The following is a 115618-nucleotide window of genomic DNA, read 5'->3' as shown; positions in this document are numbered from 1 at the left end:
GAGGCTACAGCAACAAGGAATTGTAAAGGGCACACCAGGCTGCAGGGCCGGGGTGACACAGCCTCCTGCTATTCAGGATTGTTCCCCAGGATGTCACAATGGTGCGGCAAACTAGGGGTTATGCACAGCTTGTTATTTTGAATAAGTTTTACACTTTAAGCACTGGTAGAGCAATTTGAAGTGTGTCTCAAGTGTGGTGGCTGGGAACAGTCAAAGCGAGGATACAGATTGGTGTTTTCTGTTTGCTTATTTCAGGCAAGGGAAATAGAAACAGTAAAGCATGAATATGACTGCCAGCGGAACAACTGCAAAGCTAGAACTGGCCAGGCTGGAGAAAGAAAAAAGAGGAGAACTCTACATTAGAAAATTAAGTCAACCTAAGTTACCTCAGTGTACAGTTGTCACAGTAATTAAATCACTTTTGCATATCCATACTACACTCCTTGTGTCATCGATGTGCATCCTCACTTGGAGTACTTGCATCGATACACAGAGCAGTGCACCCACTGTGCAACTTGCCACCATCTAGCACAAGGTGTTTTGGGAAGGATCTTCAATGTCTCATGGGGACAAATAAGTCACACAGAGGTGACTGGGAACATGATTTCAATGTCTCATGATGCAGTTTTCTCCATCCCATGTTTTTATCTGCATCCCATAATGTTTTGCACCTCTTTACAAAAGCCCCACAAGCCTGCACATCCACCATCTCTGTGAGAAGACTGGATCTTGCACAGATCTGCACTGTTGTGATGAGCATTGTGAGCGCAACATGCCTGATCCTGCAGTATTTCCAGAGCCATGTGGAATATGACAATTCCTTGCAGACTGGCTTGCTATGTGTCATGGAAAGAAACAATGCACGTTTATCGTTGGCAGTCACGGAGCAGCTGCAGACAGTGGAGCACTGGTTCTGGACCTGAGAAAGAAGCACTGGCTGGTGGGATCACATTCTTATGCAGGTATAGAATAAAGAGCTGTGGCTGCAGAACTTTTGGATTCACAAGTCCACATTCCTAGAAGTGTGCGTGGAGCTTGCCCCAGCCCTCTGGCTCAGCAATACCAAAATCAGAGCTGCACTGACAGTGGAGAAGCAAGTGGTGATTGCCGTGGGCAAGCCTGCAATGCCAGATTACTGCTGATCAGTCAGGAACCATTTTGAAGTTGGGAAATCCACCTTAGGGTTGCTATGATCAAGTGTGCAGGGCCATTAAGCGTGTCCTGCTATGAGGGACTGTGATTCTGGGCAATGTGCAGGACATACTGGGTGGCTTTTTCAGCAACGGGGTTCCCGAACTGTGGTGGGGTGATAGCTGACATGCATATCCTCATTTTGGCACTAGACCACCTTGCCTTCATCAACAGAAAGGACTGCTTTTCTACGGTATTGCAAGTGCTGGTGGGTCACCATGAACGGTTTACTGACATCAATGTGGGATGGTCAGGGAAGGTGCATGACACAAGCATCTTTAAGAACACAGGCCTGTTCAGAAAGCTGCAACAGGAACTTTTTTCCAGACAAGAGGATACCATTAGGGATGTTGAAATGCCAGTAGTGATCCTGGGAGACCCAGTTTACCCCTTAATCCTGTGGTTCATGAAGGCGTACCCTGGCCACCTCAACAGCAGCAAGGAGTACGTCAACTACAGGCTCATCGGGGCAGAATAACAACTGAATGTGTCTTTGGCTGGTTGAAAGTCCAGTGGCTCTGACTACTCACTAGGTTAGACCCCAATGAAAATTAATAGCCCAGTAGTTATAGCTGCCTGCTGTGTGCTTCATACTATCTGTGAAGCAAAGGGGGAAATGTTTTCGCCAGGGTGGAGAGTGGAGGTGGGATGGCTGTCTGTTGTTTTGAGCAGTCAGATCCCAGGACTGTAAGAATCGCTCAGTGGGAAGCTATAGGGCTCAGGGAGGCATTGAAACGTTGTTTTAATAACAAGCCACAGCAACTTGTGTTGCTATTGTGTGGTGTGCCTGACATTGATTTTTTTGCACCCCACTATGGACTTTGTAATGAGTGCCGTGTGTGTACTACTGTAACATTGCAAATGCACCTATTGCTATTATCTATGAATGATGTCAGCCCCAGCTACCATATGCTGCGAACTAGTAAAGATTAATTGTTTCTGTAAATAGACTTTTATTCCAAAGAGAAGGAAACAGACATATTAATAACTGGATGAAACTTTATAAATACAAGGTGTAACCGGGGTCCTAGCGTGGAGCCAGCTGTGGTCACTCAATTAGGGTGAACTGCAAAGAATGGGGCAGACAATCCCCATAAAGCTGGTGGATATTCCAATACTTAGATTCACCAAAACAGCCTAAACCAGCTTTTTTATTACCTTACTGTTACTCAGAAGTCCAAACAACACAGTTCCCTTAAAGTGATCCAGCCTCAGGCCTCCATCCAGGTACCCACGTCAAATATGATGAAAATTTCTCTAAATCTTATTTAATCATATAAAGGAAAAGGTTCTACCACTCCCAAAGGACTGGTCATATTACCTCCCAGGTTAATGAATGTTAATGACTGTTTCAGATCTTACCAAAATACACGCTACAGCCATCTCTTATTAACTAAGCATAACTAGGACCTCAGTCTTGTGACTCAAACTTCCCCTGATGAAGCCTACGCAGATTTGGGATGACAGAATCAGGACCCAAGGGCCTTTTTATACAGAGTTCTAGCAACCACTTGACCACACAGTCCTGATTAAACAATAGGTCTATGATGTAACCTTTTCCTTTCTAAACACCATCAGTAATTAGTTACACAAATTAGCATAGGGCAATTTATCCATTAGGCAGTCTATTACAGACTTCAAAGAGACATATAGACAATGACATTATTTAACCCAAGATTCATCCAAATGTTAATATTCCCTTTTGATCGCTGAATCAATAGTTATAGTGACAGGCAGGAACTGTCTGTTTCTGGGTAGCATCTAAGATACACACAATGAGTATTACTTCTAACAATATAGGTTTGCATTTCAAAGTTCTAGCCTATTTAGCATGAATCGCCCTAATTCTCATTCCCATACCTATCTAACCTGACTTTAAAGGTGGACTTTGGGCCATTCAGCCTGAAAGCTGTTTAACCCTTTCTAGCCATTCCATGAGTGACAAAAGGGTAGGAATAAATGGTCATTTTTCTCAGTGGAGAGCGGTAAATAGCTGTGTCCCCCAACGATCTGTACTAGGACTTCTGCTGGTCAACATTTTCATAAATGGTTGGGAAAAGGGGGTGAATAGTGAGATGGCAAAGTTTACAGATGATACAAATTTACTTTTTTTCCACATCCTCTGTCACTAGGTTTCCTCCCTCATTCAGTAAGGAGCCCACACTTTTCTTGACCTTCTTCTTGTTGCTAACATACCTGAAGAAACCCTTCTTGTTACTCTTAACATCCTTTGCTAGCTGCAACTCCGAGTTTGATTTGGTCTTCCTGATTTCACTCCTGCATGCCTGAGCAATATTTTTATACTCCTCCCTGGTCATTTGTCCAATCTTCCTCTTCTTTAAATTGTTTTTTGTGTTTAAGACCATCAAGGATTTCACTGTTAAGCCAAGTTTGTCGCGTGCCATATTTACTATTCTTTCTACACATTGGGATGGTTTGTTCCTGCAACCTCAATAAGACTTCTTTAAAATACAGCCAGCTCTGCTCCTTTCCCCTTCATATTCGCTTCCCAGGGGATCCTGCCCATCAGTTCCCTAAGGGAGTCAAAGTTTGCTTTTCTCAAGTCCAGGGTCCATATTTTGCTACTCTTCTTTCTTCCTTTCTTCCTTTCTTGTGTCAGGATCCTGAACTCGACCATCTCATGGTCACTGCCTCCCAGGTTCCCATTCACTTTTGCTTTCCCTGCTAATTCTTCCCTGACTGTGAGCAGCAGATCTAGAAGAGCTCTGCCCCTATCTGGTTCCTCCAGCACTTGCACCGGGAAATTGTCCCCTACAGTTTCCAAGAGCTTCCTGGATTGACTGTGCACTGCTGTATTGCTCTCCCAGCAGATTCTGGGATGATTGAAGACCCCATGAGAACCAGGGCCTGTGATCTAGTAACTTCTGTTAGTTGCCAGAAGAAAGCCTCATCCACCTCATCCCCCTGGTCTGGTGGTCTATAGCAGATTCCCACCACGACATCACTCCTGTTCCTCACACTTCTAAACTTAATCCAGAGATTTTCAGGTTTTTCTGCAGTTTCATACCAGAGCTCTGAGCAGTCATACTGCTCTCTTACATACAATGCAACTTCCCCACATTATCTGCCCTGCCTGTCCTTCCTGAAAAGTTTATATCCACCGATGACAGTACTCCAGTCATGTGAGTTATCCCACCAAGTCTCTGTTAGTCCAATCATATCATAATTCCTTGACTGTGCCAGGACTTCCAATGCTCCCTGCTTGTTTCCCAGGCTTCTTCCATTTGTGTATAGGCACTTAAGATAACTCGCTGCTCATCCTCCCCTCTTGCTTTTTTTGCCTCTGTCTTCACAAACAAGATGAGTTCCCAGACTACTGCACTGGGCAGCACAGCATGGGGAGGAGGTGACTAGCCCTCTGTGGAGAAAGAAGTGGTTCAGGACTATTTAGGAAAGCTGGATGAGCACAAGTCCATGGGGCCAGATGCACTGTTCCCGAGGGTGCTAAGGAAGTTGGTGTATGTGATTGCATAGCCATTGGCCATTGTCTTTGAAAACTCATGGCAATCCAGGGAGATCCCGGATGATTGGAAAAAGGCTAATGTAGTGCCTATATTTTAAAAAGGGAAGAAGGAGGATCTTGGGAACTACAGGCCAGTCAGCCTCACCTCAGTTCCTGGAAAAATCATGAAGCATGTCCTCAAGGAGTAAATACTGAAGCACTTTGAGGAGAGGAAAGTGATCGGGAACAGTCAGCATGGATTCACCAAGGGCAAGTCATGCCCGACTAACCTAGTTGCCTTCTATGATGAGATAACCGGCTCTGTGGATGAGGGGAAAGCAGTGGATGTGTTATTCCTTGACTTTAGCAAAGCTTTTGATACGGTCTCCCACAGTATTCTTGCCAGCAAGTTAAAGAAGTATGGGCTGGATGAATGGACTATAAGGTGGATAGAAAGCTGGCTAGATCGTCGGGCTCAGTGGGTAGTGATCAGTGGCTCCATGTCTAGTTGGCAGCTGGTATTAAGCAGAGTGCCCCAAGGGTCGGTCCTGGGGCTGGTTTTGGTCAATACCTTCATTAATGATCTGGAGGACGGCGTGGACTGCACTCTCAGCAAGTTTGCAGATGACACTAAACTGGGAGGAGTGGTAGGTACACTGGAGGGTAGGGATAGGATACAAAGGGACCTAGGCAAATTAGAGGATTGGCCCAAAAGAAACCTGATGAGGTTCAACAAGGACAAGTGCAGAGTCCTGCACTTAGGACGGAAGACTCCCATTCAATGTTACAGACTAGGGACCGAATGGCTCGGCAGCAGTTCTGCAGAAAAGGACCTAGGGGTTACAGTGGACGAGAAGCTGGATATGAGTCAACAGTGTGCCCTTGTTGTCAAGAAGGCTAATGGAATTTTGGGCTGTATAAGTAGGGGCATTGCCAGCAGATCGAGGGACGTCATCATTCCCCTCTATTCGACATTGGTGAGGCCTCATCTGGAGTACTGTGTCCAGTTTTGGGCCCCACATTACAAGAAGGATGTGGAAAAATTGGAAAGAGTCCAGCGGAGGACAATAAAAACGATTAGGGGGCTGGAGCACATGACTTATGAGGAGAGGCTGAGGGAACTGGGATTGTTTAGTCTGCAGAAGAGAAGAATGAGGGGGGATTTGATAGCTGCTTTCAACTACCTGAAAGGGGGTTCCAAAGAGGATGGATCTAGACTGTTCTCAGTGGTAGAAGATGACAGAACAAGGAGTAATGGTCTCTAGTTGCAGTGGGGGAGGTTTAGGTTGGATATTAGGAAAAACTTTTTCACTAGGAGAGTGGTGAAGTACTGGAATGGGTTACCTCGGGAGGTGGTGGAATCTCCTTCCTTAGAGGTTTTTAAGGTTAGGCTTGACAAAGCCCTGGCTGGGATGATTTAGTAGGTAACTGTTCCTGGTTTGAGCAGGGGGTTGGACTAGATGAACTCCTGAGGTCCCTTCCAACCCGATATTCTATGATTCTATGAAATACGATGACCATCCTCTTTCCAAATGCTTTTGTTGCTCTGTGCATACTTCTAACACTTCTCGTAACAGCTGTCAGTGGAGAATGCCGCTTCTCCAAGCTGAAGTTAATAAAACACATCTATGCTCCACAATGACACAAGAGAGGCTGGTCAGCCTTGCAACCATCTCACTGGAGCATGAGCTGGCCCAGACTGTGGATCTTCAGGAAGCAACTCAAATCTTTGCAACCGAAAAGGCACAGAAAGCACCACTTTGATTATTCAAACAGCTAAAAATGTCAGTATTTACTATGCAGACAAGACAAGTCACATTTGCTGTTCAGGTGTTTGAAAGTAAAGTGTTACTTAACATTTTTGAACAAGGCACTTTAAGTTGTTAGTTCTCCTTTATAGGTAGCAGAGCAGTACCATGAGAAGAGTAGAACAGGAAGAAGGCAGAATTGAGACCTTTCAAAGTTTTAGCCCAAGCGAGGGGGAATGGCTCCCAGCCTCAGGTGCCAAAATTTTGTGGGCCAGCCCTGGTCCCACCCAACTCTGTGGGTCCCTCTGTCCCATCCCCCAGAACTGCCCCGTCACTATAGTAACCAGCCCCAGCTGTTCAGTCCTACCACAAAGGAGCTCCCTCCCCCAGCATTCTCCCCGGCCCTGACCCCTCAGCTCTGGTGGACACTTTTGCAGATAGGAGTTCAGCACTGGGGCGGAGAGGGGGGCACACTTTTCACCATCTCCAGGGGGCGCCCCATGTCTCTATCCAAACATAGGGCAGATTCTCACAGGGGCCCTATCCCGGCCCTCGTGCACCCAGCGCTGTGCCAGTGACCCTGCTACGCACTGAGCCCTGGTTTCCATGGAGCTGCCCATGGGCCTGTCCCTGTGCTGTGACAGTTCGTGCAGACTCGGGATGAGGGTGAGGGGTTCGCACGGCTCCCCCCAGCCTCAGGCCACCTGACCATTTACCAGCCTCCTGCCTCCCCGCCATTGTGCTGCCCATCCCCCAGTCTGCTCCCATCCCTGGACTCCCTCGGTAGCTCTGTGTCATCTGCACCGGTCACCCCCTCCCCTGCTCACCCTGCTCCCAGCGGGGGAATAAATGTGTGAAACACCCACCCCAAGGCAGGCCCAGCCCCGTATCTCCCTGCTGCCAGGGGGAGAGTCACCACTGGGAGCTCCTCTTTGGCCTTGTCCACACCAGGCCAGTAGCTGCGCTTGGAGGGTGGGCAGCTAAGATGTTAACTAGCCCGGCTGTAAACCCTCGTACAGGCCAAGTGCAGACTTTTAAACGTGTGTGAGCTTGGGACAGGAGACCAATGAATTACGAAGCATGTTTACCAATGAAAAATGCTAGTCAGACGGTGATCACCTAGATGCCAAACACTTCCCTGTTCTGCTGAGATCACCAAGGATGGGCATAGACCAAACATCCAACCCGAGCCTTCAGGAGCTGGCCAGAGACTGAGCCGCGTAATGCTCGATCTGCAAGGAGGCAGCATCCTTTCAGGATTTGCGGAGATGATAACATGGGAACGTGGCTTGGGCATAATCTCAGGTGCGAATGGACCTGCTCTAGGTACACGGGGGTGTCCCCATGGGGTGAGGCCAGTGCAGTGATGCCCCGTCCCTGGGCAGTCAAAAGCTGTGTCTACACCACAGCCGCAGTAGTGGCACAGATCAGTGCTGCAGCTACGCCGCTGTGGTGTCGTGATGCAGATTCTACAGCAATGGAAGGGGCTTCGCCATTGCCATAGTTAATCCATCCCTCCAAGCTGGGTGAACCTAAGCTTTCCGTGTCGACCAGACCAAGCCTCAGCCTCATTCAACTGGAGTAAGGACGTCCACATGGCCCTCAGCTCACTTTAACTGCCTGGGCTCATGTGCGCATGCTCAGTCCAACAATTGCACCTGCCCAGTGTCCACCAGGCCTCCGTGGATCAGTTCTGCTGACTCCCTGTGAACCAGCTCCAGGAACAGCCCCTCCTCCCCATTTGTCCCAGAACCAGCTATTCCGAGGGGGTTTGTTTACTCAGCATGTTCCGGGAACACATATTTCACAATCCAATGATTTCAATAAAGCCACAGCGCAGGGCACAAGGGTCTCTTCTCCTCTGTCAGCTCAGTTGCACACACCCACTGGGTCACTTCAGGGGGGGCACGGAGGGAGGGGTCTCTGCAGTGAGAGGCCCGTCACTGCCCCTTTGGGTGCCTGCCCCCTTGGGTGCCTGCCCCATCTCCCCAGTCTCCCAGCCTGTGACCATCACACCAAGCTCAGTCTGCCTCTCTCACAAGGACGATGGTCTGCCCTAACGCCTGGCCACGCTGCCCCACAAGGACTGTGCTATGAACATGGGGTTTCCCAGGTGCCTCTTGCTCCCAGCTGGGCACCCTCTTGGCAGGAGCTCGGCTGCCTGCACGGGAGCTGGGAACACAAGGATCTCCATCCTCCTGGCCTGGCTTTGGGGTGAGTGGCCTTTTCCCTTTTCTCTGGCTTGGAATATCCCTGGGGGCAACCTGCAATTCTCCAGCCCCATCCATCAGCCAGGACTCCTGGAGTCTAGTCTGTCTTGGGAAGTGGAATGGGGTCTAGTGGATAGAGCAGAGGGGCTGGGAGCCAGGACATCTGGGGTATATTGCTGCCTTGGGAAGGAGAATGGGGTCTAGTGGATAGAGCGGGAGGGTGGGGGGGGGTGATATCAGGATCTCTCTAGCCGTATGTATGATTTTACAATAAAATTAGTTAAACTTTTGTTGAGTGTTAAAAGTGTAAAAAGAAACTGGCATGTCTCTGACTCCTGGAGGTGTTTCCCAGCCACCCTGGGCTGGTCTCTTTAGGAACACAGGACACAGAGTGCGTCATATAATCCTAGTCACATACTTATCCAGCGCCATCTTCACGTGAGTTAGCGCGTTCTCCCCTCACCCATTAGGAGGCTGTTCCCGAAACTTCTTCTCATTTCTAGCCTAACATGACTCCTGCACAGTTTATTCCCACTTGTTCTTGTGCCAACAATTTCCTTTAGCTTTATTTGGAATTAATCCTGCTTTGAGCAGAGGGTTGGACTAGATGATCTCCTGAGATCTCTTCCAACCCTGATATTCTATGATTCCATGAGTAGCTCTTCTCACTCCCTGGGGGTCCCATGATGGGTTCATACAGAGCAACCAGATCCCTGCTCAGCCTCTGCTGTGCCAGCTAAACTGGCCAATCCCCTCTTGTCTGACCTGCCTCCATGCCCCGACTGTCCTAGCAGCCCTTCTCTGCACCTGGTCCCATCATCTGTCTTGCATGCAGGTGACCAGAACTGCACACAGGATTCCAAAAGATCACCCCAAATGACCTAACTCCTGTCCTGCTCTCACTGTGTTTGTTCAGAGTTTGACGCTTCATTTCTTAACCATTATTTATTATGCAAACACAAGAATTCATGTTACGGCAGCACAGTAGGCCGAGCTCAGGGCCCTGTGGTGCTGGGTTCTGCACTGGCAGGTGACAGGCAGTCTCTGCGCCCAAGAGCTCAGTGATCTAAATGGAGAGAATAGAGAGGGGCAATAGGGGCACAGAGAGGGGATGTGATAGCAGCTGTTGGGAACAGAGCCCTGGTCTCATCACTCCCAGCCCGGTGCCCCTCAGCACTGCCGCTGTGCTTGGTGCTGTACAACGCACAACCAGAGATAGCCACTGGGCTCACAGTCAGCCATGAAATGTGCTGTCCCCAGATACAGCCCGTCTCAGACTCAGGTAGGCATTGACAGAGCCTGTGGGACAAGGACAAGTTAATATTACAAATCTCAGCTCGCTCTCAGCATCCACCAGCATTTCCAGAGGGCCAGCAATCCACTTTGTAAGCCCCAATATAGAGACGATGGCTCTGTTGCCGGACACTAAAAGAAGAGCACATCATTGAGAAAGTTTGCAGATGACACAATTGGGGGAGTGGTAAATAATGAAGAGGACAGGTCATTGGTTGAGAGATCTGGGCACTTTGTAAACTGGGTGCAAGCAAACAACATGCATTTTAATAGAGCTACATGCAAATGTATAAATCTAGGGACCAAGAACATGGGCCATACTTACATGTTGAACTCTCTCCTGGGAAGCAATTACTGGGAAAAAGGTTTGGGATCACGGTGGATGAACATGAGCTCCCAGAATGACACTGTGTCCAAAAGATCTGCTGTGATCATAGGATGTATGACCAAGGGAATTTCTAGGACAAGCAGATAGCTTAATTTACCTCCGCATTTGGCACTGATGTGACCGATGCTGGAATCCTGTGTCCAGTTCTGGTGTCCCCAGTTCAAGAAAGAGGTTGAAGAATTGGAGAGGGCTCAGAGAAGAGCCATGAGAATGAGGAGAGGACTAGAAAACCTGCTTTATAATGTTGGATTTAAAGAGCTCGATCTTAACAAAGAGAAGGTTAGGAGATGACTTGATCACAGTCTGTGAGTATCTACTCAGGGAACAAGTATTTCATAATGGGCTCTTCAATCTAGCAGAGAAACTTGCAATACCTGGAAGTTGAAGCTAGACAAATTGAGGCTGGAAATGACTCATTTATTAAGGGTTGTGGTGGATTCTCCATCACTGTCAGCTTTTAATTCATGATTGGATGTTTTTCTAAACAATCTGCTCTAGGAATGATTTCAAGGCAGGTCTCTGGCCTGTGCTATACAGGACTCAGACTAGATGATCACAGTGGTCCCTTTTGACCTAGGAATCTATTAATTTGTAAAACCCAAGTCAGACTGAAACTTTCTACCTTCCTACCACACTGTGCTGGGTGTGGAGGGCTGGGGCAGGTTTTGTGGAGCCCATAGGATCTCACAAAGGTGCTGAAACACTTTGCATTCAAAGTTTCTCCCTTGATTTGAGAGGAGCACCACTGGGACCCCACTGGGATTACAAATCTTGTAAATAATTCATTCACTAGAATGAACATAGCACATCGGTTCATTACATACTTATTAGCCATAATGGATCATAGAATCATAGAAGATTAGGGTTGTAAGAGAACTCAGAAGGTCATGTAATCCAACCCTCTGCTCAAAGCAGGACCAACACTAACTAAATCATCCCAGCCAGGGCTTTGTGAAGCCAGGCCTTAAAAACCTCTAAGGATGGAGATTCCACCACCTCCCTAGGTAACCCATTCCAGTGCTTCACCACCCTACTAGGAAAATATATTTCCTAATATCCTCCCACTGCAATTTGAGACCATTGCTCCTTGTTCTATCATCTGCCACCACTGAGAACAGCCGAGCTCCATCCTCTTTGGAACCCCCCTTCAGGTAGTTGAAGGCTGCTATCAAATCTCCCCCCACACACAATCTTCTCTTCTGCAGACTAAATAAGACCTGTTCCCTCAGCCTTTCCTCATAAATCATATGCCTCAGCCCCCAATCATTTCCGTTGACCTCCACTGGACTCTTTCCAATTTGTCCACATCCTTTCTGTAGTGGGGGCCCCAAAACTGGACACAATATTCCAGATGTGGCCTCACCAGTGCTGAACAGAGGGGAATAATCACTTCCCTCAATCTGGTAATTGGGTTGCAGCCTTAAACCCAATCCCAGGATGTTCTGGGCTCTCAGTAGGTAAATTGCTAGGTAACTTGGAGGAAGAAGGTCACCTGGAGTTACTAGTGTCCCTCCCCTTCCCAAAGACAGTGCATCATGCCTAGCCTGTTCCTCAGGGCAACAGTAGGGTTGGTGAGAGATGGGTTGCTTCTTAACGAGATAACTTAGGGTGGAGTAGGGTCCCATTTTACAATACCCCGCCCCTAATGCCATTACAATAAGCTCAGTTTGGCCTTTTTATCCAATTTGGTGAATCTCTTCATGTCTGGCCCCTTCGGAGATAGGTTCTTTTCCAAATTTGGACTAGTCATTCTGAGCTATTTTCCCGTCAAGAGTTGTGCGGGACTATATCCAGCAGCTGCTATCAGTGTTGATCTGTAACTCATTAGAGCAAGGAATGGGTCTTCCTGATGTAGGATTTTCTTGGCTGTCTGTACAGCTATTTCAGCTTCTCCGTTTGCTTGGGGTAATGTGGGAGGCTCACAATAAGATCAAAATCATATTCAGTTTGGAATGACAAATTCTGCTGTGGTGAATTGTGGTCCGTTGTCTGTCATTAGTTGCTCTGGAATACCAAAGTGAGCAAAAGTGCACTTCAGTTTCTCCATAACACTGTGACATGTCTTTCAAGTACATTATCTCTAGATACCTCGAAAAATAGTCCATGATGACTGGGTAATGACGGCCTCTGAATTTCCATAAATCTTCAGCTAGTCTCTGCAAGGTCTCTCTGGTAGAAATATTTGTACACTGTACTGTTCAGCAATGTCTCTTAAGTTGATTTGTACTGGATCTCCCTTCAAAAGCCTAAGAACATAAAAACAGCCATATTAGATCAGAGCAATGGTCCAGCTAGCCCGGTATCTTGTCTTCCAACCGTGTTCAATGCCAGGTGCCCCTGAGGGAATGAACAGACCAGGTAGTCATCGAGTGATCCATCCCCTGTCACCCATTCCCAGCTTCTGGCAAAAAGAGGCTATGGATACCATTCCTGCCCATCCTGACTAATAGTCTTTGGTGGACCTATCCTCCATGAACTTCTCTAGTTCTCTTTTGAACCCTGTTATAGTTTGGTCCTTCACAAAATCCTCTGGCAAAGAGTTCTGCAGGTTGATTTTGTGTTATATCATCAACTCTTCCAGTGAGTTCTTCCACCTTTCTCACTAGGCCCATCGTGGCTGACAAGCTGCTGCTGAGAAGGTTGATGGTCTGTGGATCTTTGATCCCATGCACTCTGAATGCAAAGCTTTTGTCTTAGTAAGTTGTTTCTGTGGTGAACTGGCCCATGCATTTAAGAGTACCTCCAGGGCGAGGCACAGCCCTCAGGTGACTTCAGCTATGGGAGGATGTGACAGGGTGCACTCACCCTAACTGGACGGGGAAAGGTTAATTCCTCACTGTGGGCGGAAGAGGCCACGATCCCATGTCCCTACCAGGCATGTGCGAAGTGTAGCGCTTCTATAAAAGGGAGCAGCACAGCTGAATCAGGGCAGACCGCTGGGGAGGAAGGACACTCACCTCTCAAAGTCCCAGACTGCGGGACCCAGAGGTACCGAGACCCAGGCAGATGCTTAGGTACTTGAAGACACCACTCGAAGGTAGGAGCCACTGGGAACAGCACAGCCTAGGGAGACCAGAGACCCAGAGGACGTCTACAACAAGACTGCAGGAGTAACAGTAGGAAGTAGCCCAGGAAAGGACTAGCCATTGTCCCTACAGCAGTCAGCGTGTATCAAGCGGATCCCAAATGATGAAGTGGCGAGCCTATTTGCCATTACCAGTGTCCTGGGCTGGGACCCAGTGGAGCAGGGAGGGCCAAGGTCCCCCTACAATGGCCGCCACTCACCTCTGGGAGGCAGCCGAATCCCCACTCCAGCCAATAAGCCTTCCTGCCCTGAGGATTAGGACAAACCATTGGCTCTGGCCTCAAGGCCTTACTGCCTCATGGACCAGGGCAAACCTTACTGTCTCAGGCCACTAGACCTTTCTGTCCTGCAGCTCAGGGCAATCCTATGGGCTCAGGTCACTGGGCCTCACTACCCTACCGACAAGGGCAACCTTATTGACTTCATCCACTGGGCCACATTGTCTTGAGACAACAGACAGCTTGAAGACTGGGATGCACTCACCAGCGTTAGACGGGAACACACCACCCTGTCACAGAGAGGTTGAAGGGGATTCTAAGTCCCTTCTGAGGTGCCTGAAACATTAGCTCCTGAGTTGGTTTTACAGTCAAGTGTCTTGCCATGAACATTCACTTTCACTCTCCAGACAGGCTCCATGTCAACACAAGTGATGGATCCCAGAAACAACGGCTCTGGATTGTCTGTAATCTGAATCGGCTCCCTAACTGCTCTGGTGCAGCAAACAGCTGCAAAATGTCCATATTTCGTGCAAATATTACCCCATGTGCCTCTGGCTGGACATGTATCAACTCTTGGGATAGGACCTTTTCCACACCTGACGTATGTAGTCTGTCCCTCTTAGCCTGGATATTCTCTCTCCCTGCCTCAGGCCTTTTACGGTAATGACCTTTAATACTCAAGTATCTGTTTATAGCTTCTAAGAGCTACACCAGAGTTTACAGCAAGATAAGGCAGCTGTGCCAAGCTCTCTAATGTAACCACTTTGAGCTGACGGGAGAGCTCTCCACTTGGCTTAACTACTCCAGCCCCGTAAGAGGCAGTAGCTACATCGGTGGGAAAGCTTCTTCTGCCCACATAGCGCTCTCCACACTGGTGCTTAGGTCGGTGTAACTTACATCACTCGGGGGGTGGGGGGTTTCACACCCCTAAGCGCCATAAGTTATACCACAGCAAGTGCTAGTGTAGACATAGCCTAAGCTAAGCCATAGCTAGTTTCCGGTTTATCAATTTGTTCCTGCCTTTTGTTCTGTTGTTTGACTAATTCAGACTGGTTTGCTATTTGAACAGCTGGAGCTAGAGTTAAATCTCTCTTCAGATGTAGCTGCTGTGAAATTTTTTTATCTGTTAGCCCACACAGGCTGGTTATTTCAACCTTTACATTCCTGAAATCACAGTTTTCACCCAATATATGTGGAGCTTTTATAAAACATTCAAAACTTTCCCCTGGTTCTTGAGTTCTCTGGTTGAAAGAAGCTTCTGCATAAGCCGCATTTCTCTGAAGTATGCATCAAACATAGCCAGACCCCTTTCATAGTCACCTTTGTGACTGTCTTCAGTAAAGTCAAAGGATTTAAAGATATGCTCTGCCTCCTTCCCATAGCCTACATTAAAGACGATACCTGCATGTCTCCAGTTTCCTTGTGCGGCTTGGCAGCAATGTGAAATCTTGTTTCCAGTCTGTCCATGGTGAAGTTTGTGAAAGCTGAAGTTCTCTGGGGCACTGAAGAGTGGCCTGGTGACGAGATCCTGCAACCTTTGTAGCTTTGTTCCTTCTGTTTATGTTCTTAATTTACTCCACACGCCATGTCCTGTTCCTCTGTACCAGACATGGACTGGTCACAGAGCTTGCTTTTACACACCACGATCCTTTAATGCTCTGCCAGGCATGGCTGATATCAGCTTAAAACAGGGGCAGGCAAACTTTTTGGCCTGAGGGCCACATCGGGTGGCGGAAATTGTATGGAGGGCCGGTAAGCAGAGGCTGTGCCTCCTCAAACAGCCAGACATGGCCCAGCCCCCGCCCCTATCTTCCCCCCCCTCCCCCCGCTTCTCACACCCTGACGGCCCCCCTGGAACCCCTTCCCCATCCACACACACACCCGCTCCCTCTCCCCTGACTGCCCCCGGAACCCCCACCCCTGACTGCCCCCTGCTGTCACATCCAACCCCTCCTCACATTCCTGACTGCCCCCCCGGCACCCCTGCCCCATCCAACCACCCCATTTCCCTGTCCCCTGATTGCCCCTGGAACCCCTGCCCCTGACTGCCCCCGCCACCTCATCCAACCCCACCCCTCCTTCCTGACTGCCCTCCGGGACTCCTGTCCCCAAGCAACCCCCCTGTTCCCTGCTCTCTGACCGCACCGACCCCTATCCACACCCCTGCCCCCTGCCCACCAGCCTGAGCTCCCCTGCCCTCTATCCAACGCCCCCCCTCCCCCGCTCCCTGCCCCCTTACTGTGCTGCCCGGAGCACTGGAGGCTGCTCACGCCACCGCGCAGCACAAAGCACCGGCTCAGGCTGGGATCTGCAGCTGCGCTGGCCCAGGAGCTCGCAGCCCCGCCACCCAGATCATTGCACTGCCGGCGGGGCGAGCTGAGGCTGCGGGGGAGGGGGAACAGCAGGGGAGGGGCCGGGGCAGGAGCTCAGGGGCTGGCAGGAGGGTCCCATGGGCCGGATGTGGCCTGCAGGCCGTAGTTTTCCCACCTCTGGCTTAAAAAAAGGTACTTTACACACATCACCACCTAGTGGCTGAGCAGCATAATACACTTTTGCATCCCATGACAGGGCTTGTGGGGCTGTCACACTCCAGGGTGGGGGGAGACTAGCCCCAGCCAGGCCTGAGGGGAGCAGGGTGTGTGGGCCCTTCAGAGGTGCAGGCAGTGTGAAAGCATGTGGCTCGGTTTGGAAGGGCTGGTGCAGTGTCACTGGTTCTGATGTTGTTCACCACGTCTTGTATTTTGCCAGCTACTTAGGGCTCATATGCACTGGAAACATTACAGTGTAGATGCTACCAATGCCGATGGGAGAGGTTCTCCCATTGGTGTAGGCAATCCACCTCCCTGAGAGTCAGTAACTAGGGTCACTGAAATATGACCTGCAGCTGAGACCTTTTCTCCCAGTGCATCAACAGATGGCAGGGGAGAGCTCACTCAGGCCACTGCTTACGTCAGCCAGTGTTTGGAGATCCCTGAAGTGTCCAGTCATAGAGATAGAGACTTACCTCATGTCTTTGCTTTCTTTCAGCTTCCATGACAGGACTCCCCATGGCAGGTAAATACGAACATAGGCAGAGGGTGCTGGGTGTGTGCAGGGTGCACATTTGTTAGCCAAAAGGGCTTGTTTCCCCCCGGAGCTTACCTAATTACACCAAGGAGGCACGGAGACCAGGAAGACAAGTACCATTTTCTTTATTGATCGGTCAGCTGAGCGGGTGCTCCTCTCGGCTAGTGCCAGAGAAAGAGACACACCCCACAAGCCCGAACGGGCCTTTTTATAATCAGTAACAAACAACTTAGCCTACATTTGTCTACGTCATTTGGTTGACCTGTAGAACCTGTACATGTATCTGTTAGGGGATAATTGGGTACGCAGGATACATATATCATTTTGTGGGGGCTACAAGAGACATACAGCTGTTGAGGATACATTTGTCATTCTGAAGGGGAAACGAGGTACATCTGTTGACGCTTTGTACTAAATATCTTGAAGACATGCATGGGAACACAGCTGCATACTCTTGGGGAGCCAACATATACTTGGGGAGCCAAACAAAACTGATAAGCGAAATACCTGACTTAGGTAGATACACGGTCTTCAGTCTAATGAGTTCTGTAAGCTTTCCAACACAGTTTGGACAAGCATAACATAACTTTGGTTTACTCAGGCCTAATACGGAAAGGCTTCATTAGCACTATGATTTTCCAACACGTTGCAGGGTGCAGCTCTGTGTGCAGCTATCTCATAAATATGGGGTGGGGAAGGGCAGAGTTAAGATTATTTAAACTAGTGGTTCAAATGTAGAACTGGAGACCGGGGTTCAAATCCTGTCTCTGCCAGACTCACCCTGTGGACTCAGCCTCACTACGTGCCTCAGTTCTCCCCACCAGTGAATTGTTAGCAAGGCAGACTGTCACCACAGGAGAGTGCTCAGTTCAGCACGGGGCTGGCCCTGTCTGTCTGGACGCTGTGGAATACAGAGGAGCCGAGTCAGCCCCAGTCAGGGCCAGTGGAGGCTTTGGGGGAGCAGAACTACAGCCCTGTGAGGCTGCTGCTGTTGGCTCTGGTCAGACAGGGGCATCGGGGCGCAAACGGGGAGGGAGCCCAGGCAGGGGCAAAGGACAATTTGGTCTCCTGACCAGTTTTGCCCTTTGCCCCTTGGCTGGGAGCCGCTCAGACTGAGGGCTGGCCTGGCCTGCACACACCTGTCCTGTCATGGAGGGGAATTAACCCCAGCAGCTCATTTCACATTTTGGGCATCAGAGAGCTGCAGTGGCTGCCACTTCCATTCACTACCAGCTTGGACCCAGGGCCCAGACGTGAAAGCCCAAGTGCCTGTTCCCCCACACCAGCCACTGCCCCAGCCTGAGCTGGGGTCAAATGGGAACTGGTGCCCTCCAGGGGAAAAGCCCCAGGTCTCCTTCCCCCAGTGTACTGTATCAGCTCATCCCCCTCACACAGACTGTACTGGAGCCTGCGTCCCCTGGAGAGAAATAACCTGTGTCCCATTCTCCATCCCACGAGTCAGCCATTCCCCCGTGCCTGGGGCTGGATCAGAGCTGCTGACCTCCCGAGAGGAACCCCCCAGTGTCCTATTCCCAGCCCCGCTGAGCCAGCCAGTCTGCCACACTGAAACTGAATGGGAGCCAGAGTAAATGGTAGGAGAAAAGCCCCATGTTCCTTTCCTCTAGCCCATCCCTGAGTGTTTATTCCCTTGGGGTGTTTGCAGACTCAGGCATCCCAGAACTAACTCAGCTCCGACTGGTGAATGGTTCGATTCGCTGCGCTGGGAGAGTTGAGGTGCTTCACAACCAGCAGTGGGGAACCGTGTGTGATGACAACTGGGATTTAACTGAGGCCAGAGTCGTGTGCAGGCAGCTGGGCTGTGGGATGGCGTTATCAGCCCCACGCGGGTCTCGGTTTGGACAGGGAACTGACCGTATCTGGCTGCATGAGGTAAACTGCACAGGGACAGAAGCTGCCCTCTCCGAATGCAGAGCTAGGCCTTGGGGAGAGCATAAATGTAACCATGTAGGAGATGCTGGTGTTGTGTGCTCAGGTAAGCCTCATGTCTTCTGTTACGGTGGGTGCTGCCGGGAGTGGATTGGGAAGCTTTCAGCTCAGTCCCTGCTTCCCCGTCTGATTTCCCGTGCCCCAGCATTGCGCTATGGGCCTGTACTGAAGGGAGCAGGTTGGGAATACAGTAGTGGGTGCAGTCTGGGCTCACCCCAGTCCTCCCGCTGGCTGACAAAAGGTCTGTGCTGCAGGGTATGGGGCTCTCTCCACACAGTCAGTGACACTCACAATTCCCCAGAGCTAAGCTAGGGCGCACGCGCTGCAGAGGGTGATGTGTGGGGTACCGTGAGAGGCCCTCTCCCCGCTCTGATCGCTCTGATCACCCACTCCTCCCTGGCACAATGGGGCGCTGGGTAAGCATAGATCCCAGCTGTGGGACTTGGTGTCAAACCGAGCTTGCAGCTGCTCCTGGGGACTACAAACCCAGGTCACGTTGTTGGGCTCCTAGCTCAACCATGCTGGATAATCTGCACCACAGATAATTACCCCTGAACCTGTAACGCCCCCCAAAGCTCTAACTGGATGAACATTTCCCCCTATTTCCTGTCATGCACAGTCACCATATTTCTGTGCCTCAGCTGCCCTGTCCCATCCCGAAGTGGCAGCATGTCAGTGGTGGGGACTGAGCCCTTGGCATGCAGTGGCTGTGGGAGGAGGCCAGTCACTCCCATCAGTGGTAGGTGATACAGTCATCAGCATCGCTTGTGATCAGCTGCACAGGAATCTTCTTGAGTGTTTATTGCATTTGCAAACTCCAACATTCCAGACCCAGGTCCTCTCCAGCTGGTGAACGGCCCCAATCGCTGCGCTGGGAGGGTCGAGGTGCTTCACAACCATCAGTGGGGAACCGTGTGTGATGATGGCTGGGACTTAACTGATGCTGGAGTCGTGTGCAGGCAGCTGGGCTGTGGGATGGCGTTATCAGCCCTAGCGGGGGCTCACTTTGGGAGAGGTTCTGACACCATCTGGATGGATGACGTTAACTGCACAGGGACAGAAGCTGCCCTCGCCGATTGCAGGGCTCGGCCTTGGGGAAACAATAATTGTCACCATGGAGAAGATGCTGGTGTTATTTGCTCAGGTAACCTGCCTCTCTCACGTATCTGGGGGTGCTGCCTGGAACAGGCTGGAAAGCTTTCAGGACAGTCCCTGCTCTCCTGTCTGAGCCAGTGCGGACTCCAGTGTCCCAGAGAGGTGCTTGGGGGTTGTCCCGGAACAGAAGGGGCCCCCCGCCGCCGAAGACCGGGCTGCCGAAGACCGGTCCCGCTCCCCCCCCGCCCGCCCCCGGCCCCGGCGGGTCCCGCTCCCCCCGCCCGCCCCCGGCCCTGGCCCCGGCGGGTCCCGTTCCCCCCGCCCGCCCCCGGCCGGTCCCGCTCCCCCGCCTGCGGCCCCGGCCCCGGCGGGTCCCGCTCCCCCGCCCGCCCCCGGCCAGTCCCGCTCCCCCACCCGCGGCCCCGGCCCCGCTCCCCCGCCCGCGGCCCCGGCCCGGCGGGTCCCACTCTCCGCCCCCCGGCCCCAGCCCCGGCCCCAGCCCCGGCCCCGGCGGGTCCCACTCCCCCCCCCGTACCCGAGCACCGTCTCCGGCGGGGCCTGAGCTTCGTCCCGCTCAGAGCCGCGTGGTGAGGGGGCGGGGCTGTGAGCTCCACGCCCAGCAGAGGCAGCTGCCCCGCCCCCTCCCCACGCCGCTCTGAGCGGGGCGGGGCTCAGGGGCTCAGCCGGAGGCTGAGGCTCCAGGAGAGGGGCGGAGGCGGGAGCCTCCACTCTTCTGTTGGGGGCCCCTCCGGAGCCCGGGGCCTGGGGCAAATTGCCCCCTTTCCCCCCCCCTCTGTGCGGCCCTGTTGCTGACCCCAGTGTCCTAGTGAGGTGCTGGGGGGCTGTGCTACAGGCGTCAGGAGCAAGGAACAGTAACTGGGCAAGGAAGCAGGAGTCAGGAACAAGAATCAGGAACTTGGGCAGGTCCCAGGGGTCTGGCCAGCAGCCGGCCTAGCAACTGGTTGTTCAGATAAGGGGTAAGACAAGACCAGGAATCTTTATACCTGGAGGTGTCCAATCAACAGCCTGCTGATAGTTACCTGACCATGATGAGTCAGCAAGTGTGGCCTCTGGTGGTGGGCCATTGACACTCTAGTTGGGCAATCTCGTAGGCCTAAGTTTCAGACCTGCACTATCTGAGAGAGACATAATTCTTCCCCACTTCCTGCCTAAACTACTAGGCCATCTTTCCGTAGCCTGTCTCTCGGCTGCACTGTTCCACCCAGAAGTAGTAGCATGTCTGTGGTGAGGAGTGAGCCCTTGATGGTCAGTCACTGTGTGCTGAGGCTGTTTAGACCTGTCAGTGGGAGGCGTTGCATTTCCCAGCATTGCTAGTGATAAGATGCACAGGAATCTCTCTGTCTACTCCCTTGGGGTGTTTGCAGACTCAGCCCTTCCACATCTGGCTCAGGTGCGATTGCTGAACAGCCCAAGTCGCTGTGCTGGGAGAGTCGAAGTGCTTCACAACCAGCTGTGGGGAACCGTGTGTGATGATGGCTGGGACTTACAGGACGCCGGAGTCGTGTGCAGGCAGCTGGGCTGTGGGACGGCGTTATCAGCCCCAGGAGGGGCTCGATTTGGACAAGGATCTGGGCCAATTTTGCTGGATGAGGTTAACTGCACAGGGACCGAAGCTGCCCTCTCCGAATGCAGGGCTAAGCCTTGGGGGGATCATAATTGTCACCACAGAGAAGATGCCGGTGTTGTGTGCTCAGGTAACTCTCCTTCATCATGCCCATGTGAAAAGCAGTTCGGGGATTCATTGGGGCGTTCTCCCCTCACAGTGAGTCCTGACCCTACTGCACAATCTGATGCAAAAGACTGTGCTGCAGGGAGTGGGGCTGGGCTCAGCGGAGGCTGCTCTCCCTGCAGATTTATGCGTAACCACAAGGCCCCAGGTCGCCTCTAAGGGCCTTGCTGCAGGGAGCAGGGTGGGGACCACAGGAGGGGGCTGCCCTCTCTCAGAGTCAGTGCTGATCCCAAAGCCTCCGCGTGGTGCTAGGGCACCGTGCTGCAGGCTGAGATGTATACGCCACCTCTGCTCACTCTGATCCCCCCACCCAACTACAGCACTGTGGGCGCTCTGTGACCAGTGAGTTCTAGTCAGACTCGCTTGGTGTCTTATTCTGACGAGATGGGAGGGAATAGCCTTGATGTGCTTAGACAGCTGCCATTTTTGTGTGCAGTGTAGTTGCAGCCATGTCAGTCCCAGGATACGAGAGAGACAAGATGGGTGAGGAAATGTCTTTTATTGGACCAACTTCTGTTGGTGAGAGAGACAAGCTTTCCAACCATACCAAGCCCAGACCTGAAGAAGAGCTCTGTGTGAGCTCCAAAGCTTGTCAGGAGAGGGGGTTGGGGTGCAGGTGGGGTGTGGGATGCAGCAGGGGGCTCAGCACAGGGGGTTGGGGTGCAGGATGCAGGAGGGGTTCGGAGTGCAGGCTCTGGCCTGGCACTGCTTACCTGGAGTGGCTTCGGCGTGCCAGCGGCGTGGCACCACTAAGGCAGGTTCCTTGCCTGCCCTGGGCCCACACCGCTCCCGGGAACGGGGAACTGTGGCCAATGGGAGCTTTGGGTGTGGAACCCACAGGCAAGGGCTGCGCACGGAGCCCTCAGACCCCCTACCCTCACCTCGCCGCTTCGAGGAGCAGCACGGTACCCACAGTGCCACTGGGGTGGCAATCCCACAGGCCGGATCCAAAGCCCTGAGAGGACGGATCCTGCCTGCAGGCCGTAGTTTGCCCACTACTGCTGTAGATTCCTGTAAGGCATTCGACTTTGTACTGCACGAGAACAATGCAAAATTGACATTGTACACGATAAATCAATTAAAAACTGGCCAACTTCCTGGTCTCAAAATGTAATTGTGAATGGGGACTCATCATCAGTCAAATGTCTTTGATTGGGGTCCTGCAGGATCACTTCTTGCCTCTACACTATTTAACAATTTTATCAAGAGACTGGAGGAAAACATAAAAACATCACTTAGAAAGTTTGCAGATGACACAAAATTTGAGAGACTGGTAAATAGTGAAGAGGACCGGTCACTGACACAGAGTGATCTCAATCACTAGGTAATCTGGGTGCAAGCAAACAAGATGCCTTTTAACATGACTGAATGTAAAATTATACATCTAAAAACACAGAATGCAGGCCGTACTTACAGGAGGGGGGACTCTTTCCTAGGAAGCAGTGACTCTGAGACAGATTTGGGGGTGGGGGGATGGATAATCATCTGAACAGGAGCTCCCAGTGTGACTCTGTGACCAAAATGGCTAATGCAGTCCTGGGATGCACACACAGGGGAATCTCGAGTAGCTGTAGAGAGGTTATTTTACCTCTGTAGTTGCTGCTGGTGCGAACGCTGCTGGAATCTTGTGTCCAGTTCTGGTGCCCACAATTCAATAAGGATGTTGATAAATTTAAGAAGGTTCAGCAAAGAGCCATGAGAATGATCAAAGGATTAGAAAACCTGCCTTGTGGTGATAGACCCAAGCAGCTCAGTCTGTTTAGTTTAACAAAGAGAAGGTGAAGGGGTCACTTGAGCACAGTCTGTAATTACCATCATGGGGAACAGAAATGTGATAATAAAGGACACTTCAATCTTACAGGCAAGTGATTAATAAGATCCAATGGCTGGAAGTTCAAGAGAGACAAATTTAGATGACAGATAAAGTGCAAATTTGTATCGATGAAGATTCATAGCTCTTGGAACATCTTATCAAGGGCTGTGGGGGATCCTCCCTCACTAGCAATTTTTAAATCAAGATTGGACGTTTCTGAAAGATCTGCCCTAGGAATTACCCTGGGGCAGATCTCTGGGCCATGCTATACAGGAGGTCAGACTAGGTGGTCACAGTGGGCACTTTGGGCCTTGGGACTCTCTGAATCCCGCTGATCACATTCAGTGTCAGGTGGAGCCTGCAGCCATTCCCAAGGAGTAGGGACCTTGGGTCACTTTGTCAAGCATCAGGCTCCTAAACCCATTGCCCTGGCCAATTAGCATCTTAGCTGATGAGCCATGAACCTTTAACATTTGGCACCGTTCTGACTAGCTGCAGAATTCTTCCCCCCGTCCTTCCTAAATAACTGGGCCAGATTTCTCTTCCCTGTTTCTCAGCTGCACCCACTGATCAGATGCACAGGAACCTCCCTGAGTGTTTATTCCCTTGGGGTGTTTGCAGGCTCAGGCATCTCAGAAGTGGCTCAGCTCCGACTGGTGAATGGTTCGAGTCGCTGCACTGGGAGAGTCGAGGTGCTTCACAACCAGCAGTGGGGAACCGTGTGTGATGACAGCTGGGACATAATTGATGCTCAAGTCGTGTGTAGGCAGCTGGGCTGTGGGACAGCGCTATCAGCACCAGGAGCGGGTCGATTTGGGCGAGGATCTGAGCATATCTGGCTGGACGATGTTCAGTGCAAAGGGACAGAAATTGGCCTTTCTGAATGCAGGGCTCGGCCTTGGGGAGACAATAACTGTCACCACGGAGAAGATGCCAGTGTTGTGTGCTCAGGTAACCCTCAGCCATCACTGTGCTGTTCCAGGGAGCAGGGTGGGAAGCTCATTACAGGGCATTGTCTCCTCACACCCATTACTAACCCCAGCATGGTGCTTAGGGCCTGTGCTTCAGGGAACAATATGGCGGTTCCAGTAGGGAGTGCTCTCCTCTCACACGCCCTGGTGACCCTAATTCCCCTGTGCAGATCTATAGGCCTGTGCTGCAGGGAGCGGCATGGGGGCTCAGTAGGGGGCACTCTCCCCTTGAAGTCAGTGCTTGCCCCTGCGCCCCAGTGCGGGGACGAGGGGCCTGTGCTGCAGGGAGGAGGGCTGGGTGTCAGTAGGGGGTGCTCTCCCCTGGCAGTTGTGCTGGTCCTAATGCCCCAGTGCGGTGCCATGGGCCCCTAGTATGAGGAAGCCTTGTCTGTGCCCGCTGGGGGACAGCTCTCCAACTCCCTCGGCCACAGGCCACACAAGCCATTTCCTCTAGGCCTCGTGGGGTGGCCTCTCTCCAGGTTGGCAATAGACACACTCCAGCCCCCAGCCCTCCGAGTGTCCCCCTTCAGCTCCCAGCCCATGTCCCAATGGGCATTCACAGCAGTCACAGATCTGCTGCTCCCAAAAGAACAGGAACACTGAAGGAACAGGGTCCCCAGCTGACCAGTTCCACCTCCAATCTCTGCCCCAATTGACACACATCCCTAGATCCCTTCATAGTCACACCAAGGACAAGTGATTTCACAGAGTGTAGAGATTCGAGGGGTAGCAAGGAGACGGGTTGGAAAGAAATGGTTCCATGGCCAATAAAATCATACCACGCTGACTAGAGCCTGGACTCACTGAACGAGATACTTTTCTGTCTGGTAGAGTAACGCTCACCCCACAGTCCTTCCAGAGTTTTACTCCAGGCTTGGCTGTGATCTCCTGTTCCTGAGATTAACGCTGTCAGCCACCTCATGGGTGAAAGGGAGCTCTTGTCCCCTCTCCTCTTTCTTTGTAGGTACAGACCATTGTCTCTTCCCAGAGGAGGTCTCTCTTCAGAGACTTATCCTGGGGGTCTTTATCCTTGTAAATTCTCAGGCCCCCACAGGTCCCAGACAGTGAATACAGCCTGTCTCCACGGCTGTGCTTTGTTCTATGTGATGATTGGCTCAGCCGAAGGGATTACCATGGCGCAGGTGACAAGCTTCACTTCAGCACTTCTAGAGCCTCATATTCCACATTTTACATCTCTCTTCAACTATGTCCTATCCAAACATCTTTCTTCCATTAGGTCGACCTCACATGCCACCTTTGGTGAGCTATTGTGCATATATCTCACCCAGGGGATCCTGGTATAAGTCTAAGTATCCCTGTGCCCTCTGCCAGTTGGCATTTAGTTATCCCTGGGCCAGACCCCTCTGCTGCACAAGGAGGAGCTGGGTAACTATAACTTCCACTAGCTGGATTTGGTGTCAATGGAGCCTGCAGCCGCTCACTCAAACTAAAAATCCAGGGCCAATTTCTCAAGAGTCCGGTTCCCAATCACCGTGTTCCGGCGGATTTGCATCTCAGGAAATTAGCCCTGAACCTGTAACTTCCCCAACAGCTGGACATAGGACACTTCCTGTCTTACACAGCCTAAATATTTCCCTGTCCTGTTTCTCAGTTGCCCTGTCCTACCCCAGAAGTGGCTGCATCTCAGTGGGGGGAGTCGTCTTCTTTTGCATATTTCACAAGTCGATATCTAGGTAACCCTTCTGCCAGGTGGAGTCGGCAGCGACCAGGGCTGGATTCAATATCTAGGATTCTAGGGGTTCTTTTCAGCAATACCACAGAACTTGCTCGAGCACCCACCCAGTAACCTGGGACAATTACACACCACCCCCTGTGTGCTTCTAGGAGGCGAAGCTTCCCCTCTTGGAAGCACAGAGTCTCAGGGCAGAAAAGAAACTTTTAAATAAAACCCAGCATTAACTTGGGAAAACACCGGAAATAGATAAAACCATGAGCAAAACACCTATCCCAGAGTACACTGGGCAGTGTCTTGCCTCAGCTTCTAGAGTCCAGCAACCAAAAGTTCCTTTAAGGTGCCGCTCCCTTCTTTCTCCACCGCACCCCACTCACAGTGGTTGTCCTTGGTTAGTGAAGACCCAGAGTTCAGAGGTGCACCTGTGTGAGTTCAGCTCCCACCATGGGGGCGGGGAGGGGAGCGCCTGGCTTGCTCTGCTGTCTGGGTGGTTGCTCTGGTGGCAGCTGCCCTGAGAGCCACTCACCACTCTGCTCACCCTCAGCTTCTGCTGCCCCCGGCCTCTCCGCTGTGACCTCTGCAGGTCGCTCTCCTGAAGCTCCACCCAGCTCTCAGTGACTGTCAGCTGCTAGTGGGGAACCCTCAGTGCTGAAGCAGGCTGGGCAGAAACACTGTCTGACAGTAGGTGATTTCAGCTCTAGTGATCACTGAAACCAAAAAACCTCCTAATGGAGCCTTAATTAACTGGGCAGATTGAACCATGGCTAAACCCCTTACACAGATCCCACATCCCTCAGCAGGAACACCCATCTCCACCCCCTCTCACTCTTGATAGGGGTCTGGTGTCTGAGCCCCCTGGTTAGTGAGTTCAGTTCAGTTGTGGGTGACCCCCTCAGTCAGGGCAGGCTAAGCACAGTTCTGCTGCCCTTTACTCAGACAATCAGGACAACAACATTTCACTACCCTGCATTCAAGTACTACAGTGATTTGTAACCCAGCACCAGCCAACACAGCTCTGTCTGCTGGATACCTGCTGGATACCTAGGTAGAATGGTTGCATTCATGTAAATAGTGTCTGGTCCTGAAGCTTTTTCCCCTCCCCAGCTCATCACTCGCTGTCAGGGGAGAGCTCATTCCAACCTTACTCACCTCTAGTTCAGGGATCGGCAACCTTTGGCACACGGCCCTTCAGGGAAATCCGCTGGCGGGCTGGGACGGTTTGTTTACCTGCAGCGTCCACAGGTTCGACGAATTGCAGCTCCCACTGGCTGCGGTTCGCCACTCCTGGCCAATGGGGGCTGTTGGAAGCGGTGGCCAGCACATCCCTCAATCCGTGCCACTTCCTGCAGCCCCCATATCAAAAGCTTTGTTAAATTCAAGGAATAACATGTTCACTGCTTTCCCTTCTTGCACACAGCCAGTTATCTTATCATAGAAGACAATTAGGTTAGTTAGGCATGACTTGTCCTTGGTGAATCCATGCTGACTGTTCCTGACCACTTTCCTCTTCTCAAAGTGCTTCAAAATTGATTCTTTGAGGACCTGCTTCATAATTTTTCCAGGACTGAGGCGAGGCTGACTGGCCTGTAGATCCCCAGATCCTCCTTCTTCACTTTTTTAAAGATGGGCACTACAGTAGCCTTTTTTCAGTCATCCGGGACCTCTCCTGATCGCCATGAGTTTTCAAAGATAATGGCCAATGGCTCTGCAATCACACCTGCCAATTTCTTTAGCACCTTGGGATGCAATGCATCCTGTCCCATGGACTTGAGCTCATCCAGCTTTTCTAAATAGTCCTGAACCACTTCTTTCTCCACAGAGGGCTGGTCACCGCCTCCCCATGCTGTGCTGCCCAGTGCAGCAGTCTGGGAGCTGGCCTTGTTCGTGACGAAAGAGACAAAAAAAGCATTGAGTACATTAGCTTTTTCCACATCCTCTTTCACTAGGTTGCCTCCCCCATTCATTAAGGGGCCCACACTTTCCCTGACCTTCTTCTTGTTGCTAACATACCTGTAGAAACCTTTCTTGTTACTCTTAACATCCCTTGCTAGCTTCAACTCCAACTGTGATTTGGCCTTCCTGATTTCACTCCCGCATGCTTGAGCAATATTTTGTACCTCTTCATGGTTATTTGTCCAATCTTCCACTTCTTGTAAGATTCTTTTTTGTGTTTAAAATCAGCAAGGATTTCACTGTTAAGCCAGCTTGGTCACCTGCCATATTTACTATTCTTACTACACATTGGAATCGTTTGTTTCTGGACTCTGGGTGATGTTTTCATAGAATCATAGAATCATAGAATCTCAGGGTTGGAAGGGACCTCAGGAGGTCATCTAGTCCAACCCCCTGCTCAAAGCAGGACCAAACCCAACTAAATCATCCCAGTCAGGGCTTTGTCAAGCCTGACCTTAAAAACCTCTAAGGAAGGAGATTCCACCACCTCCCTAGGTAACCCATTCCAGTGCTTCACCACCCTACTAGTGAAAAAGTTTTTCCTAATGTCCAGCCTAAACCTCTCCCTCTGCAACTTGAGACCATTACTCCTTGTTCTGTCATCTTCTACCACTGAGAACAGTCTAGATCCATCCTCTTTGGAACCCCCTTTCAGGTAGTTGAAAGCAGCTATCAAATCCCCCCTCATTCTTCTCTTCTGCACACTAAACTATCCCAGTTCCCTCAGCCTCTCCTCAGAAGTCATGTGCTCCAGCCCCCTAATCAGTTTTGTTGCTCTCCGCTAGACTCTTTCTAATTTATCCACATCCCTCTTCTAGTATGGGGCCAAAAACTGGACACATTACTCCAAATGAGGCCTCACCAGCGCTGAATAGAGGGGAATGATCACATCCCTCGATCTGCTGGAAATGCCCCTACTTATACAACCCAAAATGCCATTAGCCTTCTTGGCAACAAGGGCACACTGTTGACTCACATTCAGCTTTTCGTCCACTGTAACCCCTAGGTCCTTTTCTGCATAACTGCTGCCCAGACATTCGGTCCCTAGTCTGTAGCAGTGCATGGGATTCTTCCGTCCTAAGTGCAGGACTCTGCACTTGTCCTTGTTGAACCTCATCATATTTCTTTTGGCCCAATCCTCTAATTTGTCTAGGTCCCTCTGTATCCTATCCCTACCCTCCTGCGTATCAACCACTCCTCCCAGTTTAGTGTCATCTGCAAACTTGCTAAGGGTGCAGTCGACACCATCCTCCAGATCGTTAATGAAGATATTGAACAAAACCGGCCCCAGCACCGATCTTTGGGGCACTCCACTTGATACCGGCTGCCAACTAGACATGGAACCATTGATCACTACCCGTTGAGCCCGACCATCTAGCCAGTTTTCTATCCACCTTACCGTCCATTCATCCAGCCCATACTTCTTTAACTTGCTGGCAAGAATATTGTGGGAGACTGTATCAAAAGCTTTGCTAAAGTCCAGAAATAGCACATCCACTGCTTTCCCCTCATCCACAGAGCTGGTTATCTCATCATAGAAGGCAATTAGGTTAGTCAGGCATGACTTGCCCTTGGTGAATCCATGCTGACTGTTCCTGATCAATTTCCCCTCCTTTAAGTGGTTCAAGGAGCTATGGAGCCAATACATGTAAATTCAATGCTGATGTTAGGCTAAGGCAACCATTAATAACTGGGGTGACTGTGTTCAGCTGCCAATCACCAAGATGCTTATGCCAGAATCTGCCCCGCAGCACTGCACAGTATTGCACTGAAGTGAATACCAGCACCAGGAGTGAGGGTGTAAATTTCCTCTTCAGGAGGTTCCTGCCAGCTGTACGGGGATAATCTTTTTAAGTGCTCTAGTGGAAGCAGTAGGTCAGACTGCCGTCCAATCTGCCTAACTAGGTGACACCTGGCTGGGAGGGGAATGAACAGACTTCAACATTACCCAAGTGATTAGCCTGCTCAGTGGTGGGGAGCCCTTGACAGGCAGTTGCTGTGTGCAGAGACTGGTCAGACCCATCAGCGGGAGGCGCTCCGTTCCCCAGTGACACGAGAGATCAGAGGCCCAGGAACCTCCCTGAGTGTTTATTCCCTTGGGTGTTTGCAGACACCGACATCTCCGAAGTGACTCAGCTGCAACTGGTGAATGGTTCGAGTCACTGCGCTGGGAGAGTCGAGGTGTTTCATAACAAGAAGTGGGGAACTGTGTGTAATGACAGCTGGGACCTACAGGATGCTGCAGTCGTGTGCAGGCAGCTGGGCTGTGGGACGGCCTTATCAACCCCCACTGGAGCTCACTTTGGGCGAGGATCTGACCATATCTGGCTGGGTAATGTCAACTGCACAGGGACAGAAGCTGCCCTCTCCCAATGCAGGGCTAGGCCCTGGGGAGACAGTAACTGCACCCATGAAGAAGATGCCGGTGTTGTGTGCTCAGGTAACCCTCCTCCATCACTTCACTGTGGGTGGTGCAGGGATCGGGTGGGAAGCTTTCAGCACAGTCTCAGCTCCCCTGTCTGAGTCAGTGCTGACCCCAGTGCCCCAGCATGGGGCTAAGGGCCTGTACTGCAGGGAGCCCGTTGGGGATCACAGAAAATGTTGCTCTTCCCATGGTGTCAGCACTGACCCCATTTCCCCACACAGTTCTACAGGCCTGTGCTGCAGGGAGCGGGCTGGGGGCTCAGTAGGGGGCGCTCTCCCCTCGCAGTCAGTGCTGAGCCCATTGCCCCAGCACAGCACTCAGGGCCTGCGCTGCAGGGAGCAGTACGTGCACCTCAGTGAGAGACCCTCCCTGTCGCTGATCGCTCTGATCCCCCTGTCCCACCACAGCACAATGGGGCTCTGGGTAACCGTAGATTCCATTTGTGGGATTTGGGGTTGAATGGATCCTGCAGCAACTCAGGGATCCCTTTATGAAGTGTGGGGTTCCTATCCCCGTCACTCCGGGTGATTTAAATCTCAACTAATTTGCCTGAACCTGTAACATCCCCCACAGCTGTGTCTGGAGACAGGGTTCTTCCTCACTCCCTCTCCTACACAGCCCATGAATTTCTGTGTCCTGACTCTCAGCTGCCTTGTTCCACCCCAGAGGTGGCTGCATATCAGAGGTGGGGAGTGAGTCCTTGACAGGCAGGCACTCTGTTTAGAGGCTGTTCAGATCTGTCAGTGGGAGGTGCTAAGTTCCCCAGCATTAGTAGCAATCAGATGTACAGGAACCTACCTGAGAGTTTATTCCATTGGGGTATTTGCAGACTCAGGCATTTCAGAGCAGACTTCGCTCCGTCTGGTGAACGGCCTGAGTCGCTGCACTGGGAGAGTCGAGGTGCTTCACAACCAGCAATGGGGAACCGTGTGTGATGACAGCTGGGATTTAACTGATGCTGGAGTCGTGTGCAGGCAGCTCGGCTGTGGGACGGCGTTATCAGCCCCAGGCGCGGCTCACTTTGGGCGAGGATCTGACCCCATCTGGCTGGATGCCGTTCACTGCACAGGGACAGAAGCTGCCCTCTCCGATTGCAGGGCTCGGCCTTGGGGAGACAATAACTGTAACCACGGAGAAGATGCCGGTGTTGTGTGCTCAGGTAACCCTCCTCCATCCCGGTGGATGCTGCAGGGAGTGGGGGAGGAGATCAGTAGGGGGCGGTCAGTTCAGAGCCCAATGTAACAGCACTGTGCTAGGGGCCTGTGCTGCAGGGGCAGCGTGTGGGCTCCTGAGGGACTGCTCTGCCCTTGCAGTCAGTGCTGACCCCCATGTGGGTGAAGGGACTGTGCTTTAGGGAGCAGTTTGGGGACCACACAAGTGGCCTTTCCCCCTGCAGTTAGTGCTGACCCCAGTGTTCCAGGGTGGTGACGGCTGTAGGAGGCAGGGTGGTGGTTTCAATAATAATGCCCTCCCCTTGCAGGCAGGGCTGGCCCCAGTACAGCACTTAGGGCCTGCGCTGCAGGGAGCAGTACATGCACTTCAGTGAGAGACCCTCCCCATCACTGATCACTCTGATCCCCCTGCCCCACTACAGCACAATGGGGCGCAGGGTAACCGTAAATCCCATGTGCGATTTGGGGTTGAATGGAGCCTTCAGCTGCTCAGGGGCAGTAGAGACCTGGGACCCCTTTATGAAGTGTGGGGCTTCTCCCCCACACACTCTGGGTGATTTCCATGTCAGCTAATTACCGTTGAACCTGTAATATCCCCAAAGCTGTGACTGTTGACAGGGTTCTTCCTCACTCCCTCTCCTGCACAGCCCATGAGTTTCTGGGCCTGGTCTCTCAGCTGCCCTGTCCTACTCCAGAGGTGGCTGAATGTCAGTGGTGGGGAGTGAACCCCTGACAGGCAGTTGCACAGGCTGTTCACAGCCATTAATGGGAGGTACTACTTTCCCCAGGGTCACTAGTGATCAGATGCAGTGAGTGTTTATTTCCTTGGGGCATTTGCAGACTCTGGCATTTCAGAGCAGACTCAGCTCCGACTGTTGAACGGCCCGAATCACTGCACTGGGAGAGTCGAGGTGCTTCACAGCCAGCTGTGGGGAACCGTGTGTGATGACAGCTGGGATTTCGCTGAGGCCAGAGTTGTGTGCAGGCAGCTGGGCTGTGGGCCGGCATTATCAGCCCCAGGAGGGGCTCGATTTGGACGAGGCACTGATCCCATCTGGCTGGATAACCTTCACTGCACAGGGACAGAAGCTGCCCTCTCCGACTGCAGGGCTCAGCCTTGGGGAGACCATAACTGTAACCACGGAAAAGATGCCAGTGTTGTGTGCTCAGGTAACCCTCCTCCATCACTGTGGGTGTTGTGGGAAGCAGGATGGGGGCTCAGTAGTGGGCACTCTCCCCTCTCACTCAGTGCTGATCCCAGTGCCCCAGCACAGCACTTAGGGCCTGCGCTGCAGGGAGCAGTACGTGCGCCTCAGTGAGAGACCCTCCCCGTCACTGATCGCTCTGATCCCCCTGCTCCATTACAGCACAATGGGGCGCAGGGTAACTGTAGATCCCCTTTGTGGGATTTGGGGTCAAATGGAGCCTGCAGCCGCTCAGAGGCAATATAAACCCTGGGTCCCTTTATGAAGTGTGGGGCTCCTACCCCATTATAGTGATTTTAATCTCAGCTAATTACCCCCAACCTGTAACATCCCCCACTGCTGTGACTGGAGACACGGTTCTTCCTCACACCCTCTCCTACGCAGCCCATGAGTTTCTGTGCCTGTTCTCTCAGCTGCCTTGTTCCATCCCAGAGGTGGCTGCATGTCAGGGGTGGGGCATGAGTCCTTGACAGGCAGGTGCTGTGTTTAGAGGCTGTTCAGACCTGTCAGCGGGAGGCGGTAAGTTCCCCAGCGTCACTAGTGATCAGAGGTTCAGGATCTCTCTGAGTCATTATTCCCTTGGGGTATTTGCAGGCTCAGTCAGTCTAGGTTTTGATCCACTCCAACTGGTGACTGGCCCAAATCTCTGTGCTGGGAGAGTTGAGGTGCTTCACAATCAGCAGGGGGGAACCATATGTGATGATAACTGGCAGTTACCTGACACTGCCGTCCTGTGCAGGCAGCTGGGCTGTGGGACGGCATTATCAGCCCTGGCAGAGCTTGATTTTGGTGAGGGTCCGATCCCATCTGACTGGATGATGTTCAATGCACAGAATCAGAAGCTTCCCTCAGTGAATGCAGGGCTAAGCCTTGGGGAAACCATAACTTTCCCCACAGAAAAGATGCCGGTGTTATGTGCTCAGGTAACCCACATCCGTCACCATGGTGCAGGGAGTGGGAGGGGGACTCAGCAGGGGGCACTCTGCCAGGGCCGCCCAGAGGATTCCGGAGGTCCGGGGTCTTCGGCGGCGGGGGGGCCCCGCTTCAGTAGTAATTCGGCGGCGGGGGGGCCCTTCCGTTCCGGGACCCGCCGCCGAAGTGCCCCGAAGCGGGCCCGCCGTGGGTCTTCGGGGCACTTCAGCGGCGGGTCCCGGAACGGAAGGGCCCCCCGCTGCCAAATTACCGCTGAAGACCCAGTGGCGGGTCCCGCTTCTGCGATAATTCACCGGCGGGGAGTCCTTCCGCCCTGGAGCGGAATGACCTCCCCCCCCTCCCCCGCCGGCGAAGACGGGAGAGGAAGAGTTTTCCGGGCCCCCTGGAGTGAGTGAAGGACCCCACTCCAGGGGCCCCGAAAAACACTCGTGGGGGCCCCTGCGGGACCTGGGGCCTGGGGCAAATTGCCCCTCTTGCCCCCCCCTCTGGGCGGCCGTGCACTCTGCCCTCATAGTCAGTGCTGGCCCCAACACTCCAGTGTGGTGCTAAGGGCCTGTGCTGCAGGGAGCAGCTCAGGGACTACCATGAGGGCTGGATGTCAGTGGTGGTGATTCAGCCCGGGACAGGCAATCGCTGTGTGTGGAGCCCATTCAGACTCCTCAGTGCTATGTTCCCCAGCGTCTCTAGCAATCAGAGGCACAGAAATCTCTCAGAGTGTGTATTCCCTTGGATGTTTGAAGACTCAGGCATCTCAGAAGTGTCTTTGCTCCAGCTAGTGAATGGCCACACTCGTTGCACTGGGAGAGTCGAGGTTTTTCATAACCAGAAGTGAGGAACTGGGTGTGATGGCAACTGGGACTTACATGATGCTGGAGGTGTGTGCTGAGCAGTGAGACGCCATTAAGAGCGCCACATGGGACTTGGTTTGGATGTGGATCTAACTGTCCCTGGCTGGATGATGTTAACTGCACAGGGACAGAAGCTGCCATCTCCAAATGCAGGGCTAGGCCTTGGAGAGACCCTAACTTCAATTATGCAGAAGATGCCAGTGTTGTGTGCTCAGAGCCGGCTCTAGACCCCAGCGCGCCAAGCACACGCGTGGCGGCATTTTGCCAGCAGGGCGGCAGGCGGCTCCGCCGGACCTTCCGCAGTCATACCTGTGGAAGCTCCACCGGAGCCGCGGACCAGCTGCAAGAGGTCCCGCGAAGTCGCGGGACCGGCGCCCGGCAGCGCGCCCCCTGCGGCATGCTGCCCTGCTTGGGGCGGCCAAATTCTTAGAGCCGCCCCTGTGTGTGCTCAGGTAACCCTCCTCCATCACTGTGGGTGTTGTGCGAAGCAGGATGGGGGCTCAGTAGGGAGCGCTCTCCTCTTGCAGTCAGTGCTGTCCCCAGTGCCCCAGCACAGCACTTAGGGCCTGCGCTGCAGGGAGCAGTACGTGCGCCTCTGTGAGAGACCCTCCCCATCACTGATCGCTCTAATCCCCCTGCCCCACTACAGCACAATGGGGCGCAGGGTAACTGTAGATCCCATTTCTGGGATTTGGGGTCAAATGGAGCCTGCAACCGCTCAGAGGCAATATAAACCCTTGGTCCCTTTATGAAGTGTGGGGCTCTTACCCCATTATAGTGATTTTAATCTCAGCTAATTACCCCGAACCTGTAACATCCCCCACTGCTGTGACTGGAGACGGGGTTCTTCCTCACTTCCTCTCCTACACAGCCTGCGTGTTTTCATGGCCTGTCTCTCAGCTGCCCCTTCACACCCCAGAGGTCGCTGTATATTAGTAGTGGGGAATGAACCTGTGTCAGGCAATTGTAGAGACTGATCAGATCTGAGGTGCTATGTTCCCCAATGTCACTAGTGATCAGAGACAAAGGAATTTCCCTGAGTGTTTATTCCCTTGGCATATTTGCAGACTCATCCGTTCCAGAGCGGGCTCCAATCCGACTGGTTGATGGTTCTAGTCGCTGCACTGGGAGAGTCGAGGTGTTTCACAACCAGCAGTGGGGAACCGTGTGTGATGACAGCTGGGACATAACAGATGCTGGAGTTGTGTGCAGGCAGCTGGGCTGTGGGACGGCGCTATCAGCCCTAGCGGGGGCTCACTTTGGGCAAGGATCTGACCGTATCTGGCTGGATGATGTTCAGTGCACAGGGACAGAAGCTGCCCTCGCCGAATGCAGGGTTCGGCCTTGGGGAGACAATAACTGTCACCATAGAGAAGATGCTGGTGTTGTGTGCTCAGGTAACCCTCTTCCATCACGTCACTGTGGGTGGTGCTGAGAATCTTTCAGCACAGACCCAGCTCTCCTGTCTGAGTCAGCACTGACCCCAGTGCCTCAGCATGGTGCTAAGGACCTGTACTGCAGGGATCCAGCTCGGGGTCACAGTAAGTGTCTCTCTTCCCGTGGTATCAGTGCTGATCCCATTTCCCTTGCCTGTGCTGCAGGGAGTAGGGTGGGGGCTCAGTAGGGGACACTCTCCCCTCACAGTCAGTGCTGAGCACAGTGCCCCAGCACAGCACTTAGGGCCTGCACTGCAGGGAGCAGTACGTGCGCCTCCGTGAGAGACCCTCCGCATCGCTGATCGCTCTGATCCCCCTGCCCCACTACAGCACAATGGGGCGCTGGGTAACCGTAGATCCCATTTGCAGGATTTGGGGTTGAATGGAGTCTGCAGCCACTCAGAGGTAATAGAAACCCGGGATCCCTTTATGAAGTGTGGGGCTCCTCCCCCCGTCATTCCGGGTGATTTCCATCTCAGCTAACTACTCCTGAACCTGTAACTTCCCCTAGAGCTGTGACTGGAGACACGGTTCTTCCTCACTCCCTCTCCTACGCAGCCCATGAGTTTCTGTGCCTGTTCTCTCAGCTGCCCTGTTCCATCCCACAGGTGGCTGCATGTCAGGGGTGGGGAGTGAGTCCTTGATAGGCAGGTGCTGTGTTTAGAGGCTGTTCAGACCTGTCAGCGGGAGGCGGTAAGTTCCCCAGCGTCACTAGTGATCAGAGGCTCAGGAATCTCTGAGTCATTATTCCCTTGGGGTTTTTGCAGGCTCAGTCAGTCTAGGTTTTGATCCACTCCAATTGGTGAATGGCCCAAATCTCTGTGCTGGGAGAGCTGAGGTGCTTCACAATCAGCAGTGGGGAACCGTATGTGATGATAACTGGCTGTTACCTGACACTGCCGTCCTGTGCAGGCAGCTGGGCTGTGGAATGGGGTTACCAGCCCTGGCAGAGCTTGATTTTCGTGAGGGTCTGATTCCATCTGACTGGATGATGTTCACTGCAGAGCATCAGAAGCTTCCCTCAGTGAATGCAGGGCTAAGCCTTGGGGAAACCATAACTTTCACCACAGAAAAGATGCCGGTGTTATGTGCTCAGGTAACCCACATCCGTCACCATGGTGCAGGGAGTGGGAGGGGGACTCAGCAGGGGGCACTCTGCCCTCACAGTCAGTGCTGACCCCGACACTCCAGTGTGGTGCTAAGGGCCTGTGCTGCAGGGAGCAGCTCAGGGACTACCATGAGGACTGGATGTCAGTGGTGGTGATTCAGCCCGGGACAGGCAATCGCTGTGTGTGGAGCCCATTCAGACTCCTCAGTGCTATGTACCCCAGCGTCTCTAGCAATCAGAGGCACAGAAGTCTCTGAGAGTGTTTATTCTCTTCGGTGTTTGAAGATTCAGGCATCTCAGAAGTGTCTTTGCTCCAGCTAGTGAATGGCCACACTCGTTGCACTGGGAGAGTTGAGGTGTTTCATAACCAGTAGTGAGGAACTGGGTGTGATGGCAACTGGGACTTACATGATGCTGGAGTTGTGTGCTGAGCAGTGGGACGCCATTATCAGCGCCACATGGGGCTTGGTTTGGATGTAGATCTAACTGTCCCTGGCTGGATGATGTTCAGTGCACAGGGACAGAAGCTGCCCTCGCCGAATGCAGGGCTCTGCCTTGGGGAGACAATAACTGTCACCATGGAGAAGATGCCGGTGTTGTGTGCTCAGGTAACCCTCTTCCATCACGTCACTGTGGTTGCTGCAAGGGAAGTTTTCAGCACAGACCCAGCTCTCCTGTCTGAGTCAGCACTGACCCCAGTGCCCCAGCATGGCGCTAAGGGCCTGTACTGCAGGGATCCAGCTCGGGGTCACAGTAAGTGTCTCTCTTCCCGTGGTATCAGTGCTGACCCCATTTCCCTTGCCTGTGCTGCAGAGAGTAGGGTCGGGGCTCAGTAGGGGCCGATCTTCCCTCGCAGTCAGTGCTGAGCCCAGTGCCCCAGCACAGCACTTAGGGCCTGCGCTGCAGGGAGCAGTACGTGCGCCTCAGTGAGAGACCCTCCCCGTCGCTGATCGCTCTGATCCCCCTGCCCCACTACAGCACAATGGGGCGCAGGGTAACTGTAGATCCCCTTTGTTGTATTTGGGGTAAAATGGAGCCTGCAGCCGCTCAGAGGCAATATAAACCCTGGGTCCCTTTATGAAGTGTGGGGCTCCTACCCCATCATAGTGATTTTAATCTCAGCTAATTACCCCGAACCTGTAACATCCCCCACTGCTGTGACTGGAGACACGGTTCTTCCTCACTTCCCTTCCTACACAGCCTGTGTGTTTTCATGGCCTGTCTCTCAGCTGCCCCTTCACACCCCAGATATTGCTGTTTATTAGTAGGGGGGAATGAACCTATGTCAGGCAATTGTTGAGACTGATCAGATCTGAGGTGCTATGTTCCCCAATGTCACTAGTGATCAGAGGCAAAGGAATTTCCCTGAGTGTTTATTCCCTTGGCACATTTGCAGACTCATCCGTTCCAGAGCGGGATTCAGTCCGACTGGTTGATGGTTCGAGTCGCTGCTCTGGGAGAGTCGAGGTGTTTCACAACCAGCAGTGGGGAACCGTGTGTCATGACAGCTGGGACATAACAGATGCTGAAGTTGTGTGCAGGCAGCTGGGCTGTGGGACGGCGTTATCAGCTCTAACGGGGGCTCACTTTGGACAACAATCTGACCCCATCTGGCTGGATGATGTTCAGTGCACAGGGACAGAAGCTGCCCTCGCCGAATGCAGGGCTCTGCCTTGGGGAGACAATAACTGTCACCATGGAGAAGATGCCGGTGTTGTGTGCTCAGGTAACCCTCTTCCATCACGTCACTGTGGGTGCTGCTGGGAAGTTTTCAGCACAGACCCAGCTCTCCTGTCTGAGTCAGAACTGACCCCAGTGCCCCAGCATGGTGCTAAGGGCCTGTACTGTAGGGATCCAGCTCGGGGTCACAGTAAGTGTCTCTCTTCCCGTGGTATCAGTGCTGACCCCATTTCCCTTGCCTGTACTGCAGAGAGTAGGGTCGGGGCTCAGTAGGGGCCGATCTTCCCTCGCAGTCAGTGCTGAGCCCAGTGCCCCAGCACAGCACTTAGGGCCTGCGCTGCAGGGAGCAGTACGTGCACCTCTGTGAGAGACCCTCCCCGTCGCTGATCGCTCTGATCCCCCTGTCCTGCTACAGCACAATGGGGCGCTGGGGAACCGTAGATCCCCTTTGCAGGATTTGGGGTTGAATGGAGTCTGCAGCCACTCAGAGGCAATAGAAACCCAGGATCCCTTTATGAAGTGTGGGGCGCCTCCCCCCGTCATTCCGGGTGATTTCCATCTCAGCTAATTACTCCTGAACCTGTAACATCCCCTAGAGCTGTGACTGGAGCCATGGTTCTTCCTCACCCCCTCTCCTATGCAGCCCATGAATTTCTGTGCCTGTTATCTCAGTTGCCTTGTTCCACCCCAGAGGTGGCTGCATGTCAGGGGTGGGGAGTGAGTCCTTGATAGGCAGGTGCTGTGTTTAGAGGCTGTTCAGACCTGTCAGCGGGAGGCGGTATGTTCCCCAGCGTCACTAGCGATCAGAGGCACAGGAATCTCTCTGAGTCATTATTCCATTGGGGTGTTTGCAGGCTCAGTCAATCTAGGTTTTGATCCACTCCAACTGGTGAATGGCCCAAATCTCTGTGCTGGGAGAGTTGAGGTGCTTCACAATCAGCAGGGGGGAACCGTATGTGATGATAACTGGCAGTTACCTGACACTGCCGTCCTGTGCAGGCAGCTGGGCTGTGGGACAGCGTTATCAGCCCTAGGCAGAGCTTGATTTTTGTGATGGCAACTGGGACTTACATATCAAGTATCAGAGGGGTAGCCGTGTTAGTCTGGTTCTGTAGAAGCAGCAAAGAATCCTGTGGCACCTTATAGACTAACAGACGTTTTGCAGCATTAGCTTTCGTGGGTGAATACCCACTTCTTCGGATGCAAGCAGTGGAAATTTCCAGGGGCAGGTGTGTATATATAAGCAAGCAAGAAGCAAGCTAGAGATAACGAGGTTAGATCAGTCAGGGAGGATGAGGCCCTGTTCCAGCAGCTGAGGTGTGAAAACCAAGGGAGGAGAAACTGGTTCTGTAATTGGCAAGTCATTCACAGTCTTTGTTTAGTCCTAAGCTGATGGTGTTAAATTTGCAGATGAACTGGAGCTCAGCAGTTTCTCTTTGAAGTCTGGTCCTAAAGTTTTTTTTGCTGTTGGATGGCCACCTTAAAATCTGCTATTGTGTGGCCAGGGAGGTTGAAGTGTTCTCCTACAGGTTTTTGTATATTGCCATTCCTAATGTCTGATTTGTGTCCATTTATCCTTTTCCTTAGAGACTGTCCCATTTGGCTGATGTACATAGCAGAGGGGCATTGCTGGCATATGATGGCATATATTACATTGGTGGACGTGCAGGTGAATGAACCGGTGATGGTGTGGCTGATCTGGTTAGGTCCTGTGATGGTGTTGCTGGTGTAGATATGTGGGCAGAGTTGGCATCGAGGTTTGTTGCATGGGTTGGTTCCTGAGCTAGAGTTACTATGGTGCGGTGTGCAGTTGTTGGTGAGAATATGCTTCAGGTTGGCAGGTTGTCTGTGGGCGAGGACTGGCCTGCCACCCAAGGCCTGTGAAAGTGTGGGATCATTGTCCAGGATGGGTTGTAGATCCCTGATGATGCGTTGGAGGGGTTTTAGCTGGGGACTGTATGTGATGGCCAGCGGAGTCCTGTTGGTTTCTTTCTTGGGTTTGTCTTGCAGTAGCAGGCTTCTGGGTACACATCTGGCTCTGTTGATCTGTTTCCTTATTTCCTCGTGTGGGTACTGTAGTCTTGAGAAGGCTTGGTGGAGATTTTCTAGGTGTTGGTCTCTGTCTGTGGGGTTAGAGCAGATATGGTTGTACCTCAGTGCTTGGCTGTAGACAATGGATCTTGTGGTGTGCCCGGGATGGAAGCTGGAGACATGAAGGTAGGCATAGCGGTCGGTAGGTTTTCGGTATAGGGTGGTGTTAATGTGACCACCACTTATTTGCACCGTGGTGTCTAGGAAGTGGACCTCCCGTGTAGATAGGTCCAGGCTGAGGTTGATGGAGGGGTGGAAGCTGTTGAAATCATGGTGGAATTTTTCCAGAGTCTCCTTCCCATAGGTCCAGATGATGAAGATGTCATCAATGTAGCGTAGGTAGAGAAGGGGTGTGAGTGGACGGCAGCTGAGGAAACATTGTTCCAGGTCGGCCATAAAAATATTTGCATATTGTGGGGCCATGCGGGTGCCCATAGCGGTGCCACTGATCTGGAGATATATATTGTCATTAAATTTGAAATAGTTGTGTGTGAGGATAAAGGCACAGAGCTCAGCAGCCAGTTGTGCTGTGGCATCATCAGGGATACTGTTCCTGACAGCTTGTATTCCATCAGTGTGTGGGATGTTTGTGTAGAGAGCCTCTACATCCATGGTGGCTAGGATGGTGTTTTCTGGAAGGTCACCAATGCATTGTAGTTTCCTCAGGAAATCAGTGGTGTCACGGAGATAGCTGGGAGTGCTGGTAACATAGGGTCTGAGTAGAGAGTCCACATATCCAGACAGTCCTTCAGTGAGAGTTCCAATGCCAGAGATGATGGGGCATCCAGGATTTCCGGGTTTGTGGATCTTGGGTAGTAGATAGAATAACCCTGGTCGGGGTTCTAAGGGTATGTTGATTTGTTCCGGTGTTAGTATAGGGAGTGTCCTGAGTAGATGGTGCAGTTTCTTTGTGTATTCCTCAGTGGGATCTGAGGGAAGTAGCCTGTAAAATTTGGTATTGGAGAGTTGTCTGGCGGCCTCCTTTTGGTAGTCAGACCTGTTCATGATGACAACAGCACCTCCTTTATCAGCCTCTTTGATTATAATGTCAGGATGGTTTCTGAGGCTGTGGATGGCATTGCGTTCTGCACGACTTAGGTTGTGTAGCCTGATTTGGGGAGGGTTAGTAGGGACAGTGGAATTTATCCACTTAATTTAGTTGTATATAATAATTAATTTTCCAATTAATTAGTAATGTTAATAATAATTAATAGATATTAAAAATATGGGTATGGCTCGCCAATATGTATGATCAGAAGATAAAGTTCGTCTTGAATCAGGCTTCACAGAATTTATACAAGGAGATTGGGGTATATTACAGGAATTTAGACAGAGACAGAAATTTAGTCAAACAAGACCTTTTATTTAAAATCAATAAAACAAGAAGTAAATGTAAAATGTTAAAAAGCAGTATGAGATTACAAAGTTACAAAATATCTTAGTTCTTTAAGAGATATGATATGATATTACACAGTTCTAATGCACTTTGCAGCAAATAGTACTAGAGTGAATTTCACACCTCTGCTAGAGGAAGTATAGTTATAAAGAAACTGGTTATGAGTTAAACCCTTCTTAGCATAGATGCTTTAGAGGTGAAGTAGAAATTAAGAATTATTTCATACTTACAGCTGTGAAAGGACAGAACACTACGACTTATCAGTAGTTGACAGCTTTTGTAGGTGTAGGCAGGGTGAGGCGATGGAGAATAGAAGGATGGGTGTATCGCCTGCCTAATGGTGGATTATCACACCTTTTATAGGGAGAAATCCTTCCTCCTATGCCCAAATTTGTCTTTCCCCCATGGAAAGGTGAGGGTACCTGTTTTCATTGGCTGACCTTTTGTGTGCGTACTAATGACAGCTATATAGTAGCTTGTGGGTGTACGTGTTACATTTGTGGGCAGAAAAACCCCACTTTTCACCCTATCTAGGTGAAAGGTTAGTAAACATTCAAAAGGTCCCTAGACATTTTGCGTAGGTTTGTATCCTATTATTACTTTTTTGAGTAAGGGTCTTAAAGGTTGCTGTCAGCGTCACAAAGGAAATAGGCCAGGATGTCTGGCCTAGAAGTTTCTAGGTATCTTGCGTTACAGCTATTGCAAATTCCTATTAATCTATGCAGCCTACACACTTTATCAAAAAGACATTTTATACAGACCAACAGATAATCCTCAGGGCTACAGTTGTGAGGCAAGCGATGTTGTTTTTCCACAATTTCTGCCTGTGCACGTCGGCGGAAGCATTCAATGTATAGGTCCAGACTGTCATTTCGACCCTCAGGAGGAGTCCATGTGGAGTTCTTCTTCTTGTGCTGTTGGTGGGAGGGTAACTGTGTATCAGTGCGCTGTTCAGTGTTGTCCTGGAAGTATTCTTTGAGTCGGAGACGGTGAAAGTAGGCTTCCAGATCGCCGCAGAACTGTATCATGTTGGTGGGGGTGGCAGGGCAGAAAGAGAGTCCCCGAGATAGGACAGACTGTTCTTCTGGGCTGAGTGTGTGGCTGGATAGATTGACGATATTGCTGGGTGGGTTAGGGGTATCACGGTTGTGGCCCATGTGGCAGGTAGGAGTTTAGACATCTTACAGAACACTTCAACCTCCCTGGCCACACAATAGCAGATTTTAAGGTGGCCATCCTACAGCAAAAAAACTTTAGGACCAGACTTCAAGGAGAAACTGCTGAGCTCCAGTTCATCTGCAAATTTAACACCATCAGTTTAGGACTAAACAAAGACTGTGAATGGCTTGCCAATTACAGAACCAGTTTCTCCTCCCTTGGTGTTCACACCTCAGCTGCTGGAACAGGGCCTCATCCTCCCTGATTGATCTAACCTCGTTATCTCTAGCTTGCTTCTTGCTTGCTTATATATACACACCTGCTCCTGGAAATTTCCACTGCTTGCATCCGAAGAAGTGGGTATTCACCCACGAAAGCTCATGCTGCAAAACGTCTGTTAGTCTATAAGGTGCCACAGGATTCTTTGCTGCTGGGACTTACATGATGCTGGAGTTGTATGCTGAGCAGTGGGACACCATTATCAGTGCCACATGGGGCTTGGTTTGGACATGGATCTACCTGTCCCTGGCTGCCTGATGTTAACGGCACAGGGACAGAAGCTGCAATCTCCAAATGCAGGGCTAGGCCTTGGAGAGACCCTAACTTCAATTATGCAGAAGATGCCAGTGTTGTGTGCTTAGGTACCTCTTGCTTTCCCTTGCACTGTTGATGCTGCAGAGAGCCTGTTGGGAGCTAAATAGAGCATGCTTTCCTGTCTGAGTTAGTGCTGACCCCAGAGCTGCACCGCTGTGCTATGGGCCTCTACTGCAGAGAGTATGTGTGCTGTGTGGAGAGGCTCTAGAAATTCCGCCGCCCCAAGCAGGGCGGCGCGCCGGCGCCCTTCCCCGGTCCCGCAGCCGGGGCAGAACTGTCTGTGGCGGGTGCGGTGGTCCCGCGGCTCCAGTGGAGCATCCGCAGGCATGCCTGTGGGAGCTCCGTCCGAGCCGTGGGACCAGCGCACCCGCCGCAGTCATGCCTGCGGGAGCTCAAGCGGAGCCGCGGGAAGAGGGGACCCTCCGCAGTCATGACTGCGGCAGGTCCGCTCCTCCCGGGGCTCCGGTGGACTTCCCGCAGGCATGACTGCGGAAGGTCCGCCGGACCCAAATGCCGCCCTGCTAGGACAATGCCGCCCCACGCGCCTGCTTGGCGCGCTGGGGTCTGGAGCCGGCCCTGCCTTCAGCCCCATATGATTGTTCTAGTTAGGGAAGCAAAGGGACAGAATAAGAAATCTATGACCAGCAGAGTTAATGGCAACAAGAAGGTGTTTTTAAAATATATTAAGAACCAAAAGAATCCTAACAATGATATCGGTCCATGCTTAGATGGAAATGGTAGAAATATCAGTAACAATGCAGAAAGAGCAGAAGGGTTCAATAAATATTTTTGTTCTGTATTTGGGAAAAAGAGATCATATAGTCTCACCATATGGTGATGGTAATGCTCTGTCCATTCCACTAATGTATCAGGAGGATGTTAAACAGAAGCCACGAAAGATAGATAGTTTAAAATCAGCAGATCCAGATAATTTGCATCCAAGGGTTTTAAAACAGCCAAGTAGGGAGCATGCTGGACTGTTATTATTGATTTTCAGTAAGTCTTGGAGTGCTAGGAAAGCTCCAGCAGCCTGGAAGAAAGCGAATGTTGTGCCAATTTTTAAAAAGAGTAAAAGGGATAACTCGGGTAATTACAGGCCTGTCAGCCTAACGTCAATCCCAGGCAAGATACTGGAGTAGCTGATATGAGAGTCGAACAATAAAGAATTAAAGGAGGGTAATGTAATTAATGGAAATGAACATGGGTTTATGGGAAATAGATCTTGTCAAACTGACCTGATTTTTTTTTTTGGATGAGATCACCAATTTGGTTGATAAAGATAATAGTGTGGATGAAACAGACTGAGACTTCTGTAAGGTACCGCACAACATTTTGATTAAAAAAACGATAACATTATAAAATTAACATGACACACGTGGCAGGGAGTGGTTCTTGGACCTATGATATTTAACATTTTTATCAATGACTTAAAATAAAATATAAATTCATAGGTGTTAAAATGTGCAGATGATACAAAGATTGGGGGAGTGGTAAATAATGAAGTGCACAGCTCACTGATTCAGCCTGGTCTGGATTGCTTGGTAAACTAGGTGCAAGCAAACAATGTACATTTAAATGTAAATATCTACATCTAGGAACAAAGAATGCAGATCATGTTTACATGATGGGGGATTATATCCTGGGAAACAGTGACTCCGAAAGAGATTTCCAGGTTGAGGTAGACAATCCAGCATGAGCTCCCACTGAGACTCTGTGGTCAAAAGGGCTAATGCAATCCTGGGATGTATAAAGAGAGGAATCATGAGCAGGAGCAGAGAGGATATTTTACCTCTGTGTTTGACACTGCTGTGGCCATTGCAGGAAAACTGTACTCAGTTCTGCTGCCCACAATCCAGGAAGGATGTTGATAAATTGGAGAGGGTCATAGAAGAGCCACAAGAATGATTAAATGATAAGAAAACCTGCCTTACAGCGATAGGCTTAAGGAGCTCAATCTGTTAACAAAGAGAAGGGTGAGAGGTGACTTGATCACAGTCTACAAGAATCTACCTGGGGAATAAATATTTAATAATGGGCTCTTCAATCTAGCAGAGGACGATAGATCAGCATCCAATGGCTGAAGGTTGAAGCTAGACATATTCAGAATGGAAATGAGGCATACATTTAGAATGGTGAGGGTAATTAACCATGGCACAAATTACCATGGGTGGTGGTGGTTGAGTCAAGAATGGATGTTTCTGTAAAAGCTCTGCTCTAGGATCAGACTAGATGCTCAAAAAGGTACGTTCTAGCCTTGGAGTCGATGACTCTATGATCCCCTGCCCTGCTATGGCACAATGGGGCACTGTGTAATCACAGGCCCCACTGGTTTGGTATGGTGTTCAATTGAGCCCGTAGCCAATTACATGGACTAGAAATGAGGGTCACTTTGTGAAGAGAGGTCTGGTATCCCCATTCTTGTGGCCAATTTGCATCTTAGTTAATTAATCCTGAACATGTAATGTTCTTTGGGAGCTATGATTGGACACAGGCTGCTTCCTCGCTTCCTGTTCTAAACAGCTGGGCCATATTTCCCTGTCCTGTTTCTCAGCTGCCTGGCCCACCCAAGAGGTGGCTTCATTTCAATGGTGAGAAGAGATCCTGTTCTCCCATTCTCATGCAGTTTCTGTGTCTGGAGCCTGTTCAGACTAACAGAGTTTAAGGCTGGAAGGGAGCGTTTTGAGCATTGAGTCAGGCCATCGGCAAAACTCGGCAAGAGAATCTCTCTTGTGCCAAGGCCACAACTTTTGTTTGAGTTATCACAGATTTTTAAGAAAAACGCCCAGTCTTCTTCTTCCTGTATAGATTTAAAGTGTCAGAGGATCTCACATGCCCCTAGATACATTGTTCCAGTATTTAATTAACCTCACTGGTATCAATGCCCTGATATTTCTGAATATATCTAGCTTCAGTCACTGGATCTCGTTCTGTTTTTGCCTGCTGGATTCGAGAGCCCTCTGTGTCCTCTGATAGGTACTGATAGAGTGTAATCAAGTCATCTCTTAACTTTCTCTAAATTAAACTAAATAGGATGAATGGACTAAAAGGTGGATGCAAGAAAGCTGTCTAGATCGACGGGCTCAACGGGTAGTGATCAACAGCTCAATGTCTAGTTGGCAGCTGGTATCAAGAGGACAACAAGGCATCCGGTGGCACCTTAAAGACTAACAGATTTATTTGGGCATAAGGTTTTGTGAGTAAAAAACCCACTTCTTCAGATGCATAGTGAAAATTACAGATTCAGGCATTATATACTGACACATGAAGAGAAGGGAGTTACCTCACAAGTGGAGAACCAGTGTTGACAGGGCCAATTCCATCAGGGTGGATGTAGTCCACTCCCAATAATTGATGAGGAGGTGTCAATTCCAGGAGCGGGAAAGCTGCTTTTGTAGTGAGCCAGCCACTCCCAGTCCCTATTCAAGCCCTAATTAACGGTGTTAAATTTGAAAATCAAGAAGAAGACATCAGGACATCAGGAATGGCCATATACAAAAGCCAGTAGGAGAACACTTCAGTCTTCTATTAGACATTCTATAACAGATTTAAAAGTAGCCATACTCGGACAAAAAAACCTTCAGAAACAGACTGCAGAACTAAAATGCATTTGCAAATTTTCAGTGGATTGTTTCTGTTCAAAGGAGAGATTGAAGATTCTATAGCTAAGCGGGCAAACATGATCCTGCAATGTATAAGTGGGGGAATATCAAGTAAGAGGAGAGAGACAGTTATTGACATTGCTGGATTTCTGCAACACAGTCCTGGTTATTTACAAAGCACGTGCAAAGTCCCGTCTGGCTGAACACAGCAGAAATCAAACAAAAGGAGAGAGTTTCGTTGCTCACAGTTCAAAGTCTCTTTCAGCCCATCCTGACCACAAAGCGCTTAGCATTTTTCCGAAGCTCAGATGATCAGCGATTCTCTGGCTGTGTCTGGGCTTCTTTGCTCCTTCTCTGAATCATTCTCTGTAGCTTAAGACTAAGATAAAGATTCAGCATCAGCCCCATCTGTTGGTATTGGTGCTGTCTGCACTGATCACTAGAGCTTTCCCCTCCCCCCTGCCAGTTAAATGAGAATTTAAAACAATAACTTCCTAGGAACCCAGGTACTCTGCCATCCACATAAGTTTCCTTGTCACTCTGCATGCTCGAGTCCTATATTCACTCATGGAGACATCAGTCGTAGTTGGATCTATGTTATCAGTGAGTTCAGGGTTCATGCCCTGTTGGTGAGGCCTATCTGTTGTGGACAGGCTGTCTGTAGAAGATGGCAATATGCCGAGGTAAGCTGCATGCACTTGCTTTTGGTATCAGCAAGGATAAGTTGTTCAGCTTTTAATGACCATGTAAAGTCCCCTCCAAAAAGGAGTAAGTTTGGGATTCTTTTTCAGGATGCTTTTTCCAGTTGTGTAGCCGCTGCTGCAGCTTCTGTCCTTCCTGCACGGGCATTCCATTCTCCTCTCTCCTGGCGTCTCATGTCTGGCACACTCCCTTCTGGCTCATCTTTTCCTCCACCTGCTGGAATGCTGTCCTCAGTCACTGAGATACGGCCAGGGTTACGCTACACAATTACTTTGGTATAACCATGTTGCTCAGGGCTGTGAAAAATCCGCACCCCTGAGTGACGTAGTTATACCGACCTCAACTCCCCATGTAGAAAGTGCTATGCTGGCAAGAGAGAGTCTCCCGTGGACACAGCTACTGCCTCTCATGGAGATAATAAGCTGACCAGAGAGCTCTCCCCTCGGCTTAGAGCAGTGGTTTTCAATCTGTGGTCCGCGGGCCCCGGGGGTTTGCAGACTATGCCTAAGGGGTCAATAAAAGGTTGTCGTTACCATAGAATCGTGGTTTTCAGCCTGTGGTTCCTGAACCCCTGGGGATCCACAAACTATGTCTGAGATTTCCACCTCCATTCGAAATATTTCAAGGTCTGCAAATGAAAAAAGTTCGAAACCCCCTGGCTTAGAGCATCTTCATCAGAAGAGCTACAGCAGCTGGCGCAAGTTTGCAGTGTCGGCCTGCCCTAAGGGTCCACTGTATCTCTGATCTGTATGGGTGCCAGGGACCTGGCCAGTTCTTGCTGCTGAACATCAAGTCACTGGGAGGCCTGGGTTTGCAGGGTCCACAAATTATCCCAGAAGCAGAGTAAGGGATAGTTGCTTGATGGCTGTGCTAATATAACAAACAATACCTTCATTTCCCCGTCTTGTTAGTCTTCATCGACTCAGGCTGTAAGAATGGAACCAGTGGTGTGGTTTACTCTCTCCACTGCCCCTTTACTCACAGTACAGGCAACACTGGTTCTCACCTTGGTTATCTGGAGTTCTCAGCAAACCTCGTGTAGTAACCGTGATACAAATTCGTTCTCCTCATAACTGCAGACGCAGCCTGGTGGGATGAATTGCAACCCTACCTGTCTCATCAATGCAGTCATAGCTGTTTCAGTCATTTTACTCTTCAGTCGCTGCAGCACCACATGCTTTGGGAAAGTGTACTCACCCCCTTCTGGAAGAGAAAGGGTTAACTCCCTGCTGTGAGGTGAGGAAGTCACAACCCCACGTCCCTACTGGGCATGCTCCAGGTGCAGCACTAGTATAAAAGGGAGCAGCCAGGCTCAGTTTGGGCTGACCACCGAGGAGGAAACATGTTCTTTGCTGGCTCCTGCCCAGGAGCAGCTGGAACCCCTGACTGTGGATGCCAGAGGCACCGAGACCTAGAGATATGCCCAAGTGCATGCGGACGCACAAGCGGGATCAGAGTCACTGGGAACCACGTGCACCGAGAAGCCTGGAGATCTCAATGGCAGCTCCAAGAGACATTGTAGGAAGTGGCCCGTGGGGAACTAGCTATAGTCCTATGGGAAGTTGATGAGTTTCGGTTGAAGCCCCGCTGACTCTGTGGCGGAGAACTCCGCCACTGGTAGGGCCCTGGGCTGGGACCCATTGGAACAGGGTGGGCCTGGGTCCCCCTACCATGGCCGCCACATACGCACACCACAGATGGTGGCCCATTGGCACTGACTGCAAGGCCTTACTGCCCTGAAGGTTAGGGTGACTCTACTGCCCTGCGAGTGAGGGCAACTCTGCTGACTCTGGCCATTGGGCCACACAGCCCTGAGATCTGGGCAGTCCTATTGGCTCTGGCCTTTGGGCCATCCAGCCCTGAGGGAGAGGGCATCTGTATAGGCCCTTACCTTTAGGTTTTCTACCACTGAGGACAAGAGCAGACTAATTGACTCTGACCACTAGGCCATACCATCCCAGAGGCAGAGGCAGTTATATCGACTGTAGCCATTTGGCCACACTGTGCTGAGGCTGAGGGCAGCTCAAAGTATGGGGTGCACTCACCCGGCACTGGTTGTGGTTCCCCCACCCCATCACACATGGTACAGAATGTGGGCACCGATCGAAGCCTGCTGATAGGCTTACACTAGGAAACCTGACAGAGGGACGGGTTTTCCCCCTGTTTGTTGTAGTGATTTGCACTGGGAGAATATTAGAATGAGAAGTGGAGTCTGATAAAGTCTCGCTGTGGTTACTTGAGAGCCAGCAACAACAAGCACCTCAGCAACAGCAGCACCAGGCGGACCTGTTGCAACCGATCGCTCACTAGCAACAGCAATTGATGAGTGAACTATCCATGCAGCCACAGGCCCAGCAGGAAAGGCTGGTTCAGCAGATGGCAATGTTACAATGGCCTCGAGGGGCTTTGAGTGTCACCCTAACAGAGTCCAACCCAGGGTCCGTCCATGCTGCCTGGCCTCCCACTGCAGCTTGCCAAGATGGAGCCTTCCATGGCCACTCAGTGACCTCCAGAACACTGGGCTACCCTTCTAGCCCCATACCTGATGGGGCCAGCCCAGCTGGCTTACCGAAAATCGGATCACCAGGATGCCTTGGATTATGTCAAGGTGAAGGCGGCCATCCTTGACCAGACCGGTATTAGGCCAGTAACATACCAACAGTGGTCCTGTCATGAGCGGTACCCCACCGGGGCTAGCCTGAGGGCAGTAGCCCAGTGCCTCAGAGCTTATGCCTGGAGGTGGCTGGAGCCCAGGTGGCAGAGGCTGTAACCCTCGAGCAGTTCACCCAAGTCCTCCTGGCCGGAGGGAAGGAATGGGTTCAGTGACACCAGCCTGTGACACCTGTGGATGCCATTGTACTGCTGGAAGATGACTTAGCGGCCGAAAGTGTGGAGCAATCTCACACGACTGATGAGTTGGGGGGAAGAGAGAAGCCAGTCAGGGGAAGTACACAGACTGAACCTGGAGGGCCGTGACATTCATCTGGGGGCTCAGGCATTACCTCAGACCTGACCCGGAGATTGATGGCCACCCGAGTCTCAACTCGGAAGGAGGAAGTGTGTGTGAGGGGCGGGAAGGGACTTGCCCCCAGGGGTTCAAGTCAAGACTGGGGACATCTGAGGTCTGGCCTGTATTTTTAAATATCATGTTGGCAACCCTCATCTTAGCTTCTGCATCCCTTACTCACCCACCCTCACTCCCTGCTGCAGCCTGGACCCACCACAGCCCGTCTCTCTGGGCCCTCTGTGCATTGAGGCCTCTTCTCCGTCTGCTCGGCTGCTTCCTCTGCAGCTTTTGGCTGTTCTGGCTGGGCTGGCCGGCCAGCTGGGCTGTTTTCCTTTCCCCCTTTCCCCTTCCTGAGGGGGTGCTCTGTGATCTGCCCAGCCTGGGTGGAAATGGGGGAGGGGGCGCGCACGGGGTTTTAAGGGGCAGCTTACGTGGTCTGAGGCCGACTGCCCCACTTCTCCGTGGGGTTCTGCTGCTGCCTTCACCATGAGACGCTCCACTCCACCAGCCGTCCGTCCCGTGAGCCGCTCCAGCCGTCCCACGAACTGCTCCGCTCTGCACCACTTCACTCCACTCACCATCCCGTGGGCTGCTCCAACCACCCTACAAACTGCTCTGCTTTGCCAGCCACTTAGCAACAGATCTTCAGGCTCCCCCCACTAGTTAACACGGCACTCGTTGATTCTGCCTGCAGCTGATTGTGGAAGACCCCTCGAGGCAACCCCTGGCGGTCTGAAATCACTGCTCTTCTCTTCCAGCAGGGCAGTCTGTTAGGGCAGGGTTTGCTGAAGAGCTGGGGCATCCAGTAGTGGGCAGCAAACCTCTGGTTCACCCCATCATTTCTGTCAGGGCAGTTTTGTGTTCGCACATAGCCAGTGTAATCAGCTGCAGATCACTTTCACCTCTGCACCTTCCCATTTCTAATTCTGTGATAAATTCTCCTTTATCCATCAGTCTCCTGGAATCAGTCTCAATCTCCCAGAGGCTACTGAAACCAATCCAGGAGATTTTAGGCACTAAAAGCCCAGCAGCGCAGCAGGGCTAAGGCAGGCAGCCTACCTGCCCTGGCTCTGCATGGATCCCGGAAGCGACCAGCATGTCCCTCTGGCTGCTAGGTGCAGGGGTGGCCAGGTGGTCTCTGCGCACTGCCCCATCCTGAGCACCGACTCCGCAGCTCCCCGTAGCTCCCATCCCCCTCCTGCACTCCAACTGCCTGCCCCAGCCCTAAGACCCCTCCCGCACCCAAACTCCCTCCCGGATCCTGCACACTGCACCCCCTCCTGCACCCCAACCGCCTGCCCCCACCGGATGAAAGTGAGGGTGAGAGAGAGCCAGCAACAGAGGGAGGGAGGATGGAGGGAGCGGGGCGGGGCCTTGGAGAAGGGGGCGGGGCAAGGGGGGCAAGAGTGGTTGGGTTTGTGCGATTAGACAGTTGGCAACCCTAATGGCAGTATGTGTGCGTGTGACAGTGTGTGTATTTGAGGCAATGTGTGGGTGTGCATAAGGACGTATGGGGGTTGTGCATGGGACTCTGTGTATGTGTCTGCTTGTTTAGCAGCGTGTGTAAGGGGGTGCAGTATGTATGTGTGTTTGAGGCAATGTGTATATGTGTGCACAGGGCCATATAGCAGTTGTGCATGGGACTCTGTGTGTGTGTGTGTGTCTGCTTGTATAGCAGCATATCGTATAGGGGGATGCAGTGTGTGTGAGTGAGGGAGCGCACACACACATGCACACAGGTGGAGTGATATAGAAATGGCTCCTCTCTGCTCTGTGCAGACACTCACCCCCCATCCACGAGCCGTGCCGGGTATCCGGGCACCTGGCGGCAGGGAACAGCCTCTCACGGCCTGTGCTTTGTGTTTCAGATCAGGACCAGCTGAGGCTGCGGCTGACGAGTGGCCCAAGCCCCTGCTCTGGGCGAGTGGAGGTGCTGATTAACAACACCTGGAGTGCCGTGTGTGACGCCGGCTGGGGCCTGCCAGAGGCGGGGGTGGTGTGCAAGCAGCTGGGCTGCGGCCCGGCGCTGTCAGCCCCGGGGGTTGCTCAGTTCGGCCACGGGGCCGGCGACGTCTGGCTGGAGGGTGTGAACTGCTCGGGCCAGGAGTCTCTCATCAGCGAGTGCCAGCTGAGCCGGCTGGGTCCCGGGCTCTGTGGCCATGGCTCTGAGGCCAGCGTGGTGTGTGCCGGGCAGGCTGGTGAGTGACCAGCGCCGTAGCCATGCCCACGTTCCTGCAGACACGGGGTGGGCGGGAGTGACACTCTGGCCATGCCAGGGGGAGGCCGGTCCCAGGGGGGCAGCGCCAGGGCTCCTGCCCACCACACCGAGGTTACTGGCTGTCCCAGAGATTCCCACAACCCTGCTCAGCCTGGGGCACCACTCCTGGGTCTCTGAGCAGCCTCCTCCGCCATGGGGCTCCCGCTCCTGCCAGCCTGGCTCCGGCGCTGGAGGCTGCTACTCCTGCAGGCAAACCCAGAGCACAGATCTGGGGGGCAGGGCTTGAGGAGGAGTATGAGGGACAGGGCTTGTGGGAAAAGCTGGGAAGAGGCCTCTGGGAGCTAGTGCCCCCAACTCTCTCTAACACCCCCCTCTCCCCCGGACTTCATGGGCTGGGAATGGTCCCTGGGGGCAACTCAGCCCTGAGCCTCCACCCATACCCCAACTCCCTGCCCCAGCCCTGAGCCCCCTTCTGCACCCAAACTCCCGCCCAGAGCCCGCAACCCCTCCTGAACCCCAACCCCCAGCCTCCTCCTGCACCCAAACTCCCTCCCAGAGCCCACATCCCCTCCCACACCAACCCCCTGTCTCAGCCTGGCAAAAGTGAGTGAGGGTGGGGGAGAGCCAGCAAGGGGAGGGAGAGGGGATGGAGTGAGAAGGGGCGTGGCCTTGGGGAAGGGGCAGGGGACAGGGGTGGGGCAAGGGTGCTTGGGTTAGTGTGATTAGACAGTTGGCAACCCTACCCCTTAGCCACCCCCCGTGCAGGGCCCTGCACTGCCCCACACTCCGCTCTCCTCCCCGGGCCCTGTGGCAGAGGGGGTGGGGTTGGCCTGCCAAGGTTCTGAAGGCAAGAAACTCAATCCCAGGTGGGGCTGTGGGGTGGTGCAGGGAGGTCACCTCAGGATAGGGGCTATGGAGCGGGGGACAGAGTCAGACCCATAGGGACTGTGGTGCAGGGGAGGTAGTCAGCCGTGGGGGGGTCTTGTGGGGTGGGGACAGAGTTGGGCCATGTGGGGTTGTAGGGGAGGGGATGGAGTCAGCCTTGGCAGGGGGCTGTGGGTGGGGAGAGAGTCTGTCTCAGGGGCTGTGGGGCAGAGGCAGGTTCAGCCCCATGGTTGTGGCAGGTCTGTGCGGGGGGAACAACTCACTGCCTGGCTCTCTCCCCAGGCTCTGGGCAGCTCTTGTCCCTGCTACTCGGCCTGGGTGCTGTCATGGTGCTGATCTTCGTGGCCCTGCTCTGCTGGAGGATGCGGCGGGACAGAGCCGCTGGGAACCCCCTGGGTAAGAGCCCTGGACCTCAAGCACAGCGCTGCAAGGAAGCGGGGCTGGGATGAGGGTTGCCGTCCTAACCCAGGAGTCCAGCCCCAGCTGGCACCCAGTGCCCCTGGGCTGCCTCCCTGCATGGGGACCTGCTGCTCTCACAGTTACTGGGATCCCTGCTCTGGCTGCCACACACAGGCCCAGTGTCCCGGCCTGCGGGTGCCCCATCCCTACAGCCCAGCCCTGGCAGTGGTGTAGGGTTGCCAGGCATCCAGTTTTTGACCAGAACCCCGTTCAAAAAATGACCATGGCAGCTCCGGTCAATGGCACAGCAGGGGCCTGAGGCTATGGCAGGCTCCGTGCGCTGCCTCCGCCCTGAGTGCTGGCTCCACAGCTCCCATTGGCTGGGAACCACGACCAATGGGAGCTGTGAGGGCAGTGCCTGCAGATGCAAAGGCAGCACACGGAGGCTCCCCGGCCACCCATGCACCTAGGTTCCCCAAGGGCCTGGTGGCCGCTTCCTGGGAGCCATGGTAAGCGGCCCCGGGACCTCGAACCCCTAACCCCCTCCCAGACCCTCACCCTCTATTCCAACCTGCTCCCACACCCAAACTCCCTCCTGGAGCCTGTACCCCCCACACATCCCAGCCCCCTGCCCCAGCCCCCTCCTCCACCCCAAACCCTTATCCCCAGCCCCGCCCCAGAGCCCAGATCCCAGCCGGATCCCACACCCCCTCCTGCACCCCAACCCCCTGGTCCAGACAGGTGAAAGTGTGGGAGGGTGTGGGAGAGCGAGCAATGGAGAAAGGGGTCATGGAGCGAGGGGGGGCGGAGCCTTGGAGGGGCAGGGGTGTTCAGCTTTGTGTGATTCAACAGTTGGCAACCCTACAGTGGGGTCCCATTCACAAGGCGCCCTGGCACCTGGGTGAGGTTGGGCCGGGGGCAAAGGTCAGTGGCCCGGGTGCTTCACCCTGTCCTCTTGCTTGCAGGCCATGTGCACCTGAAGGAGCTGGGGGCTCCAGGGACCCCACCCCGGTCCCAGGGAGCGGCAAATCCAGAGCCCTCCGAGGAGCCCGACAGCGAGATGACCTGGCTGGTGAGGGAAGACGTGGTGCTGTGAGAGCCGCGTGCCAGCCGGGCTGGGCTGGGCTCAGCCTGCAGTGAGAGACGGGCCCGTGGGATCCTGCTCAGAGCAGCCCCAGAGCTGCCAGCTGCCTGGACTGTGGGGATGCTGATGGGGCTCGTCTGGGGGCTGGGGATCTCCACTCCCCCTGTGGGGCCCCTGGCACCATTGTCCCCCCAGCTGACTTGGAAAACTCCCCTGCTCCGCCCCACCCCCAGCTTTCCCTGCTGTAGCTCCCAGCAGCTCCCACGCCCATCCCTGAGCAGCCTGTGCCCAGCCATGCAGACAGCAGGTGGTGCGCCCGGCAGAACCATTGTCCGGTGCACAGAGACAGCCGGCTCCTTCCCCACCCAGCGACCATCCCAACATTTAAATGAGCTATGGGGAGAGACTGACTATGGGTGTCTGCCTGTGCCCGATGTGCCAGGCCCTGGTAAAGCCTGGTGTTCTCATATGTATGTGCCCAGTACAGCCTGATCCTGGGGCACCAGGCCCCGTCTGTCTGTCTGTCTGTGCCCAATGCACCCTGAGCTCAGGGCACCAGGCCCCGTCTGTCTGTCTGTGCCCAATGCACCCTGAGCTCAGGGCACCAGGCCCCGTCTGTCTGTCTGTGCCCAATGCACCCTGAGCTTGGGGCACCAGGGCCCGTCTCCTCTCTCTGTGCCCAATGCACCCTGAGCTCAGGCCACCAGGCCCCGTCTGTCTGTGCAGCAGCCTGCCCGGGCCCCCAGTAAATGATCATTACAGCTTCTAGTGTGTAGATAAGGTGCAGAACTACGTGCAGCTGCATGATGGTGCCTTGCTTAATGGAAAGGGATGGGCCGGGTTACAGATACAGATACAAAGAGCTTGTCTCTAACCTTCCCTCCCCCACCCCATCCTTGTGCTGTATAAGTACCCGGTGGTAATATTACACAGCTAGATACGGAGACAGCAGCTGCGTCCAGACATGAGCCCTGTTGCACATTTCCCAGGGGAAGATGTTGGGGAACAACCACATTATTCCCCCTTTTCTTTGCATTAGTAGCATATTGGCAGCTGAAACCTTTCTGATTTCTTGTAATTCCCAAAAGCTTCCACAAGGTGTCAATGGCTCCCCACTCCTCAAAGTGCCCCACTCTCACCCCCTCTGTAGTGGGGTGACCATATGTCCTGTTTTGGCAGGGACAGTCCCTTTTTCAGCTCTGTTCAGGCCGTCCCTACTTTTTTTCAGTAAAACTGGACATTTGCCCTGATTTGTGAAGGCAGCGCTGCCTTCAGAGCTGTCCCCCCGGGCAGCAGTCCCCGATCTCCGCTGCACACTACAGGCAGTTCTTATGTCTGGGTCAACCTAGGACAGCTGTTCACTGCTTGCATTACAGGATAGTGAGGAGTGTACTTAGAGGATTGTACCTCAGAGATGTATAATCCCTTCCCGAGCAGCCTGGTGTTCTGGTAAAATGAGTGTGCTGCACACATTACAATGGTGCATTCCTCCCTGAGCTCAGTGAGTACAGTCGTGACTGGTAGGACGCACAGAGAGTAGGGTGACAGAGTGGAGAGCAGAGAGATGTGGCTGCTGCCAGGGGATCAGCTCTGAAGGCAGCGATGCCTGCCAGCAGCAGCAGAGAAAGTTGCTGCTGTCAGACAGTGCTAATTTCAGAACTGACCCCCAAGGAAGCAGCCCCACTTGCTGGCCGCAGGGCAGAGCAGAGAAGTAAAGGTGACATGGTATTGCCACCCTCACTTCTGCGCTGCCTCAGAGTCTGGGCTTCCCTTACTGTAAGGCTCAGAAAAAAATGCTTTGAGCAACTTAACCGGAGGCTGTATAGAAGCACTAAATTAATTTTCCCGTCAGCTCAGTGCGAGGTCAGCAAGGAGAAAGTAGAAACTGATGGGCACAGATCATGGCTAAATGGATTGTCAGCATCAGCAGGGTTGAAGGATGCCGCATGCAGGTAATCCGATGGGAGTTAGTGGCAGTGCTCTGATTTGTAAATGCTGGTTTTTTTCTGGTTAGTTGAGTTGCAGCTGCAGGCTGAAAGCAGCATGATGGTCTCTTCCCAGCTCCAAGGTTTGCCTCGCTTGAGAGCCTGAGTGTTGAGACAGTGTGAAATAGGAAGGGTTTTTAATTGCACATTTTGTTTTATTTAAGAGTCTCCCTGAGCCAAACAGGCTGCCTGCCGTAGAGGCAGAGGGCTGTGCCCAGATGCTGGGCTGGGCCAGTGTTCCGAGAAAGCCTTGTGAAGGAACACTTGCAAATCAGTTCTCCCCTGTTGGTTCAGTAGCAGATTTACCAGGCCATAGAGATCTCTGGTGTAAACCCTTCGACTTGGAGATTAACTTGGCTCATAGCAAGAAATTGGTTCAGCAAAACAGAGGCTGTTAGGAGCAGGGTCCCAGCTGGAGGCAGACTGACATCATGGATCCAAAACATGTTCTCCTTTGACAAGGGCTGGTTGTGTTACAAGTAAAGGTGGCAATACCACCATGCTACTCTTACTTCTGTGCTGCTGCTGGCAGGGGCGCTATCTTCAGAGCCAGGCAGGCCAGCAAGCAGCCGATGCTCTCCATTGGCAAGCTGTGAAGGCAATGCTGCCCCCAGTCACAGGATGTTGCCAGGTGATGCTTTTGTTCTTTTTTGGGGTGGGGGGGGAGCCTTGTGCACACCTGTGTCCTTAGAAGAATCAATTGTTTGTGTGTGGTCATTTTTTGCTATAAAAATGTCTAGGAAACATCTGTGTAATTGTAATGAAGACCTCCAAAAACAGTTCAAGTTTTTAAAAAAAGACACTTCAACACTGGACAACAGCAAAGTTGTATGTGAAACGTGGAGCACATTCCTCCATTGCCAACGGTTGAAATGACATTACCCAGCACCTTCAAAGCAAAAAACACAGAGATGTTGGTAAAAATAACTGTTTAACACTAAGTGCTTCAGGATTTTTTCTGAGGCAAGACACAGAAGCTGAAAAAGTTTTTGCCAGTGAGGGAGTGTTTGCTTACCACTCAGTGCAGCACGGACACAGTTTCTGCTCTAGTGACTGTACATCACAATTAATTAGGAAACTAGGCCAGTCTACGTTTTCATCTGCTCGCACAAAATCCGAGGGAATCGCTTGCAACATCTTAGCCCCTTTCTCCATTGAAAAAATGCAGTTTGAGTTGGACAGGGATTCCTTTATTGCGCTTAGTGTGGATGTATCGAACAAAAAGGAGCAAAAACTATTTCCTGTTCTTATATGGTATTTTCTCCCACTGGGTGGAGTTTGCACAAAAATGACTGACTATTCATCTCTACTCAGGGAAACATCAGATTTGCAAGTATCAGAGAGGTAGCCGTGTTGGTCTGGATCTGTAAAAGCAGCAAAGAATCCTGTGGCACCTTTTAGACTAATAGACATCAGCTTTGCAGTGTGCATTCATCCAGCAAGTGATTGAGAAGCCAACACCAACACTAACTTTGGGGGTGCCAGACGTTGTGGGAAAAACAATTTGTGGTGAAATCTCCAGGCCAACGTAGGAAAAGAGATCTTCAGTATTGAGTGCGGGGCACATATTGTGCATAACTCCAAACTGATTGTCTTCCTTTAGATGTAGAGATCTTTGCTGGGAAGGTTTACAAATACTTTCATATCTACACAGAGCATGTTGAAGAGCTGAAAGGTTTCTGTGGATTTATTGAAATTGAGTATACCAAATTACTAGAGCATGGCAGCACACAATTCCTCTCATTGAGACCAGCAACACAGGATTCTGTCAATTTTGATGGGCTTAAAGCGTATTTTCTTTCTCAAGATAAATGCCCGACACTGCTACAGAAGCTCTTTGATGCTCCTGCCACTCAACTGTGTCTTCTATTTGTCAGCAGACAAACTGCCATGTTTCAAAACATAATGGAGATGATAGAGAAAAATGCTTTGTCAATGACAGAAGTGGCACTTCAAATACATTCCCTGCAGGTTAACTTATTGGAGAGGCTTGGAGAAAGATGTGTCACCACAGAAGTGAAGAACCTACTGCACACTTTTGTAGAATGCAGGCAAATGAAAGAAAAGGAGTTTTACAATTTAGTTGACAATTTTTACACAACAGGCCTATCCTACTTAGAGACTGAGAGCACTGGAGACCTGCCTTTGAGTGCACCAAAAAGTTTGAGTGGGCTTTGCTAAGGAATATGCAAGACAGCCTCCCTGCATGCCACATCAGAATTCCCACCTTCTATATGTTGAATGAGAATCGTCTCTTTGACAAGTGGTCTAGTGCCAAATCAATTGTCTCCAGTTGTCTTTCAGACTGGAACCATCAAAGAACGCCCATCACCGAAAGGTGGCAGAAGATTTTTCAAGAGAGATTGACCGTAATGCAGTCCAATACACAGATCTAGCCAAGGCTGTGGAATTTGTGCTGTGTCTGCCTGGTACTACAGTGCCTGTTGAATGTGTCTTTTCAATTATGAATGATGTGTGGTCTCCTGAAAAATCGCATCTGAATATCTCCACCACGAAGGCTGTCTTGTGTGTGCGAGTTCACTTTTCTCTAGACTGCACTGCATTCTACGACAAGTTGCTGAAAGACGAGCAAACCCTCAGCCAAATAGCATCGTCAGAGAAATACAACGGGCATCAAGCAGCTTCACACCCTGAAGAAAGGCAAGGCAAGGAACAATCCCAGTAACAACTGAGTTTTAAATAAAATATATGAACATAGATATAAAATAAATGAAACGGCCTTATCTTGTTTGCATACTGTAAACTCCCCTGAGCACTGGCCATCTCTTACCCGGTGTCCCGTTTTCAGAGTAGGGAAATATGTTCACCCTACTCTGTAGTCACTGCTTGGAGCTGCTCGCCTGGCAAAGGGGGCGCTGTGGGGATGTCAGGCTTCACCCCATGAAGGGCCAGCAGGTCCCTTTGCACAGACTGAAGCCCCTGCTGGCCGGGTCCCCTTCCTGTCCCCAGTGTGGCCCCAAGGCATGGGAGAGACCCAAAGGAGGGGCCTTGCGGGAAGCTGAGAGCCCCTTGTATGACTGGCTCCCTCCCGTCCCTGGGTCAGGCCTGCACAGTCTATTCAGTGCTGAGTGTGTGCGGGGGATGGGGGGACCCAGTTTGTACGGGCTTGGGGGTTGGAGAGGGGTGCTGAGGGGCTGCCAGGGCAGGATGGGCTCAGCTGCTGGCTGGATGAGTCCCAGAGAAGGCCTGATCCAGAGAGTTGAGAACCAGCTCCCACCACACACAGAGGCGCCAAATGGGGACAATTTCCCAAACTTTTCCAGTACCTTCCAGTGGCCTGGCTTAAGAGAGGGGCAACACATACAGATTTGTTATTGTAGGGTCTCTCCTTAGGGCTGGGCTGCACCCACTGTTTTGTTATTGTAGGGGGTCTCACAATAGGTCTGAGCTGCACACACTGCTTTGTTATTGTAGGGTCTCTCCTTAGGGCTGGGCTGTATACACTTCTTTGTTATTGTAGGGTCTCTCCTTAGGGCTGGGGCTGCATAGGCTGCTTTGTTATTGGAGGGTCTCTTGCAAACACTGCTCTGCCAGGCAGAAGCTTCATTCCCATGCTGGGGGGAGGGGTTGCAAGGACACTGGGCAGTTTTCAGGATGGCGGGAGGGAGCAGAGCTGGAGGGTGAGTGTGACAGAACATACCTGTGCCCACACCCTACACTGTACTGTAATAATCTCTGTACAAGGAATGCCTGGTAAGGTATCATTTGAAAACTCCTAGTTTGCTGATTGAGAATATCATGGCAAAAGGCTCGCAGCAGCATTAGGTGTGAGTTATAAATGTGCTTGGAGCCAAAGGGCAAACTGACGCCTCAGCCAGGCGTAAACACGGCTGATGGGCTAGGACTCGCTAAGTAGCCATTTTTTGGCAAGAAAGGGGCTGATGCAAAAATCTGCATCTTAGCAAAGAAACAGTCTGGAGCTCCCTTCCACACAGACTCCTTCACCCAGCTCCCAGCTGGAAATGCTTCCCAAGAGCGGAGAGGACTATAACGAGAAGGGGCAGACACACCAAGGCACCCCCTCTCTGTCCCAGTCTGTCTCTGGCATTGCACCTAAAAAAACAAAGGAAAACGGTCATTGGATTCTGGGACAGGGGGTCTTGACCTGAGAGTTTTTTCAGTAATCTGCTGAAAGCATGAGGTGAGAACTCTTTGCTTTGACTCTGATATAGTTAGTTAAGTTAGGTACCAGTAAGTATTTTATCTTTAGTTTTCTTGTAACCATTTCTGGCTTTTATGCCTTATTTCTTGCACTCACTTAAAATCTCTCTCTTTGTAGTGTGACAAAGTTCCTCCTCTACCTTGGTGGGTCCTGCGCTTATTGGCAGATTTGCTCACCTCAGTGATCTTCCCCACAGTCTGGCTCAACTTCTCCTGTGTCTGATCAGGAGTTGGGAGGTTTTGGGGGAACCCGGGCCCGCCCTCTACTCCAGGTTCCAGCCCAGGGCCCTGTGGATCGCAGCTGTCTATAGTACCTCCTGTAACAGCTGCATGACAGCTACAACTCCCTGGGCTACTTCCCCGTGGCCTCCTCCAAACACCTTCTTTATCCTCACCACAGGACCTTCCTCCTGGTGTCTGATAACACTTGTACTCCTCAGTCCTCCAGCAGCACACCCTCTCACTCTCAGCTCCTTGCGCCTCTTGCTCCCAGCTCCTCACACGCACTTCCTCTCCTCTGGCTCCCCCTCCCTGACTAGAGTGAGCTCCTTTTTAAACCCAGGTGCCCTGATTAGCCTGCCTTGATTGGCTGCAGGTGATCTAATCAGCCTGTCTGTCTTAATTGGTTCTAGCAGGTTCCTGATTACTCTAGTGCAGCCCCTGCTCTGGTCACTCAGGGAACAGAAACCTCTTTCTCCAGTGGCCAGAAGACCTCCCTTCTGCTACTCTGCTGTTGAGGGTAGGAGGGAGAGGGCTGCTGCTGCTGTTCCTGCTGGGCCCTCGCTGCTGCTGCTGCTACTGCTCCGGCTGCTCCCCTGGCTGGGCTAGACACCACCACCCACCCCCTTTCTCTGTTATCTGCTTGCTGGCTGGCTAGTAGATTTCCCCCCCACCGCCCAGTTGCTGCTGTTACTCCACCTACAGCCCCTGGGGGGGGGGCTGCTGGCCCGCTCCCCAGAGGAGGGGAGTGAGGGACCCCAGCTCCAGGCCTTGTTGCTGAGGAAGCCACCACCACCATCTTCTGAGTGGGGTCCCTCCTGCCTAGCCACCAGACCACCACCTGGAGCTGCTGGAGCTGCTGTGTTAGCTGCTGGGGAGCTGCTGGAGCCCCGAGGAGAAGGAGAGTGCTGCCTGCTGCTGCTGGAGGACCTCGTAGAGACTCTGAAGGCCACCGTGGAGGGGGCACCTAAGGACTGAGTATTTTTTGGACTGTGCTCTTGTCGTGGGGGCTTGGACTCTGTCTGTTGGGACACTGGGGGTGTGGCGTGGAGCCTGCCCCCGGTCCATCTGTGTCCCCCTTCACCCCCACCACCGTCGTTGCCCCCTCCACCACCCCCGCTGGCGTTTTTCCATCTGCCTCATTCTCCTGCCTCTGGGACTGAGCTGCTCACCTGGCTTGCCACGCCCACCTCCACCATTTGGGCCTGCAGCAGCAGCCAGCTGCATTGACTTTTTGCACAAGTGCCCGTGGGCGCACCCCCCACCCCCACCCCCTTGGCCTGGCCCCCTCTCCTTTGCCACATTTGTCTGCCCCACCCATTTCCTCTGTGGCCCTGACTGTCCTGCCCCAGCCCTGCAGCTAGCCCCGTGGTCCCACTGCCCTGTTCCTAGTTTGACTTTTTCCCCACCCGGCCCTGTGATCCCCTAGCCCTGATTGGCCCCTCCCCTCGTGCGCCCATGCCCCCTCCCATGCGCTTGTGCCCTTCCCCCATTTGAGTTTGCCCTTGTTCACTGCACCCCCCCCCATGCTGTTAGCCCCCCTGATCCCCTAGTGCAACTAGAGGAGCCGGAATTCCCCTCTGGGTCGGTGGCCTGCCACCCTCCCGCCCCTGGGTCCTTGCTTGCTCCCCACGCCCCTTTAGCCTTCCCTTTCTGGCACCCTCCTCCCCTGCCTGCAGCCTAGCGGGGAGGGGTGGTCGCCTCCTTTCCCTCCCCTCCCCTCGCTGTTTGTCCCCCTTTCCGCTCTCGTTATGGCGGGGGACGCGGCGGGGGAGACCCCTCGCGATGCTCCCACCGCCCCTCCTCCCGAAACCCCCGTGTCCGATCCCCAAGCCTCTACCTCGACCGCCGCTGCCGGTTTACCTGCCACTGCCCCCGCTGGGGCACCGGCAACGGCGAGTATCGGGGAGACGTCCGCTGCTGCCACATCCTTCGCCCCTTCCGATTCGGAGGGAGCCCCCCCAGCCGGTCGGAAAGGTCGGGGTGGGAAGAAGGGTAAGGGCCCAGCTATAAAGACCAGGCCCTCCATGGCGGGGACTACCCCCGCTGCCGTGGTCCCGCTACCAGCCGCGGCATCCCTCCCCGCTGTTCCCTCTACCAGCTCCGCAGGTGTCCCTCCCCCGGCCCCCAGGGCATATGCCCAGGTGGCGGCGGCCCCCCCGCCTGCCGCTACTGCTCCGCCTGCCGCTTCCACTACCATCTCTAGCGGCCGGGGCCCCTTTCCCACCTTGACTAGGAAGCACGGCGTCCGTTGCCTCCTGGTGCCCGCCTCGCCCCACGTCGAAACCTATGTGAGGGCGTTGGCGAGGGTAGTGGGGCCCACGGCCATTGTGGCGGCCTCCAAAATGTACGGGAAGGTGGTCTTCTTCCTGGCGTCGGAGGCCGCCGCCCAGGAAGCGGTAGAGACGGGTCTGGCAGTGGGGGGCGTGTTTGTGCCCCTGGAGCCCTTGGAAGACCTGGGGGTCCGCTTGGTCCTGACCTCCGTCCCTCCCTTCCTGCCCAATGCCGCCTTGCTGCCCGCCCTTTCTGCCCTGGGGCGCCCTATTTCTGTCATCAGCCCTCTCCCGTTGGGCTGCAAGGACCCCGCCCTCCGTCACGTCCTCTCGTTCCGCCGGCAAGTGCAGCTTCAACTGCCGCCGGCGGCACGTGACGGAGAGGCGCTCGAGGGGTCCTTTGTGGTCCCCTACCAGGGAGCCCGCTACCGGGTGCATTATTCAACGGGGGAGGCCCGGTGCTACCTCTGCCGGGCGATGGGGCACGTCCGGAGGGACTGCCCCTTGGCCCGGCACGGAGGAGCGTCCGGGACCCCCGAGCCCCGGTATGGCGCCGGCCCCGTCACCGCCAGTGCCCCTAGCTGCCCAGCACCTGAAGCTGCCCCTCCTCCTTCTCAGTCCACCGCTGTGGAGGAGGGTGCGGCGGAGATAACGCCGGGCGTGGGAGAGGGCCCGCCCCAGGGAGACTCCTCCCTCGTTCCTGTTGCCCCTCCGTTGCCTCCCCGAGTCCCTAAGCCGCTGCCCTTGCCCCCAGACCTGACCCCTGTTAGCCAGCCCCCGGATGATGCCATGGAGGGCTGGTCCTTAGTGCAGGGGAAGCGGGGCAAGCGGAAAGCTCCGGTCCCATTACATCTTTCGGATTCGGAGGCCCCCCAGAAGAGCAGGAAGGGGGTCTCTGATGACGAGCCTTCCGCTTTGCCCCCTGACGACGCCCGTTTTGTGGTGCTGGCTGGGCGCGACGTGGCAGCACCGGACAGTGACGCTGCCCCTCCTCCGGGGTCCCTTCCCGAGAACGCCCCCAAGGGAGCCCCTCTTGCCCGCTTGCCATCCGCACCCCCTGCGAGCGCTGAGGTGGGCATCGCTTCGGGTGCTGGCAGGGAGGGCCCCGGGGTGGCGGACGGCGATCTCCCCTCCATCTATGAGGAGATCGAGGCCCTGGGTCTGACCCCAGTTACACAGGGGGAGGACGACCCTTTGCAAACGGGCCTCGATCTGAGCAACCTCACTACGGTCCCCCTGTCCCCGGGTTCCCTACTCCTGACTGGTGCTTCTGCTCCCGCCTCCGAGGGTCCCCTGGGGTCTTCCATCAGCCCGGCTGCAGGTGGCACCTCACTGACGGCTGCCGAGCCCATTGAGGCGACGGTCGGTGCCCCGCTACCCGGACCCGATTCCCAGGGGGTGTCCCTCTTGGGTGTGGGCCAACCGACCCCTGGCCCTACTCTTGTCCCCTCCACCTCCCGTGATGCCACTGCTGCCCCTGGGGATACTCCCCAGGGTGCGGCCTTAGTTGTTTTTCCCTGCTCTGACCCATCAGGGGCTGCTGCTCTCCTTCCGCCGCCCCCTGTTGAACTGGGGAGCGGGGCGGGCCGCGTGGCATCGGCCCATCGGACGCCACGTCGAGGGTCTGCCCCCTGCCTGCCCGCCTCGGTGGGCCACGGGGCTGTGACGGGGGCCCCGCTGGGGGACGGTTCTCGATCCGTTACCCCGCCCCCCCATGCGCTGAGGGAGGAGCTGCGGGAGTTCCTTGAGGACGTCCGTGGCTCCCGTAACAAAGTCCATCTTGCGCTCCAGCGGTGGGGGGATTTCCGTCTAATCCTCCAGGCCGCAAAGGCCCTCATGGGGGAGGGTAAGGGGACCGGGAAGCAGGCCGCCGCGGCCTACCGGCGGGTCTGCTTCTTCCGTGACTCTCTACTCACCCACGGGTTTGGTCATGGATTGCTGCGCGGCCCGACGGAGGCCGTGGGCGTGTCTGCCGGCGAGGATCCCCCCCAACACTCCTCATGGCGATGATCATCTTTGCCACTTTGAACGCCCGGGGCTGTAGGATGGGTCTCCGCAGGAGCCAGGTGCTCTCCTTCCTTCGGGACGGAGGGTACTCTGTGGTTTTCCTGCAGGAGACCCATACGGATCCGGCCGCTGAAGCTAGCTGGCGGCTGGAGTGGGGGGACAGGGTCTACTTTAGCCACCTCTCGGTTCGCTCGGCGGGAGTGGCGACCCTGTTCTCCCCCGACCTACGGCCCGAGGTGCTGGGGGTCGCCGAGGCTGTGCCGGGCCGCCTGCTGCACCTCTGGGTCCGCATGGAGGGGCTTGTGGTTAATCTCGTCAACGTCTATGCCCCGACATCGGGCCCGGAGAGGTTGCGTTTTTATCGGCAGGCGTCCGCCTTCCTCGGCTCCCTGGATCCTCGTGAGTGCCTGGTCCTGGGCGGGGACTTTAACACCACCCTCGAGGAACGGGACCGCTCGGGGACCGAGCAGTGCCCAGCCGCAGCGGACGTCCTCTGGGAGATCATCGAACGCCACTCCCTGGTGGACGTCTGGCGCGACCACCACCCGGACGACGTCTCGACTTTCACCTTCGTCCGGGTGGAGGCCCATCGGTCGCGCCACTCCTGGACCGCATTTATCTGTCACGTTTCCACCTTTCACGAGCCCACTCCTCCAGCGTTCGGCCGGCCCCCTTTTCTGATCACCACCTTGCCACCGTAACGGCCTCTCTCTGCGCGGAGAGGCCGGGGCCGGCCTACTGGCATTTTAATAATAGTTTGCTGGAGGACGTGGGCTTCGTGGCGTCCTTCCGGGAGTTCTGGCTGGCCTGGCGAGGGCAGAGACGCGCCTTTCCCTCGGCGCGGCGATGGTGGGACCTGGGGAAGGTGCGCGCCCGGCTCTTCTGCCGCGACTACACCCGGGGCGCCAGCCGACGGAGGGATGCGGCGATAGAGCAGTTGGAACGGGAGGTTTTGAAGCTGGAGAGGCATCTGGCCGCCAGCCCCGAGGATCCATCCCTCTGCGGAGCGTGCCGGGAGAAGCGGGAGGAGCTCCGGGCCCTCGAGGATCATCGAGCCCGGGGTGCCTTTGTTCGATCCCGCATCCGCCTCCTTCGGGAGATGGATCGCGGCTCCCGCTTCTTCTATGCCCTGGAGAAAAGGAGGGGGGCCAAAAAGCACGTCACCTGCCTCCTGGCGGAGGACGGCACCCCCCTCATGGATCCGGCGGAGATCTGCGGGAGGGCCAGGGCCTTCTACGTGGCTCTTTTCTCCCCGGATCCGACCGATCCTAACACTTGCAAAGTGCTCTGGAACGGACTCCCGACGGTCAGCGCGGGCGACCGGGACCGGCTAGAGCTGCCTCTCACTCTGGCCGAGTTCTCGGAAGCCCTCCGTCGCATGCCCACCAATAAATCTCCAGGCATGGACGGGCTGACCGTGGAGTTCTACCGCGTGTTCTGGGACGTCCTCGGCCCAGACCTAGTCACCGTCTGGGCCGAGTCTTTGCGGAGCGGGGTCCTCCCTCTTTCGTGCAGGCGAGCCGTGCTCGCCTTATTGCCGAAGAGGGGGGACCTCCGCGATTTACGGAATTGGCGTCCCATCTCGCTCCTCAGCACGGACTACAAAATCGTTGCGAAGGCCATTTCGATTCGGCTAGGGTCCGTGCTGGCGGACGTGGTCCACCCGGACCAGACCTACACCGTCCCGGGCCGCACGATCTTTGATAACTTGTATCTGGTCCGGGACCTTCTGGAGTTAGGGTGTAGGGATGGTCTGTCGTTCGCCCTCTTGTCCCTGGATCAGGAGAAGGCGTTCGACAGGGTGGACCATGGGTATCTCCTGGGCACTCTGCAAGCGTTTGGCTTCGGGTCCCAGTTTGTGGGTTTTCTCCAGGTGCTGTACGCTTCCGCGGAGTGTCTGGTCAGGCTCAACTGGACCCTGACCGAACCGGTCAGCTTCGGGCGAGGAGTACGGCAGGGGTGTCCCCTCTCGGGTCAGCTGTACGCTCTGGCGATCGAGCCCTTCCTCTGTCTCCTCCGTCGGAGGTTGACGGGGTTGGTGCTCCGGGAGCCGGAGCTGCGGCTGGTCCTGTCGGCGTACGCCGACGATGTGCTCCTCGTGGTCCAGGACCCGGGCGACTTGGCGCGGGTGGAGGCTTGCCAGGCCACTTATTCGGCGGCCTCCTCCGCCCGGGTCAACTGGGTCAAGAGCTCTGGCCTGGTGGTCGGGGACGGGTGGCAGGCGAGCTCCCTCCCACCCGCGCTTCAGGCCATCCGCTGCTCTATCTCGGCGTTTACCTTTCTGCCACGCATCCGTCTCCACCGGAGAACTGGCATGGTTTAGAGGGCGGGGTGAGGGCGCGGCTCCGGGAATGGACAGGACTACTCCGGTGCCTCTCTCTTCGAGGGAGGGCGCTGGTGCTGAATCAATTAGTCCTGTCCATGCTCTGGTACCGGCTCAACACCCTGGTCCCGGCCCCGGATTTCCTGGCCAACCTCCGGACGGCGGTTCTGGAGTTCTTCTGGCCAGGAACGCACTGGGTCTCTGCAGGGGTCCTCCACCTGCCCCTGGAGGAGGGGGGGCAGGGCCTGAAGTGCCTGCGCACTCAGGTCCACGTCTTCCGCCTCCAGGCCCTGCAGAGGCTCCTGTACGGTGTGGGTAGTCCGGCATGGAGCGTATTGGCACACACCTTCCTCCGCCGCTTCCGAGGGCTCCGATACGACCGGCAGCTCTTTTCTCTCCATCCGAGAGGTCTTCCGCGAGACCTCTCTGGGCTGCCGGTCTTCTACCAAGACCTCCTCCGGACCTGGAAGCTCTTTTCAACGACCAGGTCCGTGGCGGCCACCGTGGGGGTCGATCTCCTTGCGGAGCCCCTGCTACACAACCCCCAGCTCTGTGTGCAGGTGGCGGAGTCCCCCGCGGTGCGCCAGAGGCTGGTCTTGGCAGGAGTCACCAGGGTCGGAGACCTCATGGACTACGACTGGGGAGACTGGCTGGATCCCCTGACGCTCGCTCAGCGCATGGGGCTCTCCAGCCCTCGTACCCCCCGGCGCGTACTTCAGGAGGTGAAGGCCGCTTTACTGCCCGCTGCTCGGGTTTACCTCGACCGGGTCCTGCGAGAGGGCACGCCCCGCCCACGTTCCACCCCGGGCCCTGTGGATCTTTTTATCGGGCCCCTGCCCCGTGGCCCCAATCACCCCCCTCGCCCTTTCACTGCAAGCCGGCTGCCCGATCTGCAGCCGGTTTTGTTCCAGACCGCGCCAAGAAAACATCTGTACACGCTCGTGCTCCACGTGCTTCACTACCTCACCCTCGCGTCCCGCCCCGATACGAAATGGCGGGACCTCCTGCCACCTCTCGAGGGTGAGGAGCCCCGGTGGGCCAGCCTGTATTCTGCCCTAGTCCCGAGGCCCGCCGGGGATGTCTGTTGGCGGCTCCTTCATGGGGCCGTGAGCACGGGCGTGTACTTGGCGCGGTTTACCCCTGTCCCCAACACCTGCCCCTTTTGCGGCGTGAAGGAGACCCTGGCGCATGTTTCTTTAGAGTGCGCCAGGTTGCAGCCCCTGTTCCGGCTCCTCTTGGATCTCCTGTTGCGTTTTTGGTTGCACTTTTCCCCTCACCTGTTTATCTATGCACTCCCTATCCGTGGCCCCACGAAGTCGCGGGATCTCCTTGTCAACCTCCTCTTAGTCCTGGCCAAACTGGCCATCTATAAAACCAGAGAGAGGAGGTTGCCCGATGGGATTTCCTGCGACTGTGGGGCCTATTTCCGCTCCTCCGTCCGTTCACGCATCCGGGCGGAGTTCCTCTGGGCGGCGTCCACTGGCTCCCTTGACGCCTTCGAGGAGCAGTGGGCGTTGTCCGGGGTTCTCTGCTCGGTGTCCCCATCCGGTTCCCTTCGTTTAGCCCTATGACCTCACTCCCGCTCCTGTTTTTTTCATTGGTTGTCCCACGTACTTAGTTAGTGTCCCGGACCTGTGGATCCTCTCCTTAGGCTGGGGGGAGGTCCTTTAGCAGTGGGCGGGCTTCGCCCGCCCACTTCCTGGATACTAATAGGACCAGACTCCTGTACCCCACTGGCCTGGGTTTGTCACAGTAGTTAATAAACTTGTTTTATTTTTTATCTAATCCAGTGGGTTCAAGTTGAAGCATCTGAGTAACTCCATTTGCGGTAACAAGTTGTGTGCATATTATTCCCTTAAAGGAATAACGGATTCAATATACTTGCACTGGCTGGGCAGTACAGGACACATTTCTGGGGGGAAATCTGGGACTGGGAGTGTAGAGGGGGTCACCCTGTGGTAATCTTTAATGCTGATAGGAGCCAAGGCATGGCTGGCTGGCTGCAGCCCACACAGACATAGCTGGGAACAACTTGTGTGTTGGGGGCTGTTTGTGAGCAGTCCAGACTGGAGGCTACAGCAACAAGGAATTGTAAAGGGCACACCAGGCTGCAGGGCCGGGGTGACACAGCCCCCCACCAGCCTGGATTGTTCCCCGGGATATCACAATGGTGCGGCAAACTAGGGGTTATGCACAGCTTGTTATTTTGAATGAGGTTTACACTTTAAGCACTGGTAGAGCAATTTGAAGTGAGTCTCAAGTGCGGTGGCTGGGAACACTCAAAGCGAGGTTACAGTTTGGTGTTTTCTGTTTGCTTATTTCGGGCAAGGGAAATAGAAACAGTAAAGCATGAATATGACTGCCAGCGGAACAACTGCAAAGCTAGAACTGGCCAGGCTGGAGAAAGAAGAAAGAGGAGAAGTCTACATTAGAAAATTAAGTCAACCTAAGTTACCTCAGTGTACAGTTGCCACAGTAATTAAATCGCTTTTGCATATCCATACTACACTCCTTGTGTCATCGATGTGCATCCTCACTAGGAGTACTTGCATCGATACACAGAGCAGTGCACTCACTGTGCAACTTGCCACCATCTAGCACAAGGTGTTTTGGGAAGGGTCTTCAATGTCTCATGGGGACAAATAAGTCACACAGAGGTGACTGGAAACATAATTTCAATGTCCCATGATTCAGTTTTCTCCATCCCATATTTTTATCTGCATCCCATAATGTTTCGCACCTCTTTTCAAAAGCCCCACAAGCCTGCACATCTGCCATCTCTGTGAGAAGACTGGATCCTGCACAGATCTGCACTGTTGTGATGAGCATTGTGAGCGCAACATGCCTGATCCTGCAGTATTTCCAGAGCCATGCGGAATATGACAATTCCTTGCAGACTGGCTTGCCATGCGTCATGGAAAGAAACAATTCACGTTTATCGTTGGCAGTCACGGAGCAGTTGCAGACAGTGGAGCACTGGTTCTGGACCTGAGAAAGAAGCACTGGCTGGTGGGATCACATTCTTATGCAGGTATAGGATAACGAGCTGTGGCTGCAGAACTTTTGGATGCACAAGGCTACATTCCTGGAAGTGTGCGTGGAACTCGCCCCAGCCCTCTGGCTCAGCAACACCAAAATCAGAGCTGCACTGAAGTGGAGAAGCAAGTGATGATTGCTCTGGGGAAGCCTGCAAGGCCAGATTACTACTGATCAGTCAGGAACCACCCCGAGCCTTCAGGAGCTAGCCAGAGACTGAGCCACATAATGCTTGATCTGCAAGGAGGCAGCATCCTTTCAGGATTTGTGGAGATGATAACATGGGAACGTGGCTTGGGCATAATCTCAGGTGCGAATGGACCTGCTCTAGGTACACGGGGGTGTCCTCACGGGGAGAGGCCAGTGCAGTGATGCCCCTTCTCTGGGCAGACAAGTGCTGTGTCTACACCACAACTGCAGTAGTGGCACAGATCAGTGCTGCAGCTACGCCGCTGTGGTGTCATGATGCAGATTCTACAGCAATGGAAGGGGCTTTGCCATTGCTTAGTTAATCCATCCTTCCAAGCTGGGTGAACCTAAGCTTTACGTGTCGACCAGACCAAGCCTCAGCCTCGTTCAACTGGAGTAAGGGCATCCACATGGCCCTCAGCGTCGCTTTAACTGCATGGGCTCATGCTCGCACGCTCAGTCCAACAAGTGCACCTGCCCTGTGTCCACCAGGCCTCCGTGGATCAGTTCTGCTGACTCCCTGTGAACCAGCTCCAGGAACAGCCCCTACGCCCCATGTGTCCCAGAACCAGCTGTGCCAAGAGGGGTTTGTTTGCTCAGCATGTTCCAGGAACACATATTTCACAATCCAATGATATAAATAAAACCACAGTGCAGGGCACAAGGGTCACTTCTCCTCTGTGGGCTTAGTCGCACACACCCTCTGGGTCGCTGCAGGGTGGTGAAGAGGGAGGGGTCTCTGCAGTGAGAGGCCTGTCACACCCCCTGTCTCCTTGGGTGCCTGCCCCATCTCCCCAGTCTCCCAGCCTGTGACCATCACACGGAGCTCAGCCTGCCTCTCTCAGAAGGACAGTCGCCTGCCCTAACCCCTGGCCACGCTGCCCCACAAGGACTGTGCTATGAACATGGGGTTTCCCGGGTGCCTCCTGCTCCCAGCTGGGCACCCCCTTGGCAGGAGCTCGTCTGCCTGCACTGAAGCCGGGAACACAAAGATCCCCATCCTCCTGGCCTGGCTTTGGGGTGAGTGGCCTTTTCCCTTTGCTCTGGCTTTGAATAGCCCTGGGGGCAACCTGTGATTCTCCAGCCTCCATCCCTCAACCACCCTAGCAGCCCTTCTCTGCACCTGGTCCCCTCTCAGTCCATCTGTCTTGCATGTAGGTGGCCAGACCTGCACACAGGATTCCCTGAATGACCTAATTCCTGTCCTGCTCTTACCATGTTTGTTCAGTGTTTGAGGCTCCATTTCTTAACTATTATTATTAACTATTAAATATATCAAATATTGTTAAATTATTAAATATTAACTATTATTCATTATGCAAACACAAGAATTCATGTTACGGCAGCACTGTAGGCCGAGCTCAGGGCCCTGTGGTGCTGGGCTCTGCACTGGCAGGGCGACAGGCAGACTCTGCCCCCAAGAGCTCAGTCTAAATGGAGAGGATAGAGAGGGGCAATAGGGGCACAGAGAGGGGCTGTGATAGCAGCTGTTGGGAACAGAGCCCTGGTATCATCACTCCCAGCCCAGTGCCCCTCAGCACTGCCGCTGTGCTTGGTGCTGTACAACACACAATCAGAGACAGCCACTGGGCTCACAGTCAGCCATGAAATGTGCTGTCCCCAGACACAGCCCGTCTCAGACTCAGGCCAACACTGATGGAGCTTGGAGGACAAAGTCAAGTTAATATTACAAATCTCAGCTCCCTCTCAGCACCCACCAGCATTTCCAGAGGGCCAGCAATCCACTTTGTAAGCCCCAATATAGAGATGATGGCTCTGTCGCTGGACTGTGAAAGAAGAGCTCATCACTGAGAAAGTTTCCCATGATCTGAGAGCAGCACTGCTGGGACCCCGAGTCTGGTGAAGAATTCATTCACTAGAATTACACTGATTCATTACATACTTATTAGCCTCAGTGAAATCCAAACCAATTATTAGCTCACCCACAATCCTGGTTTCTTGTCTGAATTCCAGTGGTTCTATTTTCAAAGCCTATTTCCCCTATTTTTGGAAGGATTCACTCTGCCCAGAGCCAGCTGTGGGGGTGTGAATTGCAGAGCACACAAAAGAGCTGCACTCTGACTGCCATGTGCGGATGCTGCGGGTGTGAATTGAATTTTCCTAATTTGAGTTAACATCCTGTCTGAGAGAGGACTATGGTCACCATGGTAAAAAAAGAAACCGTGGGCGAGCAGGGGGAATTAACACAGTGTAACTGCCTACCCACCCCCCACACCACACACACACACATACACAAGCTAAAACCCACAAAAGCTTATGTTCAAATAAATGTGTTAGTCTCTAAGGTGCCAAAAGTACTCCTCCGAGTTTTTAGTCTTTGCCAAACACCTGGCAATGGTACAGTTCTGTCAGTTTGTTGATGTTTGGCCTCAGTGACTGAGCAGTTGAAACCTTCAGGGATTGCAGCAAGGTGTGCATCAGATAGTTGTGTTTGGTATTTTGACCTGTTTATATTCATTGTGGAAAAAAGTGATGCTGCCTCCATGGCTGACTCTGCCCGGCAACTAATGGTGGTATCTCTGTCCCTCTCCTCCAGCCAATGGGAGCTATAGCACCTGTAGTGAACATTGCCAGCAGCCTGGCTGCCTGAGTCTTTCCTCCCCATTCCGCAGTAGGGAGGTTCTTGGGCAGCATATGGCCCACAGGCGGGAGTTTGAGACCTCTCTGCTAGAACAAAAAGAAAAAAAATGGGAGGAGGTCTGGACACTGATGCAATAATTTGTGTAGAACGTCAAGGAAAACCATAACCCAGTGGATGGGACATCACACCCCCTTCTGGCGCTAGCAAACCGAAGAGCCAAATTACAGCACCCCAGAGAAGAGACTGTTTCTGCTGAAAGTGTGTTGGTTTGTATGTGTACTGTGACAGACCCAGGACAGTGGGGTACAGGAGTCTTGTAGAGGGCAAATATACTGGTCACTGGATGAGTAGTTTTCTGTTCCCTGAGTGACCAGAGCAGGGGCTGCACTAGAGTAATCAGGACCCTGCTAGAACCAGTTAAGGCAGCCAGGCTGATTAGAACACCTGCAGCCAATCAAGGCAGGCTAATCAGGGCACCTGGGTTTAAAAAGGAGCTCACTTCAGTTTGTGGTGTGCATGTGAGGAGCTGGGAGCAAGAGGTGCAAGGAGCTGAGAGTGAGAGGGTGAAGGTGTGCTGCTGGAGGACTGAGGAGTACAAGCGTTATCAGACACCAGGAGGAAGGTCCTGTGGTGAGGATAAAGAAGGTGTTTGGAGGAGGCCATGAGGAAGTAGCCCAGGGAGTTGTAGCTGTCATGCAGCTTGTACAGGAGGCACTCTAGACAGCTGCAATCCACAGGGCCCTGGGCTGGAACCTGGAGTAGAGGGCGGGCCAGGGTTCCCCCCAAACCTCCCACTGCTAACACCAGTTGTGACAAAGTTCCTCCTCTACCTTTGTGGGTCCTGCGCTTATTGGAGGATTTGCTTGCCTCAGAGATATTCTCCTCTGGTGGAACCCACTGTCCAGGTCAACTCCTCCTGTGTCTGATCAGGAGTTGGGAGGTTTGGGGGGAACCCAGGCCTGCCCTCCACTCCGGGTTCCAGCCCAGGGCCCTGTGGATTGCAGCTGTCTATAGTGCCTCCTGTAACAGCTGCATGACAACTACAACTCCCTGGGCTACTTCCCCATGGCCTCCTCCAAACACCTTCTTTATCCTCACCCCAGAACCTTCTTTTTCAAAAGCCCAATATCATAAGAACGTAAGACCAGCCATACTGGATCAGAGCAATGGTCCCTCTAACCCAGTATCCTGTCTTCCAATGCCAGTGTCTTCCAATGTCTTCCAAAACTACTTTCCGTAAACCACCCTTTCACTAACTAGGAGACAATGCAGGCAGAAGCCCAGCAGCAGAGTGGGGGCTATCCAGTTTATTGCACTGACTGTCGCATGTATGATTACCTGCCCTGTGGGCGGGTGGCGTATGTGTGCGGTCGGTGCAAGGATCTCCTGGCCCTCAGAGACCATGTACGGGCTTTGGAGGCCAGGGTGGCGGAACTGGAGGAGCTGAGAGAGTCAGAGAGGTATGTTGATGAGGCTTTCCGGGACACTGTAGAATTGTCCCACCTCCGTTTAGACAGCTCCTGTGCTGTTGAGGAGGAAGAAGGGCCCAGGGAAGTAGAGCAGTCGATGGGAGCAGAGGGAAACCTTCCCATAGTTGGGACCCTCCTTCCAGATGGTGCTGGGGTTGCCTCTCGCACTGAGGTTGCCTCTCCGGGGGAGGGAACTCCAGTTTCTAGGAAAAGGCAGGTGTTAGTAATGGGAGATTCGATTATTAGAAATGTAGATAGCTGGGTCTGTGATGACCGGGAGAACCGTATGGTGACTTGCCTGCCTGGTGCGAAGGTTGCGGATCTCTCGAGGCATCTAGACAGACTTATGTGTAGTGCTGGGGAGGAGCCGGTGGTCGTGGTACATGTAGGTACCAATGACATAGGGAAGGGTAGGAGAGATGTCCTGGAAGCCAAATTTAGGCTGCTAGGGAAGAGAATGAAATCCAGGACCCCTATGGTGGCATTTTCAGAAATGCTCCCAGTTCCACACGCAGGGCCAGGTAGGCAGGCAGAGCTTCAGAGTCTCAATGCGTGGATGAGACAACGGTGTAGAGAGGAGGGGTTCACGTTCATTAGGAACTGGGGAAACTTCTGGGATGGGAGGGGCCTATACAGGAGAGATGGGCTCCACCTAAACCAAAGTGGAACCAGACTGCTGGCACTAAACATTAAAAAGGTTGTAGATCAGTTTTTAAACTAGGAGATGGGGGAAAGCCGACTGCTGCAGAGGAGCGTGTGGATCGGTCACAGACTTCTCTTAGGGGAGAGTCTGATGATAGAGAATCTCCAGGTTATAGTCAGGAGCAGAGGAATGAGAAGTATAATGTAAGGGCCGGATCAGATGATAAACAGTCACATAAAAAAGAATCTGGCACATCAGAAAAAGGCAGGCTAAAAAACAGGGACAAGTTTTTAAAGTGCTTGTACACAAATGCCAGAAGTCTAAATAATAAGATGGGTGAACTAGAGTGCCTTGTGATAAAGGAGGATATATATATAATAGGCATCACAGAAACCTGGTGGACTGAGAGCAATCAATGGGACACAATCATTCCGGGGTACAAAATATATCGGAAGGACAGGACAGGCCGTGCAGGGGGAGGAGTGGCACTATATGTTAAAGAAAGTGTAGATTCAAATGAAGTAAAAATCTTAAGCGAATCCACAGGTTCCATAGAGTCTCTATGGATAGAAATTTCATGCTCTAGTAAAAATATAACAGTAGGGATCTATTATCGACCACCTGACCAGGACAGTAATAGTGATGATGAAATGCTAAGGGAAATTAGAGAGGCTATCAAAATTAAGAACCCAATAATAGTGGGGGATTTCAATTATCCCCATATTGACTGGGAACATTTCACTTCAGGACGAAATGCAGAGATAAAATTTCTTGATACTTTAAATGACTGCTTCATGGAGCAGCTGGTACGGGAACCCACACGGGGAGAGGCGACTCTAGATTTAATCTTGAGTGGAGCACAGGAGCTGGTCCAAGAGGTAACTATAGCAGGACCGCTTGGAAATAGTGACCATAATACAATAGCATTCAACATCCCTGTGGTGGGAAGAACATCTCAACTGCCCAACACTGTGGCCTTTAATTTCAAAAGGGGGAACTATACAAAAATGAGGGGGTTAGTTAGACAAAAGTTAAAAGGTACAGTGACTAAAGTGAAATCCCTGCAAGTTGCGTGGGCCCTTTTTAAAGACACCATAATAGAGGCCCAACTTCAATGTATACCCCAAATTAAGAAAAACAGTAAAAGAACTAAAAAAGAGCCACCGTGGCTTAACTACCATGTAAAAGAAGCAGTGAGAGATAAAAAGACTTCCTTTAAAAAGTGGAAGTCAAATCCTAGTGAGGCAAATAGAAAGGAGCACAAACACTGCCAACTTAAGTGCAAGAGTGTAATAAGAAAAGCCAAAGAGGAGTTTGAAGAACGGCTAGCCAAAAACTCCAGAGGTAATAACAAAATGTTTTTTAAGTACATCAGAAGCAGGAAGCCTGCTAAACAACCAGTGGAGCCCCTTGACAATGAAAATACAAAAGGAGCGCTTAAAGACGATAAAGTCATTGCGGAGAAACTAAATGGATTCTTTGCTTCAGTCTTCATGGCTGAGGATGTTAGGGAGATTCCCAAACCTGAGCTGGCTTTTGTAGGTGACAAATCTGAGGAACTGTCACAGATTGAAGTATCACTAGAGGAGGTTTTGGAATTAATTGATAAACTCAACATTAACAAGTCACCAGGACCAGATGGCATTCACCCAAGAGTTCTGAAAGAACTCAAATGTGAAGTTGCGGAACTATTAACTAAGGTTTGTAACCTGTCCTTTAAATCGGCTTCGGTACCCAATGACTGGAAGTTAGCTAATGTAACGCCAGTATTTAAAAAGGGCTCTAGGGGTGATCCCGGCAATTACAGACCGGTAAGTCTAACGTCGGTACCGGGCAAATTAGTTGAAACAATAGTAAAGAATAAAATTGTCAGACACATAGAAAAACATAAACTCTTGAGCAATAGTCAACATGGTTTCTGTAAAGGGAAATCGTGTCTTACTAATCTATTAGAGTTCTTTGAAGGGGTCAACAAACATGTGGACAAGGGGGATCCGGTGGACATAGTGTACTTAGATTTCCAGAAAGCCTTTGACAAGGTCCCTCACCAAAGGCTCTTACGTAAATTAAGCTGTCATGGGATAAAAGGAAAGGTCCTTTCATGGATTGAGAACTGGTTAAAGGACAGGGAACAAAGGGTAGGAATTAATGGTAAATTCTCAGAATGGAGAGGGGTAACTAGTGGTGTTCCCCAAGGGTCAGTCCTGGGACCAATCCTATTCAATTTATTCATAAATGATCTGGAGAAAGGGGTAAACAGTGAGGTGGCAAAGTTTGCAGATGATACTAAACTACTCAAGATAGTTAAGAACCAAAGCAGATTGTGAAGAACTTCAAAAAGATCTCACAAAACTAAGTGATTGGGCAACAAAATGGCAAATGAAATTTAATGTGGATAAATGTAAAGTAATGCACATTGGAAAAAATAACCCCAACTATACATACAACATGATGGGGGCTAATTTAGCTACAACGAGTCAGGAAAAAGATCTTGGAGTTATTGTGGATAGTTCTCTGAAGATGTCCACGCAGTGTGCAGAGGCGGTCAAAAAAGCAAACAGGATGTTAGGAATCATTAAAAAGGGGATAGAGAATAAGACTGAGAATATATTATTGCCCTTATATAAATCCATGGTACGCCCACATCTCGAATACTGTGTACAGATGTGGTCTCCTCACCTCAAAAAAAATATTCTAGCACTAGAAAAGGTTCAGAAAAGAGCAACTAAAATGATTAGGGGTTTAGAGAGGGTCCCATATGAGGAAAGATTAAAGAGGCTAGGACTCTTCAGTTTGGAAAAGAGAAAACTAAGGGGGGACATGATAGAGGTATATAAAATCATGAGTGATGTTGAGAAAGTGGATAAGGAAAAGTTATTTACTTATTCCCATAATACAAGAACTAGGGGTCACCAAATGAAATTAATAGGCAGCAGGTTTAAAACAAATAAAAGGAAGTTCTTCTTCACGCAGCGCACAGTCAACTTGTGGAACTCCTTACCTGAGGAGGTTGTGAAGGCTAGGACTATAACAATGTTTAAAAGGGGACTGGCTAAATTCATGGTGGCTAAGTCCATAAATGGCTATTAGCCAGGATGGGTAAGAATGGTGTCCCTAGCCTCTGTTCGTCAGAGGATGGAGATGGATGGCAGGAGAGAGATCACTTGATCATTGCCTGTTAGGTTCACTCCCTCTGGTGCACCTGGCATTGGCCACTGTCGGTAGACAGATACTGGGCTAGATGGACCTTTGGTCTGACCTGGTACGGCCTTTCTTATGTTCTTATGTTCTTAGATGCTTCAGAGGGAATGAACAGAACAGGGAATCATCAAGTGATCCATCTCCTGTCATCTCCTCCAAGCTCCTGGCAAAAAGAGGCTAAGGACCCTCAGAGCAGTTGCATCCCTGCCCATCCTGGCTAATAGTCATTGATGGACCTATCCTCCATGAACTTCTCTAGTTAATTTTTGAATCCTATTATAGTTTGGGCCTTTACAACATCCCCTGGCAAAGAGTTCCACAGGCTGACGTTGTGTTATATCATCAAATCCTCCAGCGAGTTCTTCCACCTTTCTCACTAAGCCCATTCCAGCTGCCATACTGAGGCTGAGAAGGTTGTTGGTCTGTGGTTCTTTGATCACATGCACTCTGAATGCAAAGCTTTTGTCTTAGTAAGTTGTTTCTGTGGTGAACTGGCCCATGCAGTTCGGAATATCTCCAGGGCTAGTCACAGCTGTGTCAAGTGACTTCAGCTCTGGGAGGGGTTGAAGGGGATTGTTAGTCCTTTCTGAGATGCCTGAGACATCAGCTCCTGAGTCAATTTGCTAGTCAATTGTCTTGCCATGAATATTCAGTTTCATTCTTCAGCCAGGCTCTATGTCATCACAAGTGATGGATCCCAGAAACAACGGCTCTTGATTGTCTGTAATCTGAGTCAGCTCCATAACTATTTTGGTGCTGCAAACAGCTGCAAAATGTCCATATTTCATGCAAATATTACACCGTGTGCCTCTGGCTGGACATGATCATCTCTTGGGCTAGGGCATTTTCTTTGTGCACGTAGGCCGGGATTTGTCCCTCCTAGTCTGGGTGTTCTATCTCCTGGCCTCAGGGGACTTACCACGCAAATATCTGCTACAGCTACACTAGACAGTTTATAGCAGTGGAGCTGCAGCGATGCAGTGGTGCTGCTGTAAGCTCTCTAATGTAACCACTGACGGGAGAGCTCTCCAGTCGGCTTAACTACTCCAGCCCCGTGAGCGGCAGTAGCTACATCGGTGGGAGAGCTTCTTCTGCCCACATAGCGCTGTCCACACCGGTGCTTAGGTCGCTGTAACTTACATCGCTCGGGTGGGGTGGGATGGGGGGCTTTTTCAGACCACTGAGCAACATAAGTTATACTGCAGCAAGTGCTACGGTAGACATTGCCTAAGCTGGTTTCACGTTTTTCAAGTTGCTCCTGCTTTTGGTTCTGTTGTTTGACTAATTCAGACTGGTTTGCTATTTGAACAGCTGGGGCTAGAGTTAAATCTCTCTTCAGTTGTAGCTGCTGGGAAAGGATTTTATCTGTTAGCCCAGTAACCAGCTTGTCTGTGATATTTTCAAGCTTTGCATTCCCAAAATCACAGTTTTTAGCCTATCTATGTAGAGCTTTTATAAAACATTCAAAACTTTCCCCGGGTTTTTGAGTTCTCTGGTGAAAACAAGCTCTTCCATAAGCCGTGTTTCTCTGAGATATAAAGTATGCATCAAACATAGCCAGACCCCTTTCATAGTCACCTTTGTGACTGTCTTCAGTAACGTGAAAGGATTTAAAGATATGCTCTGTCGGCTTCCCATAGCCGACACTAAAGCTCTCCAGTTTCTTTGTGAATCTTGGCAGCAATGTGAAATGTTGTTTCCAGTGTGTCCATGATGAAGTTTGTGAAAGCTGAAGTTCTCTGGGACACTGAAGAGTGGCCTGGTGACAGGATCCTGCAAACTTTGCAGCTTTGTTCCTTCTGTTTTTGTTCTTTGTTTACTCCAGACACTGTCGTGTTCTTCTGTACCAGACATGGACTGGTCACAGACTTTGCTTTTACACATCAGGGTCCTTTAAAGCTCTGCCAGGCATGGCTGAGGTTAGCTTTAAAAAAGATATTTTACACACATCACCACCTAGTGGCTGAGCAGTATAATGCAGTTTAGTACTCCATTACAAAGCATGTGGGGCTGTCACACTCCAGGTCAGGGGGAAGCCAGGCTGGAGGGGAGCAGGGTGTGGGGGTCCTTCGGAGGTGCAGGTGGCTCGGTTTGGAAGGGCTGGTGCAGTGTCACTGGTTCTGATGTCGCTCACCGGGTCTTCTCTTTTGCCAGCTACTTAGGGCTCATCCACACTTGAAACATTACAGTGGCAACTCGGTAGCTGTAGCGCTTCCGTATAGATGCTACCAGTGCTAACAGCAGGGGCTCTCCTGTCCGTGCAGGCAATCCACCCTCTGGGAGTCAGGAGCTAGAGTCAGTGAAATATGACGTGCAGCTGAGGCAGGGGAGAGCTCACTCAGGCCACTGCTTATATCAGCCAGTGTTTGGAGATCCCTGAAACGTCCAGCCAGGGGGACAGAGACTTACCTCATCTCTTTGCTTTCTTTCAGCTTCCGTGACAGGATTCTCCATGGCAGGTAAATATGAACATAGGCAGAGGGTGGGGGGGTCTGTCTGTGTGTAGGGGGTACATGCTGCAGTGTGCAGCAATCTCATAAATTGAGGTGGGGAAGGGCAGAGATAAGATTATTGAATTTAGTGGTGCAAATATAGAACTGGAGGCCTCGGTTCAAGTCCTGCCTCCACCAAACTCACCTATGGTCTCAGCCTATCACTTCCTTGCTATGTGCCTCGGTTTCCCCACCAGTGAATTGTTAACAAGGTAGAGCGCAGGGCATCCTGGCTTTCAGGCCCCAGTACAAATACCCAGGCCACCCAGCATCTCAAAGGCTCACCCTTGCTCAGCAAGTCTGAGCGACATTTGGGCTCTGTCAGTTCCTGGCTGGGCCACTTCAGTCTGGGGTATGATCTGCCCCAACAGATATTTTTGCCTTTGGCTATTGCTAGACCCATTTCAGCTCACCTCTAGCTGCAACTAGCGCATGGCCCTGACCTTTGCCCAGGGGCACCGTGACACCAGCTGGGGCCTGCGGGAGGTGTGGGTGGGGTGCCAGGAGCTGGGCTGCCGTGGTGCTGTCACCACAGGAGGATGCTGAATTCAGCACGGGGCCGGCCCTGTCTGTCTGGACTCTGTGGAATGTAGAGGAGCCGAGTCAGCCCCAGTCAGGGCCAGTGGAGGCTTTCGGGGAGCAGAACTACAGCCCTGTGAGGCTGCTGCTGTTGGCTCTGGTCAGGCAGGGTCATTGGGGCGCAGACGGGGAGGGAGCCCAGGCAGGGGCAAAGGGCAGTTCGGTCTCCTGACCAGTTTTGCCCTTTGCCCCTTGGCTGGGAGCCGCTCAGACTGAGGGCTGGCCTGGCCTGCACACACCTGTCCTGTCATGGAGGGGAATTAACCCCAGCAGCTCATTTCACATTTTGGGTATCAGAGAGCTGCAGTGGCTGCCACTTCCACTCACTACCAGCTTGGACCCAGGGCCCCAGAAAGCCCAGTGCCTGTTCCCCCCATGTCAGCCGCTGCCCCTCCTTCAGCTGGGGCCAAACAGGAACTGGTGCCTTCCGGGGAAAAGCCCCAGGTTTCCTTCCCCCAATATACTGTGTCAGCTCATCCCCCTCACACAGACTGTACTGGAGCCAGTGTCCCCTCGGGGGAAAGACCCTGTGTCCCATTCTTTATCCCATGAGTCAGCCATTCCCCCAGCTCTGGGGCTGGATCAGAGCTGGTGACCTCCACAGGGGAACCCACCAGTGTCCTAGTCTCAGCCCCCCTAAGCCAGCCAGTCTCCCACACTGGGACTGAATGGGAGCCAGAACAAACTATATTCCTTTCCTGTAGCCCATCCCTGAGTGTTTATCCCCATGGGGTGTTTGCAGACTCAGGCATCCCAGAACTAACTCAGCTCCGACTGGTGAACGGCCCGAGTCGCTGCGCTGGGAGAGTCGAGGTGCTTCACAACCAGCTGTGGGGAACCATGTGTGATGACAGCTGGGGTTTAACTGAGGCCAGAGTCATGTGCAGGTAGCTCGGCTGTGGGACGGCGTTTTCAGCCCCACCTGGGTCTCAGTTTGGACAGGGAACTGACTAGATGAGATGAGGTAAACTGCACAGGGACAGGTGCTGCCCTCTCCGAATGCAGGCCTAGGCCTGGGGGAGACGATAAGTGTGACCAGGTGGAAAATGCTGGTGTTGAGAGCTCAGGTAAACCTCATCTCTCATGTCAAGGTGGATGATGAAGGGACTGGATTAGGAAGCTTTCAGCGCAGCCTCTGGTTCCCAGTCTGAGTTCCCGTGCCACAGCGCAGCACGATGGGCCTGGAGTGAAAGGAGCAGGTTGGGAACACAGTAGGGGCTGCTCTCCCCTAGCAGTCTGGGCTGACCCCAGTCCTCCTGCTGGCTGATAAAAGGTCTGTGCTGCAGGGTATGGGGCTCTCTCCTCACAGTCCGTGATGCTCACAATTCCCCAGAGCTGAGCTAGGGAGCACGCGCTGCAGAGGGTGGTGTGTGGGGCACAGTGAGAGGCCCTCTCCCCGCTCTGATCCCCCAATCCCACACCCTTCTGGCACAATGGGGCGCAGGGTAAGCATGGATCCCAGCTGTGGGACTTGGTGTCAAACAGAGCTTGCAGCTGCTCCTGGGGACTAGAAACCCAGGTCACTTTGTCAAGAGTTGGGCTAATAGCTCAACCATGCTGGACAATTTGCACCACAGATAATTAGCCCTGAACCTGTAACGCCCCCCAAAGCTCTAACTGGATGAACATTTCCCCCTACTTCCTGTCATGCACAGTCACCATATTTCTGAGCCCTGACTCTCAGCTGCCCTGTCCGACCCCGAAGTGGCAGCATGTCAGTGGAGGGGACTGAGCCCTTGACATGCAGTGGCTGTGGGAGGAGGCCAGTCACACCCATTAGCGGTAGGCAACACATTGATCAGCATCGCTTGTGATCAGATGCACAAGAATCTCCTTGAGTGTTTATTGCGTTTGCAGGGAGTGGGGCTGGGGCTCAGCGGAGGCTGCTCTCCCTGCAGATTTATGCGTAACCACAAAGCCCCAGGTCACGTCTAAGGGCCTTGCTGCAGGGAGCAGTTTGGGGACCACAGGAGGGGGCTGCCCTCTCTGAGTCAGTGCTGATCCCAAAGCCTCCGCGTGGTGCCAGGGCACCGTGCTGCAGGCTGAGGTGCATACCTCACTGTGAGAGCCCCTCTCCCACCTCCGCTCACTCTGATTCCCCCACCCCACTACAGCACTGTGGGCGCTCTGTGACCAGTCAGTTCTAGTCAGACTCACTTGGTGTCTTATTTTGAGGAGATGAGAGGTTTGGTTAGTTAGGGGAATAGCTTTGATGTGCTCTGCTTAGACATATGCCATTTTCCTATGTGGTGTAGTTGCAGCCATGTCGGTCCCAGGATACGAGAGAGACAAGGTGGGTGAGAAAATGTAATTTATTGGACCAACTTCTCTTGGTGAGAGAGACAAGCTTTCCAACCATACCGAGCCCCGATCTGAAGAAGAGCTCTGTGTGAGCACCAAAGCTTGTCTCTCTCACCAGCTGAAGCTGGGCCAATAAAAGACATTACCTCACCCATGTTATCTGTCTAGATTTCTGAGGGTGGGGGGTGGATAATCAGCTGAACAGGAACTCCCAGTCTGACACTGTGACCGAAAGGGCTAATTCAATCCTGGGATGCACACATGGGGAAACTCCAGTAATCATAGAGAGGTTATTTTACCTCTGTAGTTGGCACTGGTGTGACCGTTGATGGAATCCTGTGTCCAGTTCTGGTGCCCACAATTCAAGAACAATGCTGATAAATTTAAGAAGGTTCAGAGAAGAGCCATGAGAATGATCAAAGGATTAGAAAACCTGCCTTGTAGTGATAAAACAAAGGAGCTCAGTCTGATTAGTTTAACAAAGAGATAATGATGGGGACATTTGATCAGTCTATAATTACCATCATGGGGAACAGAAATGTGATAATAAAGGGCTCTTCAATCTTACAGGCAATTGATTAATAAGATCCAATGGCTGGAAGTTGAAGAGAGACAAATTTAGATTACAAATAAAGTGCAAATTTGTAACGATGAGGATTATTAACCGTTGGAACAGCTTGCCAAGGGCTGTGGGAGGCTATACATTCCCCAGCATCGCTAGTAATCAGATGCTCAGAAATCTCTCTGAGTGTTTCTCCCTTTGGTTTGTTTGCAGGTTCAGCCATTCCAGATCCAGCTCCACTCCGATTGGTGAACGGCCCAAATCGATGCACCGGGAGAGTCGAGGTGCTTCATAACCAGCAGTGGGGAACCGTGTGTGACGACAGCTGGGACTTACATGATGCCACTGTCGTGTGCAGGCAGCTGGGCTGTGGGACGGCATTATCAGCCCCAGGGGAGGCCTGGTTTGGGCAAGGATCTGACAATATCTGGCTGGATGAGACTAACTGCACAGGGACAGAAGCTGCCCTCTCTGAATGCAGGGCTAGGCCTTGGGGAGACAATACGTGTAACCACGTGGAAGATGCTGGTGTCAAGTGCTCAGGTAACCCTCATCCATGTCATAGACTCATAGACTTTAAGGTCAGAAGGGACTATCATGATCATCTAGTCTGACTTCCTGCACCTTACAGGCCATAGAACCTGACCAACCCACTCCTGTACTAGACCCACTTCTTTTCTTTTATTTATAGGGCTATAGAACTTGCTACTATTGGTTTTAATTTCCTTTGCAAGATGCAACTCTGCTTGGCTTTTGTCCATTCTCACTTTACCCCTGTATTTTCTGACATCTGAGAGGTAGCTTGCCTTACGGATCCATCCCATCTTCTATTCCTTCTAGGCTTTCTCCTTTCTCGTAACCACTTGTTTGAAATGCTTGCTCATCCAGCTAGATCTGCAACCATTCCCTGCAAAATTTTTCCCCTTGCTTGATATGCAGGATTCAGATCCTTAATTTTTTCAGTTCAATCCACTTCCCTAACTAATTCCCTTAATTTTTTAAAGTTAGCCCTTTTGACATGACAGTTAGCCTTTTGCACCCAGGTGCAGATCTGTTTTTGTTTACCCTTCTTTTTAGTTTAAACTGAATTAGGTCATGATCATTCAAACCAAGGTTGTCCCCTACAAATGGTTCTTCTCTGAGGGCCTCACTACTCACCAATACCCAGTCTAAAATCGCATCACTTCTTGTTGGTTTGGTGGCTATTTGGTGAAGATATCTGTCAGCTATCATGTCCAGGAAAATCTGGGCCCTACTATTATTAGTAGCATTCTATTATTGTTATTATTAGTAGTAGCAATCTATACCTGGGAAGCTAAAGTCTCTATAATCTTTCAATTCCAAGTAGTATTTATTTAACTAAAAACATTAAAGAGGTCTCTATCTGTATTCAAATTGGATCCTGGGGGTCTGTAACATACCCTAAGCACTATCCCAGGGGTATCTCTAGTAGATTTTCCCTCAAAGTGATTTTGACCCAAACAAACTCTGCCTTATCCATTCCATCACTTCTAATTTATTTCCAGTTTACCTCATCATTAATATATATACAGCTATTCTATCACCTTTACCTTGATTTCTGTCTTCCCTGAACAGCACATACCCTTCAATACCTGTACTACTCCACCATGTTTCTGTTATCTTTATAATATCTGGTTTCACTTCCTGCACCAGTAGGTCTAGTTTCTCCCTTTTGATACCCAGACTCCATGCATAGGTGTGTGGACATCTTCCTTCTTTCTGCCTGGCATTGCCCAGGTTCCTCACCTACTTAGGTACGGTCATTCTACTGCCAGTATGGCCTACCTGACTGTTAATATCAAGGGTATCAGCATCTAATGCTCTTAATGTCCATTCCCTACACAATGTTCTTTCTTTCTCCATTGTTCTATCTTCTCTTATTTGATTTTCCTCCCGCTCAGTGTTAGAATCAGGCTTGGTGATTACATGAGCATCTTCCCCAAGTTCCTAGTTTAAAGCTCTTTTAATCAGTTGTGCCAACCTCCATCCCATAAGCCTGTTTCCTTCCCTACGCAGGTGGAGTCCATCCTGAGAGAACAGTCTTCTGTCCGTGAATGCCTCCCAGTGGTCAAACATCCCAAACTCTCCTTATAGCACCACTGCCTGAGCCATCTGTTGATCATCATCATCTTGTCTCGCCTTCAGTCTCCTCCTCTAGGGACAGGTAGAATCCCACTGAAGAGCTCCTGAGCCTCCATTTCCTTGGGTCTCCCTCAGCCTGGCATAGTTTCCCTTGATGAATTCCAGTGAGAATCACAGTATCATTTGTTCCCACGTGAAGGACAATCAATGGATTCTTTCCAGCTTCCATTAGGATCCTCTTCAGCCTCTGGTCCACATCTTCGCTCCCATCAGACAGCACACCCTGGTGTTCTCCAGATCAATTCTGGTGACAGACCCATCTGTTCTCCTTAGTAGGGAGTCACCAATCAAATAGACCTGCCTCTTCCTGGTGATGGTGTGATTTTCCGGCCTTCCTCCAGTCCTTTCTGGCTGCAAGGCCTCTTGTATCCTTCTGAAGCTCCAAACTCTGGCTATAGCCATTGACTCTTCCCCTCTTCTTATAGGACTAGCAACACTTTTCTTTTCCTTGCCCTTCTTCTGTTGCTGCCTGCCATGGCTCTTCTTCATTTCCTAACTCAACAGACCTGGTCCTGAGCTCTATTTCTCCTTCACTAACCCGTCTTTTCCTCTGCCTGGTTCTCATAGGCCCATGCTTTCACTGGCCACTTTCCTCACTCAGCAGTCTCCCCTCAGAGTTCTTCAGCCCACCTTTCATATGCAAGTCTTGACTTTTCCCTTCAGCCTCCCCTTGCCTTTGCTCCATCATCTGCCCTTTGAAACTCAACCATTGTTTCCACCTACACCTCCAAACCTCTCATCTTCTCTTCCATCAGCTCCAACTGGTGTCACTTCATACAAATTACACTTTTTCAGCTACTCTCTCTAGCGTAGTGTATATTCTGTAGCTTCCACATCTTTCATTACTTGGGTCACTACCACTGTTGCCTCTGTACATGGAATAGCCTTCCCGCTTAAACTCCTGACAGGAAAAAAAACACCAAAACAAGCCCAGAACACCACACTCCCTTTCCCCAAACTCCCCTAACAAACTCCCCCTCAGACTGTGTCAGTTCTGTTTGCCAGCTCCTCTAATGCTGCTCTGCGCTGTTGGCTGGCTGCTTGGCTGCCCACAAAACTCACACACTGCCCATAAGGAACAGCCTCTACCCTGGCCCAGGGGGGGCTGTGCTGCAGGGAGGGATGTTGGTATTGTCACAGTTCAGGGTAGTTACACCTGTATTCCCTCTCCAGGGTCCACCAAGGACACCTCCTTTCAGGCTTCTGGCTTCGCAGCCGTCACCATTCTTGGGCAGAGAGCCACGTCTCTCTCCCTTCACACTGGGATATTTCCAGGTTGCACAGCCCCTGTTTATACCATGACTTTCCCCAGCAAGACCACCTGAAGAGGTCTTCTTGCCTTCTCTTCAGAGACTAATAACAGCATTATTGCCCACAATTTATACTTAAAGTAAAAGAATTAGAGAGAAAACATATTAAAACCAATACAAGAGCCTACACTCATGCTAATAAACTAAGCAGAGATCACCCCAAGATGGGCTCGGGCAGGAGCTGTCCTTCCGCCCCCACCCTGGGGTTTTCCTGTGGCTACAAGTTCATCACACCTGTACCCTGAACAAGAACTCAGACCTATGCGGCCTCAGCAGGCCACCTTCTTCCAAGTCTTCCCTAGGCATTGGAGTTCCTGTCCATTTGCTGGGTCAGGAAGGAGACCCCGAGTCGGTTTAAGCACAGGTTATTTATCCCAGACTCCTTTCTGGTCTGCTAGAGAATCCAGTCTCACCCTTGGAAGAGATGGTGAATGGGTGATCAGCCAGCCAATGGGTCCCCTCTCCAGGGTCAAGCTCCAAATGGCTGAGAACCAGAGGGATCACACTAGCTTACCCCCTCCTCCTAGACGAGTTACAAACAATCTCACGGCCACACAGAAGCAATTGCCTTTTTAACTCCATGGACCCCAAAGGTATTCAACTTACTTCAATGAGGCATATGTGGGATATTGCAGGACTATCATAGGTGTCTTTCTAGGGGACTTTCTCCCCTCTGAGTAAGTGCTGACCCCAGTGACCAGTTGGGTTGCTGATGGGTGATGTACGTTAGGGGAGGTGTGAGGGTGGCTCCATACGGGGACATGTCCTGGCCAAAGGGATGGGTGTGAGTCAGCAGGGGGCGCTCTTCCCTCTTGCTCACTTGAAGTCTCAATGCAGCAGCATAGCCCCGGGGATTGTGTGCTGCAGACAGTGCAGTGAGCGGTTCAGTAGTGGTGCTCTCCTCTCAGAATCAGTAACGAGCCCATGATGCCCTTGGGGAACTTGTGCTGCAGAGACTGGTCTGGGTGACTCTGAACATGGAGTTCTCACCTCTCAATCTTTAGTGACTTACGCACCCAGAGAGGTGCTGGTATCCTGTACTGTTGGGGAAAGGGGGCATCCATAGACAGTCCTCTCCGTTCTGAGTCAGTGATGACTTAAAAACCAGAGTGTGGTGCTGGAGTTGCTGTACCATAGGGTGGGTGACTGTGTGGGGGTGTTCTCCCCTCTCTGTCATTGGTGACTCCAATGCTCCAGTATGTAAGGAGAAGGCAATGTGTGTATGGAGTGGGGAGAGTAGTGTGGAGCTGTGGCAGGTGTTTTCCCATCTGAGTCATCCCAGATCACGCTGCCCCACTGCAACACAACAGGGAACTGCCTGGCCACAGATCCCACTGGATAGATTTGGAGTCAGCCTGGCCCTAGAGACACTCACGGAGTTTATAAACTTTGGGTCAGTTAATCAAGAGCTGGGATCTTAAACCTGCCATTACAGGTTTTAGACTCAGGTGATTAATCGTTGGACCTTTAACACAGAGCAGATGCCAGTATTGGGCTCTCAGGTCATCCTTATCCAGTTCACATCCTACATGGCACTAGATCGATCAGCGGGTGGGGCTACCTTCTCCAGCATAACTCATGATCTGGTGCACAGGAATTTCTTTGTGTGTTTCTTCCCTGGGGGTGTTTGCAGGACCAGCTGATGCTGATACGGCTCCAATCCGACTGGTGAATGGCCCCAGTCGCTGCGCTGGGAGAGTCGAGGTGCTTTATAACCAGCACTGGGGAAGCATATGTGATGACAGCTGGGACTTATATGATGCCAGAGTTGTGTGCAGGCAGCTTGGCTGCGGGATGCCATTATCAGCCCCAGTTGGGGCTCGCTTTGGACAAGGATCTAATGCTGTCTGGCTGGATGACGTTCACTGCATAGGGACAGAAGCAGCCCTCTCCGAATGCAACATTAGGCCTTGGGGAGACCATAACTGTAACCACACACAAGATGCCAGTGTTGTGTGCTCAGGTAAGTCTCATTAATATCGCATTGGATCTGGCAGGACGGGGAGCAGTGCTGCAGAGAGGGATGTTGGTGATTCTCTGGGGGTTCTCATTCATCTGAGTCAGTGCTGACCTCAGTGGCCAATTGCTTTGCTATTAAGTTATGCACGTTAGGGAGGTGCCGGGTGGCTCATTAAGGGGCAAGCTCCTCTCTGACGCCGTGCCCAAGAGATTTGCAAGAAGGCCTGTGTTGGCAGGAAGGATGTGTGTCAGTCTGTTGGCAGGGGGTATTTTCCACTGGACTCTATTCAAAGGTCAGGACCCCATGGCTGTGCTGGGGGCACTGGCATGCAGGAAGCAGGATAGTGCGTTGGGGTCTCATTAGAGGAATCTCTCCTCTCCAGTCCATGGTGACCTCAATGCCTCAGCATCGTACTAGGCACATTGTGCTGCCAGGTGTGGCATTGCTGGCAAATCAGGGGGCACTCCACTCTGATATTGCCACTGTGTGAAATTCCAGGGTGCTGTGCTCATGGGGCACCCTGGAGCGAAAAACAGCGAAAAAAAGAGTGGAGTTCCAGTAAATATTTTCAACCCCCCCACAAGTTTTTATAACATGTTAGGGGAGGGAGGGATCCAGGAAATACGCTATAAGAATTTAATCCCTGGCAAAAAGTGTTTTCTTATCTGAGTCAGCAGTGATCCTCCTCCATCGCTACAGCACAATGGGGCGCCGTGTGCCCATAGATCCCCCTAGTGAGATTTGGTGTCAAATGGAGCCTGCAGCTACTCACGAGGAGGGTCCCTTTGGTAACAGTCAAATCCTTAACCCCCATCATTTGAGGTGATTTTAGAATCTTGTTAGTATCCCTTAAATCTCTAACCCTGCAGCCATGGAGAAGATGCCATGTCAGGTGCTCAGGTAATCTTTATCCATCTCACATTGTACATGGCCCTTGATCTGTCAATGGGAGGCACTACATTCCCCAGTGTCAATAGTGATCAGATGCACAGGAATCTCCCTGAGTGTTTAACGAGTGTGGTGTTTGTATCTTTCCTCATTACAGACGTGCAGGAGCTCCAGCTGGTGAATGGCCCCAATCGCTGCGCTGGGAGGGTTGAGGTGCTTCACAACCATCAGTGGGGAACCGTGTGTGATCACGACTGGGACTTACAGGATGCTGGAGTCGTGTGCAGGCAGCTGGGCTGCGGGACGGTGTTATCAGCCCCAGGCGGGGCTCAGTTTGGGCGAGGATCTGATCCCATCTGGCTGGATGATTTGCACTGCACCGGGACAGAAGCTGCCCTCTCCGAATGCAGGGCTAGGCCCTGGGCAGACAATAACTGTAACCACGGAGAAGATGCCGGTGTTGTGTGCTCAGGTGACAGTAGTGTTTTATTTAAATTGAATGAATGGTTCTGTGTTAAATCATGGTGGATCTGGCTCCCATTGCTGCAATTTTAAGTTCAACAGCATGAGAATCATGCACAGGCCAATGCTATACTGATGCTCACATACACAAAGATCTCATAGAGTCGGAGGGATCTCTTACTTGCTGGCTATTGTTAGAAAGAGTTTCTGCTGGGGTCCTCCCTTTGATCTTCCCAAGGGTCTTCCCACTGGAGCCCAATCAGAGAACCTTATTTAGTCTGTTACGACCACACCTACACCTTATGTATGTGCATGAGGGCATCAACCATCCTTTCCTTATTTATATTTCCACACCCCATGAATGTTGGGGTGCCCCATTTTTCATAGGCTGCTTGTTTTGTTCCCCTAATTCTGATTAGCATCAACCCACAACACATGTCCATGGTAACCTGAGGTCAAAGCAGGACATCCCCTCACCCCACAGTCAGGTGTCTTGAGGTCTATACAATCTAGATGGACACCTTACAACATATTTCCAGAACATGACTGTAGGTGTGCGTGGCCATCCCTCCCTGTGTAACTCGAGGGGAGGCCACACCCCCTGGCTGTCTCGTTCCTAGAAAAGCAATCTGGTAAAGGGGAAATTAGCTGTCTCTGATGCCTAGGCCTCTGAGTTGAGCTGGGTAGTAATCAGTCTCTGGGCTCAAGCCCCCAGGCAAGTGGAGCCCCAAACAGTTTAGGGCTCTGGCCCTCAGGCAAGGCAGAGCAATCAATAGTCTAGGAGCCCAGGCCTCGGGCAGCAAAGCAGCAATCAGTCTGGGAGCCCAGGTTCTCCGACAGGGTGGTCACCAAACAGTTTAGAGGGTTCTGACCTCCAGGGAAGGCAGAGCTGTGACCAGTCTAGGAGCCCAGGCCCTTATGCAGGGCAGAGGGGTAAATAGTCTAGGGGCTCGGCCCTCAGGCACGGCAGGGCACCAAGCAGTCCAGGGGCTCAACCCTCAGGCTGGGGGGATAGCTCAGTGGTTTGAACATTGTCCTGCTAAACCCAGAGTTGTTAGTTCAATCCTTGAGGGGGCCATTTTGGGATTTAGTTGGGGATTGGTCTTGCTTTGAGCAGGGGGTTGGACTCTAGATGACCTTATGAGGTCCTTTCCAACCCTAATAATCTATGATTCTATGGCAGGGCACCAAGCAGTCCAGGGGCTTAGCCCTTGGCATGGCAGAGCTATAAAGGGTCTAGCACCTGAGCTCCGGTGGTTTCTAGACTCACACAGGCCTCCTGGCATATGATGGAGAGGCTGCCCCTAGGGGTGGGGTGGCAGGATGTAGGGGGACCCGGGCCCATCTGACCCCATCTGGTCCGAGCCCAGGGCCCTAACAGCAGCAGAGTGTTCCACCACTGGGTCTGGGCAATCCAGCCGCAACAGGCTGACCTGGATCCAGGCAGCGATGCAGCCGAACATGAGTCAGCTGTCCCTGGGCTACTTTCTACCCTCCTTTCAGGGTGTACCTGTATCCTGGAGTCATCCAGTGTCTCTCGGGGTACACCACTGTAGGTAGTCCCACAAGTTCCTCGGTGTCTGCAGCGATGGGGTGCTCTGGAAGCTCAGGAAAGTCCTCAGGGTAGCTGAGGTCCTCCTCAGCATGCCACTCCTACAGCGAGAGAGAAGCATATGTCTCCCTCGGCAACTCCAGCCCAACTGAGCTGCAGGGCCCATCTTTTATACTTCCTGTTTCTGTCCCTCCCCTCTGTTTCTGGCAGGATGGCCGTGGACTTCCTGGTTCCACACACCAGGGGGTACATAGCCACACCCCATGGCTACAATGGCCTATTGGCACATTTCCAGAAATCTTGTAAACTTTACTGGCTTAGGACTATTCTTAGGTTAAGATTCCTTAAATCTGATGCCTGGTGTGACTAAACTGAAACCTTACAGGTCTCAGCCTGTAGGTCTCGCATTACTGCCATGCTTTACTTACACACCGAATACACACTCATCACTCCTAAATGTTTGTTAATTTTATAATCTTATTGCAACCTACAGCTTCAACTTAAATCTATTTATCCCCCAGTGAGTGCATCTGAAATAACACGAGTTGACCATAACACTAGATAATACAAAGATAAATGAATGACGAAATGAACTAATTGGCTACTTAACCCTCCTACATGGCATTCGTGGGCACTGCTGCAGGGAGGAGGTTGGTGTCTCTCCAGGAAGCTCTGTCCTTTCTGAGTCAGTGCTCAGCCCAGGGCCAAAATTGTGACAAGGAGACATGTGCTGGCAGGAAGGATGTGGGTGAAACAGAAGGGGGCTGTCTTCCTTTTTGCTCCATTGAAATCTCAACATCTTTCTGTGCTGCAAATACTGCAGTGAGTTGTCCAGCGGGTGATGCTGTCCCTTCTAAGACAATACTGACCCTGGTATGTCAGTGAGTGACTGGGGGAGTGGTGCTGCAGGACGTGGGGTGGGTGACTGAGTGGGTTCTGCTTTTCCCTTTCTGTCATTAGTGACTCCAGTGTGGTGGCAGAGGACAATCTGTGGGGGAGACAGAATGCCTAGTAGGGGTTCTGTGACATGTATTTTCTCCTCTGAGTCATCCCAGATCCTTCTAACCAACTACAGCACAATGGGGCTCTGTGTGGCCACAGATCCCATTAGGTGGATGTGAAGTCAGGCTGGCCCTTCAGGTGCTCAAGGGACTAGACATTTGGGGACACTTGAACAAGCATTGAGCTTTTAAACCCATGATTCCTGATGGGGAAACACAAACCACAAGAGGTAAGAGGGGGTTACCTATGTCCAAGGTCCACAGGATACTTCCCTTTCTGGTTATCTCTGGGGTAGATCCTCCCTTCCCTCAGGGGAGGCCCTTTGGGCAGCTAAGTCAGAGTCTTCGGCTTCCCTCTGTTCTGCTCTGCTCTGCTGGAACTGTGGGCTACAGGTCTGCCACCCAGATGAGCTATTTCCCTGTCTTTTAATTCCTCCAGCAGATGGAGCATTTGCTGCTGGTGTGGCGGGGTGGGGCCGGCTGAGCCCAAAATAATCCCTTAACCACTTGTTGCCCAGTGTGGGATTTGTACACCCCATCAAATGCTACATTTCCTGCATTATTTGTAAGGCTGCGAAATTGTCACAGAGGTCATGGAAGTCATGGATTCCGTGACTTTCCGAGACCTCTGTGAGTTCTGCAGTGGCCAGTGCGGCTGGCCCAGGGGCCACTTGAGCAGCTCAGGCATCCCCTGGGCCAGCCATACTGGCCGCTGCTGGGCAGTCTTGGCCACTGCGCCCCCTTCTTCCAGCAGCAACAGGGTGTGAGAGGAGTATAGGGGTTGAGGTGTGGGAATGGGTGAGGACTCTGGGCGGTGCTTATCTCAGGGGGCTGAGTGACATGTCCCTTAGCTCCTAGGCGGAGGCACGGACAGGCGGTTCTGCGCATGGCCTCCGCCCGCAGGCACTGCCCCTGCAGCCAATGGGAGCTGCGGAACCACTGGTGGAGGTGGAGGTAGTGCGCAGAGATTCCCTGGCTGTGCCTCTTCCTAGGAGCTGAGGGATGTCGCCACTTCTGAGGAGTCATTTGTAGCCAGATAGGGAGCCTGCCAGCCCTGCCAACCCCTCCCACAGCACCTGCAGCAACCCCTGGGCCATCTCCCCCACCCAAGATTTAGTCAGGGGTGTATGGTACAAGTCTTGGACATGTCACAGGCCATGAATTTTTGTTTACTGCCGGTGACCTGTCCATGACTTTTACTAAAAATACCCATGACTAAAATGTAGCCCGAATTATTAGTGATCAGATTTAGAAGAATCTTACTGAATGTTTCTTTCCTTGGGGCGTTTGCAGGTCCAGTCATTCCTGACAGGGCTCAGCTCCGATTGGTGAATGGCCCCAATCACTGCGCTGGGAGAGTTGAGGTGCTTCACAACCAGCAGTGGGGAACCGTGTGTGATGACAGCTGGGACTTGCAGGACGCTGGAGTTGTGTGCAGGCAGCTGGGCTGTGGGACGGCATTATCAGCCCCAGGCGGAGCTCTATTTGAGCAAGGATCTGATCCCATATGGCTGGATGAGGTCAGCTGCACAGGGACAGAAGTTACCCTCTTCAGATGCAGGGCTCAGCCTTGGGGAGACAATAACTGTCACCATGGAGAAGATGCTGGTGTTGTGTGCTCAGGTAACCCTCTTCCATATCACCTTCTACATAGCTTGCATCCGAAGAAGTGGGTATTCACCCACGAAGCTCATGCTGCAAAACGTCTGTTAGTCTATAAGGTGCCACAGGATTCTTTGCTGCTTCTACATAGCAATATGTGCACCGTGCTGCAGGGAGGGATGATGCAGTCTTGTCACAGGTCAGGGCAGTTACACCTGTATTCCCTCTCCTTAGTCTAGCAACAGCATCTGCTCTCAGGCGTCCAGCTTTGTAGCCATCACGGCTCTTGGCCAGAGAGCCACATCTCTCTACCTTAGATATTTCCAGGCTGCAGAACCCCTGTTTGTACCATGACTTTCCCCAGCAAGACGGCCTGAAGAGGTCATAGAATATCTAGTCCAACCCCCTGCTCAAAGCAGGACCAATCCCTAACTAAATCCCCAAATCGCCCCCTCAAGGATTGAACTCACAACCCTGCGTTTAGCAGGCCAATGCTCAAACCACTGAGCTACCCCTCCCCACAAAGGTCTTCTTGCCTTCTCTTCAGAGACTAATCACAGTATTATTGCCCACAGTTAAGTTACCCCTCTGCTCTTTAGAAGCAAACACATTTATTCTTAAATAAAAGAATTAGAGAGAAAACATATTAAAACCAATAAAGGAGCCTATACTCATGCTAATAAATTAACCAGAGATCGTGCCAGCTGCAATATGGGTTCGGGCAGGAGCTGTCCTTCACCCCCTACCCAGGGGTTTTCCTGTGGCTCTAAGTTCATCACACCATTTGCTCCGAATAAAGAACTCAGTCCTATGGGGGATCAGCAGGCCACCTTCTTCCGAATCTTCCCTAGGCATTGGGGCACTCCATGCATTGGAGGTTCTGGCCATTTGCTGGGTTGGGAAAAAGGCTCTGAGTCAGTTTCCACACAGGTTATTTACCCAAGTCCTTTCTTCTCTGTTGGCCTCTAGAGAATCCAGTCTCACTCTTTGAGGAGATGCTGAATAGGTGATCAGCCAGCCAATGGGTCCCTCCCCAAGGTCAAGTTCCAACTGGCTGAGAACCAGAGGGATCACAGTAGCTAACCCCCTCCTCCTAGAGGAGCTAAAAAACATCTCAGTCACACAGAAACAATTGTCTTTTTAACTCAACCGACCCCAAAGTTATTGAGCTTAATGCAATAAAGCATATACAGGATGTTGCAAGGAGACTCGTTGGGTGGGAGCTTTCTCCCCTCTCAGGCTGGCTCCAGTGACCAGTTGCATTGCTGGTGGGTGATGTACATTAGGGGAGGCGTGTGGGTGGCTCTGTAGTGGGAGAGCTGCCCTCTGACTCATTGCTGGCCCCAGTGCCCAAGCCTGTTACAAAGTGACCTATTGCAGGCTGAAGGGATGCATGTGAGTCAGCAGGGGGCGCTCTTCCCTCTTTCTCCTTTCAAATCTCAATGCAGCGGCATAGCGGAGGGGGTTCTGTGCTGCACATAGTGCAATGATGGTTCAGTAATGGTGCTCTCCCCTCGGAGCCAGTAATGACCCCACGGTGACAGGAGAGTGGTTCTGCAGGGCCTGGCCTGGTCTGAACGTGGAGCTGTCACCTCTAAATCTTTGAAGTCCACACACCACTGGTCACTAGTTCCTGTACTGCTGGGCGGGACATCCACGCCTGTGTAATCTTTATCCATCTCACATCCTATGTGGAGCTAACTTCATCAGTAGGTGTGGCTATATTCCCCAGTATCACTAGTGATCTGCTGCACAGGAATCTCCCTGAGTGTTTCTTTCCTGGGGGTGTTTGTAGATTCAGCCCTTCCAGACGTGGCTCTGATCCAACTGGTGAACGGTTCGAGTCGCTGCGATGGGAGAGTCGAGGTGCTCCACAACCAGCAGTGGGGAACCGTGTGTCAGGACAGCTGGGACTTACAGAATGCCGGAGTCGTGTGCAGGCAGCTGGGCTGTGGGACGGCGTTATCAGCCCCGGGCGAGGCTCGCTTTGGGGAAGGATCTGGCCCTATCTGGCTGGACAATGTTCACTGCACAGGGACAGAAACTGCCCTCTCCGATTGCAGGGCTCGGCCTTGGGGAGACCATAAGTGTAGCCACAAAGAAGATGCCGGTGTTGTGTGCTCAGGTAACTCTTATTTATATCACATCCTACTTGGCTGAACGCAGCGCTGTGCTGCATGGAGGGATGTTGGTGTTGCTCTACGCTTGCATGGACAGTAGGTAAAGCTTCAGCTTGGGCAGCCCAGCCCCCTGCACCTCCTGTTCTGACCAAGGCCACACCCCTGCTCACTGCTCTCAGCCCTCTGAGAGCTCAGCCAGGGCTACAGAGTGCTGACCCCGGTGCCCAAGAGAGTTGCAATCAGGCCAGTAGAGAAGTGTAGGGAGGGGGCTCTTCCATTTGACCCCAACCAAAGATCAAGACTCCATGGCTGTGCTTGGAGAATCTCTTGCAGCCATTGATCCCCAGTGCCTCGGCCTAGTACTAGCGGCACAGCACTGCCACTCCTGTCAAATCAGTGGGTGCTTCGCACACTGATATTGCTGCTGTGTGGTGGTCCAGGGCGCTGTGTGCATGGGGCAGGGTGTGCGGGGAGCAAATAGTGTTTTCCCATCTACATCAGTGGTGATCCCCCTGCATCACTACAGCACAATGGGGCACTGTATGGTCACAGATCCTGCTGGTGGGATTTAGTGTGAGACAGAGTCTGCCCTCCTTACAGGGACTAGAAACCCAGGGTCCCTTTGTTAAGGGTCAGACTCTTAACCCCATCATTCAAGGTGATTTTAGACTCAGGTTACCAGTCCTTAAACCTCTAACAGTGCAACCAGGGAGAAGATGCCACATCGGGCTCTTGGGTAACCTTTGTCCATCTCATGTTGTACATGGCACTTGATCCATCAGTGGGAGGTGCTACATTCCCCAGGGTCCATAGTGACCAGGCACACTCAACTCTCCCTGCACATTTGACCAGTGGGTAACTGTATCTTTCCCCATTACAGAAGCAACTCGTCTCCGGCTGGTGAACGGCCCCAATCGCTGCGCTGGGAGAGTCGAGGTGCTTCATTATCATCAGTGGGGAACCGTGTGTGATGGCGGCTGGGACTTACAGGATGCTGGAGTCGTGTGCAGGCAACTGGGCTGTGGGACGGCATTATCAGCCCAAGGGGGGGCTCACTTTGGGAGAGGATCTGACCCCATCTGGCTGGATGAGATTACCTGCACAGGGATGGAAGTTGCTCTCACGGAATGCAGGGCTCGGCCTTGGGCTGACAATAAGTGTACTCATGGAAAAGACGCCGGTGTTGTGTGCTCAGGTAACCCTCACCCATGTCACCACTTACCTGCCATGAGTGAGTTCTGTGCTGCAGGGAGGATGTGGTTGTCCCTGCAGGAGGCTCTATCCCCTCCAAGTCCGTGCTCACCCCAATGGCCAGAACTCTTACAAGCAGCCATGTGCTGGCAGGAGGGATGCAGGTGAGTCAGAAGGGGGCTTTCTTCCCTAGTTGCTCTGTTCAAGTCTCAGTGCACCAGATACTGCAGTGAGCAGCTCAGCAGGAGAGGCTCTCACCTTTGAAGCACTAATGACCCTGCGATGCCAAGGACGGATTGGGGAAGTGATGCTGCAGGGAGCGGGATGTGTGAGTGAGTAGACTGTGCTCTTCCCTCTCAGGCGCTGGTATCCCCAGTGCCCCAGTGCCGTGGCAGAGGGCAATGTGTGTTTGGCGCACAGGGCCATAGCAGATCCCACTAGATGGAGTCAGGCTGGCACTAGGGGTACTCATGGGGAATAGAAATTTGGAGACATTTTCTCAAGAGCTGGGCTCTTAAAACCATTTTTTTCCAGACTACTTTACACTTAAGGAATTAACCTTCAAACCTCTAACACTCTAACTATGGGGAAGATGCCAGCATGGCACGCGCAGGTAATCCTTATCCATCTCACATCCGACATAGTGCTAGATCCGTCAGTGGGAGATGCTCATTCCCCAGCATCACTAGTGATCAGATGCAGAAGAATCTCTGAGTGTTTATTCCCTTGGTGTGTTTGCAGATTCAGCCTTTCCCAGTAAGGCTCTGATCCGACTGGTGAATGGCCCGAATCACTGCGCTGGGAGGGTCGAGGTGCTTCACAACCAGCAGTGGGGAACCGTGTGTGATCACAGCTGGGACTTACAGGATGCCGGAGTCGTGTGCAGGCAGCTGGGCTGTGGGACGGTGCTATCAGCCCCAGGAGGGGCTCAGTTTGGGAAAGGATCTGACCATATCTGGCTGGATGACGTTCACTGCACAGGGACAGAAGCTGCCCTCACCGAATGCAGGGCTCGGCCTTGGGGAGACAATAACTGTAACCATGGAGAAGATGCCGGTGTTGTGTGCTCAGGTAACCCTCCTCCATAGCACTACCTGAGCTGGTTTGCAGGGAGGGGTGTTGATCATTCTGCAGGGAGCTCTGTTCCCCTCCAGCCAGTGCTGCCCCAATGCTGCAGTGTGGCACTAGTAGACCTGTGCTTCACAGAGCGGGGTGGGCGCTGTCCCCTTGGCATCAGGGCTGGCCCCAAAGCCCCAGTTTGGTGCTGTGGGCCTGTGCTGCAGGTAGCAGGGTTGGTGTTGTCATCTCGCAGTCACTGCTGACCCCAGTCAATTTACAGGACCAGCGGGGGACAGGAGTCACTCAGGCCCCCACAGCAGGGGGCAGAGCTGGGGTGGAACCCAGGCCCCCCAAGTCCCAGCCCAGCGCTCACCCCCTGCACCACTCTCTGGGATAACAGCCTGCTGCTCTCATGCAGGTCGCACTCCCTCCACTGGCCGCAGCGGGGTCCCTGCTCCATTGCGGGTGGTTCTGCCCAGCTGTGTTTGAGCCCACGGTCCCACAGGGTGGATGGCCCAGCCCCAAGGCCCTGCCCTGGGGAAAAGGGCCCAATCACCTAGTGCCCTTTTATCCTTGGGGAAGGGCAATCTAGGGGGCACCGGGCTCTGGTGTGTTAACCGGTCCCCTCCTTTGCAGGCGACGTGCAGCTGGAGGAGCTGTTGACCAAAGGGACCCTGTCCCCAGCCACAGGGGCCAGCGCCCCCATCAGCAGAAACAGAGCCCCGCTCAGAACCCGACAAGGAGATGTCCCAGCTGGAGGAGCAGACCATGCTCTCTGAGAGCCGCCTAGGGTGACCAGATCACCCAGGTAAAATATCGGGACGCAGGGGGGCGGGGCGGGGGCAGAGGGGGAAAAAATGGCGGCAGAGCAAACAAAAAAAAAATCCCCCACTCCCGATTCCTCCTCCCTCCGCAAGCACTGGAGGGAGGCCCGGGAGACTCAGGGGAGCACGGGGCCAGGGTGAGTGTGAGTCCAGCCTGGCCCCGAGCAGGCAGGACTCAGGCGCGGTATCTGGAGGGAGAGTACGGGGTGGCCTGCGGGGCCAGGCAGCGGCTGTTCTCCCCACCTGGGCAGCAGGACTCGGGAGCAGCCACTGCTGCAGCTCCCACTGCCGCGGGGGGAGGAAACGGCCGCTGGCCAAGCTCGGCAGCTGCGGCTCTGGCGCCCACGAACCCCCCGAGGCCGGGCCTGCTGCGGGGACCCAGCGCGCACGCTGCGCATACCCAGCCCCTGGCCACTCGCGTCTGGGCTGGCTGCCCAGCTGGTGCAATCCTGCGGGCGGCCTCGGAGTGGAGGCAGCAGGCCCCAGCCCCCCGCATCCCGCTTGGGTCCTGCAGGGGAACGAACGGGACTGGGCTGCCGATGCCTCCGCCACGGGATTGCACCAGCTGGGCAGCTAGCCCAGACGCGACTGGCCAGGGGCTGAGCGCAGTGTGCGCGCTGCCCCGCAGCAGGCCCGGGCTCGGGGGGTTCGGGCCCGGGCACCAAAGCCGCAGCCGCCGAGCGCCACGTGCTTGGCCACTTCCTCCCCCCGCAGCAGTGGGAGCTGCAGCAGCGGCTGCTCCTGAGTCCCCTGCCCAGGTGGGGAGAACAGCCGCCACCTAGCCCCACGGGCCGCCCCCCTACTCTCCCTCCAGGTACCGCGCCCGAGTCCTGCCTGCTCGGGGCCAGGCCAGACTCACACTCACCCCGGCCCCGCACTCCCCTGAGTCTCCTGGGCATGGCATGCTTGGAAAGAGGCAGGGATTTGGGGAGGGAGACAATGGGGCAGTGAGGGGGCGGGGTGGGGGCGAGGATTTGGGGAAGGATCCAATGGGGGAAGGAGGGGGCGGAGTCGGGGCAGGGGAGGGCGCGAGCCCTTCGGGCTCCGGAGCCTTTGCTTGTTTGTCCAGTGTCCCGACCTAACATTGGTCGGGACGTGGGACAAACAAGCAAATATCGGGTCAGTCCCGATAAAATCGGGATGTCTGGTCACCCTAGAGCCGCCCCCCAGGCTGGGCTGAGACAGAAGCAGGGGAGTCTAGACCCAGGCCACAGCGTGAGATGGGCCGGCTGGAGCTGCCTGGGGAGATCATTCAATGAGATTACTGCCTTTGCAGAGACTCTTAGATTCCAAAGCCAGAAGGGAGCACTCTGATCATCTAGTCTGAGCCCTGCCCTGCACACACCCACACCCCTGCTGTATAACACAGGCCAGAGAATTGACCTAGAATAAATCCTACAGCAGATTGTTTAGAAAAATATCCAATCTTGATTTTAAAATTGCCAGTGGGGGTAGGGCTGTGAGCCAGTGATGAACCCACCACGACCCTTGGTAAATTGTTCCAGTGGTTACTTCCCCTCACATTCATAGAATCATAGAATCTCAGGGTTGGAAGGGACCTCAGGAGGTCATCTAGTCCAATCCCCTGCTCAAAGCAGGACCAAACCCAACTACCGTATTGTCCCGAGTATAGGCCGCACTTTTTCCTCCTAATTTAAGTCTTTAAATTAGGGGTGCGGCCTATAATCGGGATCTTGAAAAAAAACAACAATAAAAATACTTCAAATCCCAGCCGCAGCCGGGAATCAGAGCCCTTTCAATCCCAGCCGCAGCCGGGAATCAGAGCCCTTTCAATCCCAGCCGCGGCGGGGAATCAGAGGGCTCTGGGCTGCCCGCCGCGGCAGGGAGCCCAGAGCGCTTTAAATCCCAGCCACGGCGGGGAATCAGAGGGCTCTGGGCTGCCCGCCGCGGCGGGGAGCCCAGAGCCCTTTAAATCCCAGCCGCGGCGGGGAATCAGAGGGCTCTGGGCTGCCCGCCGCGGCGGGGAGCCCAGAGCCCTTTAAATCCCAGCCGCGGCGGGGAATCAGAGGGCTCTGGGCTGCCCGCCGCGGCGGGGAGCCCAGAGCCCTTTCAATCCCAGCCGCGGCCGGGCCTCAGAGCGCTCTGGGCTGCCCGCCGCGGCGGGGAGCCCAGAGCGCTTTAAATCCCAGCCGCAGCGGGGAATCAGAGGGCTCTGGGCTGCGCCAGCCGTGTCCCTGCCTCCCCCGCTGCCGGGCTCCGACCCCGGCCGCTCCCCCGCCGCCCGGCCCCGGCCCCGCGTACCCGCCTCCGCCGGCCCCCCGCCGCCCGGCTCCAGCCCCGGCCACGTCCCCGCCGCCCGGCTCCGGCCCCGGCCGCGTCCCCCACGCCCCCCCCCCCCGCCCCCGGCCCGCGTACCTGCCTCCGCCGGCCACGTCCCCACCTCCCCTGCCGCCCGGCTCCACCCCGTCCACGTCCCCGCCTCCCCCGCCGCCCGGCTCCAGCCCCGTGTACCTGCCTCCGCCGGCCCCGGCCTCAGGGCTGCCCAGAGGGGGGGGCAAAGGGGGCAATTTGCCCCCGGTCCCACGAGAGTTTTTCGGGGCCTCTGGAGCGGTGTCCTTCACTCGCTCCCGGGGGCCCAGAAAACTCTTGGCGGGGCCGGGCGCAGGAGCTTCTTCTGCTCCTGGTCTTCACCTGCGGGGGGGGGGTCCTCCCGCACGGGGGCGGACGCACCCCCCACTGCCGAGTTACCGCCCAAGCGGGACCCGCTGCCGAAGTGCAGCCCGGTCTTCGGCGGTAGTTCGGCGGCGGGGGGCCCTTCCGTTCCAGGACCCGCCGCCGAAGTTCCCCGAAGACCCGTGGCGGGGCCTCCCGCCACCGAATTACCACCGAAGACCGGGCTGCACTTCGGCAGCGGGTCCCGCTTGGGCGGTAACTCGGCAGTGGGGGCACCCCCGGAATTCTCTGGGCGGCCCTGCCTGGCCTCGCGCCGCCCGGCGCCGGCCCCGGCCGCGCGTCCCCCGCCGCCCGGCGCCGCATTGCCCGTCCCCATCCCCGTGTCCCCCGCCGCCCGGCTCCGGCCCCGCATCCCGGGGCTCCTGGCTCCAGCCGCGGCCGGACTGTAGTGCCGCCAGCCACATCCAGGCAGCGCAGTAACGGGGCAGGGAGGGGGTGTTGGAGAGAGGGCAGGGGAGGTCGGGGGGGGGGGGGGAGAGGAGTTGGGGGGGTCAGAGGGCAGGGAACAGGGGGATTGAATAGGGGCAAGGGTCCTGGTGGGGCAGTTAGAAAGGATCAGGGGATGGATGGGGCGGTGGGAGGCAGTCAGGGGCAAGGGTTCCAGGGGCTGTCAGGGGACAGAGAGAAGGGGTGGTTGGATGGGGCAGGGGTCCCTGGGGTGGGGGGAGGTGTCAAGGAACGCGGGGGGTTGGATGGGGCAGGAGTTCGGGGGGGGCCATGATTCCTAACCCTAAGAACATTTGCTAATGTTGTTGATTGTTGTGCAGGGAGAGGGTGAGAACTGTTCCCATCAGTCTCCTTGTTGTCCATTCCTTTTCCCTTCTTTATTTACAGTATAACTACAAAATAGTTTTCAATATTTCTGAGTATGTAACATATGCCGTCAAAAGCAGGACTACCAAAAGTGTTAAAAGTGTTAAAAATACTGGTACATGTCTTCCTATTCATTAAATAAAATACTGTTTTACTGTTCTACTAATGTGTATATTTTCTTTAAGTTAAAAAAAGTTAAAAATTTATTTTTTTTAAAATAGCACCAAACTTTAAGGGTGCGGCTTATAATCAGGAGCGGCCTATACTCGGAACAATACGGTAAATCATCCCAGACAGAACTGTACAAAAATGTACACTTTATTTCCAGACTGAATTTGTCTAGCTTCAACTTCCAACCATTGGATCTTGTTAGACTTTTCGCTGCTAGACTGAAGAGCTCATTATTAAATATTTACTCTTCATGTGATGAGTTTCAATATGCGGTGGTATTATTGTCATTACTGATGACAACAACACCACTGTACATTGAGTCATAGGAAGTATATGTGAAGGAGTAGCTTACTGTATGAACTAGTGTTAGATGTTTACAACTACGTATTTTACATCACATACAAAGTAGTAGCTTATGCAGAAAAATAAATTAAAAGCAACTGTAGGAAAAAAAAAAAGCATAGAATCATAGAAGATTAGGGTTGGAAGAGACCTCAGGAGGTCATCTAGTCCAACCCCCTGCTCAAAGCAGGACCAATCCCAACTAAATCATCCCAGCCAGGGCTTTGTCAAGCCAGGCCTTAAAAACCTCTAAGGAAGGAGATTCCACCACCTCCCTAGGTAACCCATTCCAGTGCTTCACCACACTCCTAGTGAAAAAGTTTTTCCTAATATCCAACCTAAACCTCCCCCACTGCAACTTGAGACCATTGCGCCTTGTTCTGTCATCTGCTACCACTGAGAACAGCCAGGGCCGGCGCTTCCACTAGGTGAACCTAGGCAGTCGCCTAGGATGGCAGGATTTGAGGGGCGGCATTTTGCTGCCCTCTGAGGACATTCGGCGGTGCGGAGGTCTTTCTGCTCAGAGTCTTTGGTGGAAATTCGGTGGCAGGTACTCGCTCCGGGACCCGTAGCCGAAGTGCCCCGAAGACACAAAGTGGAAGGACCCCCGCCGCTGAAGACCTTAGGCCCCCTGAATGCTCAGAGGAGGAGCGCTGCAGCCTAGAGCGGCAAAAACCCTGGCACCACCTCCTGAGAACACCCAAGCTCCATCCTCTTTGGAACCCCCCTTCAGGTAGTTGAAAGCAGCTATCAAATCCCCCCTCATTCTTCTCTTCTGCAAACTAAACAAGCCCAGTTCCCTCAGCCTCTCCTCATAAGTCATGTGCCCCAGCCAGGGCCGTCTCTAGCTATTCTGGGGCCCTACACAGCCCCCCCTGCAGGGGGGAGGTGCCCCAGGCCTCGGGGGTGGCGGAGCTGGCTTGGGGGGGCAGAGGGGAATCACCCCCCAGCATTCACCAGCAGCTCGGCTGGGGCTGAGTCGCTGCACTTCCCGCAATCGGTGAGTACAGGCTCGGCCCTGCTGCAGAGTCCTCAGGGGAATGTGGGCGGGGCTAAGGTAGAGCAGGGGCGGGGCTGGGCTGAAGCAGGGGCGGGAAGAGGTGAGGCAGGGAGGAGCAGGGGCGGAGGCCATGGAGAAGAGCCGGAGCAGGGGCGGAGCAGCACGTGTATGGATAAGGACAGCCCTGTCCCCATCCTCCTGATCATTTTTGTTGCCCTCCACTGGACTCTCCCCAATTTGTCCATATCCCTTCTGTAGTAGGGGCCCCAAAACTGAACACAATACTCCATATTTGGCCTCACCAGTGCCGAATAGAGGGGAAAAATCACTTCCCTCGATCTGCTGGCAATGCTCCTACTAATGCAGCCCAATATGCTGTTAGCCTTCTTGACACCAAGGGCACACTGTCGACTCATATCCAACTTCTTGTCCACTGTAATCCACAGGTCCTTTTTTGCAGAACTGCCACTTAGCCAGTTGGTCCCCAGCCTGTAGCAGTGCATGGGATTCCTCCATCCTAAGTGAAGGACTCTGCACTTGTCCTTGTTGAACCTCATCAGATTTCTTTTGGCCCAATCCTCCAGTTTTTCTAGATCACTCTGGACCCTGTTCCTACTCTCCATTGTATCTACCTCTCCCAATGAAATCCAAACCGATTATTAGCTCACACATGATCCTGGCTTCTTGCTTGAATTCCAGTGCTCCAATTTTCAAACCCAATTTCCCCCATTTTTGGAAGGGTGCACACTCCCCAGTCATGGGGCATGTCTACATTGCATACAGAGCGTACTGCAGGGGTGTGAATTGCAGAGCGCACCAAAAAGCTGCACTCAGTCTGCCCTGTGTGAACGTTGCTGGCGCAATCTCAAGTTTCCTTATTCGAGTTAACGTGCTGTTTGAAAGAGGATTATGGTAACTATGGGTGGGCAGGGGGAATTCAAACACTGTAACTGCCCCCCCACACACACACACACTGGGGAGAGTGGTAAGCCAGGCCAGACCTGGGGAGGAGAGGGTGTCATGCTCCTATTCCAGATGTGGTCTGACTACAGAACTTGCTCGTCCACCCAGCTGTGTTCATCCTTAGATGCTTTAATGCCCTGCCAGGGACGGTTGAGGTTCGGCTCTATAAGGGATGTTACACACAGCGCCACTCAGTGGCTGAGCAGAGCACTACAGATTAACATCCCTGTCCATCTCCCCCATTAAGTTCCATGTTCCTGCCATTTATTCACACTGTCACGCTGGCTGTAGAGTTCAGGACGGATCAGTCTGTCCAGTGTCTCTGAACCACCCTGGGGTCAGTGAGGGGTGGGGTCAGGGACATTCAGTGAGTGGGGCCAGCAAGGGGGTGGGGTAAGGGTTCATGGCAGGGCAGGGAGTGGGGCCAGTGAGCAGGGTCAGAGTTGGTGAGGGGGGCAAGTGAGAGTCCATGGGGGGGGATGGGCCAGGGTCAGTGAGGAGGGTGAGGGATTGGACCAGGGTCAGTGAGGGGATAGGGCCCCACCATGACACGTTGATAGGCCCAGTCTGGCAGGATCCCATGGAGGGGAGCAAACCCAGCAGCAGAGACAGGGACTGCAGGGGGGATCTGGAGGATCATGACCTGGCTGTGAGGGAGCAGGAGACAAACAGAGACCCAGCAAGGGGGAGTGAGTGGGCAGCGGAGGGGGCTGAGCTGTGGTATCCCAGAAACTGCCGCGACCCCATACAGGGAGCCATGACGACCCTGGCCTAGGGGGTTTCTTATGACTGCAGCCAGCTCTGCAGAGACTTCTCTGATCTGGTCCTGAGGCAAGGCCCCTGCGTTAGCCGTGCACGGCCTGGACTAAGGCAGCCCCACCTCACAGAAGACCAGGGAGTCCGTGGCTCAAAGGAGGACCGGTTTTTCTTGTCTTGATTTCTCTCCTTTTCAGTTGACCCTTGGCCTCAGGGGCTGAGTGGCCCAATCCCTCCGTGAGTACTCGGCCGGGGCATTCACCAGTGTGGGAGATGGGTCTTCATCACTCACGAAAGCTATTGGGTAACAACACCTAGTGACCTTCCGAACTAGGCTCTCTCTCGGGGAAGAAGATGTGGGGCTAGCACAAAAAGAGAAAAAAGGGGGGTCTGGACACTGCTGTGATAATTTGTGTGGAACGTCGAGGGAAGCCATAACCCAGGGGATGAGACATCGCCCTCATCACACCCCCTTCTGGCACTAGCAAACCAAAGAGCCAAATTTCAGCACCCCAGAGTAGAGACTGTTACTGCTGAAGGTGTGTTGGTTTGTATGTGTACAGACAGAGTAAATAGTTCAGTGTGCTTCCCATCCGCATGTAGGTCATAGTGTGACGATGGCGTTAGTATATTTTAAAACCTTTCAGCTGCTTAGTGTATTCTGAAACCTGCTAACAAGTTTTCTCCCAGTTTCAGGCTGTTCCTGAGAGAGAGAAATCTGTTGTATTTGAGTTGGCACGTTGTGTGTGTGCCCTTTTTAACAGCTTAGATGTTGATAAACTGACTACCCCAATTAGGAAAATGTTATTTAGTGGGAATCTATCTATCTAGTAGCCAGGCAGGAGCACTCTAGCTCACAGATGGCTTTGACGTGGATAAGAGGAGAAGCTGAGGAGGAGGTACTGTGCTGAGGGGACAAGGCAATTTGGAAGCCCCTTTGCCATTGTTTCCATTGTTCAGATTCAGTCCTGAGGTCTCACGAGCAGCTGTGAGGTCTCACAAGAGGGAGGATGACTGGTAATTGGGTTGCAGCCTTAAACCAAATCCTAGGGTGTTCTGGGGTCCCATAGGCAAGGTGCTGCTGGTGTAGCCTCGCTAGATAAATTGGGGGAAGGAAGTCCCCAGAATTACTAGTGTCCCTCTCCTTCCCATTGTGGAAGTAGAGCTAGAACTGACGGGGATTTCAATGCATGACAGTCTCTGTTGGCAAGAGTCAGGCTAGCTGTAACCCTAATAACGCGAGATTTGTAGAAACAAGGAGTGTGTGAAGCGAGTGGGAAAGAATTGTGGGAGAAGTCGTTGCGACCTTGTGTCGATAATGAGGAATGTAAATTGGCGTCTAAATAGAAGTAAGAAAAATAAGATAACAAAATAGCCTATGTATAAACAAAATGCAGCTGTTGCTCATTATTGTAGGTAACAAAAAGTATAAATGCTTGTTGTAATTGTTTACTTGGTGAGAGACCTGCCTAGGACTGGGGAAACCCTGTGTCCTAGGGCACTCCCTCCCTCTGTACAATTGTAAAGAGAAAATAAAGTATCTGACTCTGCTGCACCCAATCAAAAAGTGAAAACTAAGTTTTTCTCCGGCAGCACATGGAGGTGCTGGGGGCTCCAGGGACCCAGCCTCAGCCCCAGGGTGCGGCAAATCCAGAGCCCCCCGGGGACCTCGACAGCGAGATGACCTGGCTGGTGAGGGAAGACTTGGTGCTGTAAGAGCCACTTGCCAGCCGGGCTGGGCTGGGCTCAGCCTGCATTGAGAGACAGGCTGGTGGGATTCTGCTCAGAGCAGCCCTAGAGCTGCCAGGTGCCTGGACTGTGGGGATGCTGATGGGGCTCATCCGGGGGCTGGGGGTCTCCACTCCCCCTGTGGGGCCCCTGGCACCATTGTCCCCCCAGCTGACTTGGAAGGCTCCCCTGCTCCACCCCACCCCCAGCTTTCCCTGCTGTAGCTCCCAGCAGCTCCCACGCCCATCCCTGAGCAGCCTGTGCCCAGCCATGCAGACAGCAGGTGGTGCGCCCGGCAGAACCATTGTCAGGTGCACAGAGACAGCCGGCTCCTTCCCCACCCAGCGACCATCCCAACATTTAAATGAGCTATGGGGAGAGACTGACTATGGGTGTCTGCCTGTGCCCGATGTGCCAGGCCCTGGTAAAGCCTGGTGTTCTCATATGTATGTGCCCAGTACAGCCTGATCTCGGGGTGCTGGGCTCTGTCTATCTGTACCCAATGCCCCCTGAACTGAGGGTGCCAGGCCCCATCTGTCTGTCTTTGCCTGATGCACCCTGACTCAGCGCACCAGGCCCTGTCTGTCTGTCTGTTCCCGATGTCCCCTGAGCTCAGGGGGCCAGGCCCTGTCTGACTGTCTGTGCCTGATGCACCCTGAGCTCAGGGCACCAGGCCCCATCTGTCTGTCTGTTCCCAATGCCCCCTGAGCTCAGGGCACCAGGCCCTGTCTGTCTGTCTGTTCCCAATGCCCCCTGAGCTCAGATCACCAGGCCCTCTCTGTCTGTCTGTGCCCAGTACACCCTGAGCTCAGGGCACCAGGCTCTGTCTGTCTATGCCCAATACCCCCTGAGCTCAGGGTGCCAGGCCCTGTCTGTCTGTCTGTGCAGCAGCCAGCCCGGGGTCCCAGTAAATGATCATTACAGTTTCCATTGTGTAGCTAAGGTGCAGAACTAGGTGCAGCTGCGTGATGGTGCCTTGCTTATTGGAAAGGAATGGGCTGGGTTACAGATACAGATACAGACACAGAGAGCTTCCCTCTAACCTTCCCAAATTCACGCCCCGCTCTGTCCTGGCCCCTCTGTCCTGCCCCACCAGCTCCTTGTGCTGTATAAACACCTTGTGGTAATATTCCACAGCTAGACACAGAGATGGCAGCTGTGTCCAGACATGAGCCCTCTTGCACATTTCACAGCGGATGATGTTGGGAAACAACCACATTATTCCCCCTTCTCTTTGCCTTAGTAGCATATTGGCAGCTGAAAGATGGGTTTTTGCCATTTTCTGATTTCTTGTAATTCCCAAAGCCTTCCACAAGGTGTCACTGGCTCCCTGCTCCTTGAAATGCTCCACTCTCACCCCCTCTGTAGTAGGGTGATTATATGCCCTGTTTTGGCAGGGACAGTCCCCTTTTCAGCTCTGTTCTGGCCGTCCCTACTTTTTCACTAAAGCTGGACATTTGCCCTGTTTTGTGCAGGAAGCCTTCAGAGCTGTCCCCCCGGGCAGCAGTCCCCGCTCTCTGACAGGGGTTAATGGCAGTGCTCTAATTTGTAAACGCTGGTTTTTTTCTGGTTAGCTGAGTTGCAGCTGCAGGCTGAAAGCAGCATGATGGTCTCTTCCCAGCTCCAAGGTTTGCCTCGCTTGGGAGCCTGAGTGTTGAGACAGTGTGAAACAGGAAGCGTTTTTATTGCACATTTTGTTTTAGCTAAGAGTCCCCCTGAGCCAAACAGACTGCCTGCCGTAGTTTGTGTATGGTCATTTTTTGCTATAAAAATGTCTAGAAAACATCTGTGTAATTGTAATGAAGACCTCCAAAAACAGTTCACGTTTTTTAAAAAAGACAGATCAACACTGGACAACAGCAAAGTTGTATGTGAAACATGTGGAGCACATTCCTCCATTGCCGACGGCGGTTGAAATGACATTACCCAGCACTTTCAAGGCAAGAAACACAGAGATGCTGGTAAAAGTAAGCGTTTAACACCAAGTGTTTCAGGAATTTTTCTGAGGCAAGACATAGAAGCTGAATAAGTTTTTGCCAGTGAGGGAGTGTTTGCTTACCACTCAGTACGGCACGCACACAGTTTCCGCTCTAGTGACTGTACATCACAATTAATTAGGAAACTAGGCCAGTCTACGTTTTCATCTGCTCGCACAAAATCCGAGGCAATCGCTTGCAACGTCTTAGCCCCTTTATCAATTGAAAAAATGCAGTTTGAGTTGGACAGGGGTTCCTTTATTGCGCTTGCCCACCACTGTTGTACATGCTTCCCAAGATACACAAACAGGGGAACCCAGGCAGACCCCTCATAGCTGGCCATGGCACTCTTACTGAAGAAATATCGGGATTCATAGAAACCATCCTCAAGGCACTCACCACACAAAATAACTTTGAGAGCAGGAGGACAATGGAACAGGCTGCCTAGGAAGGTTGTGGAAGCTCCTTCACTGGAGGTTTTCAGAAGGAAGCTGGAGCCATCTGGCTGCATGGGCGATGAGTGGAGCCCCTCTTTGGGGATGCTAGCCCAGGCTCCACCCCTTCCACCTAGGGGCGGCTCCAGGCACCAGCACGCTAAGCATGTGCCTGGGGCGGCAAGCCACGGGGGTTGCTCTGCCGGTCACTGCGAGGGTGGCAGGCAGGTTGCCTTCGGCGGCATGCCTGTGGAGGGTCCGCTAGTCCCGCGGCTTCAAATCCACGGACCGAGGACCTCTGGCAGGCAAGCCGCCGAAGGCAGCCTGCCTGCCATGCTTGGGATGGCAAAATACCTAGAGCCACCCCTGCTTCCACCCCACTCCCATGGCTGGAGCCCTGAGACCTCCTCCCCGTCCCCCCTCCCACCATGGCAGGTATAGTGTTGATGAGCCATTAACACTGTCTGGCTATTGATGGTTCCTCCTTTGTTGTAACTGAAAGGCTGGTTGTGGGTGTTCCCAACTTCACAACCTATTTCAGTAACACATATAGAAATACTTCATAACTTCACAGACCATGCTAATTCATACAATCCAACAGGTTATTGATGTTCAAGAGATCAAGACTTTTAAAATGATACCTCACAAGGTTTACTTTGTAGAAAACATATCATAATCATATCACCAAGGTGAATATGGAGGTTCCAGGGTGCTACTTTGAGGTACAGAATGTCACACAAATCCACTTATCATTCATTCTAAGATAAACAGTTATTTTCTGCTGATTATTAATTGATCAATTATCGATTATATTTGGGGATAGTTTCACAAAGGAATTTCAGCGTGGCACTGCTCAGGAAGGGGATTCTTTCACTCTCTCATATTGAAGCTGTTCCAGTGTGGATAAACAATGGAAAACACATTGGGCTAGAGAGAAAACAAGCATAAGAATGACTGTGTAGCCTAGTGGTTGGTACACTCAGCGGGGAGGTGGGAGACCTGGGATCCAGACACTCTGCTCTGATGACTTTTTAAATTATTTCTCCGCAGTGGCACAGCTTCAATAGGAGTGATTGGGGTTTTTTTCCCCCACATAAGGGTATTCTCAAGCTCAGTGATTACAATACCCATGTGGATGATGGCAGATCCTAATTCTCCTTCCCCCTCTCAGGTGGAAAGGGGAGTTGAACTCGGGATCTCCCATGCCTTAGGGGAGTACCCCTAGCCACTGGGCTAAAAGTCATGAGCAAGGGCTTCTGCTGCCCTCCCTGTAGTTGTTTTGTGTTAGCTCGGCTATACGGGCCCAATCTGGTAGGCAAGGTCCGAGCATGCTTACCAGATCAAGCCCACAGGCTAGTTAAGCAGAGGAACTCCTATTTTCTCAGTTCATGCATTGCTCTGGAACTTAGGAATCCAGACACCTGGCATGGAGCTGCAGTGCGCAGGCTCAGAAGCAGGAACATAGGTACCTAGGGAATTTTTACTGGAAAAATTCAGGCGCCAGGTGAGTTAAGGCACCTTCAGGGTTCAGGAGCAGCTGAACAGAGGTTTGATGACTCTCAGTGTGGCCTGATTCTGGGATTTAGTCGCTTAAAGTGGCAATTAGGTGCCTATGTCCCTTTGTGAATCTAGCCCACACTGATTATCAGTTTCCTTTACTAAGATTGGCTATTGCTGCCAATTACTGAAGAATATTGATGAATATTCTTCATTCCTAGTTATTGGTTACTATGGATTACTGTTTGCTTACTACCAATTCTGATCAGTTATTATTATTAATACTGATATCTACAGCTAACTATTATTGCTATCCAGTTATAGATTGCTATGCTAATTGCTTTCTGATTATTGTTTACTAGCAATTATTTTGATCAGTAATTAAACTATTACTGATTTTTTGTTACTGATGATTGCTGATTATTTATATTGATCACTGCTATTATAGCCTAGTAATGCTCAATTATTGATTCTTCACTAATAAGCTGGATAACTGACTATTAAAAATGATGACTTGCTGATTGCTGTGATGTAATACTGATTATTGTAATTGATTATTACTATTACTACTTATTGATTGTTATGATGGATGATTGATTACTTCTGACTCTGGCTGATAATGGTTACTATTATCAGTCGCTAAGTGCTGTGATGGGGCACATCACTAATTACTCTGGTTAATTATTGATTGCTGGTTGATTAGATAGTGGCTGATTCTTGATTGATTATTAATGGCTATTATAAATTGCTGTGACAGGGCATTGATTACCAATGGCTTTAATTGATTACTATGGATGTCTGATTGCTGTAATGTACAGCAGATTATTGGTGACCTATAAAGGATTGGTTACTGATAGGGGCTATTAGTGGTTGGTGATTGGTTACTGATTGCTGGGGATTGGCCCTTGGGGTTGTTAGCGGTTCGTAATGGGTTCCTGATTGTTGGGAACTGGCCATTGGGGCTGTTATTGGTTGATAATCAGTGACTGATGGCTGGGGACTGGCCATTGGGGCTGTTAGCGGTTGGTTGTCGGTTACTGATTGCTTGGGACTGAACGTTGGGGATGTTAGTGATCTGTTAGTGATGGTGGGGGTTGGCCGTTGGGGCTGTTAGCGGTTGGTGATCGGTTAGTGATTGCTTGGGATTGGCTGTTGGGACTATTGGTTGTCGGTTAGTGATGGTTGGGGACTGGCTGTTGGGACTATTGGTTGTCGGTTAGTGATG

The 115618-nt window shown here is 52.8% G+C and overlaps 2 protein-coding genes across 5 annotated transcripts; both read left to right on the top strand.

The window, feature by feature from the left end:
* The first annotated feature begins 8270 nt into the window (after positions 1 to 8270).
* On the top strand, positions 8271 to 60540 carry LOC123350250 (deleted in malignant brain tumors 1 protein-like). Of its 3 annotated transcripts, XM_044988738.1 has the most exons (15): positions 8271 to 8616; positions 16624 to 16650; positions 18326 to 18655; positions 19229 to 19348; positions 19439 to 19753; positions 21090 to 21419; positions 23889 to 24218; positions 29995 to 30324; positions 31139 to 31468; positions 32322 to 32651; positions 35535 to 35864; positions 38408 to 38737; positions 53107 to 53436; positions 54624 to 54737; positions 55706 to 60540. In XM_044988738.1, exons 1-15 carry the CDS (start codon positions 8496 to 8498, stop codon positions 55834 to 55836), a joined length of 3798 nt encoding a protein of 1265 aa, XP_044844673.1. In that variant the 5' UTR covers positions 8271 to 8495; the 3' UTR covers positions 55837 to 60540. The 3 variants fall into 3 exon arrangements, with proteins under 3 accessions (XP_044844673.1, XP_044844674.1, XP_044844675.1); XM_044988739.1 differs by lacking the exon at positions 19229 to 19348; XM_044988740.1 differs by lacking the exons at positions 8271 to 8616; positions 16624 to 16650; positions 18326 to 18655; positions 19229 to 19348 and having other exon boundaries at positions 19508 to 19753; positions 21116 to 21419.
* Positions 60541 to 71242: 10702 nt separating this feature from the next.
* On the top strand, positions 71243 to 101976 carry LOC123350251 (deleted in malignant brain tumors 1 protein-like). 2 transcript variants are annotated; one of them, XM_044988741.1, is made up of 10 exons: positions 71511 to 73058; positions 82386 to 82412; positions 86101 to 86430; positions 90994 to 91323; positions 92366 to 92680; positions 96517 to 96846; positions 98621 to 98950; positions 99826 to 100140; positions 100878 to 101207; positions 101832 to 101976. In XM_044988741.1, the coding sequence occupies exons 1-10, from the start codon at positions 72938 to 72940 to the stop codon at positions 101972 to 101974; spliced, it is 2571 nt and encodes an 856-aa protein (XP_044844676.1). In that variant the 5' UTR covers positions 71511 to 72937; the 3' UTR covers positions 101975 to 101976. The 2 variants fall into 2 exon arrangements, 1 of the variants encoding a protein (XP_044844676.1); XR_006573735.1 differs by lacking the exon at positions 101832 to 101976 and having other exon boundaries at positions 71243 to 73058; positions 99826 to 100468; positions 100878 to 101012.
* Positions 101977 to 115618: the final 13642 nt, after the last annotated feature.

This window comes from Mauremys mutica, chromosome 15, assembly GCF_020497125.1.
Source record: "Mauremys mutica isolate MM-2020 ecotype Southern chromosome 15, ASM2049712v1, whole genome shotgun sequence".
Classification (NCBI taxonomy): Eukaryota; Metazoa; Chordata; order Testudines; family Geoemydidae; genus Mauremys; species Mauremys mutica.
Note: the sequence above shows the minus strand (reverse complement) of the source record. Positions and strands in the feature narration are given on the sequence as shown.

Excerpts from the sequence above, each read along its gene's own strand:
- LOC123350250 (XM_044988738.1), top strand. The coding sequence starts at position 8,496 with ATGAACATGGGGTTTCCCAGGTGCCTCTTGCTCCCAGCTGGGCACCCT. Across the intron at positions 32,652-35,534 it reads TGCCAGTGTTGTGTGCTCAG|ACTCATCCGTTCCAGAGCGG; the intron begins GTAACCCTCCTC and ends GCATATTTGCAG. Across the intron at positions 54,738-55,705 it reads AGCCGCTGGGAACCCCCTGG|GCCATGTGCACCTGAAGGAG; the intron begins GTAAGAGCCCTG and ends TCTTGCTTGCAG.
- LOC123350251 (XM_044988741.1), top strand. The coding sequence starts at position 72,938 with ATGAACATGGGGTTTCCCGGGTGCCTCCTGCTCCCAGCTGGGCACCCC. Across the intron at positions 86,431-90,993 it reads TGCTGGTGTCAAGTGCTCAG|GACCAGCTGATGCTGATACG; the intron begins GTAACCCTCATC and ends GGGTGTTTGCAG. Across the intron at positions 98,951-99,825 it reads TGCCGGTGTTGTGTGCTCAG|AAGCAACTCGTCTCCGGCTG; the intron begins GTAACTCTTATT and ends TCCCCATTACAG.